Source organism: Rhinatrema bivittatum, chromosome 11, assembly GCF_901001135.1.
Source record: "Rhinatrema bivittatum chromosome 11, aRhiBiv1.1, whole genome shotgun sequence".
Lineage (NCBI taxonomy): Eukaryota > Metazoa > Chordata > Amphibia > Gymnophiona > Rhinatrematidae > Rhinatrema > Rhinatrema bivittatum.
In genome coordinates, this window is record NC_042625.1 from 81,919,549 (window position 1) to 82,063,727 (window position 144,179).

Sequence of the window (144,179 nt, forward strand, 5' to 3'; positions counted from 1 at the left end):
TTGTTTTGAAGATGTGGTTTGGGATAGGGGATGTATGATGGGGCACTTAAATACCCCCAAGGTTTCCAGGCAGAGGAAGTGGGCCTTTTTCAAATGAAAGGAGGCTCTAGAATGAGGGGTCATGGGATGGGGGCGAAAGCGGGTAGACTTGGGAATAATTTAAGGAAATATTTCTTTACGGCAAGAGTAGTGGATGCATGGAACAGCCTCTCCGTGGAGGCAAGTAACAATGCAAGAGAGCATAGGATAAACCCAGGAGATTTGAGGGAGTGGTAAAGCTGAAATAGATGATGTGGATGGGCAGATATAGAAAGGCCTTGTGGTCTTTTTCTGTCGCCATGTTTCTAGGCATGTGGGAAGTAAGGAAGGATGTCTGGGGATTTTCTCTTTTTTAGTAGATGGTTTTAGGGGATTATATTGTTGGTTGCTGTTTTGAATAATCCATGTTGGGAAGCTTTTATTTTGTGATTACATTTTTTTTTGAGGGGAGTTGAAGTTGTGTGGTTTTATTTATTTACATTTTTTGTGTATGCCACCTAAGGCCTTGATTGCATAGGCAGGAAGTAAAACTAATGAATTAGTAAACTGAATAAATGCAATCCAGAACAAAAACCCTGTGTTAGAGTCTATCAAGCTAGAGCGAGAGAACATAGTAGAAATCTCAACTTTGTGAGACTTTCCTCACTCCGAATGATGTCAAATCTTCACTGAGGTGTATTGTGCTGTTTGTACATCTCACTCTGCATGGAAAACAGGCCCCTCAACACTCTGTCTCTTGCTCTCACTGCGAAATCGAAGTATCGCGGGGTGCTTTACCGTGACAAGCCCCTTTTTCGTACCATGGGCGTTATCCATAGCATTTTCATGAATCTAGGGGATAGTTGGGCCTATTTCTTTAGCTTCCTACCACAGATCCTGGTCTGATTCTGGTTTTCTGTGCGTGTTGGATGACTGAGCAAGAATGAGTACCACTAAGCATACTTTGACCCTGTTACTACTTTTCACAGGCAGAAAGAACGTGAGCAGTTGTCATCACTCAAGAAGCACCATGAGGAAGAAATTGACCACCACAAAAAAGAGATTGAACGTCTACAGAAAGAAATTGAGCGCCACAAGTACAAGATCAAAAAGCTAAATGATGACTAAGTTATGAATGGGGGTCAGCAAATTGCTAAATGTTCCCATGTTAGGCACAGTTGTTCCAGTTTAATAATTGTATTACACTTGCTGTGCAGCTTTCTGCATGATGGAAACTATATTCTGTGTGAGTTTGACATACATGAATAAAATTATAGTAGTCATTCAACTTTTCACTGTGGGTTTTGTTTTTTTTTCTTTTTCCTGCACTTAAGTTCTAAGTTCAATTTTTTTTTTTTTTAAATAAAAGTTAATTTTGCTTAAAATGACCTTTACCAATCTGAACTGCTACAGATCCATACAGAGATTGAGTTTTATGAGCTCCAGGAGAGACTAAAAGCTTGAATTGAAATAGGTTACTCGGAGGTATGGTGAAGGAAATGCAGAATGCAGTTGTATTTCAGGAAGGGGAAATGGAATTCTTTTGCACACACCATGACAGAAATAAATAAACCTTACTCATAAACCAGGAGCTGTTGGATACAATCTCACGCTCCCAGCGTTACTGCTAGTGCTGGCCTCAGTACTTTTATTTTATGGAAAGGGTGGTCAGACCGATGGGCTATTTGTGTGTTTTTGTCCTGCTGCCATTTACCATGTTCCGTGTTTTGTGCCATAGAGAGCTTTCTTGCTTTTTTTTTTTAATATCTTTATTAACAAATTCAATTTAACAATTAATAGAATGTATTTGAGATTACAATTCCCCCCCCCCATTTTCTCCCAAACCAATCAGCCATAACAAATTAATGTACATGTACCAAAAGAAGAGCAGCAGTTATTTATTGGGCTATAGCATAGATTATGGATTTATTGTTAAAACAATCCCACTAAAAGTTTCACTTACAAAATAATTTTTCATGAAATTATACTCTCAAATCTATGGTTTTTATGATGATTCCATATCATGAAAAATGTCATGACAAGAGTTTTCAAAGTTGCAGTTCTAAATTATTTTACATTCTCGGTACTATCCATTGTAAATCTGATTCAACTGTGCTTGTAAATCACCTTCGTCCAATGTATTGTAAGTATTTAGTTAAAATTTGTTTTGTAATCTACCTTGAGGCCACGCATTGGAAGGCAGAATCAGAAATATCTACAAATAAATATAACAAATCCAACAGTTTGGCTTTCCACATGCAATATCAAATATTACTTTATCTTGGAAGCTCTTTCCAGTCGGTCCAGCAACACATTTTTCTTGGTTTCTTGATTACATTATTTGGTAGATGAGTATCTTCTCTCTCTCCATATGCTCTACAGAACAGTCGGTTGGAACAGATGCAAATAATAGCAATACCATTCTTGTGTATTGAACTCTGTATGGGTTGGAATGGGGATGACCCAGTTGGGGCAATTCTGTCAGGGTCTTGATCCCAGTGCTTCTGTGGTTCAGTGATGTTAGCACGGCTCGCTGACTGGGAATTGTGTGAACGCTATCTTAGGGCCTCATTTTCCAATATCGCATGCGATACCAAAAAGGGGCAAGTTGCGCTATTAGCCCATTTTGGGCTACGTTGCCAGTATATCGCGGTTCACGATGTCTCCTGACGGGCCTGTTTCAGTATGATGCAGGCTCAGGGGGGAGGGGGAGAGAGAGACTTACCATAGTGCCTCCTCCCTAGACAGGTATTTGTATCCCTATGGGAGGCCCACCTAGTAACTAGAGGTGAGGTTTAAGTATTAGTGTAGGGGGTTAGGGGCCACTTTTACATTCTACGTGACACCTACGAACAGAACAGTGGTCTCTTGTGAAGATTTGATGACCTACGGAGTGAGGAAACTCACTCCAAGATGAGATTTGTGCAATGTTCTCTCCACCTAGCTTGTTACCCAGGTAGAGAGTCCATCAAGCTAGGTTGAGAGAACATTGCACAAATCTCATCTTGGAGTGAGTTTCCTCACTCCGTAGGTCATCAAATCTTCACAAGAGACCACTGTTCTGTTCGTAGGTGTCACATAGAATGTAAAAGTGGCCCCTAACCCCCTACACTAATACTTAAACCTCACCTCGAGTTACTAGGTGGGCCTCCCATAGGGATACAAATACCTGTCTAGGGAGGAAGCACTATGCTAAGTCGCTCTCGTTCTCTGAGCCTGCATCATACTGAAACAGGCCTGTCCAGAGACATTGTGAACCGTGATAAACCTTTACCGGCCTGTAGCACACAACGTAACGCAAATGAAAGAGGTGTAGTTATTGGCCACGTTAGGAGCCTTGCTAACAGCGCGGCTGTTTCGTGGTACACGATAAATCCTCCCTACTTTACATTTGCTCCGCCCCGAATAAGAAATTAAAAATTTGCATTCACAAATCGCGTTAACTGCTGTTAGCGCGGTTTGCGGAATTATCACAGGCGGTAACTCCTTGGAAAATGAGGCCCTTAGTGTGTCTTTCTGATTACAGGCCACCTGCACATCATACTCCGCCTTTAGATGGCAAAACCATTTACAGTTCTGTTTTAGAGGGAGTCATGCTTCAGAGACTGCTGAGTACTCTCAAACTTGTTGCAGTGGATAGAATTAGAAACATGGTGACAGGTTTAACCAGTAAAGGCTGGGGGGGGTAGCCTTCATTTCAAATGTATTCCCCCCCATATTGCCTCATGAAAAATCCCTGCTGCTCTTCTTAATAGGTTCATTATCATGGGATTGCATAGAGGCATGCTAATTCTAGTACATATTTTAATTCCCAATTTACTGTGGGTTTTTTTTTTTGTTTTTTATTGCTAAAACCCTTATATACTGGGGTTATATTAGCATGGAAAATCAACACAAACCCAGGAGTTAAAAGCCTACACTAGGGTCAGCATGGCTTATTATATTGGCCGCAGCTGCAGGAACCCCTCATCAAGTCTAACACTGCGTGGGATAGTAAAGCAGTAGGCTTGGCTGGAGCCTCAAAGATCTTCAGGATGCCCAGAACATCAACCCCGGAGGTCTGGCACCTTCCACATCTCAATATTAAAGCACGTGCCCATTTTTTCCCACAAACTAGGAGTAGGAAATGTCCTCTGGAGGTGAGGCGGGCTCAGGCTGCTGTTCTGGCGAGTCAGATGGGTAGCCCGGTGAAGTAGGTGGTGAGAACTGCGGGGAGATATCTGGTTGTGGAGAGAACTGAGGGGGTCAGGATGCTAGGCCGAGGCTCCAGGCTATTGTCTTCTTACTGAGGCGACCCATCGCATGGGGTAGGACTAGTCTGGTTTTTGCCCTGATCATCCACGGAGGCGAAGAACTGTGACAGGATGCAAGAAATCTGTGAGGCTAGATCTGTCTGGCCTTGACAGGATGCTGATCCCTTTCTCGAGGAAACCTTTGGATGCAAAGCCACCAACAGGATATCAGTCAGGACCTCTGGGTTGGAGCTGTGACCGCTCTATCTTGGCAGACCTCTTCTGCCTCTTTTGGAGGGGTTCCTGCAGCTGTGGTGAAGATCGAGGATAGATCAGAATAGACTTGCTCCGAAGAGCCGGTGATATGCACTCAGAGGCCAGCTCCACCAATTCTTCAGAAGTAAAGACCATCTGGGGGTCTGCAGCCTGATGAGATTTCTTGGAAGACTTCTCAATCAAGGAACTCAAATCAGGTTGTTCCCGGTGACTCTGACACTTTTTGCGTCGAGGGCTTCGCTACCCGCCCCTGCATTGTCCTCTGCGGTGAGGGGCTATCCTGTGTTGAGCTGTGCGACGCAATATGATGGTGCATCGATACACCGGGCAGTGACCTTTTCTTTTGCTTTGGCTTTGCATGTTCGACGTTCATCTCGTGCGTGGTGCCTCAGCTCTTGCGTCGTGTTGGCCGGGAGCAACTTCTTTGCCTGCTACATCGAAGCCTTGACGCCCAACATTGCGGATTTTCCCGTAGGCTGCATCAGCTGATGCTCCATGCATCTGGGTGGTGTGAGAGTGCTGAGGCACTGCGGGGAACTGGCCTACCTGGCCAGGCAGCTTGTCCGGCTGTTGCAATGACGAGACCCTCTTCAATTTTTTTCAAGGCGACTCGCGTGCAGCCCAGAAGAAGAATGGGCTGATATGCCCTCCCCAATTGGAGTGCATAGGACCCCAATTCTTCCTCTCACAGCTGGGCTATCTTTGCAGCATGTTGGCGCTGGGCCCAGGGGGACATGCGGCCGCAGTTCCTACAGGCCTGGTCGTGCTCCAGGCCCAGGCAAATATAACAATAGTTGTGTCCTTCTGTGACAAACATGATCTTTCTGCACTGGCAGAACTTGAAGCCAGGCGGTCTGGGAAGTTTTTTTTAAGAAAAATAACTGAATTGCTGAGGAGAGAAAAACCTCTGCGTGCAGCCTGCAATATGGAAAGGAGAGACTGAGGAGAAAGATGAAGATGTGCAGCTGCACACAGAGCAAAGCTCTGATCTTTAAGAAGCTCCGCCTCGGCTGCCCCAGAGGGGCAACCCAGACAGCATGGCTAATTCACTGGTTACCAGTCAATTACAGAGTCCTTCACAAATCTTTAACATTAATACACAAATTCATCTATAATCTCCTTTATCTCGACCTTGAAATTCCATTAAAACTCCATACTTCTAACAGGCCAATGAGAGAAATATCCAAAGGAACGCTACAAGCCCCTCCAACCAAAGCCACACGACTCATCGCATCCAGGGACCGAGCATTTTCGACAGCAGGCCCAGCCATCTGGAACAACCTCCCTGCAGAACTTAGGCTGGAAACCTTGCCTGCTAACTTTTAAGAAAAAACTCAAAACGTGGCTGTTCCGCCAAGCCTTCCCAGAACCCTGGGATACACATTAGGCGTTATCTACCCATGATTAATGGATCCTCCCCTCCTCTGAATACCTTGACAGCATGGATACCGACTCTAACACGTGGACTATCTCTAGTCTGGACTACCTCTAGTCCGGAATTTGTTTCTCTCCCTTTAACTTAACTTTATATTTCTCTTCTAGCTTCCTAAGCTTCCAAGTTCACAGTCCTTGTTGTAATGTAACTTTGTTTTTCTTCCTTTATCTAGTTATTTTACCCCTGTTCGATGTAAACCGTCCTGATATGGTATTTTAACCATGAAGGTCGGTATAGAAAAAATGTTAAATAAATAAATAAATAATTCAGCCTGCTTATCTGCGGGGGGAAAGGTATCGCCTACAAATTTTTCATTGACTTATTTTACTAAAAAAAAAAAATGGAATTTGAGACAAATACATAACTTAAAAGAATGTTCTGTGCTGTTGAAAATAGATACAGTATTGTCATTGCAAAAAGCATTACAGCTGAGGTGCCATCCCTATTTGAACCAACATTTCGAAAGAGACCTTTCCAGTGGCAATGGAAAACTGCACCTGTAGTCATTGTTCAGTGCAAGTTATCAGAGAAAGAGACCTAGGCTCTTACTGTTCCAATTCTCAGTGACAGCACCAGCAGTCAGGGTAAGTTAATTAAAGCATTGTTGCCAATATTTAAGATTTGGTTCCAGTTTGAGCTCTTGTTTAGAAAGCATTGGATTCTTGTAAGTATTTTTCTAACTACATATATCTCACCATGTGTGTGCCATGCATATTTATCCATTTAGCAAAGTATGATAATTTTGTGTTTCAGAGCTAGCAAAACTGTTGCTTGCCTACTATTCAACCAGTACCTAACCAAGTTTGCAACCTTCGGATCCACCCTAGACTGCTCAGCTTATGCATGAACCTTTTTGTGGCACAGTTTCAAAAGCCTTACTGAAATCTATCTATACCACATCCACCCCAATCTAAATGCCCCGTCTGCCTGTGGTAAAGCAGCTATAATAGCTAGATTCTTACATGCCTATTTTAACCCCACCTCCACTGCTTTTGGTTTTAATCCTAAATCTCCTTCCTGTATGTCCTAAAAAAAATTAATCTCATGCACCATGGAATTTCAGGTGTAAAATTACTTAGCATTAGCAATGTGATGGCAGAAAAAGATGCTTACCTAGTCTGCCCATCCACCCAATTCAGTTTTACAATTCCATCACTCCCTCAGAGCTGCAGTGTAGCCTATGTGTTCTTGAATTCAAATACTGTTTATCTCTACAGGTGGTGGGGAGATAAACTATTCCATTCATCCAATACCCTCTCTTTAAATAAATATTTCCTCAGATTACACCTGAGTTATTACCATTCACCCTTATCGCGTGACCCTTCATGTTAGAGCCTCATTTCTGTTGAAAGAGACTTGCCTCCTCTATATGGAAACCTTTGAGCTATTTAAATATCTCATCTCCCATTCCTCTAGAGGTGCATGTTTGGATCTTTAAGTATGTCCCTCTATACTTCAGAATGACTACTGATCATTAAAAGGCACCCTCTCGATTAACTTCAAGTGGCGCACTCTCCAGAATTATACACAATATTCCAAATGAGTGCTCAGCAGAGACTTTACAGGGGCTACTTCACCTCCTTTTTTCTGCTGATCATTCCTCTGCCTGTGCAGCCTTTCTAGCTTTTGCTATCACTATCCACCTGTTTGGTCACCGACTCCCCCCAGATCTCGTTCTTTCCTGCTTTGAAAAAGTTCACGCCCTATATTGTACAAAGACTTTAACTAAGGACACATACATAAAAATAATCAGATTGTGAAAAATAACGTTACCTTCCTAAAAAAAAAACTGATTTTGGCAGTGCCTCCCAGCAGATCCACATTTCCTCCCGTCCCACTTGAAGAATACCCGGATGTAGGCGCCAGACGCCTGACAGCTGGAGCGCATGGTCACGTGGCAAGCTTTGTCTCGCTGCTTTTGTCGTAAAGGCCCAGTACACGCGCGTGCTTTCAAACCTTTTGATTGGACAACGGCGATCTTTTCTTTTTAAGCGACTGTCGCTCGCACATTGGTCGCTCGTAAGGACGGCCATCTTGTTGATTTTTCTTACTCTCGCCCTCCCCACTCCTTAAAAAAAAGAATAACTTGTTTCTGCCGATTGGCTGAGTTTAGCGCTTGTCATCGGTGTGCGCCACTCGGATTGGCTGAAGGGCCTAGTCCCTGTAAAGTGCTCTAGGAAGCCCCGCGCGTTGCCCGGCTCGCCGTGCATGAGGGGGAGGAGGCTCGCGCCATTTCTGTGGTGCGCTGGTAGTGCGGCGTCTGAGGCCGGCGGGTGACACCGAAGAGCACGGCCCGGTGAGTAAGCCACAGTGGGGCTTTCCGCTGCTTCCACATGGTGCTCTACGGCAGAGTACAAGGGAGAGGGAGACAGAGAGCAGGCCCGACTCAGACTGCAAGGCTCGGGCGCGGAGGCAAGGCCTGGCCTCGGGAGGTGGTCGGGCCTCGCCGACCCTTGCTATTTTGTCCTTGCTTTAAGCGGTTTCGTTTCTTCTCTTGTACTTGTTGAAGGTGGGCGAATAGAGATAGCGACCAGGTATAGGAATTTCCCAGCTCTTTTATCTTGCCTCTCCATCATCGGAGCTATCCGTGTGCCCCCTTTGCCGCCGTCTTCTCTGGGCCGGAGCCATACTTTGCTGATATCAGATGAGGGATACTTATGTTATCTGTGATAAGTGACCCCGATCTAGAAACGCGCCGTTGTTTTTGCATTAATCATAAACCTCCCTCGTTGAAATAGAAAGGAAGGAAAGCTCGTACAAGCATGAAACGCACGTGCTGTTAGAACTTTTTTACTTTTCCTCTCTTGCCACTCGAGTGTCTTTCTAGGCTGGCAGCACGTGTACATTTTTTACTGTGCAATAGTATTGCACAGTAAAATCATTTTACATGTACTGTATAGATGAATGGGCTATAGCTGCTCTTGATGCTGCTGTTTGGGTGTTGTTGTGGTGCTGGCACGGGCTTATGATTTTTTTGAGGTGTAAGTCAGGGATGGACAAGGGCCTTCATTTTCACTTTTATTTCTCAGTATTTATTATAGTGAACTAAAATAAGAGGAAATCAGTGTGGAGAGACAATTCCATTTTTCCACTGGTTGTCTTCTATTGTTTGTTATAATAAATACTGAGATTTCCGGGAAAAATTGAATATATAAACTGAAAATAAACCTCATTTAAGGATGGGCGATGGGAGTTGATGGTCAAGTATTGATGGACCTAACAGGTTGCTAGTATTGTGAAACCCTGAAGTGTCCTACCAGTACAGGTGATGAAGTGAGGATAAGCTAAACAAGGGATTACATCTTGCACTGTCCTATCTCGAGTAAGCTGTCTTTGACTTTTTGAGCATCATTTTTTACAAGACCTTGTGGCTCTTGGTAGTAGCACTGGTAATTGCTGTTAAGTCAGCAGCTTGAATCTCCTCTCTCTCTTGATGGGCTGTAGTGGTGGCTACATATTTTGCCACACTTTTTTTCCTTTTTCCCATCAAGCAATAGCACGCTTGGTGGCTGTTTCTTCCTCATGTAGTCAGGAGGAGTATATTTTGGGGACTGAAATGAGCTGGGGATAAGTAGCACTGCAGGACAGGGAAGACATGCAGTTCAGTAAAACAAAAGGATAGTTAAGACACAACTGAGAAATAAAAAAATATATGGCTATTGATTTAAAAAAAGCCAGAACTCTCCCCTTGTCACCCACAGAGCACACACCAGTCACAATCTTCATCTTCCATCTCTTGATCTACCATAATCTCTATTTTTATTCTTTGTTGCCTGGTGGTGGGTTGAGGGGTGGGAGTCTGAGATCTTTCATCTCTCCTTTTCTGAGGATCTATGACTCCCAAACCTGCCCTGGTGATCTTACAGCTAATTGACTTTTCAGGAGTTCTACAATGAATATGCATGAGAGAAATCTGGAAATACTATACTGATTTAATTTTTGCATATACATTGTGAACATTTTGAAAACTTGACTGGGTTGCGGCCCTTGTACATAGTTTATGCACCCCCTGTCCTATTGTGTTGCATGAGTAGAAGTAGCATTTAGGAGAAAACTATTTGGGCAAACAAATCTTTTCTTCTAAAGCAAAAAAAACCAAAACTTGACAGTACACACCTGTCATATCAGAGTCTAGTATTGCAAGATAGAATTTATCTCTGAGTTATTGCAATTGTGTGTCAGAATGGCAAGAACATTTGGTCTTTCTTGCTATTCCAAATGTGCTTTTTTTTATCTTAACATAATACATTTTTCAAAGCTAATTACATTTGTTGATCATGACGTGCAAACATTATCTGGACTGTTCTGCTTTTGTCATAATTAGGACTAAAATAAATGAATCTCAAAGTAGCTAGCATGGCTGTAGAGCTGAGTAGTTGGTGTGGATGGGCAGACTAGATAGGCCATATGGTCTTTTTCTGCCATTATATTTTTATGTTTATTGAATACCTTAAGAAAACCTATTTTTAATGCTTGAAATGTCACAATCAAATATTTTAAAGGCATGCATGCAAAAAAGCATCCAGATGTTGATCATAACCCTGCACCAGACTGGTTAAGTTTACTTCAAAACAACTATTATGTGACACATTGAATGCTTATTTCTGGTATCAAATTTGGTAAAAATTTGAAGAGTTTGGTTATTGAAAGTATGATCAGTTACTTACAGCGAATATGTATTTTCACTGTATAAATGCATGTAACTTACAATTATAAAGTAAAAAAGGACAGGATATTTTAGGATAGTTAGATTCTTATTGTATGTATGTTTCAATGTAAAGTATTACTCTCCCCTTCAATTACCATAATTGAGGCCACTTGTACAGACAAAATATACATAATACTTTAAAACAGGAGTAGAAACATGGTGATAAAACTTAAGCACGTATGAAATAATTTTAGGACTCGAGGACATTTTTCCCTTAATTTTTTTCTTGCTTTTTTCGCTTCTTGCCATTTTACTTGTTTAGTTCTTTTCTTTTCTCTTTGTTTTTTTTTTTGTTTTTATAACATTTATTTTTGATCTTCCTTTATTTTTGTGTATTTGCTTTCATGAGTTTAGGCACTGTTTGCCATATTTTAGGAACCCTGCTGACCTGGCTCTTGAGAAATTTCCAGCCCTGAGCTTGACTGAAAAGAAATGCATCTGCTGTCCACTTGGGATACATTTTTCTTTTTTTCAATTCAATGGGCTTCACATGATAAAAAACAAACATTTATTCTCAAATTTTTCTTCTTTGCTGAACTGCACACTTATCTATTCCAAGTACTTTTATTCAGTGTGTGGTTTTTTTTTTTTTTTTTTAAATGGGTGCCAACTTTTAGAAAGGTGCATAGCAGCCAGGGCCTGCACCATGTGGGTCATATATCTTCCATTAATTGCCTTTGACGTCATACTATGGCAAATATTTTAACATGACGTGAAATAAGTTCGATTTTGAATATATAAAGTAGTCCCATATTCTTCATAAAAGCAAAGAATTACCACATTTTACTGAAACTTAATATGATTTAAATGTGTATGTAAGTACACAGGGCTGAATTAACTGAGGGCAAGTCCACTGTTGCTAATTAAATTGTTCAGTTGGTGCTCAGCATTGAGCAGTTGTATTTCTTGCCTTGCAATTTTCTCAGGAAAACAGATTTTATAAATAGTGATTTTCTAGTTGTGGGAAAGTGTAAAATTTGAGTTAGTGCTGATTTAAAAATCATTTTGAGCAATTTTTAAACAGTGAAGTGATTTAGAAATATTAATTTATTAGTAATAAAGATGTAAAATTCTGGAAACTTTTAAATTCATCAACTTATTTTTGGGAAAGGGAATTTTGGGAAAAATTGAAATATACACGGGGCCAGATTTTTAAACCTACGCTCGCGGGGTACATTTGTACATGCATGTGTTAAACTCAGGGGTTGGCGCGCACCAAGCCCTCGGGGAGACCAGAGGCTTTCCCTGTTCTTCCCCCCCCCCCCCCCCCCCCCCGGTACCTTTTTGTTTCAGGAGTTACGCCTGCTGGCAGTTGGCACACAATCCTCCAGCAGAGTGGCCTTGCACGGGCCTCCTGCACGCCCCCGGACCGCCCATTTTTTCAAGCCCCGGGGCTTTATGCGCGCTGCTGGGCCTTTTGAAAATAGGTCTGGCACGCATAAATCCACTTGGATTTACGCGCGTAGGCTTTTAAAATCTGCCCCACAATGTTTAAATTACACAAAACCAAATTTTTATCTTCAAGATAGAAGATGAACTGTGTACAATCGGCAAATAGTTTTCCTTTTTTCATATAAAACTAAGGCATTTATACTTTTTAAAATTTTTATACGTATAGCTTCATAAGTATATCAAATAGTTGTTAGGTCTAATGCTTAAGATGGTCCTACAAGTTGATGCAATCTGAACATGCCAGTTGAAATTTAGGGAGTGGAAAAATAATACTATAGTAAATTAAAGTCACTTTTTTTTAATTACCTAAATCTGTAAGCAGTCTTTCTGCAGTCTGCATGATGTAGATTAGAAAAAGAAGAAATTAATTATTTTCTGAACTTTTTCTCTCTGAGTGTCATAGTAGCAATCCCTCTTTCAAACTGCATTCAGTTTTCTGGACAAAAAAAATGACCAGTCTAACAAATTACACTTAACTAGCAGTAAATGTGGATATTCAATTACACTACTATTCCATTTAATAGTTTATCACCTTCAGAGACTTTCATTTTTTATTTACCCCGAATGTAATAAGGCTTTTTTTTCCATTGACATTTTTCCCTTTTTTTTTTTTTTCTTGTAATAAAAACTGAAAAATTCCCAGGAGCAATAATATAAAAACTGAAAATGAAGGTCCCTAATCGTCTAATGGAAGAAAATTGGCCACATGAAACATGCCGTTATTTATACAATAAGTGAGTGTGGATCCAAAAGCAACCAGTCACAACTAGGAATACCACTCTTATCTCAATGCAATGTTCAAGCCTTTTGGGTATACAGTGCATTCAGAAAGTATTCAAACCTATTCACTTTTCCATATTTTATGTTACAGCCTTATTCTAAAATCGATAATATACATTTTTTCCCTCCTCGATCTACACACAGTACCCCCATAATGACAAAACAAAATCAGGTTTGTAGAAATGTTTGCAAATATAAAAACAAAAAAAACCTCATCACATTTACATAAGTATTCAGACCCTTTGCTATGACACTCAAAATTGAGCTCAGGTGCATCCTGTTTCTATTGATCATCCTTGAGATGTTTCTCCAACTTGATTAGCATCTACCTGTGGTAAATGCAGTTGATTGGACATATTTTGGAAAGGCACATACCTGCCTATAAACCCACAGTTGAAAGTGTATTTCAGAGAAAAATCAAAGCCATGAAGTTGAAGAAATTGTCTGTAGACCTCCAGGACAGGTTTGTGTTGGCACAGATTTGGGGAAGGGTACAAAAAATTGCTGCAGCATTGAAGGTCCTGAAGAAAACACTTGTCTCCATCATTCTCAAATGAAAGAAGTTTGAAACCACCAGGACATTTTCTAGAGCTGGCCATCTGCTCAAACTGAGCAGTTGGGGAGAAGGGCCATATTTCAGGGGCAGTATGGTTGTCAGAGTCCCAGATTGTACTCCTCGGCCAAATACGAGCAGATCTCTGCAACATTTGAAAGTGCTTTTCCAATATATCAAGTCCTAAGACTGTTGCTTGCTTAGTAATCTAGTCAAATTAGTAGCAGTGCCATCATTTTTGCTAACATTTTTTATTTTTGTATTTTGGATATAACACAGGAATAAGCAACTCTGGTCCTGGAGTGCCAAAAATGGGTCTGGTTTTCAGGATATCCACAATGAATATGCACTAGGTATATTTGCATACATTGCCTCCATTGTATGTAAATATATATCATATATATTCATTGTGGATGGCCTGAAAACCAGACCTGTCTGTGGCACTCTAGGATCAGAGCTCCTCACAGATTTGCAGAAAGGTAAATTGGTTGACAACAGAGATAAAATAACACATTTACAGAAAAGAGCAGAATATCACTTCAGTATTTGAACATTTCTCAATGGGCGGCCAGTCTTTTTTTTTTTTTTTTTACAACTCCCAAAATTAGGGTACTTAAAGGAATTTCAGAACTACACAAGAAAGCAAAATATTTGAAATTCAAATGATCAAACAGGATCCAACAGGATAAAGATCATACAAGAGAGTAAATGCTCAGTAGAATCTATATGGGTAGAAATCCCATGTGTGTTGGGTAAGAGTATAGTGATAGGAGTATACTACTGTCCACCTGGACAAAATGGTCAGACAGATGATGAAATGCTAAGAGAAATCAGGGAAGCAAACCAATTTGGCAGTGCAATAATAATGGGAGATTTCAATTACCCCAATACTGACTGGGTAAATGTAACATCAGGACTTGCTAGAGTCATAAAGTTCCTGGATGTAATAAATGATTGCTTCATGAAGCAATTGGTTCAGGAACCAACAAGAGAGGGAGCTATTTTAGATTTAATTCTTAGTGGAACGCAAGATTTGGTGAGAGAAGTAACTGGTGGGGCCAATTGGCAACAGTGATCATAACATGATCAAATTTAAACTAATAACTGGAAGGGGGACAATAAGTAAATCTGCAGCTCTAACACTAAATTTTAAAAAGGGAAACTGATAAAATGAGGAAAACAGTTAGAAAAAAACTGAAAGGTGCAGCTGCAAAGGTTAAGTGTTCAACAGGCTTGCACATTGTTTAAAAATACAATCCTAGAGGCGCAGTCCATATGTATTCATAGAGCTTTGTCCCTCGCCGCCCGAACTCTCTCCCTCCAGATATCCGCATGGAAACATCCACCCCAAAATTAAAAAAAAACAAACTAAAAACTCTGCTCTTCCAACAAGCCTACCCTCCCGCTACTCCATCCACATAATGTATAAAACTTTTTTCCACAAGACTATTTGATTTCCCTTGTAAATATCTTGTACATATAGTTCATAACTATTCTGTACTTTTTTTTTTGAAATACCTTTATCTCTAATTTTATAGCTACTGTTCTAGGAATTGCCCTGCCTACCATTTTGTTTCCTGTAAATCTTCCAGTTATACCTTTTTAATTCAAATTTTATAGTTAATGTTCCATGTAAAGGCTCTGCCTACCTGTTTTGAGTTTCATTGTACACCGATACGATGTGCAAACGGTTGTCGGTATATAAAAAATGTTAAATAAAATAAATAAATAAATGTATTCTGCACATTAAGAAAGGTGAAAGGAAGGCAAAACGATAACCGTCATGGTTAAAAGGTGAGGTGAAAGGCTATTTTAGCCAAAAAAAATCCTTCAAAAATTGGAAGAAGGATCCATCTGAAGAAAATAGGATAAAACATAAGCATTCTCAATGTAAGTGTAAAACATTGATAAGACAGGCGAAGAGAGAATTTGAAATGAAGTTGGCCATAGAGGCAAAAACTCATAATAAAAACTTTTTTAAATATATCCAAAACAAGAAACCTGTGAGGGAGTCGGTTGGACCATTAGATGACAGAGGGGTTAAAGGGGCTCTTAAAGAAAATAAGGCCATTGCAGAAAGATTAAATGAATTCTTTGCCTCCGTGTTTACTAATGAGGATGTTGGGGAGATACCAGTTCCGGAGATGGTTGTCAAGGGTGATGAGTCAGACGAATTGAACGAAATCACTGTGAACCTGGAAGATGTAGTAGGCCAGATTGACAAACTAAAGAGTAGCAAACCACCTGGACCGGTCGGTATGCTTCCTAGGGTTCTGAAAGAACTCAAATGAAATTTCTGATAGGTTACACATTTTAACTAACAGATCATTAAAATCATCCATTGTACCTGAAGACTGGAGGGTGGCCAATGTAACCCCAATATTTAAAAAAGGCTCCAGGGGCGATCCAGGTAACTATAGACCAGTGAGCCTAACTTCAGTGCTGGGAAAAATAGTGGAAACTATTCTCAAGATAAAAATCGTAGAGCATATAGAAAGACATGATTTAATGGAACACAGTCAACACGGATTTACCCAAGGGAAGTCTTGCCTAACAAATCTGCTTCATTTTTTTGAAGGGGTTAATAAACATGTGGATAAAGGTGAACCGGTAGATGTAGTGTATTTGGATTTTCAGAAGGCATTTGACAAAGTCCCTCATGAGAGGCTTCTACGAAAACTAAAAAGTCATGGGATAGGAGGCGATGTCCTTTCGTGGATTACAAACTGGTTAAAAGACAGGAAACAGAGAGTAGGATTAAATGGTCAATTCTCTCAGTGGAAAAACAGTGGAGTGCCTCAGGGATCTGTACTTGGACCGGTACTTTTCAATATATTTATAAATGATCTGGAAAGGAATACGATGAGTGAGGTTATCAAATTTGTGGATGATACAAAATTATTCAGAGTAGTTAAATCACAAGCAGACTGTGATACATTACAGGAGGACCTTGCAAGACTGGAAGATTGGGCATCCAAATGGCAGATGAAATTTAATGTGGACAAGTGCAAGGTGTTGCACATAGGGAAAAATAACCCTTGCTGTAGTTACACGATGTTAGGTTCCATATTAGGAGCTACCACCCAGGAAAAGATCTAGGCATCATAGTGGATAATACTTTAAAATCGTCGGCTCAGTGTGCTGCAGCAGTCAAAAAAGCAAATAGAATGTTAAGAATTATTAGGAAGGGAATGATTAATAGAACGGAAAATGTCATAATGCCTCTGTATCGCTCCATGGTGAGACCGCACCTTGAATACAATTCTGGTCGCCGCATCTCAAAAAAGATATAATTGCGATGGAGAAGGTACAGAGAAGGGCAACCAAAATGATAAAGGGGATGGAACAGCTCCCCTATGAGGAAAGGCTGAAGAGGTTAGGGCTGTTCAGCTCAGAGAAGAGATGGCTGAGGGGAGATATGATAGAGGTCTTTAAGATCATGAGAGGTCTTGAACGAGTAGATGTGACTGTTATTTACACTTTCGAATAATAGAAGGACTAGAGGGTATTCCATAAAGTTAGCAAGTAGCATATTTAAGACTAATTGGAGAAAATTCTTTTTCACTCATCGTACAATAAAGCTCTGGAATTTGTTGCCAGAGGATGTGGTTAGTGCAGTTAGTGTAGCTGGATTCAAAAAAAGGTTTGGATAAGTTCTTGGAGGAGAGGTCCATTAACTGCTATTAATTAAGTTTACTTAGGGAATGCCACTGCTATTAATTGCATCAATAGCATGGGATCTTCTTAGTGTTTGGGTAATTGTCAGGTTTTTGTGGCCTGGTTTTGGCCTTTGTTGGAAACAGGATGCTGGGCTTGATGGACCCTTGGTCTGACCCAGCATGGCAATTTCTTCTGTTCTTTGAAATAAGCATTAAAGGACTTTAATAAGGACATTGGCTTTATCACCCACTATTGATGGATGGAGAGTTTTACTGTCTCCTCCCTTCACTCCCTTGCCCTTTCCCCTTACTAAGTTGTAATGCTTAAGCAGATAACCTGTGGCTTAACTGACTCTACTATTTTAAACACAATGTTACCATATTGTTTCTTCACTCACCTCATGAAGGGAGCTTAGCTCTTCAAAGCTAGTCACAGAAGTAGGCAATACTTTTTACTGGACAAACTCAAAACAATAAATTTTATTTATTTAAAGACATTTATTACCCGCCCTACCTACATTCAGAGCGGGGTACAATATAAACATACACAGTCAAAAGAATAGAAGTGACAAGATAATACATAGATTATCCGAGTGGTGCTGGGGGGAATAGCATTCCTTACAACAGAACATCAATCAACCAAGATGGGGAGGAAATGATAAAATTCTTCAGGAAGGGGAGTTCAGTCTATCAAGTTAGCTGACTTCTGGCCTCTTAAGTGGCACCCTCTGAGGGTGGATATGTTAGGGGGGTTAGTCCATTATTTACATTTGGTAACGTTTTTTTGAAGAGGAAAGCTGTGGTTTTTTTTTTGGGGGGGGGGGGGGGGGGTTTATTTAAAGGGCTTTTTTAAAGAATGTTCTATTTCGGAGACATCTTAATTCTTTAGGAAGATTGTTCCAAAGGAGTGGTCCTGTGGAGAAAAGGCACGTTCTCTGGTTTCCTCTAGGTGAGTGAGCTTTGGAGATGGGACATTTGATAGCATTAGATTAGACGATCTGGGGTGTGGAATTTTTTATTGAGGAAATTCACGGGGCATGTAAGTTGTGAATCAAGGAGTGTTTGATCATGGCAAGCTTGTATTGTGACTGGAAAGAGATTGAGAGTTAGTGTAGGGATTTGAGAACAGGAGAGGTGATCACGCATGGGAGTGCTTGTAAGGAGTCTTGCTGCTGAATTTTGTGTGATCTGTAGAGGACGGTTCGCGTATAAAGGTAGACCTGTCCGGAGGGAGTTCCAATAGCTGATGCCAGAAAATAGTAGGGATTTGAAGGACAGACCTAAAATCTGTGTTCAAGAAGGGGCTTAAGGTGCCAGAGTAACCGTACTTTGTTGAAGGAGGAGTTGGTAATAGTTCTTGTATTGTTGCACGTGGAGAGAGAAGAGAATTGTGACTCCCAGATTTCCTACACTTTGGGAGATGGTGATTGGAATGAAAATCAAAAGAGAAATTGTTGGGTGTGTTGTCGACTAGGTAGTAGAGATGTGTATCGTACTGGAAATCGTTTCATTTCCCGCGGTTCTGGGTTTTTTTTTTTTTGGCTGTCCCGGTCTGAAACCCCCCCCCCCCCCCCCCCCCCCCGATCCTTCAGATTTAATTATTTACAATTTCCCACCCTCCCGACCCCCCCCCCCCCTCAAAAAAAAAAAAACCTGCCTAAAGTCCCTGGTGGTCCAGCGGGGGTCCCGGGAGCGATCTCCCGCTCTCGGGCCATCGGCTGCCACTAATCAAAATGGCGCCGGTGGCCCTTTGCCCTTACCATGTGACAGGGTCTATTGGTGACGGGCCGGCCAATGGCACCGATAGACCCTGTCACATGGTAAGGGCAAAGGGCCATCGGTACCATTTTGTTTAGTGGCAGCCGATGGCCTGAGAGGAGGACATCGCTCCTGGGACCCCCGCTGGACCACCAGGGACTTTAGGCAAGTTTTGGGGGGGGAGTCGGAAGAGTGGGGGATTGTAAATAATTAGATCTGAAGGGTTGGGGTGGGTTTGGGTTTTGTTTGTTTTTTTCTGTGTGCCCTTTCTCCCCTCCCCCAAACGATAAAACCACACGAAATTTCATGTGGTTTTCCTTTCATTTTTGGGGACCCCGATACATGACGAATTATGAAATATTGTACAATATTTTAATTCATCATAAAAACGATGCACCTCCCTACTAGGTAGCGTGGTAAGATAATGATTTCCGTCTTATAGATGTTAAAGGCTAATTGATTACTATGGAACCATCTTTGGATGGTTGTGAGACAGTGGGTGAGGAAAGATTCTGGGAGGATCCAAGTATGTTTTAGAGGAAAAAAGAAATGAATATCATCTGCATAAATTTTGTAGTGAACTCCAAGGTTATCAAGGGCGGCATAGTGGGGTTAGGTAAAGGTTAAATAAAGCAGCAGAGAGGGCAGACCCTTGGGGCATCCCAGAGCTTAGGGGTGTCAGAGGAAGAAAAGAGGTCGATTTGAACTTGTTGGGTTCTCATCTTAAGGGCAGAAGGTTAACCAGGCCATCACAGAGCCAGAAGTTTTAAAATGATGGCGACAATTCTTTCTAGAATTGTAATTACCTAATTTTCCATTCTTTTTATCTTCATTTTAGTTATTAGTAAGTATTTTGAAAGAATAATAGAAAGGTAGTTATAATGTATTAAAAACATTTTTAAAAGCATTTCACATGTGCTAACAAAATATTTTTCCTAAATTTCCAATTTTTTAAATTCTTAATCTCTGGGAGAAAAACAATTGAACATTTTTTTTTTCTTCCTGCACTCCCCTCACCCTTTTCCTGGCCTTTACATCTCTAGCTGCAAGTTTGTGGAATCAGCAATCACATTATATCCTAAAATTCAAAGGAGCTGTGTGTGTAAATGTGGTTCTGATCTCCCAGGGCTGCAGGTTTTTGGATAGCGTTGCCCTTGACATCTTTTTACTGTTTGGGATCTTGCCAGGTACTTGTGACTTGTATTAGCCACTGTTGGGAACAGGATGCTGGGCTTCATGGACTTGGTATTGCATATCTTCAGAAGCCCATTTCCATGCTTAAAATGCAAGCGTCTAATGTATTGACAATTCACTGGCATATATAGTAATTTTCAAAAGCCCACTTACACACTCAAAGTGCATTTACATGTGTAAAGCCCAGTTGCAAGCATAAATTTCTGCCAAAGTATGTGCACCAAATAAGACTGACTTTTGATGCTGCAAGGTGTCTATAGTGGGATGTTGTTTTTCTAGTTTGCACATGGTGTCTGGATGAGCCTGTACAGCCTATTTTTGTTTCTATGAAGCTTTTAAAGTGTAACTGGTTGGTTGCATAATAAAACTTTGGAATTGTGGAATTCTTTGGCATATACTTGTATTATGGTTGTAAACTTTATCCTCGATGAATGTCCTTATTTGAACATAGTATGCAGTTCAGAATTTAGTTCTTGGGCCATCCATGGTATTTTGATTAACCAGGTTTTGTTTTGTTATATAATTCTAATTTTCTTTTCTTTAAACATTAAACATATACCAAAAATTTATTTATTTTATTTATTTATTTATTTATTTTTATATGCAAATCAAATCGGTTTACAGAGAACAGTTGAAAACTTGCTTGGAGGCAATTACATATAACGAAGAACTTTTTAAATACCAGTTAAATAGAAGAAAAATATATGACAATATATGAAAATAAATTCTTTCTTCCAGCATTTTTGTTTGTAATGGCAGACTCTTGCATACTATAATTTAATTTAGTAGAGATGGTTCTTAAAGCCCTGTTGATGGCAAGTGAAAAATCAAGTTAGGGAAAATGTGCCTGATAGAGCAATAGGAAAGAATATCTAATAGGGCCTATAAACCACCACATTAATATTCTGCTGCATGATTAGAAACATTCATGTAAACTTCACAAGGGCTGGAAAAAAGATCGCAAGGACTTGTTCATTTTCTTGTTTAGAAAAATTGTTTCCTATTCACCTTTTTTTTTTTTAACTAGCTTTTCCTTATTTTGTAATCTTTAGATATTCAGTCTCTATGGTTTCCTCATTTCATTTGTAGCTTATTAATATTACATGGAAAGGTCACTATCCAGGTCTTAGAGCTATTATAGTGTCATTGCAGGGACTGAGTTATACTTTTAAACAGTAAGATATACCTAGCAAGACTTGTAGAGCTAGGGGTCATAATATGAAGCTCCAAGGAGGGTAGACCCAGAATTAATGTCAGTAAATATGTCTTCATGGAAAGGGCAGTGGATGCATGGATTGCCCTCCTGGAAAAAGTAGTGAAAACAAGAAAAGTAACAGAATTCAGAAGTGCTTTGGATCCCTAGTGGCTAAAGGATGGAAATTAAGATAACTACTGCTCCATGCACATTATTTTTATTACCCATAATACAAGGCATGATGATAACCTGTACAGTATGGCAGTTATCCATAAACAAAAAAAAATTAGCTTGCTGGGTAGACTGGATGGACCATTTAAATCATTTTCTGCCATTATTTACTATGCTACTGTATTATGTTGAAATGTTTCTTTTTAACACATTCAGCAGTTTAAAAGCTTTTTATAAGTGATTACTATGCAGTTAGTTGCTGCACAGTACCAACTTAGAAAAAGTGTGAGAGCTAGATAAGGTCTGTGGTGCTCCAAGACCTGTAAATCACAGCCATGACTGGTCCAGGCTTGAATTCTCATCTCTGCTTTCTATTTCCTTCTGGTGTTGATAGGACAGTGCTGGAAGAAAGTGGGAAGCTGATGGAGGATGTCTGTGGCTGTAATTTAGAACTAGTTGAGTCCTGCCGAATATTTAACTTGTGCATCCGAATTCCTAAAATATATTTTCAGCATGTGATTGTGCATCATGTAACTGCATGTAATTACTTATAGAATGCCTTCAAGCTGCTGAAATTTGTTGAAAAGGTACTTCACCGTGGGGTAGATTTTAAAAGGTGCACACGTCCATATACGCGTGCTACTTGGTGCGCGCACATGCGTGCTGGATTTTATAATCCGTGCAGGTGGGGCATACAGGGGAGGGAGGATTTAGGAAATTTCTGCGCGGCAATGCATCCCGACCTTCCCCATTTCCCTTCCCCTCTCCTCCCCACCTTCTAAATCCAAGGTTTTCTTTGTTTTGGTTTTTTTGTTACCTTTTGTTCAGCAACTTACTTCAGCCCCTGAGTAAGTTGGGACAGCAAACAATAGCACTGTCCCAGCCCGCCCCCTGGCTTGCCCCTTTCAAGGAGCCTGGCACTTATGCGCATACTGGGGTTTACATGCGAGACTGGGCCCCTTCTAAAATGCGCATGGTGCGCACAAGGCCCAGCCACACACATAACCCCCAGATTTTATGCATGCAGGGGATTTAAATTTGCCTGTATGTCTCATAGAATAGGCCAGAAACTGCTATACAGAGCTGTGGCTTTTCCAGACAACATTACAGGAGTGTGATGATTTCATGTGCAACTTTCTCTATCAGAAAGTACCTGAGAGATTTAATGAGGCTTCATTAAGAAGCAAAAACATAACTGCATATTCAGTCATATGCCTATTATATTAAGACTTTTTTTTTTTTTAATAATAAACATGGTTTCAGGGAGTGTAATAGTTCATTAGCTTCAAAATTTTATGCAGTTTAACTGCCCCCTCCCCCACCATTTATCCATTACATCTTTAAATCTCAGGTATTTCAAATGAAAATGAGACCTGATTGGAGCCAGCTTTCTTGGCACATTTAGCAAGCCATGGTTCTAGGTTTAACTTTTTTTTAAATTTTAAATTAGATTTTTTTTCAATTCTTTGTTTTGAAAATCATTTTTTGTTTGGTTTTATAGAAGTTATAAGTGTTTGGCATTTCATTTAATTTACACTGAACAAATGGATAAAAATCATGTTGCATATTTTTGGTTGTATTGCCTTGTGGTGATCGTAGTTCATTTTACTAGATCAGTTGTCATCTCCCTTGAATACTTTTTTTTTTTTTTTTCCCCCCCCCCCCCCCTGTGCATGTAGGTCTCACTACTGTTAAATCACGCAGCAGTGTTTGGTCATCTGTTTGGTTCTTTCATTGCAGACTTTACCAAGCAGCAGATAAAGATAGTGCAGTTTAGTTAATTCTGGCATTAATAAAGAGCCTAAGATTTATTTGATACCAGGAGAGCCAGCAGGAACATGTTTCCTATACAGGATTGTTTGGAAGACCCAGTATAGTAATCTGCACATGCTATAGCCATGTTTTCTTTGCAAACTGGTATGCTAATGCCATTCTTTGTGCAAAAATTTATCCCTTCGCACTTCGTATACTAAGATCTAATTAATTTTTATTGCCATTGTGAACTGATTTTGCCTCTCTTGGTGCACCATTTGCCCTCTCACTTTGAATGAAGATTTTGATCTATTTGGATACAACAGGATCCCATGAATGACTTAATAGAGTATTAATGTCAATTGAGGAAGTGAAGGAATTGAGGCAGTGTTGTGTGAAGGTTGCAAAACAAGTTATTCACATATGTGAAGATAACATTATAGGTCTATGAATACACATCTACATTAAAAAAAATTCAGAGATCATATAGGAAATTGAGCTGAAAATTGTATTAGTTGTATGTGGCCCTTTGTATCCCTCTACAAGTGAAAGAGATCTACATATTGAATCTGGTGATGTATATGAAGTACTTGGAAATGGAAAATCTTCCTTAGAAGTACAGTGCTGTTATTTTTTCTTTTCTTTTTGTTATATATATTTTTTTAAATTTTTTTTTTTTTTTTTTTAAATTTAGGACAGATTACCCAAAGGCATTGCAGTACATTGATTTTGATGCAGGATATATTAGCAGCATGTTTTTAAATTAGTTGTAGATAAATCGTGTGTTATCCTACAAACTAGCAATTTCTGCTATATTGTAATGGAGCTCCTGAATTTTTTCCAGCAGCATATTAAAATGGCTAATGAGGTGAATGGTAATGCGGTACAGTTAAAAGAAGAGGAAGAACCAAAGGATACTCCCAGTGTAACTCACACAGAACACTACAAGACACTGATAGAGGCAGGCCTCCCACAGAAGGTGGCAGAAAGACTTGATGAAATATTTCAGACAGGTATATTCTGCATTTCTTGTTTCTGACTGGTTGTGAAAGTGAGGAGAAAACGTTTTCAAAATTTTGCAGATTTAAGGTTTAAAAATGAACTTTTGCTTTTGATCAATGTAGATCTGAATGTCTCACTACTTAGGATTTATCTGAAGGCAAATTGGGTTTGATACTAATTTTTTAAGCAGTTTTAGTGCTTAGCATGAAGCGCCACTTGCATCAGAACAGTACATCAGTTTGTCTGATTGTTTTCACAAGTGAAAATGTATTTTTCAACATTTTTCCATATTGAGTAAAATCTCCCATTTTACTTTCCATTTCCACTTCTGACTGCTCAGTCCTTATGGAGGATTTGCTAGCTTAGTGAATAAAGTGTTGTTTTGACTTGGCATAATTTAAAAAGGGACATGGCAGGGTTAGGATAATTGGAAAGACATTTTTGAAAAGTATCCTAATTTTTTAATATTTTAGTTGGGTCTTGCATTTTTAATCCAATTCAGCCAGTCCAGTTGCTTAACTTTTGAAAGTATTTGCTGCATTACCACAGAGGATTGAAGGGATCCAGTTGGTGTAAAAACCTCAAATTACAAATTAAATATTTTGCGTTTTCTGAGGGGAGAAAATAAGCTAATCTTTTTACTCTTTTTTTTTTTTTTTAATGTTTTTCTGTGGTGTTGCAGCAAAGGTATGCAGATAGTAGCAACAGGATTGTCTGAAGCAGTTGTTGAGGAGGTGCAGCTGTGTCTTTGCTCAAGTTTGCATATCCTTGCAGTTGCAACATGGTTGTAAACAAATGTCAGCCACTTCCATTTTGCCAACCCTGAAGGTCTGTCTCTAACTTCCCAGTCCATGACTAGTTTTTGGGTTGCAATAGTGGACACCTCTGTGGTTGTCATTCTACATCTCAGCCACTACATCCAAATGCTTACTTTTTGGTATCTGAAGGTAGAGGTAGCACTGTTATTTGAAGATTACCTTAATTTCTGCAGCAAATGTCTCTTTGAATTGATGTCATAATGGAGGAAATAAAGCAGAATATCAGAATGTGACATTTTGATATTCTGAAAATTAGTGTGCTGCCCAATTAAAACAAAAAAAAACCCCATCTCCTTGGTAGTGCAGTATTCATATCTACGATGGCTACATGTACAAAATCTACTTTGTGCTTCACTTTCTAGTAACATTCATTTTTGGCCCTCATTTTTTTGATACTCCATAAATTGAAACCACCTCTTTGTCTTCAGAGATTTTTGTAGTGTGTATTCAGGGATTCAGCAATTTGGGAAGTAGTGTGCCTCACATTTTTTCATTTTGGTTATTTTAATAGCAAGATACCTGGTTCTGAAATTACTTTAGTACCCCATTTACTGAGAGGTTTCTTCTACTTTGTGCCTACAACAAAAATCCATTAGGCATAGGGTTAAACACAAAAATGTCTTTATCCTAGTTAGTCTGTCTTTAGACATATAGGTTATGCATGCTTGTAGTGTGATATCCTGATCATATTTGCTTAATTCACTGGTTCAAAACCCTTTTTGTATTGCTTATTTCAAATGGCATATTAAACCTTCTTTGTTTTCTTTTCTCTGATACATTGATTAGTGATATAAGTAACAGTTAGAAATTTGCAGTTTTTCCCCTGTATATTAGAAAATTAGATTTTTTTTCTCTTGTAAATTGGTTGCTAGCAATGTAACATAAACCTTTTATAGAGCAAGTTACATATGCTGCTTGTAGGCCTTATTTCAACTAAATATCTGGTAGTACAGGTACAATTTCTGAACAGAATGTTGGACCTTATCCATCTTAGTTTTGCTAGAACTTTGCCGTACTCATTGATAAAGTTGGAGATAGTTAAATTATAGTTTACACAGAGTTTCATACAACAGTTATGCCAAAAAGGCTTCTATGATTGAGGTCCTTTATATTCTGTTTTTAAGTACAGAAATTTTCTTTTAACCTTGAGTTTTCACTGTATATTCACTTGAATTTCAGTGCATCAGAAATATAAATCACTAGCTGTTTAGTGAAATGTTCTTGGAAGAGATTTTGTCCCACCAACCCATTTTCCCCCATCATGCCACATGGTCAGGATGCTAATGCGTGAGCCTCCTTCTAGCCCATGCACAGCTGCTACAGCCCCGTAGGCATGCACAAATATCTTTAAATGCTACAGATCAAAATAGCATTTATCCAGCAATGATTTAGCAAGACTACTTCTATTGTGCTACCAGGCAAATATGTTACTGTCCTTGCCAAATGGTAAATGTTGCTAGACCTGGGCTGACACTTGGGGCTTTTCTTTTGTACCAGGTAAAGCATACAGAACAATTCAAATATTCTCAACTGCTTCCAAAATGTTTTAAACACTCAAGATGAGCAGTGTCAGTAGAGGGTATCTTCAGTACACATAGGTAAAGGTATGTCTGCTTCATTTTAGCCTTTTTAAAGAAGTCAGAACTAAAAAAAAAATTTAAAAAAAATGGTGTGATGGTGATCTTAGTATCTACACTTCCCTCACACAAGTATTGAAACATTTTTGTTTTACAGGGTTTTAACCCGATTTTTAGATTTTAATGTATTGGTAAATTCTCAGGTGGTGTTGGATATTTAAAAACATGGTCTTACTCATGATGAGGGTTGTGTAGCAAAGCACTGGAATTTATCCTGCACTATCTAAACCAAACATGCAGGAAATAGCCTTTGGTTTTTGACAGTGGAAAGACCTTGAATAGCGAGTATTGAACTTAGCTTGGCAGTACTGCCTACTAACTTCTTCATGAGGTTTTGGCTAGATATGGTTTTCCAACATACATTCTATTGTATTCAAGGCTTTATTGTCCTTGTAAACCAGAATGCATTGAATAGGTTCTAATAAATCAAGACACAGCCGATTATCTTATTATGAATTAAGTTGGCAATGCACTGTAACAACTTCTTAAATGTGAATACTAAAAAGCATTTTGTGTTTAATTCTAAATAACTTTATAGAATGGTTTGTTTAAAAATATATCAACATGCCCCAAATTACCCACAGGGTGGGGTAGGGGGTTTTTTTTGTCCCCTTTCTACTTCTGAATTGGTCAGTCAGCTTTTGTTGAAGTATCGTCCTTGAGCATAAGACTGTAGCATCAGTTCTGAAACATGGCTGTCTTGTCTCTTATTGTTCAGCCCATATATTTTCTTTGCGTTCCCCCCCCCCATTTCTGATCTCTCACTTTTTCCCCATAACTTTCTAATTAATCTTATAGCATAATTAAGCTTTTGGAATTTTTTTTTTTTCAGAATTTCCTCTATACGTTGCATTTTGAGAGTAGTAGGGAAAAGATACTTATTTTTAAATGTTGGTTTTTCCTCTACAATGAGGCCTGCATCATATATGCATGCGTTTCTCTAAATTTCTCACACTTGTAACATTTTAGGATGGCTGCCCAAATCCCAGTATGACATTTTTAGTCATTCATTAGATTATCTCAGCAGTAGGCACCAGAGCTGAACATCTAGCTTTTTGTGCTCTTCTATCACTATCTATAAATAGGCTTTTATGAGCTATGAAGATAACACTTTAGTAGAAGTTTTGGTCTTCTGTAGTACAGCAATTTTAGTCAAGTGCGGATGCAAGCTGTAACCCAGGAAGCAGAAATATATTAAACTCTACAGCAAACAGGAAGGCATCCTTGGCTGTATTCTTGCAAGGTGTGTAGAGCATTAACCAGTGAGGTACTAGACCCAGGATGAGGATTATTTATTTAACTTTCCCCATTCTTCTGCTAGCTTTGATCCTCTTCCTCCCCCCCCCCCCCCTGTCCCAGGCAACATGTGTGAGAAGTCACCTATGCCGCATCCTGAGCCATGACCTTTTGTGGCACTACTTATGTGATTTCTCATTCATAGCGGGGAGTGAACAGTATATATACAAACAACACCTTCTGCTGCCCTGCCTCAGCCACCTTCCAGACCAGGCTATCTCATATTCCACAGCCTCATTGAAGGGGTCCCATATGGAAACATTTATTTTGACTGGAAGGAGTCGACAGCCATTCCTTTTGTTGGAATGTTGAGCAGTTCCCATACAGATGTGCTTGCCTTTAGGAGGCTGGAAGTGGGTGGCAGTCTTAACAGCGTAGAGCACTTAAAGGGGGTCATGATCATGGGTAGTGTGTGAAAGAAAAATAAATGGCATATGTAATCTAGATGTTTTTACCAGTGTCTTAATATTTAGAATTTATGGTCTTTTTTTGGTTTTTTTTCCCCCTTTCTCATTGTTGGTGTTGGTCCTGCTGTGCTACATCATCATGGCTGACATTTGTCTACAGGTATAAATTTAGTGGAGCGCAGCAGGATTGGCCACACCTCTTAATATAATCCGTATGCCCTTTTTTTTGCTAGAAGAAATTGAAAGTAAAAGCTTGCAAAATGACCCACTCCATAGAAATCTTTGACATATGAAATTCTAGGGCAAGATTTGATAAGACTTTCTTTGATGTCTTTATCTCTCTGCTTTCATTTTTCTTTGCAGCACAGTAGCAGCAATGATGTGCAGATTGCAGCAATAGTATTAATTTAAATTGTTGAGCCATTTCATTCAAAACTACAGATTAGATTTTGCTACTGAAGCATCGTTCCAAAAAATGTTAAACATTCATATTTTTCCAAATGTGGACATACACTTCCAAATGTTTACCATACACTTCTCCATAATCTCCATGGAGAAAGTTGACAACTGAAAACTGGTTATGGAAAAGATGTTTAATGGATAAACAAACAAGCTGCAGGTCTTGGCTGGCTGTGGGTCACAGCCACAAGTAGCCCGGTTTCCTTTTTCCCTCTAGCACTGTCCTATCAACACCAGAGGGAAATAGGAAGGTAACACTAGACTGTTAAAAATGGGGCTAATTGTGACTATAATAAACAGGCAGCTGAGCCCTGCATTCATCTTTTTTCACCTGTATGTGCAAACATCATCCTCTGTCTTCAGCTGCCAATTTTATTTTAGATCTGATGAAGGGAGGTCATTCCTGAATGCTGCTCAAGAAATGTATTAAGCTAGTCCAATAAAAACGTGTTTCATATATATATATTTGTTTCACATTTTTATACCAGCTGTTTCTATAAATTTTGCAGAACTTGGCTGCATGCTAATTATTTTTAAAAAAATCCTTAATTCTTGCATGCTGCACCTAACTGAGCAGTATTTCTATGAAATACTACTAAAGCTTTTCTAAACCCTCAACTGCTATATCATTACACCCTAAAAAATGGTAAAGAACACTGTCATACATAAAATCAAACTTCAGCTTCAGAGCTTATTTATGTTTATGTATTTTTTGAGGGGGTGGGGGGGGGGGGGTTAAAAATCTGTTCCAAATCTCCAGGGACAAAGTTTTTGTTGACCAGGGTTAATGGACGTTATCCAGAAATATAGTTTGGCGGCTTAAACGTTAAAAAAAAAAAAAAGCTAATTTTACTTTGTTTCTAAAAGTGCCTTTTTTTGAATAGCATATCTTTAATCCTTTTTTTTTTTTTTTTTTTTTTACACACTCTGGGTATAGAAAAGACAGACTGCTGCCAGAGCATTTTGGAGAGGCTGTATTTGCAGACCCTTTTGCAAATGTGAAACTGGGCTAGAGCTTTTAGAATAATGCAAAGTTTAGGAAAGCAGGCTTGCACATTCAGATTACATTTTTGTTGTTCCCTTTTTTCATTTGTTTATAGTTCTTTTCATATCTGTATGGGTGTGTATGCAGATGCTGCTAAACAAGTATATTCATAAATTAATATTTGGCTATAATTTTAAAATGTAATAAATATCTTAAGAATTTCTGCCTCCTGCAAGACAAGTACAAATGAATAACTATTTATTTTGTTTCTTTAAGGTTTGGTAGCATATGTTGACCTTGATGAGAGAGCAGTAGATGCTCTTAGAGAGTTTAATGAAGAAGGAGCTCTGTCTGTCCTGCAGCAGTTTAAAGAGAGTGATTTATCACATGTTCAGGTAAGACAATAGGCAGAGGAAGGCTGAAAAACCTGTTTTTGTGAATGAAGTTTTGTATTTGATTTACACCCACTACTGCGAAAGATCCGCAGCTTGTTGATTTTAAAAACTGACTGATTTTAGCCAGCAGGCTTCATTAGTTCAATGAGTGGCCACATAATCCCTTAACTCTGGAGATGCTATATTAAAAATGTCAATGATCATAAAAACTAATTTGACCACCTGCTTTCTTTAGTAGGTATCAAAAGATCAAGCTTGAAATGTTTTTCTGCCATTTCCAGATTTTATTACTTTACAAATGAAGCACTGGTCTAATTATTGGGATATAATGGTGAGAGTGTTACCAACTGTCACACATAAGATTGGTGTTTTAGCTCTTCTGTTAGTGTCTGATCTGTATGATTTAAGATTTTACAAGTAGAAATTCACAAAAGTTTTGGACAGTTTTTTACATGTTAAAAATATTCACATATTTAAAGATAAACCAGGAAGTCAATGATTTTGTGTTTAAGTCTCTGGAGAGAGAATAATTTAAAATTAATATTGTAGTTTTCAGTGGTTGTGAAACATTTTGGAGAAATGGCCTCATGGTAGTCATTTTCACATTGGGCTCTCGTGACAGCAGGCAGAAGACACCAACAGCAGCAAAAGCTGGCTGCAGCAGTTCTCTTTTTGTCCCTGTTCCTGCAGGAGACGGCTGCTGTGGTGTGTCCTCCCTTCCTGCTGTATGCTGCAGGAGACGGCCACCATGATTCTTTCCTCCCTCCTGCTGAATGCTGCAAGAGCCCTCCACCTCAGTTACTCTTCCCTTCCCATGGCTTTTGGAAATTTCACAAATCAACTCATTGCTCAGAGTTGTGAGGAGTGATTGATTAGAGACTGTTATTGATGAGTGGTTTCGGAGAGTTATGAAGAGCAGGTCACTGATTTTTCTTTTCAGAGAGTTGTGGAGAGTGATTAGTGTGGTCTTGAGGAGCTGTTAATTGTTGTCTGGAGAATACCTGCGCGGGAGCCATTTTCACATCCAGGTCTCTGACGGCCAGCATTGCAAACAGCTGTGGTACAGCCAATTCTTTTTGATTAGTTTGTGGAGTATTATTTTTTTTTTTTTTTTTTTTTGCAAAACTGTATTCTGTACTTTAAAAAGATACCTCAAACATATCTCATGCAGTGACAAGTGAACTAACTTGGTCATATAAACCTTGAACGCTTCCTATTACTGTATAGGTGTAAGTACAAAATGCAGAATAGTAGCCTAATAAACGGATCTGAGTTATCTCAAAAACTCATGCAGTAACAGGGTAGAATAATTCTGGTCAGTTGATCACTCAGGCGACTGAACTTCTATTCCTGGTGCCTACAGTGAGGCTGTGGAGAGTGGGAGTTGCAGCTGTGGCCTGGTGGTGTCTTAGCTATGGACCAACAGAAGGGACAGCTGTGGCCTAGCGAAGTCTTGGCTGCAAGGTTGCTGAGAGCTGGAGGTGCAGTGGAGGTTGGAAGATGAACCTGGGGAGAAAGGGAAGTGAGGATTTGGGAGGAGGGAGGATGTGGGCAGGAAACCAAAGGGAAAAGAAAGGAAGAGAGACAGGAGGTACAGAAAGGAAACAAATTAGCCAAAAAAGCCCCAATAGTATAAAAGGGAAATAAACCCTAAAAATAAAGTTCCACATCCCCACCCCTTTGAAAAAGAGCAGAAATAGCAAAATGAACCCCCCCCCCCCCCCCAAAAAAATAGAGCAAATGTAAACAAGAAACAAGCAGAAAAGGCAAAAATGTAAAATGCAAATAAAGAAACAGAACAGTAAATTATAAGGGGGAAAAGTCATATTTGCTGTTGGCTTCTAAATATTTTTTCACCCCTGTATAGCACCCATGAATAATTCTGATCTTGGTACAATAGGAGTCTTATAGAACCTGTTAAGAATCCATATATTTATAAAGATATCGACACTTATACCTTCTGATTTGATGTTTGACAGTTTTTCTTTTTGTGTGTACAGGTTGTAAAAACACTTCTTTTTTTTTTAAATATATTTTAGTTTAATTTTTGCAAACTGTGATTACAGAACAAAAGTGCATTTTTATGTGGAGTTATGAAAACCTATAGGCAAAGAGAGAAGCAGGGCAGCAAAGTTCAGGAGTCAACAAAAGGACCTGATGAAGCAAAAATAAAGGTTGGTGTCTTTTTTTTTTTTTTGTAAAGTTTGCATGTTAGATTTTTGCATATTTATAGATGAAAATTTCAGATGCTTTCATTGAATTTGTCAAAAGATGCTACCATGTAAAATGGAAGTTTTAAAACTGCAGACAGGTAAAAAGTGGATTTTGTACCATTTCTCAGAGAAGAGGACTCATGTACTTTTTGAAAATAGTCTAAGGTGGAAGTACCTGCTGAGACGTCTTCTGCAGATTTATTTTTCTATTTCAACCAAAACAGCGTGCATGGTTTTGAAAATCCAAATTGTATTGTAAATTGTTTATTTTGATTATATCTTGTACTCAGTTTAGGGTATTTTGGTATAAATAAATGGGCTATAAATGTAATAAAATTATGTGCATGGTGCTTTTTCACCTCATCCTGCCCTGGTAACTCCTCCACCCCAATGTGGGTAAGACCACGGTGGGCAGCTTTTGAAAAACCCTTTTGTCTAGATAAATGGCCCTTCATAGGGCTAGGGAAGGCTTGAGTCAGAAAACTGTGAACTTGAAAAATAACTTATATTGGTTTAGAGTAGTCTCATTTTTATCTGTTGGTTAGGTGGGTTTGAGGATTACCTCCTTTTAAAGTACATGTTGTGAAAGCCTGAAGAGGAGGAGGACCATTTTGAGAGAGGCTAATTTACTGGCTTTAAAATGTCTCTCAATTGATGTGCATTACCGGCTGCCTTCTGAATGCCCACTTCTAATCCCTCCATGGTGTATGATGTGACTGGCTGTAGTAGAAGCCTCTCCCCCTGTGTCAGACATTGGAGAAAATGAGACTTTAATTTAAAATAAATAAATCTTTAACAAAACACACACTGTCTTAAGACTGAGCAGCCAGGTGAGACTATATCAACTCTAGATTAAAGATTCTTGGAAACTTGGTAGAATTTAGGAATATCCTGTTTTAAAATGATATAAATGCAGAAGGACTGGATAATAGAAGAAAGGGGATCCCCTGGAGTGTCCTTGTGCATCCTCCTTAGTTCCTCCCTATGGCCTCTTCTTGGGGCACTTTCTCCTTTCTGGCCACAGCCCCCCACAGTAGAGACTGAAGAGAGAGCTCATTGAAAGACCTGCAAGTCTGTGTGCGCTCGTATGCTTTGTGGCGGCCTCACCCTCTTCTTCCACACAGATTTCCTGTTAATGAAGAAACCTGTGCGAGGGGTGGGCTGTGTCAGGGCTGGTGACTCTGCACAGGTTAATGGGCTCTGTGTAGACTCATTGGTAGCTGCTGCGGAAGCTAGCATTTTGTTTCTCGCAGTGGTAGGCCTGCATGGTAGCATGGCAGTCCTGTGCCTAAATGTGATCCTTGTATATTTCTTAGCCCCCAGAGCGGTGGGGAGTAGAGAGGGAGTTGTAGTTGTTGCTCAGGGCTCACAGCTAGTGATTGCGGGGTTCCAGAAGGAGCTTCTGTGTATGGTTCCTACCCAAGGTCTGTTACAGCAATAAACAGAGTATGTATATTGGGGTGGGAGGAGGAATGTAAAATGGGACGGGGGGGGGGGGGGGAAATCCCTATGTGGTTGTGAATGAAAGCTCATGGTACCAAATCCCAGTCCTGGTTCCAGTTGAGCTGGAAGTATAAATGAGCAGAAGGAAACTGCTGGGTGAGAAAAATTTTGAAATGACTTACTCAGGCTGATGTGCAATTCAGGGCTAGATATGGGGAGGGAGAGTGAATGGCTGCTACAGTTACAGCCCCTATTGGCCAACCAGTAGTACTGATGGTGCTCTAGGAAGAGCAACCTCTCCAATCCTGGGTCCAGCAAGAGGCTCCTGAAGCACCCAAGTAAGCCCAACTAGGGAAGGGCAGGAATGGTGGAGATTGCTGAGGAGGGGTGGGGTAGGGGAGATCAGAGTTCTAAGCTCATTACCAAACGAATGTGTATAAGTAATTCTGCTTTTCTAGAATGTAACTAGATGGACAGGACCAATGGGATATATGCTCCCTTGCTAGCAAATGGAGACTGTCAGGTTTAAAGATACACAGCTGCAGTGACCTCAGCCTTCCAGTATCTCTGTTTCCTAGCAGATGTGGACGTGCTTTCCCTATCAGGATCGCTGTAACCTTTGGAAGAAGAAATTTCTACTTCTAAATTGGAGAAAGATTGAACCCCGCGCTCTCTTGTGATACCTGAAGGTCCCATCCCTAGTTGAGAATTCCTGAGGTGATTTCCGAGATCCTCAGAGGTGTGCCTTGGTCTGGTAGCCGGTTCCCGGCATGGACTTTGCTGCTGAAGCAATTGAAAGGCAGCGGGTGCAGGAAGCTGAGCACGGCGGTGACAGCCAAAGCCCCCTCCCCTGCAGCTGGAAACATCTCTATACTCGGCCGGTAAGCGCTGAACCCAGGTAAATTAAAAAAAAAAAAAAAATTTACCGATCTAGAGACGATTGAAGGGACTTCTGGTAGGTTTCCTCCGGTCTCCGTGCTCTGTGCGCTGTACCGAAGTCATTCCCGCTCCCGTGGGGGGGGGGGGGGAGGAGGGAATTGGACCTCCGAGCGGGTTGAGCAGCCCTCGGTGGGCTAGGCCTCGCATTGGGCACACTGCATGGTCGGCGTCATCGGCGTCATCTTGGGCACGTTGCTGTATGTGTTGTATGGTCCTACGTAGGACGTTGGTATACTTAGTGCATCGGCTGTGCGCATAATCTCTGCGCTAGCTTCTCGCGCATACAGGAAAAGCTGAGCGCACAGACTGAGCGTGTGCCTCGCCCCGTCTAGGTGCTCTAAATTTGTGCTCATGTAATTTTTTAAGCACCAGTCGATTGGAATGCACAGTTACTGCCGTTAATAGAGCCAGCAACCAAGAAACTTAAGCGCCTTGCTCTCTGTGCTGCTTGTCTTAAGGCTCCAGAGTCTGATATGAATTCCAGCCTGTGTTGGCACTGTGAAGAAGTCCAAGAAGAATTGGCTTCCTCTGACGTTAAGCCTGGCTTCTCCCATTCAGATGATGGGTTAGCCACAGCCTTATCTGGAAGTACCCCGGATCTTAGTGCCCCAGGACTGGGCCATCGTGGGAGAGGGAAATTAGCGCACCTACTCCAGTACTTCCTGGGCTAGGCATGGGCCCTGCCATCTTCTCTTGGATGGAATTATTTTTCCAGGGCCTTCAAGCCTTCGTACAGGTGCTGTCTGCTACCTGTCTGGACGGAATCTCAACCAGTAAGAACTACCGACAGACCTCAAGGCATGCCTCGCTTCACCAAGGGTAACCCTGGCAGGAACCAAAACAACATGGAGGAGGATCCAGATTCCTTGGTCCAGTCTGTCTTCCCTATGGAAAGCCTCTTGCTACGCTCCAGTATTGGAAGCTATCCAGGAGTTGATTGACCTGGATTGGGGGCGCTCTAAAAGCAAGTTTTAAAAGGGGGGGGGAGGGCAAGCGTTAGAGCTCTAGACTCACTGGATCTGGCAGTGAGAGCGTGTTTTGGTGGATGGTCTGTACCGTCTCAAAGCGAACAATGGAGAGAGGAGAGGCCTTGGAAGGATGCGTATAATAGTCAGATGGGGTCCATCCTTAAACAAGACTTTGCGACAGCAGTGACCTTACAGATTGCTGCTTGTTGTACTCTTTTATCTGTCCTAGTCTGTACCTTGGCCAGAGGAGTGGCCTAGGTGGTAGCGGCCAGAAGACAGCTAAGACCGTGAAATTGGTTAGCTGGCTTGACCTCTAAGGCAAACCCCACAAAGTTGCCCTTTAAGGGATCACTCCTCATTAGAAGCAAATTGGAAAAACTGGACAGTAAATGGGTGAATTGCTAGGGCCACGGCTATCATAAGATAAGAGAAAGCAGTTACAGTGCCCCTTGTACATGAGAGGTTGGCCCAGGAGCTCCCATAGCTTTCAGCCCTACAGAAACTCGACATTTTAGAGGTCACTCTCTTTTCAGAGTTGGCAGTCCAAGAGAGGGGCAAATTTGGGTTCAAGTTCGTCCCAAACCCCTCCAATGAAGTTCTGCTGACCCACCCTCAGAACGAGGATACAGGAGGTTGGCTGTCCCTTTTTACCAGCGGTGGGTCAAGATCGCTTCAGTCAAATGGGTACTGGATGTCATATGAGAAGGATACGCGCTGGAGTTTTGCTAATCTCCTTGGGACATGTCCATGATGTCTCCTTGCTACTCCCAGCACGAGAAGCAGACCGTGGGGTCTACCTTGGTAAGGCTCATCAGGTTGAGGGCTATAATTCCGGTACCTGGGCCCCAGGAAGATACGGGGCGTTATTCCATCTATCTCATCGTACCCAAGAAGGAGGGCTTCTTTTGCCCCATCCTGGACCTCGCGTATCAACTGATATACGAGTTATTCAGTTCTGCATGGATACAACCGGGAGAGTTCTTAACCTGCAGGGAAAGTCTGGATCCAGGAGAATGGGCGTTGTAGGCCAAAGTCTTTCAGCTTATGGTAGATCGCTGGGGCCTTCCATCCATTGACCTGTGAGCCGCATCTCACATTGCGAAGGTTCCCTGATCCTTCAGTCGCAGAAGAGATCAGTGGTCCCTGGGGATTGACGCTGTCGTTCAGGTCTGACCAGAAGAGGAAGTACCTATATGCCTTCCCTCCATGGCCCCTGCTAGACAGGATAATTTGTAGAATAGAGCGCCACAGGGGATTAGTCCTGCTAGTAGCTCCAGATTGGCCCAGGGACCCATGGTATGCAGACATGCAGAGTCTCTGGGTGGAGACCCCCTGTGCCTACCACCACACAGGAACCTGCTTCAACAAGGACTGGTCCTTCTTGAGGATCCATCTAGATTCTGTCTTATGGTTTGGCCCTTGAAAGGGCATGCCTGGTGAAGCGTGGATATTCAGTGGCAGTAATTACCCCCTTGCTCCACACATGGATGTTTTCTATGTCCTTAGCATATGTGCGGGTCTGGAGAGTACTTGAGGCCGGTGCGAGGAATGTGGTGTTGCCCCTTGGATAATCAAAATCTCACTGGTTCTGGAAATTTTACAGGACGGCTTGAATAAAGGGCTGGCCCTTAACTCCTTGAAGGTCCAGGTAACAGCTCTCTCCTATTTTAGGGGCGAGGTGAACGGAACCCGCCTGTTGGCTGCTCATGACATGGCCCGTTTTTCTGAAAGGGGTGAAGTACCTCTGGCCACACCTATGGTGGACACTTCCCTTGTGGAATCTTAATCTAGTGTTGGAGCTTTTAACAGGGCCCCTTTTTGGCCGCTGCACACTTTCCTTGCACTTATTAACCCTGTAAACTGTGTTCCTAATATAAATAGCTCGGCTCATCGCATCTCTGAACCTCAGGCATTGTCGTGTCAGGAACTGTTCCTCCGGATCTCTCCAGGAGCGTTACAACTTCAAACGGTTCCATCCTTCTTGTGCAAGGTAGTTTCCGAGTTTAACTTGAATCAGTCCATTTCGTTGCCATCCCTGGGTAGGTTCAAGGACACGGAAGAATACCGCCTCCCCTGCCATTTAAATGTCTGTAGGCTTTTGGTGCGGTATCTGGAAGTTTCAGAACCAGGGCGCAAGATGGACTATTTGCTTGTCCTTCACAGTGGAAGGAGACAGGGTGAACCAGCTTCCCGGGCTACCATAGCTCGCTGGATCAAGAAGGTAGTCGCAGGAACCAATGTAGAGGCAGGAAAGCCATTATCTTCAGGTTAAAGCTCATTCCACTGGGCCTCAGGCCACAGCCTGGGCAGAAGCTACTCTGTTTCCCATCGACATCTGCTGAGCAGCGACGTGGTCTTCCTTGCACACCTTCTCCAGGTTCTATCAGACGTTCAGGCCCGAGAGAACACAATCTTTGCAAGAGCAGTGCTAACCAGACCGCAGGCAGCCTCCTGCCCCATTCAGGAGTAGCTTTTGTACATCCCATGGGTCCTGCATCCATCTGGCTACATGCTAAGAAATGCAGAAATTTCTTACCTGATAATTTCGTTTTCCTTAGTGTAGACAGATGGGACTCTGCATCCCGCCCATGGCTGCCCAAGAACGGGGCCAAGGAATCGTCCGTGAAATGAATATCGATTCCAAGAGGTTATGGGTAAGCCTTCACCCAATCTCTAGATCAGGGCATCTATTATGTTGCTGGGATTCAGCATTTGGTTGAGTACAGTTATCTGTTCAAGTTTGGTCAATAGTATGTTCACAATGGCTTTTGAAGAGGTCACTGCAGGGGTGAATCTAAGGTGACGTCAGCTTTGAAACCTGTCTCTATCTCCATCAGCTAGCAGGGGAGCTTATAACCCATTGGTCCTGAGTCCATCTGCCTAAGGAAAAAATTATCAGGTAAGTAATATCTCCATTTGTAATTTATCTACCAGTCTCTAGTCATGTGCATTAAATAAATATGTATTGAAATCTGTAACTTGCTGGTTCTCGTTGGTTTGTATGGAATAGTTATGATAACATACTTGATATGAGTAAGGAGTAGTAATTACTTTAATTCTCTCAAGGCATTGCTGGAGAGAACAGGATATACTCTGGATGTAACAACAGGGCAGAGAAAGTATGGCGGTCCCCCTCCTGACAATATTTATTCTGGATCGCAGCCTGGAGTTGGAACAGAGGTTAGTTTCATTCATCTTGACTTATCAGAGCTTCAAGAAAGCCTGGCGGGCTAACACCATGGTGAATTTTGCCATGCTTGGGGCAAATATGAAAGAAGGGTTGAGAGATTGGGTTAAAGATCCAAGGAGTGTTGCGTTGCATATGGAAATTTTATACTCACATTTACTAAAAAAGAATGAAATTAATTGGGCAGACTAGATGGATCTTTTTTTTTTCTGCCATCATTTACTGTTATCTTGCTTCCCCCACCCCACCTCTGCCATTTCTGAATTCAGTGAGGAGTTTAGTTTAAACTGATAGTTCCTGATCTGGGATTTTACAAATGACTGTCACCTGGAACTGAATATTCAGTTGCTTATGCATTATCTGGATAAGAGTGGTTCAGATGTGCTGAGAAGAGAGGGTATAACAGGATTCAAATTGTCAAGGTAATAGAATATCTTAATGGCAATATTTTGGCACAAAAGATGGAGGAAGCTACTAGAGAAAGCTCTTGTCTCAGTTATCGCTAACCAGAAACAGTTTGTCTGGAATATAAAGATAAAAGGCAGCCTGGGTGAATATGATCATGAAATTATAAATAAGAAAAATGGAGTGAGGAGGACAGCATTATAAAAAGAACTTCTAGAAAGCTGACTTTAATGGACTTAGGAGTAGTTAAGGTCCCATGAAAAACAAATCTTAAGGCAGAAAAAAATAGTTCACTAGAGCTGTCTATTCCTAAAAGAGAAAATGTAAATGACATAGTAAACTAGACCTGCGCACAGGAAGGATTGGTAGCATAATGAAAGATCAAGTTGGCTTAATAGGATGCCTTTCCATGGCTTAAAACTCTATAGAAATCTGATATTAAAGAGTGGGGAAAGGAAGATTACAAAGGATCAGGATAAAGGAATAGAACTAGCTTCTAAGGACAGACAGGAAAGCCAGGGTACAGCAAATAGAAGTCTTGAGTCCTTCAGACTGCATTTCTTGAGCATGTTGTCTAGGGAGATGGATTTATACAAGGATGTGGTGGTGCAAAATGCTTAAAATAAAAACCAATAGCTGGGTTGGTGTTAGAGAAATTAAACTATTTAGGAAAGTTTGATGTTGACAGCACCTGGTGACTTGCTTCCTGAAGTACTTAAAGAACCAGTGGGCTATATTGCAGAGCCGTTAGCATTTATCTATAGGAACTTGTCAAAGATGGGTTAGGTCCCAGAAGACAGGCAAAGGACACACACGGTTCTGTCTTTGAACCGGAGAGTTGTAGAGCAGTGAACTTAACTTCAGAACCTGGAAAAATTCTGGAACATCATTGACTTGAAAGCAAGCATGCAGGTATTAATAAAGTGCTAAGAAATAACCAGCACAAATCTGTGAATAACAAATCATGTTAAGTCAATCTAATTTATTTTTCTTCTGTCGCAAAGTTTGCAGGTCTTGTAGTTAAAGGGGGAAGTAGAGGTGATGTATAGCCTGGTTAGGCAGTATTTATTTATTTATTTACACAATTTCTATTCTGCTGATTCACCAGTCTCAGAAGTGTAGCAGAAAGCGATGTAGTACTCTTGGAAAGAAATTTACTGATCAGGGTTTGAAATATTTGTTCACCTGGGGTGAGTGGAATTTTTTTCCGGTGGGCAACGCATTGACTTAACAGCATAAGAAATGGCATGCCAGTTCAGACCAAGGTCCATCAGCTCCGTGATCTGTATGGTCTGCCTGTCTGGTAAAAAGCAGCCTTTATTAGATTAAGAGCTCAATCTAATAAAGGCTGCTTTTTACCGATCAGCTTGTTTCCCTTCGCTTATCAGCATTTTGGATCAGCTTCCGATTTGTTTTCTTGGTCTGCCTGTCTGACAGACCATACAGATCACAAATAACCAGTAGATCCCAAAAAGTAAATTCTGTTTCTTATTACTACCAGGGATAGCGATGGCTAGCCCTAATCTGTCTGAGCATTAATGTTTTATGGAAGTTTTCTCTAGGTTCTTCTCCAAACTTTTTAAACCCTGCTATGCAAGTCACCTGGACCACATCCTCTGGCAACTGATTCTACAGCTTGATTGTGTATTGAGTGAAAAAGTACTTTCTATAATTTAGCTATGTAATCTGCCCAGGATGTAAGTGTTAAAATAAATAGTTTAATAATTTTAAATATACTGCCTTTCCATTGGTAAATTTAAGCAGTTTACATTAAAAAAAAATGTATATAGTTTTCTCCTTGTCTGGACTGCTGTAGGAGAAGTGGGTTGTTCTCCCTACCAGCAGATGGAAGTAGAGAGTGCAGCTTCTCTGTAACATCATCACATTTACTTACACGTGGTGCAGTCCAGAAAATTGCTCAGTATTCTGTACTTCAAGCAGATGGTAGGACACACTGGTGCAGCAGGGGTTTTTCTGACAAAGTCTGCCTAGCCCTTGAAGTAGGAGTTTCTCCAGTGTTCTAAGGCCAGGCTCCTGATTTTTTAGTATCAGGGTAGCCCACTTACAGTTCCCAACCCCAGAGGTGGTTTGGCCGAACCTGAGGGTTTAAGTTGAAAGACAAAGCTTGCCTTCCCTCTCTTCTGTCCTTCATCTGGCTTCTATATGTTTAAAGATTCTTTAAATTTAAAGAAACAAGGGCATCTCCGGAACAGCTTGAGTCTTTGTGTGTCCACTGTTGCCGGTACTGGGGGTTAGTTCCTCTAGGGGTGAGCTCCTTTAGTGCCACTAATTTGATCACACATGTATCTGATGGACAAGGTGCTTGTCTTGTGGCTGGATGTACACTTCTTCCACTTTGGGGATTTTATGTGCAAGGTCGGCTGCCATGGGAGTTGAGTCCTACTCTTCCTGCTGGGGGAGCAAGGCACCAGGTCCTATGGAGTCGGTGTTTTCAGCAGGAATGGGTGCCATTTTAGCTGCAGGTCCCTCCAGAACATATGCCATTTTTTTTAGAATCTTCATGTTTATCCTCAGGCATGGCATCTCTGAAGCTCCTGTTCTTCAGGCCCTACTCACTCAGGGGAGTTCTCCCTGGATTTGTTTAAATTTTTCCATCAGGCCTTTGGTGCTATTCAGAGGCCCGCTAGAGATATACAGTCTTCTTTTCTTTTCCTAGGTCTATGGCTCACTTGTTTCCTCCTAAACATGTCTAGGGGTCTTATGATTTGGGAGATGCCTCTTCCCCTCAGAATAGAGAGTTGATTTTGGCAGACCTAGGAGGAGGGAGAAGTGCCCTTATTGGGAGAAGATGATTCAGTTATTTAGCATTTCCATAAAAATGAGATTGTGTACCTTATTGATGAGCTGGTCGCTGTCCTAAAAATTTCAAAACAGAAAAAGCTCCTGAATGGTATCCTATTATTAAGGGTCTACGTAAATCCTTTGCGTATTCCCTTCACTCTGAGGTGGAGGAATTGGTGATAGTGGAATTGAAATCTCCATATTCTGGGCTCAAGGGAGTTAATTTTTTTTGGTAAGCTGTATCTGCTATTGCAGGAGCCAGTGCAGCACTTATTCCTGATGCCTCATGGATCTTAACAAAATGCTTGGCCGTGGTAGCGGTGCATGATTTCCCCTATCTGGCGATTGGCTGATCAAGAGCACATCTCAGGCAGAAGCCATGCGCTTGACCATCCAGGTGTTGGAGTCGCTAGGGTTTGTCATCAACTACCTGAAATCCCATCTTGACCCATCACCTCAATTGGACTTCATAGGAGCCCCGCTAGACATGGCTCAGGCCAAGGCCTTTCTGCCTCATCAAAGGGGCACATGTTGAGGTTGTTGGGCCATATAGCTGCAACTGTCCATGTCACTCCCTTGGCTTGATTACAAATGCACAGAGCCCAATGGACCCTGAGGTCATAGTGGTGCCAGGCCACGCAGAACCTCCAGGACTGCATCAGAGTCACTCCGTCTCTCCAGGATTTGTTGTCCTGTTGGTTGGAATGGGAGATCTCTTTTCAAAGTGAATGCATCTGTCCTAATCACAGATGCATTCACCCTGGGTTTGGAGCTCATATAGATGGACTCAGCACTCAGGGTGTCTGGTCTGCTCAGGAAATCAGTTGTTAAATCAACTATGATCTTCCTTAAGATCTTAATGGGACATTAATTTGGTTCATAAGATCTTACCTGCTTCAGGGGCTCAAAGTGGGGAACGGTATCTGTCAATGATTTCTCTCTCAAAGTGGTATTTTTAGTTGTAATCTGTTTGATTCTGCATATTTCAGAACTGCAAGCCTTATCCTGTAGAGATCCTTTCCTGATGTCAATTAGGTGACAATTCAGCTTCTGCCGCCTTTTTTTTTAAACCCAAGGTGCTTTTTGTATTTTATTTGAATAGGTCCATTTGCCTTCTGGCTCTTTTCAAAGATGAGTGTCAGGGTACAAGCAGGTCTTTGAGGCTTTTGGATGTCTGTTGGGTTCTCCAAATATTCTAGAAGTCACTAATCCTTTTGGCAGTCTAAGTTATTGATGTTTGGAGGTCCTTGCAAGGGCAAGGCAGATTCCAAAGCCACCTTGGCCAGATGGATTTAAGGACACTACCTCAATATATGCACTTGAGTGTCATCAGGTTCCTTCTCTTCTCTGAGCTTGTTCTACCTGGGTGCAGTCCTCTTGGGCCAAATCTGTGGTTATTGCACCAGAGGACATTTGTAAAGTGGCCACTTGGTCCTCTTTGAGTTCTCTCTTTTTTTTTTTTTTTTGTTTTTGTTTAGTTAAGCATTACTATTTGGATGTTAAAACTAGGGAGGATACAGCTTTTGAAGCTGGTGTCTCTAAGGTGGCCCTTACATTTTCCCTCCCAGATTAGTTTGGTTTGATACTTCCCACTTATCTGGACTGGTATAGCAGGATAAGGATAAAAGAAATTTCTTATCTGTTAATTCCTTTTCCTTTAGTCTTGCTACACCAGTCCAGGACCCTTCTGGGAAGTTGTTCCTTGGTATGGCGGAGAGCATGCTTCTTCCAACTCATATGGATGATGATAAATGCCTGTTCCTGGAATTTTTACAAGATATGTCTTGTTATGGAGAGGTGGTTCTTTAAGATGATGCACTTCAGAAATTTAAGTTTATTATCTATTAATATTTGGAATATGTTTAGTGCTTTTGTTAGAATTGTGAGGAATTTTATGGATCTCACTACCTATCTGTGGTAACATCAAGGAGAGAGCTCTCCTATTTACTTCTATCTGCTGGTAGGGAGGAACAATATGTGTCTGGACTGATTTAGCAGGACTAAAGGAAAGGAAATTACAGGTAAGAAATTTTTCCATACATATAAATAATCTGACATCATTAAGAGAAATAAACATAAGCAACAAAATATTAATAAAAGATAAGTAAAATAAAATACAAAATAACTCAAAACAATCAATGACTCACTTCTCATTAAGGACAAAGTCAGATCAGTAATATCCTGAAAAGGAAAGATAAATAAAATCATCCTCTTTTGAAGTCAGAATCAAGACTTCCACTAGGCAGTGCGACCCAAAACTACAAGGCATGAAATGCCTGTTTAAATAACCAGGTCTTAATGCTTTTTTTTTTTTTTAAACTTAGAATAAATAGATTCTTTATTCAGTTCTAAAAGTAAAGAATTTCATAGCAACATACTAGTGTCCTAGTATGTTGCTATGAATAACTAGCTATGAATAACTTGCTATGAATAACTAGCGCCCCCTGTCTTGCACATTCTAATCTCATTTCAGTGTGTTTCATGGAGTGTCTCCTTGCTTTAGTATTATTTGAAAGGGTAAATAATATTCATCAGTTACCTGTTCCACCAGACTCTTGATTTTATAAACTTCTATCATGTCCCCTCTTAGCAGTCTCTTTTCCAAGAGCCCTAACCTCTGTAGCTTCTCATCATAACATAGGCAGTACATTCCCTTTATCATTTTTGTTGCCCTTCTTGGCACCTTTTCCAGTTCCACTGTTTTTTGTTTGTGGCGCTTTTTTTTTTTTTTTATTTTTATTTTTAAGGTGGAGCTACCAAAATGGCATACAGTATTCCAAGGAGTGATTGCACCTTGCATCAATACGAAGGCAATATAATGTTTGCTGTTTTATTTGCCATTCATTTTTGGATCATTGCTCTAACATAGTTTTTCTTTTTTTTTTTTGACTGTTGCCATGTAATGAGAATTCAATGTATTGTCCACAAGAACTCCAAGGTCCTTTTCCTGGATCATTGGTTACTCCTTTGAATAATGTCAGTTGCAGATTTTATCAAAACCTCACTCTTTGCTCCCTTTTCCAGATCATTTATGAATATGCTAAAGAGCATAGGTCCCCATACAGAGATCCCTGTGATACTCCACGAATGACCTTTCTCCACTTGGGAAAACTGACCATTTAGTTCTTCTTCCTCTTTTCATGTCTGTCTGGTTACCAATCCATACTAGGACACTGCTTCCTGTCCCATGACTTTTTTTTTAATTTACTGAGGTGTCTCTCACTGGGCACTTTCAGATGCCTTCTCAAAAACCAAACACACACTATCAGCCAGCTAAACTTTATCTGCATGTTTTGTTTACACCTTCCAGAGTAAATGTAAGATTTGTAAGGCAGGACTTCCCTTTTGCTATAACTAGCCTTCTCCTCATCCAGCCAAGACCAGTCAAGATGCATGGGTTATGCACACCAAGCACCCTTTATGGGGTGACAGCACCCTTGCTGACTTCAGGTGACCATCCTGTGCTGTTGAGGCCTGTTTAGGCCTAGTGAAGAGTAAAAGTTGGAATGTTGGAGGGCAGCGCCTGAGGTAAAGTCTAGTACGCCCTCCCTCAGTTAAGCATATTCCTGGATTAGCACATTAGACTTAGTCTAGGATTGCTGCCCCACACACACTCGCATGCTGTTTTTCTTCCCTTTTTTGCCTGCTCTCCTCAAAAAAAAAAAAAAAAAAGAGAGAGAGAGAGATTAGGGTGTATTGTCCTTTGTCAGCATATAAAGTTGGGGGGGGTGGAAAAATAGAGGAGGAGGAGAGAGAGAGACCAGGCTCTGCCAACAGTGTTTTGGAGTTACAGGAAATGAGAGGCTTTGGCTTGTTTTTTCTCTGCTGATCGGGATGTTTGAACTAAGGGCAGGAAGGGAGAGTTATGCCAGCTCCCTCTTGAATGTGAGAAGGAGCCTGCATTCTGCTTGGCATGTGGAATGTGCTGGCAGGGGGGGGAAGAAGAGATGGATTTCTCTTTTGTGCTATGGGGAGATGGCAAGCAAGCCGCATAGAAAGTTAGTGGCTGGGGGGGGGGAAGAAGCATTGGCAGAATCGGTGGCTTAATCTGTTCCCTCTGATATGCTGCAGCAATGGGAACAGCAGCCATTTTGGAACAGCGGCATGGTGTTTCTGACCCATGGTGCAGAAGACTAGCAATAATCTCTACAGGGCCCCTTCTGCATGGATTCCAGTTTCTATAGAAACTTTGAAGTGTTTACATCAGGCATTTTGTATGGATCAGAATGCAGCTCCAGGTCTTTCTCTGCTGGGAATGCAGGGTGCAAGAGGAAAAGTAAAGAGGATTATGAAAATATCAGGTATGGGAAGTTCTCTGGATCAAACAGCTTCCTCAATGACTGTAGGGGTCTGAAGGTGGATTGGAGGAGAGAGAATATCCCCTGGGGCAGCAGACAGGTCCTCTGTGGTTGTTAGGTTATTTTGTAAGGAAGAGCTATTTCTCAGACCCTCCGCGTCTTGAATATTTCTGAAGAAAAGGTGGAGGAGAATTCTTCAGAGGATCCTTTCATGAGTAATTTATGCAAGCCTTTGACAAATTGGTCAAGGATTTGATTGACTTATGAGTCTCCTGAGGCTAATTTTGGAGGGGGAGAACCTTGGTGAAGCTTCATCCTCTCCTTGCCCAAGAAAAGGAGAAGTTTAGATTTCCTAAGAAGCACTGGTTTGTGTGGTCTTGAAGAGTGGAAGGAAATGTGGCTCTCAAGACAGGAAAATAGAGGCTGTGCTTGTGCAGGCATTTGAGTCTTCTAGTATGGCTCTTCAGGTGGCTGCCTGTAGCTGTATTGTTGCAAAAGCAGGTTTGCAGTTATCTGTGTTTACAAGACTCAAACCACCAACCACATGTGTTTCATGCAATCTCTTAAGCATCTGCCTAGATACAGTTGGAAGAACGTGTCCAGTTGTTACAGTAGTCATGCTTATTTAACACAGCTGCTTTTGAGAGGAAAGCATGAGTTGACATACAGGACATGTTATAGGATGATTAAATGGGAGTGCAACTGCATATCAAAAATCAAGGCTGAAAAATCCTTCCGTTGTCTTAATGGAAAAGTAGTCGTATGACATTAGTGGCCAGGGGTACAGAAGAGGCTTCACACTATAAATTCAACTTGCTAGTAATTTTTCTGTAAGTCTTTCACAGGAATTTGGCTGCACTACAGTGCAAAACTAAATGCTTGTTGCATTTTGAGCTATTTTAGATATGGTCTGATTTATTTATTTACTTACTTACTTACTTACTTACTTACTTTTAACTCCCTGCCCATTGTTTCAGAAGCTCCCAAACAAGTCAATGTACATTGATGTAATAGTTTTTGGTCTCTCTTTTTCTAAAAGGTATTTGTTGGCAAGATTCCACGAGATCTCTATGAAGATGAGTTGGTTCCCCTCTTTGAAAAAGCTGGTTCTATATGGGATCTTCGTTTGATGATGGATCCTCTCTCTGGTCAGAACAGAGGTTATGCATTCATCACGTTCTGTGGCAAGGATGCTGCACAGGAAGCAGTCAAGCTGGTGAGTATAGCTCTCTAACTGTACATCCTAGGTCCACGTAAGTATAATTTCAGTAAAATCAACAGATTATTTGAAAAACTAGCCGTCCCTAGCGCCTCCTTATTGGTGGAAGCGGCAGCTGTAGGTGGGTCTGACAACTGTGATTCCGACGCTTAATTTTACCAGCGTCGGTTGTCGAACCTGCTGACAGCCACGGATTCAGAAAACGGATGCCGGCAAAATTGAGCGTCCGTTTTCCAACCCACGGATTTTTATTTTTTTTTTTAATTTTTGGGGCCTCAGACTTAATATCGCTATGATATTAAGTCGGAGGGTGTACAGAAAAGCAGATTTTTCTGCTTTTCTATACCCTTGCCCAGTGCCGTCTGAAATTAACACTTGCTTTGGGCAGGCGTTAATTTCTAAGAATAAAATGTGCGGCTTGACTGCATATTTTACTTTCTGTATTTCGGGTGAGTAACTAATAGGCACATCAAAAACGCGCGGCCAAAGGGGGGCTAAACGGTGTGCTCGGCCGAGCGCACCATTCTGTATCAGACTGTAAGAAAGAAGAGAAGAATACAAAGAAAGCAATATTCCTGTTCACAGCCAGATCAGTCCAGACAAGTGGGTTTTATATTCCTACCAGCAGATGGAGGCAGAGAACAAAACTTTGAGGCACTGCTACATATCAGAGAGTGCCATCTGCAGTCTTTCAGTATTTCTCTCTCTTCAGCAGATGGTAGAGGTGCAAACCTGCGGTCTGACGAAAAAAAATAATTTACTTACGGGCCGATACAGTAAAAATTGTGGGAGAGCGGGCAAGCGCCCGCTCTCCTGTGCACGCGATACAGTAATTTAATTTCTTTAAATTAGGGCCGGCAGTAAAAAGAGGCGCTAGGGACACAAGCGCATCCCTAACGCATCTTTTCGGACAGGAGCAGTGGCTGTCAGCGGGTTTGACAGCAGACGCTCAATTTTGCCGGCGTCTGTTTTCGAGCCCGCTGACAGCCACGGGTTTGGAAACCGGACGCCGGCAAAATTGGGCGTCCGGTTTTCAAGCTGCGGGTCTATTTCAAACTTTTTCTTTTTTTTTTTTTTTTACTTTAACTTTCGGGACCTCCGACTTAATCTCACCATTATATTAAGTCTGAGGGTGCACTTCCCCGGTGCCGGCAGAAATTAACGCCTACCCTTGGGTAGGCGCTAATTTCTTAAAGTAAAATGTGCGGCTTGGCTGCACATTTTACTTACTGAATCGCGGGGGAATACCTAATAGGGCCATCAATATGCATTTGCATGTTGCAGGCGCTATTAGGTTCGGGGAGGTTGGACGCACGTTTTGGACGCGCTATTTCCCCTTACTGAATAAGGGGTAAAGCTAGCGTGTCAAACGCGCGTCCAATCGCGGGTTAACAGTGCGCTCCACCGGAGCGCACTGTACTGTATCGGCCTGTTAAAGAAAGAGAGAAGATTTGGATTTGGGATGTTGGATTTAGGCTCCCTGAGGTGCTAGGTACCTTTTGTGGAACATCCCTCAGGTTGAACCGGGCAACTAGGGGGTCGGAAACCTCTGACTGATGTAGTTCGCTGCTTCCAGAGGTCTTGATAGAACTGAGGGTGACCCCAGGGTTTTGGATGATATGAAGGAGGATTCTGCATCCCCGTGGGGGGTGGACACAGATATGGACCTGGATGCGGGTCCGAATACTGATCCTTATACAAGGATGACCCTGATCCGGATGAGGTTCTGGTGACAGAAGGGGTTGGCTCTCTAGTGGTTTGCCTGTTTAAGAAGGAGGTGCTGCGACCTTTCATTCCTCAGGCATTGGAGAAATTAAGAGTTAAGGTGGCTTAGGGAAGAGTCTGATAATGGAATGAATCTGGTCCTGGATGGACTGCATGGTCCTCTTAATACTTTCCCATTGCCTAAGGAGATTCAGAAGCTGATAAGCCGGGAATGGGACTTCCTGGAAGTGGGCTTGAAAGTCAGTGGGGCAATGGTGAAGCTTTATCCTTCGGAGGAGACCCTGGATCGCCTAAGGGTTCCTAAGGTAGATGTGGCGGTTTCTGTGGTGACCAAGAAAACTATGATTCCAGTTGCTGGCTCAGCTGCTCTGAAGGATGTGCAGGAGCACAAGTTAGAGATTCAGTTAAAGCGCATGATTGAGGTTTCTGTCTTAAGCCTCTGTGCCACAGTTTGTGGCAGTATGATGTTGCACACCTGCTTGTGCTGGGTTCAGAAAGCACAAGAGCAGGCTTCAACTGGGGTGCTCAGCCCTCTGTATGATTTGGTGCATACTTCTGTTAGGAGCATGGTCTCTGCAGTGGTGGCACGCAGACTTTTGTGGTTACACAATTAGGCGGTGGACTTGTGGTCCAAGTCCTAACTTTGTAATCTTCCTTTTAAAGGGAACCTCCTGTTTAGGGAGGATTTGGATCAGTTGGTGAAGTCTTTGGGGGGAATCCAAAGGAAAATGTCTGAGGATAAGAAAAACAATAAGCTTTTTGCATCCTGATCCTGTTTTCAGGATTCACAGAGGTTTCATTCAGGCCAGGGTTCCTCAGTTTTGGGGCTGAAACAGTCTTTGGGACGACAACAGTCATTTCGGGGTACCCGCAGGTCCTCCAGGGATAGCACTGGTCAGGGACCGGAGGAGGAAAGTCTGCACAATGAAGCCAAGGTTTCCCAGTCCTCGGTGGAAGTGGTAGTGGACAGATTGTCTCGCTTTTACAAGGAGAAAATCAAGATTCCCTTGGGCTGGTGGGTTCTGGAGGTAGTAAGAGACGGCTATCCCTTAGAATTTCCATGCCTGGTCAGGGAGGCCTTTCTAGAGTCCCACTGTTTGTCTTGAGGCAAACGGGAAGCAGTAAAAGGGATTCTAGAGAGGTTACTAAGTTTGGATGCGATAGTTCCAGGCCCCACTAGTCGAGCAAGGATGGGGGAGGTACTCAATTTATTTCGTGGTTCCAAAGAAGGAGGGCACCTTCCGTTCCATTCTGGATTTGCAAAAAGTAAACGTAGCCTTGCGGGTTCCGCATGGAGACGTTGTGCATAGTGATAGTCTGCAGAGGAGAGTTTCTGATGTCATTGGACCAGACAGAAGCTTACCTCCATATTCCCATTCAACAGGACCATCAGATGTTTCTGCGGTTAATGTTGCTGGGGCAGCACTTCCAGTTTCGAGCTCTACCCTTTAGGTTGGCTACGGTGCCCTGAAGCTTCATGAAAGTGATAGTGGTGGCGGCAGCCTTGAGACGAGGGAATTTTAGTCCATCCATATTTGGACTCTTTGGCTTATTTGGGCAAAGATGGAGGAAGAGTGTGGTCTGTCCATCCAGCAGGTGAAGGACATCTTGAATTCGCTGGGTTGGGTGATAAATGTAGCAAAGAGTAACCTGGTTCCGACTAAGTCGTTGGAGCATCTGGGATTGTACTTCGACACCCAGAAAGGCAGAGTGTTTCTGACAAGTGGGTAGGTAGTCGAAGTTGCAGGTTCAGGTGACGCGTCTGTTGCGCCTGTCAGTATTAAAGATCTGGGATTATTTGCAAGTTCTAAGCTTCAACATTGGATTTGGTTCCGTGGGCCTTTGCTCACAAGTGACCTTTGCAAATGGTGCTCTTGTCCAGGTGGAATCCGTTGTCGTCTGAGTATCATCTGCCTTTACCTCTTCTAAGAGAATCCAGGTCCAGCTTTTGTGGTGCTCTCTCGGCACAACCTGGAAAAGGGAGTGGATCTGGAGGCCCTGGACTGGGTGACCACAGACTCCATCCTCGAGAGTTGGGGGGCAGCTGGTCTATCAATCGTCTGGAGACAAGGGCGGTCTGCAGGGCCCTGGAAGTTTCTGCCCTGGATCAAAGGTCAGATTTTTCTAATTTTCTCTGACAGTGCAGTGACGGGGGCATACATCAATCGCCAAAGAGGGACGAAGAGTCACGTGTTGGCTCTGGAGACTCAGCATCTGTTTGTGTGGGCAGAACATCATCTTGAGAGAATGGTGGCATCTCACGTCGTGGGAGTGTACAACGTGCAGGCGGATTTCCTCAGCAGGCAACAACTAGATCCGGGGGAATGGGAGTTGTCCCCGATAGCCTTGGATTGCTTTTGTGCCAGGTGGGGTGTTCCCCAGTTGGATTTCATGGCAATGCGTGTCAATGCAAAGGCAGCAAAATTTTTCAGTCGCAGAAGAGAGATCTGCTCTGAAGGGCTGGATGCTCTAGTTTGCCCATGGCCGATGGGGGTTCTGTATGTATTTCCTCCTTGGCCACTCATCAGTTGAGTTTTGTTTTGGTTTGTTTTTTTTTTTTGCAGTGCATAGAGTTGCATCCAGGGAAGGTGTGCTGGTGGCTCCGGAGTGTCCATGTCAGCTGTGGTTCACGGATCTGGTGTATCTTGTGGTAGACTGGCCTCTCAGGTTGGCTCACCTGCCAGGGTTGCTTCAACAAGGACCCATATTTTCAGATCGGGAGGATCACTTTTGTCTCGCGGCTTGACTTTTGAGAGGCGGCGGTTGCGCCTGAAAGGATATTTGGAACCAGTAATTTCCACATTACTCCAGGCTAGGAGACCACCTACTTGTATGGCGTATGTATGGCGTATGTCGGGGTCTGGAAGGTGTTTGAGTCCTGGTGTCTTCATCATCAGCTGGATCCCCTGACTGTGGGCATTCTTCACATTTTGTCCTTTCTACAGCAGGGCTTGTCTAAAGGCCTAGCCTATAGTTCACTCCGCATCCAGGTTTCAGCCTTGGGTTGTCTTAGGGGCAAGTTGTGGGGGAGATCTTTGGCCTTTTATCCCGATGTAGTTCGATTCGTATAGGCGGTTAAGCATTTGCAGCCTCCGGTTTGGAAAGTATGCCCGGATTGGAACCTCAACTTAGTTTTGTGGGTGCTCTGTGGGGCGCCATTTGAGCCCTTAAGACGAGCATTTTTGAAGGATCTGACTTTGAAGACAGTTTTTCTGGTGGCCATGTGTTCAGCCAGGCAGATTTCGGAACTTCAGGCTCTGTCTTGTAGGAATCCCTTTTTGCGTATTGCTAATGACAGAGTGACGTTGTGTACGGTCCCCTCTTTCTTGCCAAAAGTAGATTCTTCCTTCCATATGAATCAAAGTTGAACTTCCGGCGTTTCCGAAGTAGTCTAGGGAGTGTCTGCAGGATAGAGATGTTCATCTTCTGGATGTGAGTCAGGCTCTGGCGTTATCTGAAGATCACGAACAGCTTTTGGTAGTCAGATCACCTGTTTGTGGTGTTCAGTGGAGCGAAGAAAGGAGAGAGAACTTCTAAAGCTACATTGTCTTGATGGCTGAAGGAGACCGTTTGCTTGGCTTATATTTGTAAGGGTCACGAAATTCTGACAGGCCTGAGGGTGTCTTCAAGAGCACAGGCAGCCTTTGAGCTGATTGTCAGCTGATGTCTCCTCAAGAGATATGTAGGGCTGAGGTGTGGTCCTCGCTTCATGCTTTCACCAAGCATTGCCGATTGGATGTTCAAGCGCAGGAAGATGCAACTTTTGGTGAAAGTGTTCTACAAGCGGATCTTTCGGGTTTCCGCCCAGTGTATGGGTGCTTGGGTACATCTCACTTGTTTGGACTGATCTGGGTATGAACAGGAAAGGAAAAAATTTAAGGCTGATTTAAAAACCTGGCTATTTAAACGCGCATACTTAGAAAATGAACAGTAAGCTACAAATATATATAAACCTTAAATGGCCAGTTACAGGTTTAAAGGAATGCTCCAAACTTTAAGCTAAAGGCAGAACTGATTTTATGCTGTGTGAGTGTGATATTATATTTATGTTGGTTTTATTATTTTGTTTTAACTTTTACCCTTGAATAATACACCGAGGAATAGCCTTTTACAACTTTATTTCTACTTGCACAGCTAAAATACTTTTATATGCTTTTAAATAATTTTAGCTGTTACCTTTTATTGGACTTATTTATTGTATTTTCTCTTTGTGTAAGTTGTAAACCACTGCGAAGGCTAATGCCAATGCAGCGGTATAGAAAACTAATAAACTATAAACTGTACTTGCAAATTTTTGTTCCTTTAATACCACAGATCAGTCCAGAGACCCGTACCTTTGCTGCCAAAAGACTGAATTTCCTAGTGGTGGTATTCACCTTATATTAGAGATATTTAATCTGTACATAAGTTGGTTGTTTTTTTTTTGGTTTTGTTTTTTCAGTTAAATATTATCAAGTTTTTGGAAGTATGAGAGGCTTCAGTTCAGGGGGGTTCCAACCCTGTGTTTCCTGTTCTCTCTGAAAGGGAATTATGGCTACTCTTTGGCTTGGGTACAGGTCAATACTGAGGGTCTGAAGGTGGCATTCTGTTATGCAGCAGTGCCTCAAATTTGTTCTCTGCCTCCATCTGTTGGTAGGGATGCAAAACCCACTTGTCTGGACTGATCTGTGGTATTACAGGAATGAAAATTAGCAGGTAGGAACCAATTTTCTATTCCTGGAAGTAAGCAATTTGTTGGCCTAGTTTAAGAGTCTTGCTAAAACTATTGGTTTAAAATGCAAGTGGAGACATTTAAAACAAAATTGCTATTAGGCCCATCCAGGTAACCATTCTGTTATCCTGACAAGATGGGGGTTTTTTGTATTTATTTTTATTTATTTATTTATTTTTGCTTTAGTGTGATAACTATGAAATACGTCCTGGAAAACATCTGGGAGTGTGCATCTCTGTGGCCAACAACAGACTGTTTGTTGGATCTATTCCAAAGAACAAGACAAAGGAAAATATTTTGGAAGAATTCAGTAAAGTCACAGGCGAGTTGCTTTTCCTTTTTTGCTCAGAATATTGTATGTTGGGTGATTGGGCACATCAGTTATATGTTTTAATTTGTACATTAATTACAACTGTAAAGAGCAGTTTTGTTGTGTACAGGCATCTGCTACAGATTTAGATCCACGTTCATTAACTTTCCTCCTTCCTACACCAGCATTTCTTCTACGGCAAGAAAGTGTTACTGCCGACTTATTTATGCTAATGTCGCTTGGCTATTTGCATTAATTTTGCATAACACTACTATGTAGTTGCTATAAAAACATTTGTAATATGTTTGGGGTTTTTTTCTACCATCATCTACTGTTAGCCCACCTGGTTTGCCCAGATATTTCAGTCTATGCTGCCCTACCACAGGAAATAGACAAAATATGCAGGTGGTATTAATACCAGCTCTTTTTCTGTGACAGAGGGTTTGGTTGATGTAATCTTATATCATCAACCTGATGACAAGAAGAAGAACCGTGGATTCTGTTTCCTCGAGTACGAAGACCATAAGTCTGCAGCACAGGCACGGCGCCGGCTAATGAGTGGGAAAGTGAAGGTCTGGGGCAATGTTGTGACTGTGGAATGGGCTGATCCTGTTGAAGAACCAGACCCAGATGTTATGGCAAAGGTAATCCCTTCAGATTTATGCTTTGTCATTAACACATTTGACTACTTACTTTACTTTAACAAGGGAGGACTATGTGCTTCTGCTAAATTAACTCAGCGAGCCATTCTGTAGGGTTCTTATCTTGTCGTTGGAGGGCTCTGGAAATTGGGTGTAAAACTGATTTGAGCACTGAGTTGCTGTGATAGTGTGAAATGTTTCCAACAAGAAAGGGGCTGTTGAATTAAAATACTAATTCGATGTTTTTGTCACTCCTAAATCATAGCTGCTTTGAACCTATTTCGAGTTGGCTATTGTGGGAAAGGGACTGACTATGTTTATGACTTGTATTAGAATGTTTTACATGATATTTGTGCTAGTAACAGGTGATTTGTATTTTACCTGTTTTACAAGACTTCAGAGCTGCGTGTATTTTACACAAGGTTCGTCTCTGGCAGTCCTGAGGGTGGGTTTTGTATGAAACCCTGAATCCACAGATCTTTAAAATTTCCCGCCATCTTTTCCCTATTACAACAATTCTGTAGCTTCAGATTTGTGGGGAGTGATGGTTATCCCAGGACAAGCAGGATGCTAGTCCTCACATATGGGTGACGTCACTGACTGAGCCCTATCATGGAAAACTTTCTGTCAGTTTCTAGAAACTTTTGACTGGCATACTGAGCCCACTCAGCATGCCCAGCATGCCATGATCCCTCGAGCCACAGGGGTCTCCCTTCAGTCTTCGGTTTTTCGCGCTGCAGTTAGCATCGCGGAGCCTGGTGTGAATTTCTTCACACAACTTTTGTCTAAAAACAAATTAAAAATCATTCTTTTCTCATTCCCCATATCGGGGTCTCTCTTCAACCACCGGCTGGTGAGTAAATTTTTTGTTTCCGACTCCATTCAAATTCAAAAGGTTTTGGTCACATAGCCATCGACGGCTGTCCTGGTTATCATGGCCACAGGATTTAAAAAATGCCCTAAATGTCATCGAACTATGTCGATTGCTGATCCACACCTTGCGTGTATATTATGTTTAGGGCAATCCCATTACATTTTGTCGTGTCCAAAATGTGCGGAAATGGCCACCAAAGGAAGAAAGGCATGTCAGGAAAAGATGGAACACTTCTTCCACATCCAGTTACTACCTTCCACGTCGACATCTACCCATTCGTCTCCGGCCGGAGCGTCGAAACGTTTGATTATTTAAAAAAAAAAAAAAAAAACCGTCGAGTGGAGGGTTCGGGAGACCGGTCATCACCAGCATCAACAAAATCAATGTCCGGGCTTGCAAAAGCCACTGAACATAGTCTAAAACATCAGCATCGACATTCCTCGATTCCAGAGGCCCTGTTATCACCGGAACAGCCAGGAGCCAAGAGACCTCGTCTACAGGAATCACAGAGACCTGCTACACCAAGGTGTTCCCCCACCTCTAGAGGTACCGGACATCGAGCCACCACAGGGCCCTGTGGTAGAGCCGATGATGCCTTCACTGCCACCACTTATAGCTGCTCTGCCTGCAACAGCTATAACGGAGGAACTTAGTGGATTCATCCGCCAAGCAGTGCGAGAAGCACTTCAGGACTTACATCCATTGACACCGATGATTCCTCCGATGCCAGTGCCCTCGGTGCCGGCGCTGAAGCTGGTGCCAGCGCCGATGCCGGTACTCGTACCAGGGACTCCAATACAACCAGATGTATCGTTTTTTCAACCACTAATGGAAAAACTCAGTGCCCTCATCGGTGCTATGCCATCACAACCTATCCCTACTAAGCCAGCAGGTATAGGAGATACTCCTGGTCCGTCCCCACTATATGAACCTCAACCAGGACCTTCAGGACTGTCCAGACCAGTTGTACCGTCGATACCACCGAGGTCTTCTCCTGCTTCTCCTTCCAAACATACACTATATGACTCCTGGGAGGATAGAAACACTGATTCATCATCAGAAAGTTTTGTCTGAACCATCTCCTCCTGAGGAAAGAAAGAAGTCTCCTCCAGAGGACTTATCCTTTACCACTTTTATAAAAGATATGGCAGACACAATCCCTTTTAAATTAGTGTCTGAGGAGGATACAAGACAGCAAACCTTAGAGGTTCTTCAATTTTTGGATCCCACTAAGGAAGTCCTAGCCATCCCTATTTACGAGGACCTGGTAGAATTACAACATAGATTGTGGGAACATCCATGTTCAGTCCCGCCAGTCAATAGAAGAAAGGACACCACATATCTAGTACAGCATATTCCTGGTTATCAAAGGGCAAAACTACCACACCAATCAGTAGTGGTCGAGTCTGTTCAGAAAAAATCTAAAAGAGTACGACCTAATTCGTCTACCCCACCAGGGAAGGATCACAGATTCCTAGACTCTCTAGGAAGTAAAGTCTTCCAAGGAGCAATGCTTAACTCCAGGATAGTGTCTTACCAACTTTATATGATGCAGTACCAGAGAAATCTCTGGCAACAAATGCAGCAGCTCGCTGATTCCCTACCTCAGCAGTACCAGGATGCATATAATGCAATTGTCCATAAAGGACTAGAAGCTGGAAAACATGATGTTCGTGCTGCATACGACAGCTTCGAAACGTCTTCAAGAATTGCAGCTTCTGGGATCAGTGCACGCCGTTGGGCCTGGTTAAAAGCCTCTGACCTTAGGCCTGAGGTACAAGATAAGTTGGTGGACTTGCCTTGGGTGGGCGACAACCTTTTTTGGATCAAAGGTTCAGGACGCAGTAGCCCAACTTAAAGAACATACAGAGACACTGCGTCAGTTATCTGCTGTCCCACAAGACTCTTCTTCAGTGTCATGTCGTCAACCAAGAAAAGATACCAGAAAGCCGTACTACAGGCAAAGAAGGTACTATCCACTGGCGCCTAGGGGCAGATCTTCCCGACCACAACAAAGATCTCAGCCCAGACAACCTAGAACCACTAGGCCTCAACCGCCAGCACAAACAGCCCCAGCTGCAGGTTTTTGAGACAAGGCCAGAGATTCTACTCCCGCTATTTCCTCATTCCAAAGAAAACAGGAGGCCTGCATCCCATCCTAGACCTCTGAAATCTCAACAAATTTCTATGAAAAGAGAAATTCAGGATGCTCTCTTTGGGCACCTTGCTTCCCCTTCTTCAGACAGAAGACTGGCTCTGTTCTCTGGATCTACAAGACACGTACGCTCACATTCCAATATTCTCTCCTCATCGCAAGTATTTGTGTTTCCTGGTGGGTCATCAGCATTTCCAATAAAGGGTTCTACCTTTCGGCGCAACTGCCGCATCTCAAAAGTCAAGCACCCAGAGGCTAGGCCTTTAGATAACCCCTGCTGTAGAAAGTACAAAATGTGAAGAATGCCCACAGTCAGGGGATCCAGCTGATGTTGAAGACACCAGGATTCGAACACCTTTCAGAACCTGACATACGCCATAGAAGTAGGTGGTCCCCTAGCCTGGAGTAATGAGGAAATTACTGGTTCCAAATATCCTTTCAGGCGCAACCGCCGCCTCTCAAAAGTCAAGCACCCAGAGTGTTCACAAAATGCCTAGCAGTAGTAGCGGCACACTTACACAAGGAAAGTGTACACGTTTTTCCCTACCTGGACGACTGGCTCATCAGAAGTCAATTTCAACAAGGAGCTCTTACTTCTCTCAGACTCACAATCAATCTGCTCCACTCAAGAGCCTTCCTACCCGAAGATCGGGCGGAAACACTCTCCTCATTAGCAAAACAGCTACACTTTCAGAAACAGGCTCATCAGTTTCTAACACTACTGGGTCATATGGCCTCCACAGTTCATGTCACTCCTATGGCCAGATTAGTCATGAGAATATCCCAATGGACATTGAGATCACAATGGATACAAGCAATTCAACCACTGTCATCTCCAGTTCAGATAACCCACCAATTACGTTCATCTCTCCTTTGGTGGACAAACAGGGACAACTTGCAGAAGGGCCTACCCTTCCAACAACCAGCTCCACCGATAACTTTAACTACAGATGCATCCACCTTAGGTTGGGGATCTCACATAGGCAATCTCCAAACCCAGGATACTTGGACAAAACTCAAAGCAACATTTCAAATCAATTTCCTGGAGCTACGAGCTATACGTTATGCTCTACATGCGTTCAAGGACTGCCTTTCACGCAAGACTGTTCTTATACAGACAGACAACACGGTAGCCATGTGGTACCTGAACAAACAAGGAGGTACGGGCTCGTATCTCCTTTGTCAAGAAGCTGCACAGATTTGGGACTGGGCCCTGGTACACTCCATATTTCTCTGGGCCACTTATCTAGTGGGCATTCACAACGTAGTTGCAGATCATCTCAGTCGTCAGTTCTAACCTCACGAATGGTCCCTGGATCTCTTAGTAGCGACCAGGATATTTCAATGTTTGGGGACAACCACCAATAGACCTATTTGCATCCAACCTGAATCACAAAGTAGACAGGTTCTGCTCCCTGCACAAACAAACACCAGCCAGCTAAGGACGCCTTTGCTCGCCCTTGGAACTCAGGTCTTCTATACGCGTATCCCCCGATAACGCTAGTGAAGCTACAACAGGACAAGGGGGTCTATGATACTCATAGCCCCGTATTGGCCTCGACAAATGTGGTTTCCCATACTTCTCGACCTATCGATCACAGAGCCAATTTGCCTGGGCACAGCACCCACTCTCATAACTCAGGACCAAGGCAGGTTACGCGATCCCAACCTTCAATCCCTATCTCTTGACAGCCTGGATGTTGAAAGCTTAATCTTACAACCACTCAATCTTTCAACTAATGTCTCTCAAGTGCTTATAGCTTCATGTAAACCTTCCACACGAAAAAACTATTCAAAGTGGAAAAGATTCACCTTGTGGTGTACACAAAAAGACATCGACCCTTTTTCCTGCCCCACATCGTCCTTACTAGGCTATGGCACCTTTCAGACTCTGGTATCCAGACCTTATCTGAAAGAGTACACTTAAGTGCAATCTTAGCTTACCATCATACAATAGAAGATGCACCAGTATCCGCGCAACCTCTTGTCAGTAGATTTATGAGAGGTTTAATTCACCTTAAGCCACCAATATGGCCACCAGTCACAGAATGGGACCTTAATTTAGTGCTAACAAGGCTCATGCGTTCTCCTTTTGAACCCATGAATTCCTGCGATGTTAAATTTCTCACATGGAAGACTATCTTCCTAATGGCCATTACATCTGCTAGAAGGGTTAGTGAGTTACAAGCACTTGTCATATACTCACCCTATATGAAATTCCTACATGACCGAGTGGTACTCCGTACACATCCAAAATTCCTTCCCAAGGTAGTTACAGAATTCCATTTGAACCAAGCCATAGTTTTGCCCATATTCTTCCCAAGACCTCATTCTCACCAAGGTGAGAGGGCTTTACATACCTTGGACTGTAAACGTGCGCTAGCATACTACTTAGACCGCACTGCAGTCCACAGGAAATCCACTCAACTCTTTTTTTTTTTTTTTTTTTTGTTTCTTTTGATCCAGACAGACAGGCCGATACAGTAAGGACGCGGTAGAAAAAGTGCGGCAGTGCCAGGCGCCCGCTCGTTTGCCACGCGCACAGTTCGGATCACATACCGCTCGATACAGTATTTAAATAGCATGCAAATGCAAGCCGCGTCCAAGAAGCGTCCATGAAGTGCAATCCATTTTACTGTATAGAGCGCTATACAGCGCCTATACAGTATCCTGGGTGCGCTGGTACCTGTCATTTCAAATGACATTTGAAATGACAGGTACCAGGAAGTGGATCCCAACTTAAAGCAAAAGAAAAGGATCAGAGAAGTATCAGCCAGCCTAAACTCTTGCCTGCCCAACCTAAAATCCAAAGCACCGGGAAAGCCACGCTTCAGGATCGGGCAAACTTTTCCCCCAGCCCCCGCTCACCTGCCCTGGCCGCGTCCATGGGTGCTGGTCTCCGGAGCAGCCCCAGTCCTCTCTCCCCTCCTCTCGGGGGCAGCCGGCGGCAGGAGCGGCTTCAGCAGTCCGGGGCGGATCGGGCGCGCCCCATGCGAGGCGCAGCTTCCAGCAGCCCTCGCCAGCGATGGTGAATAAGTGCATAAGCGCACACAGTGACCTCTGACGTCCAGCCGGGCGCTCAGGTCACGGCTCATTAAAGTTTAAAAAAAAAAAAATCTTAATTGAAGGCAGGTGAAGAGGTGCTCAGAGGCAAGGGTACTAGCGGCTGGGAAGGCTGCATTTTGAGCATTTGGGGCTGTTCGGAGGCGAGTTCTCGGATGGTGGGCAGTTCACCGCGCGCAGCGGTGGGACTACTTTTCACATGCAGTCAGGCCTGTGAACAGGCGGAGCGGTGTTCTATTTGCAAAGGGTGCGCGGCCGTGAATTCTACTCTTTCCTCTGTGGCCCCTGGTGGGGAAACTAAGGCAAATAGAAAGTTACCCCAGAGAAGTGATTCTGGTGGCACCAGAGTGGCCGAGACATCCTTGGTTTGCAGCTCTGGTGAACCTGGTGGTCGGACCTCTGCAGCTTGGTCATTTGCCGAACCTTCTGTGGCAGGGCCCAGTATCTTCTGATCGGGCAGATCACTTTTGTCTTGTGGCCTGGCTGTAGAGAGGTGGCGTCTGAGAGAAAAAGGATATCTGGAGAATGTCATTTCCACTTTGATGCAGGCTAGGAAGACTTCCACTTCTTTATCATATATCAGAATCTGGAAGGTTTTATAGTCCTGGTGCACTAGCCAAGGAGTGGTCTCCACTCAAGCCTCGATATCTCATGTCTTGGCTTTCTTGCAGGAGGGTTTGAAGAAAGGTTTGGCCTTTAGCTCTCTTAAAGTGCAGGTTGCGGCCTTAGGCTGTCTTCGAGGCAAGGTGCATGGAGTGTCGGCTGCTTTACCCGTTGGTTCGCTTTCTTCATGGGGCAAAGCATCTGCATCCCCTGTTGCGGACAATATGTCCCTCATGGAACCTAAATTTGGTCTTCAGAGATGTGTGGGGCTCCTTTTGAGCCTTTGAGAAAGGCAACGGCAAGGTGGTGTTCCTGGTGGTCATTTGTTCCGCCCACAGGATTTCGGAGTTGCAAGCGCTGTTGTGCAGAGAGCCTTTCCTGAATATTTCGAATTCCGGGATTTCTTTGAGGACTGTGCCCTTTTTTTTTTCTCTTGAAGGTAGTTTCGGCGTTTCCTTTGAACCAGACTGTGGGGCTTCTGGCATTTCCGGATTTGGATGCATCTGCTCTGCACACTTGAAGACCTGCGATGCTTGGATGTGAAGCGTGCTTTGTTGCTTTACCTCAAAGTTACTAATAACTTCAGAGTGTCTGACCATCTTTTTGTATTGTGGAATGGCCCTAAAAAGGGGCAGAGGACTTCAAAGTCTACAATAGCTCGATGGTTGAAGGAGACAATAAGCTGTGCTTATATCTGTAAAGGGCACCCTGTCCCGGTGGACTTGAGGGCTCATTCAGTTAGGTCTCCAGCGCCGCCTTGAGCCGAATGCCAGCTGGTATCACCACAGGAGATTTGTCAGGCAGCTGCTTGGAAGTCGCTACACACTTCCACCAGGCATCGTTTGGATGTCCAGGCTCCAGAGCCCATGGTCTTTGAGTGTGTTCTTTGAGCGGGGCTTTTGCAGTCCCACCCTAATTAGGAAAGCTTGGGTACATCCCAGGAGTCTGCACTGATCCGGGTATGAACAGGAAAGGAAAATTTGGTTCTTACCTGCTAATTTGTGTTGCTGGAATACCATGGGTCTGTCCAGAGTCCCGCCCATTGTGGGGAAAGTCCGCTCGTTCTTCTGTCATGGTTCTGTTCTACATAGGCTGCAGAGCTACTTCATGTTTCAAGTGTGTTCTCCTGGTTGGGAGTTATGAAGTAAAGAGTTTTCTTTCAAGGTGGGGTTAATCCTCCTTCCCCTTGCTCATTTGTGGGAAATTGTTTTGCATTTTTATTAGGATTGTTGTAGGAATAATCTTGGTTTAGGTCAATACAGAGCGACTGCAGGTGGCACTCTGGGTTATATGCTAGTGCCAATGAAACTTTCTCTGTCTCCATCTGCTGGAAGGGGAGTTCCCTGTACGTACCCAGATCAGTTCAGACCATGGGTTGAGCCTCCTTTCCAGCAGGTGGAGACAGACCAAAACTGAAAGGGTATCCTATAATAAGACAGAGCCAACCCTGCCACCCTCAGTATTTGTCTGTCTCGAGCAGGTGGAACAGCTCACCCTGCGGCTCCCTGTTAGCTTGCCCTTTGTTCCCTTTGGGGTTTCTTCTTCTTTCTGTCTGGGGCGAGCTCACGCAAGTATTCTTTTAGTCTGCTTTCTTGATTAAAAAAAAAATAATAATAAAGTTAAAAAGAATTTCTTTGACTGACTGTGTCAGGGAGACAGTTCTGTCTCCCTCGCTCTTGGGGTTCCTAGGGGGGCTTGGCCCCTTGATTTGTCAGCCTAGGTTCCCTTCCCAGTGACCTTCTGTGGGTGATACTGGTGGTGCCAGTCCCTCTCCCCTGGTCTGCTGCCGTGCCCCGAGAGGCCCATTCCTCTGTGTGCTTCAGGGATGTGAATTCCCCTGACTCTGTAAATAAGAGGAACACCAAACTTTATTTTGGCTGGTGAATAAAAAAAAAAGCGGGCAGCAGATTTTGTGATTGAGAGAGCGGGGTTCGATCTACCACTCCTCTCCTCTGGGACTCCCCGGTCAGCTGTTTTTCACTGGGTATCGTGGCTCCTTCTTTGATTCATGCCGCGCTCTCACTTATGCTTAGCCTGTGGAGAGCCGGCCTCTCGGCTCTCCCGCGAGGGGGTGTGCGCCCGATGCCTCCCGGGCGGGGTTGGATGCTCCTCTTCGGCGCCGCAACCCAATCGAGCCTGGGGTTGGGCTTGCCCTCGCATAGCCAGGCCGTTCCTGTCCCGAGAAATTGCGGGAACAGCAGCCATCTTAGGTATTTATGAAGCAGCAGATCCTGCTCACCCCCCCGATTTGAGCCCGGTGCACTCTCGGGGAGGGGACATGGACCCTCCCCCGTGGAAAAATCGGTCTGTACCCATTTTTCGTGGGATTTTGTCCTTTTATTACATGAATCATATTTGGCTAGTCTACAGAGGGAGTTGGAAACCCCCCCTCCCCCCTCCGAAAGTCCCTCGTTTGCTGGTGCCGGCTGCCGCCGCGGTTCCGGACCCCCCCCCCCCCACCCTGCTCGAGGGCGACGACCCCCACATCCTGCGTTTATTCCAGCGGGATGAGCTGGGACCTCTTATTCCCTTTGTGCTCCAAGAGTTGGGAATTGATCCCCCACCAGATGACTATGTGGTGGCGGCGATGACGCCAAACGCGGACCCAGGACTTAGGGCCTTACTGCGTACTTTACCGTTCCCCCCCTTTGGTGGGGAAAGTTTTGCGGAGAATGGGGCTCCATCACGGTCCAGTCATCCTCGTGGCCTCGCAGGCCGTGGTTCGTGGATCTGGTGAATCTCGCTACGGACGGACCTCTTCGCCTCGGTCACATGCCCCATCTCCTACGGCAGGTTCCTGTATTTTTCGACCAGGCGGATCGCTTCTGTCTAGCGGCATGGCTTTTGAACGGCGACGTTTGAGGCGCAAAGGCTACAAGGAAGAGGTTATTACCACACTGCTCAGGGCTCATAAGCAGTTGACGTCGCTGGCCTATGTCAGGGTCTGGAAAGTTTTTGAAAAAGTCTGCGAGGAGTTGGATGTTTCGGCTCATTTGCCTTCGGTCGCGGTAGTGCTCACTTTTCTCCAACGAGGTCTCTCCAAGGGTCTGTCTGTCAGTTCCCTGCGAGTCCAGGTTTCAGCTCTTGGTTCTCTCCTGGGCACCATTGAGGGTCAGGCGGTCTCCTCTCATCCAGATGTCATCCGCTTACTCAAGGTCGCGAAGCACCTGAACCCGCCAGTCCGGTCTATTTGTCCCTCGTGGAGTCTGAACTTGGTGCTTCGAGCTCTTTGTTCGGCCCCTTTCGAACCTCTCCGTCGGGCCACCCTTAAGGACTTGACCCTTAAGACTGTCTTCCTGGTCGCTATTGGTTCCGCCAGGAGGGTGTTCGAGCTTCAAGCTCTGTTCTGCAGGGACCCCTTCCTGTGGTTCTCTGACTCGGGCACCTCTCTCAAGACCGTGCCTTCTTTCTTGCCGAAAGTCATTTCGTCTCTTCATGTAAACCAGTCCGTGGAGCTACCCGCGTTTTCGGCCAAGGAGATCGCGACATGCGGCGGTGAACTTGTCGTCTTGATGTTAAACGAGTCTTGTTGCGTTATCTTGAGGTTACCAATGACTTTCGGATCTCCAATCACCTCTTTGTCCTGTGGAGTGGACCCAATAGGGGCAAGCAAGCTTCTAAGACTACGATCGCTCGCTGGCTGAAGGAGGCGATTTCTTCAGCCTATATCTGCAAGGGCTGGGCGGTCCCGGAGGGCCTGAGAGCTCATTCCTTGTGGTCTCAAGTGGCCTCATGGGTGGAGTCTCAATCTGTTTCTCTGCAGGAAATATGCAGGGTGGCTACATGGAAGTCCCTGCACACCTTTGCTCATCACTATCACCTCGACGTTCAGGCTCCAGTGTTTGGTTCCTTTGGTCGGCAAGTGCTTCGAGCGGGACTGTCTGGGTCCCACCCTTTGTAGGGAAGTTTTGGAACATCCCATGGTCTGGACTGATCCGGGTACATACAGGGAAAGGAAAATTAATTCTTACCTGATAATTTTCGTTCCTGTAGTACCAGGGATCAGTCCAGACGCCCACCCGTTTTTTCCGGTCCGCTCGAATTTCTTTCCTGTTTTCTCCTTATAGGAGTACTTTGTGTCACTGCATGGTTTTCATGGAATTTCATTACAGGCACCGGAAGCATTGTTATGATGATCAGGGGTAGTCATGCAAGAGCATTTACTTACACAGTTTATTCAATTGTTCTGTTGTTCTCTTGATTTACGTTAAATTACTAGTTATTCTGTTACTTGCTTGATCTTATACCTTTCTGCTTTGACAATGGTTATACTGAGGGTGGCAGGGTTGACTCTGTCTTATAGGATACCCTTTCAGTTTTGGTCTGTCTCCACCTGCTGGAAAGGAGGCTCAACCCATGGTCTGGACTGATCCGTGGTACTACAGGAACGAAATTAGCAGGTAAGAACAAATTTTCCTTTTTCTCAGGGATAGAAATCTATGGGCACAACTGTTAGCTCCATGGCCCTGTAGGACAATTATTCTCTTGACCATTCTTTATACGCTAACAGGACTGCCTCCTGGTAGCATATAAAGAAATTGCAGGGGAACAATGCAGGACTGGAAACAAAAATACAAATATATTTTTCTTGTAATATAGGTATTTCTTGGAGGCTGTGTTAAGGGGAGATATGCTTTAGAAAAATCTTTCATGGAAATGTAAATAGTTTCAGCTACATAGCTTTTGAAAGCCACGAGATGTTTGAGAAGATAGCCTGTTTCACATTTTGCTTTTTTGGAGAGGGCGGGAGGTGAGGGGAGAGCTGGAATACAGCAGTGGAATGAAGAAAATCAGCATAACCTAAAATGTTAATTGCTTTCTTGATTTCATAGCTTGCTCTGTTCTTGGTTTTATGTTCACATTACTAGGTTAAAGTTCTATTTGTGAGGAATTTGGCTACCACAGTGACAGAAGAAATATTGGAGAAGGCCTTTTCGCGCTTTGGAAAACTAGAGCGAGTAAAGAAACTAAAGGACTACGCATTTGTGCATTTTGAAGACAGAGATGCAGCAGTAAAGGTAATGCTTAGATAATCTGAAACAGTTTCTGAAGTGCAACTTTGAGAGACAAGGCTTTATATTCACTTCAGAAGACTGCATGCAACTCGTGTAAATTTTAAGGTTTATTTAATTCATTACTTGTAAGCATAAGCTGTATAGAGGAACTATACAGACATAATTTCTTGAATTTTAATATTTTGTTGGGAAACTTTAGAACAAGGGCACTATTGGATAAATTACACATCTTACAAAGAGGACTTTGGCATTTGCTTTTTCATTTGCTTGTCTGTTCAGTTATTTATCACACCTTTTTAGCTGCAAGTTTCACCAGTTACTGTGCTAAGAACAGACATCTAAAGCACAAACTGTACCTTTGCAATTCATTTATAGTCACTAGCTGATTTTTTTTTTCCCTCCTGCTGGTGCCCTATGACAAGTGTAGATTTTCATTGAAGGGTTATAAAGGGGATTAATTAAAAATAAAAGCCTATATAATAGTAACCCTTGTTTATAATATATGCAGGCATACCATGCATATATTATAAACAAGGGATCCTGTCTTGACACGATGGATTTACCAGGGAACGTGTCATAATGATAAAAATAAATCTGCAAGGGGATGCAGGCTCCTTTATTACATTAACTTTTCCAGTCTGGTCTGATGGGCTTGCCAACTTCCTGGAAATCTAAGACTTAGTCTGATGTCATCAGCCTACATCTCTGATACCTCCTGGTGTTTGCTATGTGCTCCTTCTTCATTCTTGAAGTTGGTCTCTGCAGATCAAAGTCTTTGGAGCCAGCAGTCCTCCATATTAAAGACCACATTTGCACTAGATTGTAATTTTTGGGCATGTCCTTTTTGGGAATTTAGGGTGGGGGGGGGGGGAGTTCTGGGTTATGGTATGGACTGTCGGGGGTTAACTGTTCAACTGAAACTCTCCTAATGGGCTAAAACACCCCACAAGTGCTATTTCCAGTGGTTTAGCATCGTTTGAAGTGAGATAAAAGGAACTAGCCAGGAGCTGGAAATGCCAGGGCCATCTCTGCACCCTAAACTAGGATCTAAGCCTATCAAATTGAAATTTTCCAAAGACTTTAAAAAGCATACTTAAAGTAGCAGGTCCAGGCTTTGCTCTGAGAGCCAGGACTGAGACTCTTATCCAGGTAGTTTTCTCAAAGACTGAAAAAATGTGGTGTCCAGTGGAGATTTGTCTGATTCCTTTACAAGATTATGCTCACTCAGAAAGGTGAATCAGAAAGGACAGACACCAACATTTTTCTTTGCAGCGACTCAGGAAGTGAGAACAGCTAGCTGCAACATAACATATCATGTGAAGATTTTTTTTTTTTTTTAATGAAACACCTTGCTACTCAAGAGACAAGCCTTAAGAAAGTGAGCATAGTCAGTTGCAACCTGACACAAAGCACAGAGATACTTTAGTGGAGTACCCCTCTTTACTGATGCTCCTGTGAGAGAAAAACAGGCAGAGTAAGAACAGTTAATGTGGCACAGAGGAGAGCAAAGTCATGGAGAAGGACCTTCGATCATTGTTTTCTGGTACATATGATAGCACTTGAAATTGCTGTGGAAGTGTCAATGTGCCTTTCTAGCAGGTTAGGTCTTTTCTTCCTTCTTCTTTCTTTATTGGTGGCACTAATGTGCAGGAAAGGTGAATTAGCACCTAAATGGCGAATTCTGGCACTATCAGATGTGCCATAAAAGTGAATTTCCTATTTTCTTCTCGCTGTGCTTTCTCTCGCACCTCTTTGCTATTTCATAAGAACATAAGATTTGCTATACTGTGTCAGACCAAGGTCTATCAAGCTCAGCATCCTGTCTGACATTGGCCATTTCAGGTTGCAAATACATGGTAGAGCCCATAAATTAGATCTAATTTCTGGGTGAGGCACATTCTTTAAAATTCAGACCATGCTGCTTGACATGCTTTGCTTTTTCTCTTGTATGTGTATAAGTACCCCAGAGTGTAAAAGTCAGGGTCTGGTTGTCGTTTGAATCCAATTCCCCCTTTTTTCCCCCTCTGCCGTTGAAGCGTAGAGTGATGTTGCAGTTGAGTCCAAAAGATCAAGGCTTATTGGTTAAGGGTAGTAATCCCCATGCTTTCTGTAGAGGGTGGTAACCTTGGATGATCAAAGAATAAAAGGGGCAGTTAGAGAAGACATGGCCGTATTGGAGAAATTAAATTAATCTTTGCTTCAGTCTTTACTGAGGAAGATATAAGGGGGATACCCATGCCAGAAATGATACTTAAAGGTGACTATTTAGAGAGAACTCCAAAGCAAAAGATTCACATTCCTCCACAAGGTACTTTGGCTGCATCAACTATGACAAAAATTTCTGATATTCTCTCCTCTTTTTTCCAAGAATTGGAAAAAACAAAGGAATTACCACCACAACGTTCTCCAGAAGATTCTCCTGCACCGCATACAGGAATAGAACCTCCAGAAAAAGAACATACTCCAACTCAACCTGTCAGCCCAGGTTTTCCGCAATCAATTTATTCCGTTACTTCAACGGGTATGCCATCTGGCCCTCAGGAAGGGTTACCTGAACCATATTCTCCTCCCGAGGACTTGACCTATTCGAAATTTGTTGAGAAAGTTGGCAGTCTTCTTCAGGTGCAAACAGGAAGAATACCTGACCCCAGGGCTGAAATGCTCGGTATCTTAAAGATATTCGAATCTCCTCCCGAGTCAACTGCTCTCCCACCTCATTCGGTATTAGAAAATCTACTCTTTAAAATTTGGAAGACTCCTTTCTCATCACCGGCTACTTCAAGAAAGATTGACATCAAATATAAGATGCGTAATTCAGCAATTTATGAATCAGCCCAACTACCATGCCAATCAATAGTGGTCGAATCAGCCTTGTCCAAGGCAAAACGGAATAAGTTGCATTCAAATACTCCACTGGGCAGAGAAAATAAATGCCTAGATGATTTTGGGAAAAAGATCTATCATTCCTCTATGCTTACCAATAGGATACATCATCACCGGTTTTATACTACGCAGTACCTTTTTGAAACACTCCAAAAACTGCGCCCACTGTGTATATCCGAAAACAATACACCGCACCAATCCTTCTTGGAGATAGAAGAAGGACTTAGGCATTTATTACGCTCTATTTATGAATCTTTCGAATCTTCAGCAAGAACATCTGCTTCAGCTATTGCGGCCAGGCGTATGGCTTGGCTCAGAGCCAGCGCAATTCAGACGGATGTCCATGAGAAGTTGGCAGACATTCCATGTATGGGCGACAATCTATTTGGAGATATCGTATCACATTTTAAAAGAACAAAGTGCAGCGGTACAATCTCTCACCACTCTGCAGATTTCTCAGAAGTCGCAACATCGATTCTATTCTTACCGTTGTCTGTATTACTGGAGACCATACAGCAGGCCTTATACACAGTACAGGCTCTCCTCTCTTAAAGGCCAGAACAGTCAAACCTATTCCTGATACAAAAAAAAAAACAAACAAACCAGGGAGCACTCTGTCCCATCCTAGACCTAAAGGCCTTGAACACATTTCTGAGAAATAAAAAGCTCAAGATAGGATTTATGGTGCCCTGGGAAACACTCTTGCAAAAAGGGGACTGGCTGTGTTCTCTTGATCCAAAGGATGTGTACACCCATATCGAGATCTTCCCTATTCATCGGAAGTATTTCTCTGATTTGTGGCACATATGGTACAGTGTTACCACCATTTGGGTTAGTGTCCACCACACATGTCTTCACAAAATGCCTAGACATGGTGGCGGTGCCATTATGCAGGCTGGTAGTTTTTGTCCTAACTTGGAAGATTGGCTAGTCAGGAGCACCTCTCAGGCAGGGGCCAAAGCATCCATGCACTTGACCATCTGGGTGCTGGTGTCAGTAGGGTTCATCAACTACCCCAAGTCCCATCTCAGTCCGTCACTTCAATTGGACTTCATTGGAGCCCTGCTAGACATAGATCAGGCCAAAGTCTTCCTGTCGTGACAGTGGACCATCTTTCTGATGACCATTGTGGCAGGGGTGGCAAAGAACCAGTAGGTATCAGCCTGGGACATGTCGAGGCTGCTGGGCCATATAGCTGCTACAGTGCATGTTACTCCCCCGGCATGGCTGCACATGAGAGCCCAATGGACCCTAAGGTCCCAGTGATGTCAGACCACACAGAACCTCCATGATTCTTTGTCCTGGTGATGGAACATTTCCATTCTGGAACAGGGGGTTATCTTCCAAAGTCCCTGGTTTCAAATGACATTGATAACGAATGCGTCCACTCTGGGTTGGGGAGCTCATGTCGATGGGCCAGGAAAGGCAATGTCAGATCAATTTCCTGGACCTTCAGGCGATCATGTACGTTCTTTGGGCTTTCAGAGATCAGCTAACTTTTAAAAAGGAGATAGAGCAACTTTTAAACTAGAACAAAGGGAAAGCAGACAGTTGCTCAGCAGCGCATGGTTCTGAGAGGGGTACCCTCAAAGGATACTAATGATGCCTGTAACTAAAAACTCAGCTGAGCTAAACTATTCTAACTTATCCCTATCAATTAAAAAGCAGAATGAAAATACAAACAGTCTAACTTCAGTTAGCCAGAGTGATTGACTGCTCTCTTGATTAACAAATGTTTGTACCTAATCAACCCAAATCACACTACCTCAACATCTTTCCAAGGTGAGTAACTGAACTGAACTTTTCAACCTTTTTACTTAAGTATACACTGCTCCTAGCTTATTTCTAGCTTCTGGCTACTTTTTTTTTTTTTTTTTTAAATACAAACTCAGTTCTGCTTACCAGTTGCCTTACAGACTTTTAAAAATAAACACACTGCTTACTAGCTGCCTTACTGACTGACTATTTAAAAATACAAACAGTCTAACTTGTTTATTCGCTGCCTTACTGACTATTAAAGACACAAACACACTAAATAATATTCCCAAATAGTTAACTTTGCCCCAATACTTTAAAAAAAAAAAAAAAAAGATAATGTCCCAAGCAAAACCTTACTGATTCCTTTCAGCCACCAGAAAGGTGATCCTCTCCTCTCAGTGCTCCCTCTGACTTGAAGCTTTATAGCTCCTGTGATTGTTACTTAGTGGAACAACTTAAGTAGAGAAGAGCTTTTCAGATGACATTTGGCACAAATGTGCTAAGACAAACTTTCTTAAAGGAAAACAAACTGAAAACATCCTTCTGGCTAAGAACTGTAATAGAAATATGACGGCAGAAAAATATTGTATGGACTATCTAGTCTGCCCAGCCGCCAAACTAATTATAGTTTTACAGTTCTCATCATTCCCTTGCTCTGTCAATAAACAAGAAAAAAAATCATCAAAAGCACAAGTACAGCAGGAAATAATTACTTGAGCAATCACACAGATCAAAAAGAGCTTGAGCTGGAAGCTGTATATAAATATCTAGGAAGGTGCAACAATCCAGCACACATAATTGAGAGAAAAGATTAGTAAAGAGTATATATACTGAAAAGGGATGATATAGCAAGGAATAAGATATCAATCAACTTGCAGTCCCCTCACTGTCTGACAGCTTTGGTATTATAGACTGGTCCCAAAAAGATCTTGACCAGTTGGGAGAAAACTCCTCATGTCAGAATCTGTTTATGATGAGACTCTACATCTCCAGAGCTGAAGGAAGTACGGGCCATACATAAACTATATACAAGAGCATGTATGTGGACATAATTAGCAACATCAACAGACCCAAATATCCAAACGCTGCTGAAATGCAAAAGCAGATAGCCACAGTTGATCTTCAGCCTTACACTTGAACAAGAGTTCCAATGAACAGAATGAATGAATAAGAAATAAGCAGCAGAATTAGCAAAACAAGAGGAAAAAATCTTTAAAGATTCAGACCAGCAAACAAAAAAAAAAAAAGGCAAATGGTAGGAAATAGTTACTTCAGCAATCGCATCAATCAAAAGCTGACATAGGAGAGGTGAACGTTAAACCTAAATGTGAGAGTGATGATTGCAGCACAAGACAGTGGACAAGATAGTTCAAAGTTCACAGCATAGAAAGAACTGTGGAACAGACCTGGAAATAGTTGGTGATCTTGTCACTAGGGGTGGCATGCTGTCAGGCCTGAGTACAGAGAAGCATGGCTCATCTACAAGAAGCTGTAAACACTGTAACGTTGCTATAGCAGAAGAACACTGAGATCACAACCCTGACAGAACTGCAGCAAATGAAGTTGTGATCACCTGGCATATTTGTAGTCTAACAGATAAAAGGGCTTGATGCAAGAAAAACAGACACAATGGTGAAGTTGGAAAAACAAGAATGGCATTTTTAATAGAAATGCTGATACCGAATGACTATTCTATCCTACATATGGAAAGAGAAGATGCAATTGGAGACTAAAAATGTGACAAAAATATAGAAATACTCAGTTGTATTGAGCACTACTAGTTTGATTTAAAAACAAAAACCTTCCAAGTGCACCTTACTTAATATGTGGCCTGTACGTGTTGCACCATATGAACTCCAGAAAGAAGTTTTCTTTGGCAAAATGCAAGTGTCAAGATGAGCTCTAGCAGTAAATTTGAGATCATACCCTCATACGCTTACTTAAGAGCGAGGCTACTTTCTGTCATGGTAATGTGCAAAACTAACCCATCTGGAGACACTGTGCTAGAGAAATTGGTTCTGTTGGGTAAGGTTTTCCACCAAGGGAAGGCTGGTGCTTTGGCCAGAAGACAGGTATGATCAGGACAGCAGTGACAATGATGCAATATTTTGTAGATACTGGAAAGATGAGTGACTAGAAATATAATAAAACTGTTCCCTATCTCATGCCCAGAGCTGAAGAATAGCACAGAATTTCAGTGGGTCTTGGGACAAACGTTTTGGATCACAGTGAGATTTGAAATGTTTTCTTCAGCTCATCCCTCCAAACAGAAAAGCTTTTTGCTCCTTTTCCCTTGGTCCAACACCATCCATGACTTCACAGATCAGTCTGATCTGTCTGTTCTCTTCAAATCTGAATGTGCTCTCCCTGGCTTGCTGTTGGTCTTACAGCCTAAAGGTTGAGTTCTTTCAGTTCTCTATCAAATTAATTTATTTTTTACATTACAAGATCCCTGCTGTCTAGACTCCTGGCTGAATCATTCAGTATTTGTGCTAGAGTGCATACACTGCAAAATACCAATCAACACGCAACAGCCACAATTTTTTTATTGTATCATTAGGAAATTGGTTGCATACTTCCATTTCCCCATTTATATGCTTTAGCCTTGGAATTTAAATGTGTTCAACCGGCTCTCAGACATAGGCATCTCAGGATCAGCCCTTGAATGGTTCAGTTCATTCCTTAACAATAGGACATACAAGGTCAGAATAAGCAGTAAGGATTCTCACCCGGTCAAGTCCACACTCGGCATCCCTCAAGGATCCTCCCTCTCCCCAACCCTATTTAACATCTATCTTCTCCCCCTATGTCATCTGCTCTCAAGTCTAAAGGTCACACACTTCATATACGCCGATGATGTCCAGATCCTGTTGCCAATCACAGAATCTATCTCCAACACCATTAACTTCTGGAATAATTGTCTACAGTCCATAAACTCCCTCCTCACTAGCCTCAACTTTAGTACTCAATACGTCAAAAACGGAACTTATGCTGATCACTCTGGATGACAACTTGCAGGCTGCCAACAATCTAATCTCACCTCCTAATGACCTCCCCCACACACGTAAGAGACCTCGGCGTTACTATCGACAATCGGCTGAATCTAAAAAAAATTTGTCAAAAACACAACTAAAGAATGCTTTCACAAGCTCCACATATTGAAAAAGCTGAAACCTCTTCTCCATTTTCAGGACTTTAGAACAGTCCTCCAAACAATTCTATTTTCAAAAATTGATTACTGCAACTCTCTAATTGGCCTTCCAGCTATTACCACCAAACCACTACAAATGTTACAGAACTCGGCTGCCAGGATTTTAACCAACTCTAGTAGAGGAGAACACATCACACCTATACTAAAAAACCTACACTGGCTCCCTATCAAATCTAGAATCATATTCAAAGTTCTAACCATAACCCACAAGACCATTCATTCCCAAACTTCGCTAGATCTAAACTCCCACTTCATCTTCACGCATCATCCAGACCAATCAGAACCAGCTACTTAGGCACCCTATATGCACCTCCAGCCAAGTCATTGCTCAAGAAACGTACATTCTCGACTGCCAGTCCCTTTCACTGGAATGCCCTCCCCACGGACCTTCGTCTAGAAACTTGTAGTCGAACTTTCAAAAAGAAGCTCAAAACTTGGCTTTTCACAAAAGCCTTCACTTAAAGGTCCCTCCCTCGAGCCTCGATACAGGGCTAGATTCACGCATTTCATATTCCAATACGCTAGATGTCTGAAGCCGTAACCATTTAATGTTATGTTTTATTCTCATGATTTCACCTTGCTAAATGTAAGTTTCACCTTGTTAGATGTAAGTTATGCTGCACTCATGCTTACTAAGTCTGTAAATCTAAGTTTGTTGACTGTTATTTGGAAGTCTTGTTCTTTGCTTTATAATTTCTTTCGAAGTTAGCCTTGTTATTTGTACCCACTTGTTTGATGTAATTTCCAACTTTGGTTCTATGTAAACCGACGCGATATGTACTAGTACATGAACATCGGTATATAAAAGCCTTTAAATAAATAAAATACAGTTAAAATGCTACAATGTTTGTCTTTTAACCATTTATGCTTATTGTTAATAGTAGTCTTGATGGAAAAAATTATAGTGGGCTAACCAAAGTCTTCTGAGAAGATGGATTTTACATTTTGAGCAGTTTTTTTTTTGTTTGTTTTTTGTTTTACTTTTTTAATTTGTACAGGCCATGGATGAAATGAATGGGAAGGAGGTGGAAGGGGAGGAGATTGAAATAGTCCTAGCAAAGCCACCAGATAAGAAAAGGAAAGAACGCCAGGCTGCAAGGCAAGCTTCCAGAAGCACTTCGTAAGTTGTGTGTCTCCCCACATTGGCACACTCTAAAATGCTAGGATATGTTGTGTTGATCTTGAAAGCCATATTGACACACAAGTTGAAAACACTTCAACTGGTTCTTGGAAGCAGTAGGGTACGTGGACCATTTTAAAAGTAAACTAGAATAGTTATAACTTAGTGGCATAATGGAATATAATGACACATCATAAAAAATACTCCTGATTTAGCAAGCTTTGCTAGTTCAAATTTGCATTTTGTAATGTCCTAAAGCTACCAGAAGCCATTAAAGGGAAACTGAGGTTTCATATTAGTACAAACTTAATTTGGATGACTGATAAGTTCTAAAAAGGTATATCTAGTACTAAATTGTTCAGAGCTGGTGCAGGTTTGTTTTATTTATATATATATATATATATATATATATATATATATATATATATATATATATATATATTTTATTTTTTTTTAACATTCTGTCTAGTGTATGCTCAAAAATGCTTTAAAGCATTTCACAATTCAGTTTTTATATTCACCAAAGTTCAAAAGTAACTGGATATGAGAGTGAGTCTGAAGCACTTTTGAGCGTGTTCTGATAAATATTCTGTCAAGAGCTTAAATATGTGTGCTCTAGACTGAGGTACACTTTTTTAGGTTCTCATTACTAGCTTAGATTAAAGCTTTGCTACTGATAAGCTACTTTTTCAAGTATTTAATGTCAGATGTGTGTACAAATTTATGTATAGGCTTCAGTACAAAATCTGCAGCATAATATGTTGAATTTATTACTTCATGGAATATGCTGATGCAGAGAAATTTTTCTAAAAGTTGAGTAGATTTTATATTTGACCTTTAAGGGCACACTAATACATCTCTTTTCCTTGTTAGGTATGAAGACTATTACTACTACCCTCCGCCTCGTATGCCACCTCCCATGCGAGGTCGAGGGCGCAGTGGGAGAGGGGGATATGGCTACCCACCAGATTACTATGGCTATGAAGATTATTATGACGATTACTATGGCTATGATTACCATGATTACAGGGGTGGCTATGAAGATCCCTTCTACGGTTATGATGATGGCTATCCAGTCAGAGGAAGAGGAGGAAGGGGCGGGAGAGGTGCCCCCCCACCACCTAGGGGGAGGGGAGCGCCACCACCAAGAGGTAGATCTGGCTATTCACAAAGGGGAGCACCCATGGGACCACCACGAGGAACCCGGGGTGGGAGAGGGGGTCCAGCACAGCAGCAGAGAGGACGCGCTCGTGGATCCAGAGGCAACCGTGGAGGCAACGTCGGAGGCAAGCGAAAGTCAGATGGTTACAACCAGCCGGATTCCAAGCGCCGCCAGACCAACAACCAGCAGAACTGGGGCTCCCAGCCCATCGCTCAGCAGCCGCTCCAGCAAGGTGGTGACTACTCTGGTAACTATGGTTACAATAATGACAACCAGGAATTTTATCATGATACTTATGGGCAGCAGTGGAAGTAGACAAGTGAGGGCCTGACAATATTGGTGAGATCTGATTGGCAATACCTTTTTATTCTTCAAAAAAAAAAAAAAAAAAACAAACAAAAAAGAGAAAATTGGCTTAACCATACTCCTTTCAGTAGCAGTTGGCTTCCATTGGTATTGGGCTGAAGAACCGCTACCTTGTGTACATATACCTGAGGGTTTTTTTTTTATTTTCCTCTTTTTCATAAATGCATTTGGACGTTAATGAGCTGTCAGAATCCCCTTGTCCCTAGGGGAATCCAGTGCTTTTATTGTTTTAGGCTTCATTTTTAGCAGATTCGGAGGGGTGGGGGAGGGGTGGGGGTACAATGTTCAATCATGGTTTTTTGCAGGAACAACTTGTTGTGGACAGTTTGTTTTGGAGTTGGGATACACTGCATAGGAGAATGCTGTACATAAAGTGAAAGCTAGTGCTTTGTCTTAGTAGTTTTAAGAGATTAAAACACAACAAACAAATTTTAAGTTTTCTTGTACTGAAAAAAAAAAACAAAAAAAACCAATTGTATGTTTTGCATTCCTAGAAGTAGGCTAACTGTGTTTTTTTAAATTGTTATAACGTCACACCTTTTTGAAAATCTGCCCTACAAAAATTTGTTTGGCTTCAGCCGTCAAAAACCGTGGCAATTTGTTCCTTGATGTGATTGTATTTACAACTTATTCTTGTTCATGTAAGATTTCAATAAAACTCAAAAACCTATTGAAAACATTTTACCTATTTCAAATTCAATTGTGTCCTAAAACATCATTTCACTTGCAAGAATCTTTGTTGCCAAAACAACCAAAATACTAAAAAGGAAACAAAAAAAAATCCCAAAACTGCCTATGTGAGTGATCAAATCTATAAAAAAAAAAGTGCAAATTTATAAATTGACGCATTTTTCCAATGATGGGCAATCATTGCAGGCAACCATCTGAGAATTGGACCCGTTTTCAATTATTAGGTTAAATGGCTCAAATTGCGGCTGTGCAGATACTACAGATTGGGATTCCCCTCTCCTTGTTAAATGCTCCTCATTTGTGTTGAAATGATTTAGGAGGGCTCTGATTCTATGCAGTCTTTACAAAACAGGTGGGATACTTTAGTGTGGGTTGTGGGGTTTTTTTTTTGGCTTTTTTTAATTCATGTTCCAGTTAGCATTATGGGGTTCCCAAACGTGATAACAGCTGAGCCCATTTTGGGAAAAGGAGAAATACCATGGTCTGCCCCACAGTGCATGTCTTTAGAGCAGGGGACACAGATAATTAGTATTCCTTCCAATCTTTGCTTTTATTGACAACTTTTAGATTTCTTTTAGTAGCATGTTATAACTTAAAGCAGTTTATGCTGTGCAGGGAGTGCACATTATACATTAAGACATTTTAAGAAGTTTTTTACATTGTTCCTTTTACTCTCCCTGCACTTGATCTCTTCTGGAGATTGATTTTACCACCATATAATTTTTTTTTTAATTTGACCTTATTAAGCCATGCCTCGCATTAAGAAAATCTCAGATCTATCTTTTAAAAGTCACATTTTCAGACTAGTGACGTTCACTGCACTGGGAGCCAATTATACATAGTTTGGCAGTCTAAAAAATGTGCTAGAATTCTCTAGTTGTGGTTTTTAGATTCGTTTAAAAAATATTCAGTTTAGATGGATCTGAATGAATTCATTCTAGACTTGAAGTCCAAAAGTTAAGCTGTTTTAATTTGTACAATTTTGTCTTGCCACTCTTGTGATTTGGTGTCATTCAAAATAATTTATATTTTTTTCTAATGCTTAGACACGAACCTACATGCTAACCTGTGAGTGAAGCAGACAGTTCTGTTTCTCTAATTTCAACCAAAACTGGAAGAAAACTAGCAATGTATTGAAAGTGTTTTTCCCTAAAACAAAAATTAGCCATACAATAAATGGGTTAGATATTTCAGCACAGGTCTTATGAGGTGACACATCTAGTGGTTGTAGGGCCATAAATAGAGCAATATAAATTCTGAATGATATCTTTCAGTACTGCCCTGCAGTTTTGTTTTATGGTGGTGAGAGAAGGTACTTGTTAGATTCTGTACTGCACAACAAAACTTGCTGCTTAGCCCAATCTCGTGAAGGTAGATCTCTGTTTCTGAACTCTTGCATTGGTCCAGTACTTCCTTATGCTGTCCAGTGTTAAACAAGTATAATGGAACAATTGGACCAGTTCAAGAGTACAGAAGCTGTATTTTGGCCTTCAAGTTCTGTCTTGCAGCCTGGAATCCAGCAAATACTTTCCCATACTATCACAAGACAGAAGCCATGGACAAAAGTATAATAGAGAATTTGGTGATGTGGGGAAGCGGAGGCTGTTGGGGAGAGTTTGAAGACCCTGTAGCTTTTTCCTGGATACATCTGTAACAGTACATTGCAGGGTTTATTTAGCTAAAGCAAAGATGGCAGATTTAAGCAGTGGAAGCCATTTACCCACAGCAAGTATCTTCAATTTACAGAGCCTTCTGTATGCACAGAAGATCAATGCAACAAATGTTTGGTTCTAATGTTTGGCTGTGGATTTTCAAAATCTGAAGACTGACCTACTGAAATGGAGCTGTATTATTCATCTGTTGAAATGGCCTTCTCATAAAACTCATTTCTGTTCAAATTGCAATTTTCCAGTCTTTAGAGCAGGGAATGTTAGGTAAAAAATTAATCCAGGCTGCAGTTTGTTGCATATATATATTTAGAAAAATACCTGCTATACTGTGCGGCATACAGAAATTGGACATTTTATACACCTGCATAAACATTTTTAAACTTTTGTCTCCCTACCAGCCTCTCAGCACAGTAGAACTTGTGTAATTAGGAAATTGTTAGGAACATTTGGCATGTACCCTTCATCAAGGGCAAAATAATTGATTGGTCCTGTTACTGCCCTCAGTGCATTAGGGCTGTGCATTCGTTACATCTGTTTCGGTGGTACCTGTGTATCTCGCAGGCTTTATAGTACATGGATAGTACAGCATGTGTGATTTTAATAACTAGTTATGTGCATACTATTCATTTTTACCCGTGTACCCTAAAGTCGGCGCGATACGCGGGTACCACTGAAACTGATGTGACGAGTGCACATTCCTACAGTGCATGACTTCTACTGCGACAGTCCGGGTGGGGGGAGGGGGGGAGGGAGCAAAATTAAACCCAGATGCTAAAAAAATACAACTTGGTATTTCATCAATCAAGAGATCGCTAATGACAATACATTGGTGGAATGTTTCTCCGAGAATCCTCTGGACAACAGTTTGGTTTATTTCTACTATGCCAGCTCTGGGGAAAAAAGAAAAAATTGGGTTGTGCAAGGTTTATTAACATAATGTACTTTGCTGGCTTAGCACTTGCACATCCACTCCTGTTCCTCTCAAAATTTATTGTGGAATTGGGCTCTTATACCCCAGCCTCATGTCTAAAAATTTATCATAAATCCCAAGAATAACAACTGACTCTTCAAAGCCGGCATCCTTTAGTTTGTATTCAATCATTTACAATTTGTGTATTGAAAACTGAATTGGTCTGCCATATCCTTGTAATTGGTGCTTTTTGATGTTCCTTTGCTCAGAAGAGGGAAAACACAAATGCTTGAAATTTTTTAAATTTGAAATTTCATTTGATCACTCATTTAAAGCAGTAGTTCTTAATGACTGTTATAATAAATGTGTCAGAAAAAAAATCTGTGGTTAAACAGGATTTAATCCTCCCAGACTTTACTAGCTTAAACTTTTATTACAGTGTAGTTTCTTTTTGTGATTTGTTGATGTAGAATTAGCTGAACATTGCCAAGGTCTCTCGATCTGCTTCTCTTCCGTTCTTCATCTTAGGCTTTAGCTGTTCTGTGGAAATGTGTGTTGAAGGTAAACAGGCTACCATGTTAGTAAGCTGAAATTTCCACAGAGCTAGTGTTTCTTGCAGTAAATTTTGGTTTTGCTGTAGTCATGGAGGGCATACCTTTGTCCTGAAAACGCTTGCACGTTTCATGGAATGAACAGTTAACTTCATTGCTTATAAATCTTAATTAAGTAAATTCATCCATTCTGCAATCAAAGCCTGTTCTTTAGTACCAATATTTTTATTATGCACCTTTTTTAAACTACAAAGGACGACAAACCAAGCATTGAAGTTATGCAAATAGACATTACAGTAAACAAAACAAAATCCTGTGTTTAGTTACATAGAAATTACTTTTAACACTTGGGTGCACTTTTTATGAACATACAGATTGGAAAGTGGCAAAAATTAACTTGGATCTGAGCAGGTATCCCTGTAATGTTATATAATTAGCTATTTGTATTTTACATAAAGGCTGTTGCATCTCCATTCCCTCTGTACTGCACGATCAATTAAGATCACTTGTGTGTTGAACTGCACTCTTTCTATAAGGCTGAAAAGGAAATTGGTCTATCATATGGTTTGAGCCAATATACTGAGAAATTTTATTGTCCAGGGAGGGCAGGAAACTCATTTTTTCATCTAGTGTGTGTTAGTATTCTTGCATCCAGTTAGCAGGACCAGAAAATGTTTCAAATGCCCTTCAGGCAGCTCATAAGGGTGATTTTAACAGTGTGATTATGTTTGCCACAAGGATGTGTGTAAAGCAAGCATGTGATTTCCCCCCCATTTTGCATTTCTTTGTGACTGCTTAGTCCCTGCAAAATAACTTTTTAAAAGTTTATTCTCCCTTAGTGTTGCTTGATACAAAACAACATTCACAATAAAGCCTAACAAAATGTGTATGAAATAAATGTTAAAGACATAAAAGCAATAAAATTAAATTTAAAATCAAATCAATAAAACATAAGCTTACATAATATGGGCAGACATATCTCACCAATCTGGCAACAAACCAAGGTGCAGCACAAAATAGAAAACCCCTATAGCTCCATTGTCATTCAAGCTTAAATAAATGTTTTCAGAAGCTTCTCGAATTCCTTAGTACAGGTAGTAAGTTTCATGTTGGGTGTTTGCTCGTGGGTTTCAGAGAGTCTTAAGATTTGCATAGATGGAACATCTAACAACCCTCTTTCAGAGGATCTATAGCATGGAATTAGGCTATGCTGGTGTCTCTCCCCATTTAGTTTATGCACAAGGAAGGCCACTTTAAACTGGACCTGCCAGCTAATCGGAAACCAGCGAAGGTTCATCAGTAATATGAGAGCCCAAGCCAGGGAGGAAATGTGCTGTGGAGTTTTACAATAGTTGTAAAGCTCGAAGTGCAAATGCAAGCAGACCCAGATATATATATATATATATATATATATAAGGAGTTATTCAGTGTTTGGGAGAATCCTGGCTTGGGACAGCCAAGCGAAATTCTGCATTGCCCAACAGAGGTTTAAGTGGGAGTATTAGTCTTTGCTGAAAAACGTCCCTCTAAAGTATTGGGAACTGCAGTAGTGCTATATATAGAAATGCATAATTTTAGAAGTAAAAGCCCTGCATTTTGTCCCACTTTTTATCCTGATTAATATGGAATTTACAATAATTCTGTAACTAGAGTTTGCTCAGTGTCGACCTGTGATGTCATAGTCCTCTGTCCAACATAGATAAAAACATTAGTATCACATCACAAACCACCTTAGATCCTTTAAAAATACTTATTTTAAAGGCATTAGATAATAGAAGTCATTGCTTCTGTTCTAAACGTCTTCCATTCCATTTTTTTTAAGCTTTCATAGGTTATTCTGGTTTTGGTATGACTTGACATTTTGGTTATGACTGCGAATCCTTCTTTTGAGCAGTTCCTGCCCTTGCTTTTCATGATATTGGTAAACATTTATGGCAGTACTTGTGAACATTGGAGCTTGTTTCCTGTTAAGTCCGTATGAATTTCACCGAATAACTAAAGAAAGAGCCACAGTAGCAGCTGTGATCAGACTAAATGTCATGCCACATGCTCAAAGCATTTGTGTCACCTAATTAGGTCCCTCCCCTCCACCACTTTTACTCTTTTAAAAGAAAAGCCAAAGGCAACCATGGCTTTTTGATAGGGGCCATAGGATTATTTTTAAAATGTTTTAAATCTTGTTTTCCTTAATCCCTGCTAGCATTTTTGTTACAGAAGGGTTCGGTAAGTGAGGCAAACTCATTGTCTTGTGTGAGACTAGGATCTGACTTCCAAACTTGGCTGTGCTCCTTGGATTGGAGGCAGTGTTCACAGTCCTTGGGGAAGCTGTCATTTCATAATGGTGATGCATAATGTTCAGACTCAGAGTGAGAATGCATCAGGTCCCAGAAGGTTGTGCAGACTGTGGCGACAGCCCACAAGGACTGTCACTGCGATTTGGTGGGGGAGAAATCTCTGTTCAGTTCTGAAGACTCTTGGTAGCAGTCTGGTAGAGACCGATTCTGGCAGGAGGAAATGGCCAGGCCAAAGAGGGAGAAGAAAGACAAGTGGTGAGTATCAGAAATTCACTGTAGAAGCCCTGTAACACTGCGAGTCCATTGATGTGAATCGAAAAGCTAAATTAGTAGGGTGGCAGGGCAGACTAGATAGGCCATATGGTCTTTTCTGCCCTCGTGTTTCTATGTTACACCTCTTTAAGTTAGTGCGTGAAGCACTGGGAATTTAAACAACAAAAATAGTAAACGAGAAAAAAAAATTATTTAGAGTGCGTTTATATTCTGCCTGGACCCATCTAGAGAGAGGGATACTTTGCATAACCACTTATGGTGTTAAAAAGCAAGAGTAGAAGGAAAGGCAGAGGCGGCCATAGCGTTTTAGAACCTGAAATATTTGTCAAATAAATTAGTAAGAAATTCAAACTGGAAGCTTATTTTCCTGGCCTTTTTTAAGATGGACCCATAGCCTGCCAGTTTCAATATTTACAGCAATAGGGGGCATGAAAATAGAGAGAGCTTATTAAGACAGATAAGGAAATGCAGGTAATCTGGAGGAAATAAATGCAGAACTCTTCAAATTGGTGAGGGTAAACACTGTAGCCAGTGAAGATCTTGCTCTGCCTTGCTCATCTCTCCATTCACTTGTAGTGTTCTCAGAAGGCCAAGTAATGCCTTCCTTTATTCCTAATTAACCGTGCAGGTTTGTGTTTGCGTTTTCAGACATGCTGGCTGACTGTAGTACTCACCTCCCAGATTTTTCCCAATAGATCAGTTTTTAAAGAGACAATATCTCTTTCCCCCCCCCAACCCTCTCCCTCTTTTTAAATCTTCTCTTGGGCCTGGCATATGTAGGAGCCTTCTTTTTTTTTTTTTTTTTTCTAAATTGGGAGTAGTTTAATTTTTTCACAGTCTTAACTTGTTCCCTGTGTTCAGTTTTTTTTATACGCTTTGTACACCTGTTTTTTGTTTTTAACTGAAGTTATTCAGTTTTGCTGACTTACACCAGTTTTTCACTTCATAATATTTTATTGGGTATTTATTTTTATGAAGTGCTATTCTGATAGGAGGTTTTGATTGTATTTCTTAGGTTCTTCATTGCTGTATTTTTTTTCCTGTATGTAAATTGTACTTAATGAAGTTTTAAAGAAAACAGACAGGAAAAGCTTGAAAGCCTATCGGTAGGAAGTAACCTGCCATGGAAGAAGAGCAGTCAGGAAGTAGCCTTAGCTTCTGTGTGTTGTGTATTCAGGTTTATACCAGAATTTAATTCATTTTTTATCTTGCTTTCAATACTTTGTTTGGAAAATAAAACCTGAAAAATTCCAGGACTTTTAAAATAAACCAAATGGCATGGGACACTAGTTATAATGAACTGTGGTGGCTTCTTTGTGGATGAGCTATAATGTGGCTTTTAATAAGCTTAGTCAACAAGGCTTGTGCTTCTGGCACATTGCTGCTGGCAGGAGCCATATGGGTGTGCTGACTACTTAGTGGATTAGCTCTAGGCAGAAAAGACCTATCTAGTCTGCCCTGCCACCCTACTAATTTAGCTTTACGATTCCCATCAATGGACTCGCAGTGTTACAGGGCTTCTACAGTGAATTTCTGATACTCACCACTTGTCTTTCTTCTCCCTCTTTGGCCTGGCCATTTCCTCCTGCCAGAATCGGCTTCTACCAGACTGCTACCAAGAGTCTTCAGAACTGAACAGAGATTTCTCCCCCACCAAATCGCAGTGACAGTCCTTGTGGGCTGTCGCCACAGTCTGCGCAACCTTCTGGGACCTGATGCATTCTCACTCTGAGTCTGAACATTATGCATCACCATTATGAAATGACAGCTTCCCCTTACCTCCCCCAAGGATTGTGAACACTGCCTCCAATCCAAGGAGCACAGCCAAGTTTGGAAGTCAGATCCTAGTCTCACACAAGACAATGAGTTTGCCTCACTTCCCGAACCCTTCTGTAACAAAAACGCTAGCAGGGATTAAGGAAAACAAGATTTAAAACATTTTAAAAATAATCTTATGGCCCCTATCAAAAAGCCATGGTTGCCTTTGGCTTTTCTTTTAAAGGAGTAAAGGTGGTGGAGTGGAGGGGGGGGGGGGACGGGGACCTAATTAGGGGAGACAAATGCTTTGAGCATGTGACATGACATTTAGTCTGATCACAGCTGCTACTGTGGCTCTTTCTTCAGTTATTTGGTGAAATTCTGGCAATGAATTCCAGAGCTTAACTATGCACTCAGTGAAATAATTTTCTTTGATTTGTTTTAAATGAGCTACTTGCTAACTTCATGGAGTGCCCCCTAGTCCTATTATCTGAAAGAGTAATTAATTGACTTACATTAACCTGTTCTTCCTTTCATGATTTTGTAGACCACTCATATCCTCCCCCCAATTCACACAGGATTAGCAGAGACTTTGTGCTCTGCCAGGGAAGTAGTCTCTGCTACATCGTCTGTTTTCATACAAAAAACTACTTTCCCTCCTGAAGTTATATAAGAAAACTTTACAACTTAGCTGACTGAGTTATCTAAGCTTTAATAGCACCTTTTAAAACTTGTAGATTTCAATAATCAATACATGAGCCCTAATATTTACCTTAACCTGTAATGAAATGAGCTTGGGGAGGGGGGGGGACAAAAGGGAGAGTGCAGCAACTTATTGGGTCATTAACAATTTGTCCTTGGCCACTAAGCACCACACAACATATGGTAGTCCATTTTTAGCAAGTCACAGGACCTGAACAGAAAAGACTGCTACAAGTGAATTTCTGAGAACTGGATCCAAGAAGTGCAATTACTACCCTATTCATAAAATCATATCTAAAATTCATATAAATACCTCACCAAATTTAGGGATACATTTGTGGCTTTCCTTCCAAGAGCCTTGTAGAAAGAACGCACCTTTAATATTGTTTGCTTTGTCTCATATCAGAGCTTCTGCTAACTGGTTACTTTGTACCTGAGAATTGAATATGATTATTTAATGTAACAGAACTGGAGATCTGGGGTACAAAATCCTTTATCTTAATTTTTTTTTTAATGAGCTGTGGCTAAAACTTGTTTGCATGGATCTTTACCTCCAGCAGTCAAAGCATGGTTATTGCTTTCATGTTTTCTTTTACAAATGATTTTAAACACAGTAAGCATTAGAGAACATGGAATTTGCTGTATTTCCTGTTCTTCTCTTGATAAAGCTGTTTAATTCTTCCTGTTCTGGTTACCAGAAGCTCCCGGTGTGCCAGTGTTAAGCATAGAACTGTCAGATGATGTCCAGAATGTGCAAGTGTTCTGTGCATATTTTAACTGTTGCCTTTTATTACCTGACTATCAGGGAGGCGTGGTTGAGGCTGCCCTGACCTGACATGTCATGATGCCGACTTTTGCTAGGTGGGGCTCGCTGGGGACGATAGCTGATGGATTCCTTGGTAAGAGAATTTACTTTACCCTTTTTTTTTTTTTTTTAATCTCTTTAGCCTCCCTCATTTTTTCTTCCTTCTGTAGGAAAAAATGATGTACAGTAACATTATCACAGTTATTTAGGAGGGAAAAGACAAGTGCATTAATATAAACAATTTGATCTGCCTGTGTTTGACTGTTTCAGCACAAGTTGTAGGCTCTCCTATGGTGGTGTTTGGTCTTGGAAGGCAGTCAGATGAGAATCAATGTAGCAGATGGAAGGCAGTTTTGTTATACTCGTTTTGCAATAACCTGGTGGGAATCCTAACACGAAAGCAAGAAAATCCAAATTTTCCCTGTTGCAAGCATCTCTGTAAATAGGTTATCCAATTGATTAAAAAAAAAAAAAAAAGCAAGAGGCAGCCAAGCACAGGTGAGAAGGGAGATTATTTTTAAAGTTCTCTTACGAAGACCATGGCTTGTTTACAGAATGTTGCAGGTTGTTATGCCAGCACCAAAATCTGCCCTCTATTTATGGTGTGAATCCTCCTGCAGTATTTATCTTGTGTGTATAGAATCAAAGGAAATGTTTTAGCAACTGCATATAATGCTGTGCTTTGGGTCCTCTTGCTCCAAAATAACTGCATCCATTTTTCTACCTGTCCTAGGAGAGCCCCATTATGAGGGAAAGATGGTTAAACTATAGGGCTATTGCCTGAAAATAGGCTGTGGGAATTCTGTGCTACTGCAGAGGCCATCCTGCTCGCGACAAAGATGGAGCAGGCCTCAGTGAATCTGTGTGTGTGGGGGTGAAAGAGCATGGGTGGGGGCCAGAGAGAGGGAATCTGTGTGAGGAGATTGTGAAGGAGTGTGTGTATGTGTGAGAGATTGGGAGCTGGTGAGTGTGAAAAAAGGATTGTGTATGTGAGGGTGATTGTGAGAGAAGGGGGAGCCTGTGTGAGGGTGCTTGTTTGTGAGAGAAGGGAGCCTGTGTGAAGGGGTGTGAGAGAGGGAGCTTGTTTGGGGGGGGGGTACAAGGGAGGGAGCCTGTATGAAGGGTGTGCGTGAGAGGGAGGGAGCCTGTATGAGGGTGGGGGTGTGTGTGCATGAGAGAGAGGGACAAAGGGAGTCTGTGTGAAGGGCAGTTCTGAGATAGGGGTCAAACTCTGGTAGTAGGGAGAGTGCCAGGTGGAAGAGTTGGGGCCTGAGAGGTCAAAGAGAAAGGAGACTGGCCAGGGGAGTAGTGAGAGACAGTGGAAAAGACACTTTCAGTGAACTTCTAGGGAAATTCTCAAAATATTTAAAATTCTGAATCTTTAAATAACTCTTTTTTTTTTTCTGTATAACATTTTTAATTAATTAGACTGTCATGTATGTTGTGTTATTTTGACAAATATAAAGTATTCAGAATTTTGCAGAATTACATTTTTTTTGTGCAGAATTCCCCTAGGAGTATGAAAGGCTTGGATGTGTGTGGGGGGGGGGGGGGGTTGGCAGGGTTTGTTTTTGTGTTTTTGGGTTTTTTTTTAATTGTGCAGGTCCCAATAAGAATTTTTAATAGATTTGGAAGATACTTTGCTATTCATAATTTTTCTCTCTTACATTGCGTTAGCTACTCAGAGTGAATTATATTAATTGACATGAGGTGCTTGCATGCATTTTTAAAAGTAGGGTACGAAGTAGTACAAATTAGAGATGAGCTTCGTTTTTCTGGCTCGGGTTGGGTTTCGGTTCGGGCACTTTGTGGGAAAACTCGTTTTCTGCCAAAAACGAAACTGGAACCCGAAACCGGAAAAACGAATAAAAAAACAAACCACGAATCAGGAAAAAACACCACGAATCGGGGAAAAAAACTCGCCCCAACCCTTAAATTTTACTTTCTTACATCCCCCCACCATCCTGATCCCTCCCCAAGACTTACTAAAAGTCCCTAGAGGTCCAGCGGGGGTCCGGAGCGATCTCCTGCACTCGGGCCGTTGGCTGCCAGTATTCAAAGTGGCGCCGATAGCCTTGCCCTTACGATGTCACAGGGGCTACCAGTGCCATTGGTCAGCCCTTGTCACATGATAGGAGCACAAGATGGCGCCGGCCGTCCAGTGCTCCTATCATGTGACAGGGGCTGACCAATGCCACTGGTAGCCCCTGTGACGTCATAAGGGCAAGGCTATCGGCGCCATTTTGAGTTATAGCAGGCCTGAGAGCATGGAGGGACAGATCGCTCGCAGAACCCCGCTGGACCACCAGGGACTTTTAGTAAGTCTTGGGGAGGGATCGGGATGGTGAGGGGTGCAAGAAATTAAAATTTAAGGGTTGGGGTGGTGTGTTTTGGGGTTTGTTTGTTTTTTAATAAATGTGCCCCTCCCCCCGCACTAACCCGAAAAACGAATTTTCCCCGAAGCTTGGGGAAAATCCGTTTCGTGGTTCAGGTCCTCCCGAACCACAACGAATTAGGCAATTTCGTTGAAATTGCCTAATTCTTAATAAACAAATGCACATCTCTAGTACAAACGGAGAAGTTTTGCAGAGAAGGATAAACGGGAGAACAAATGTCTGGGGAAAACCTTTAGAGTTTGGCAGATCATATTTTCTTTAAGTGTAAAGACCATGGGAAAAGGAAGCATGATATAAGAACAATTCTGTATAACTGTTCATTGTTTCAGAGGACAGGGATTCATTTTCATGGTCTCTCAAACTTGTCTGCTCTTAAAGCATTATCAAAAATCTGGGAGGTGTGTGTTGATTGGACATCCATATTGTAGCAGGAAAATATGGGTTTGTAGGTTCCACAAGTGACTTACATTGATATTAATGCCCACTGCAGCTTACTTTGAGCCCAGCAGTCCGGAATTGTGTATTATAAATCTTAATGTCCAGTCTTGGCAGTTGCTATTAACTCTTCTCTTCTGTAACTTATTGCTTATGCTATCCCTCTAGGTTTTTGCCTTCCTGTCTTTCCAAATCTGAAATCACATTTTTGCATTTTATAAAATATTTTTAATTTATTTGCAGCAATTTGCTACAAGTTGTATAGCTCTGAGCAAAACCTGGTGCTGTACAGTCTAAAACAGCATTGAACTTTGAATATTCAAAGCAGTGGAGAGGTCTGCAGTCACAGAACTATGCAGTGAGGCTGCTCCTTCTGTTAGAGGTGAAATCTCAGTTTGACTGCTGGTTACAGCAGACCATCTCATGAAAGGAATTTCCCTGATGGTACCAGATTGGTTGGTACTCATGATGGATGCGAGCCTCCGGGGCTGGGGTTCTCTCTGTCAGGAGTTGGTGGTGCAAGGGCACTGGAATGCAGTGGAGCAGCTGTGGAACATCATCAGACTGGAGACATGAGCGATTTGGTTGGTGTGCCTGCTTTTCACCGAGCAGTTAGAGGCTCGGGCAGTCCGGATAATGTTAGACAATGCAACAGCTGTGGCTTACATCAATAATCAGGGTGGAATCAAGATTTGACGGGTGTCAGAGGAGATAGATGCACTCATGGTATGGGCAGAGCAGCATTTCCTGGGCACATTGCTGGAAAGTACAGTATCAGTCGATTGTCCTCAGGAGAAGCTTGGACCCAAGAGAATGGGGGCTGGTGGACGAGTCCTTTCAGCTCCTGGTGGACCACTGGGGCCTACCAGATCTAGGCCTGTTGGCGAACTTAAACACGAAAGTTCTACATTTCTTCAGTTGCAGACGGGACCCAAAAGCGATGGGCATAGGAACGCTCGTTCAGGAGTGGCCACATGGCGCCCTGCTGTGTGCGTTCTCGCCTTGGCCTTTGATTAGGCAGGCTGGTACAGAAGATTGCAAGTCAAACCAACACCATACCTCTAGTAGCTCGGGATTGGGCTCGAAAGCTGTGGTACCCCAATCTCCAGAAGGCAGTCCCCTCTGGCTACCATCTCAGATCTGTTGCATCAGGGGTCTATTCTACACGAGGATCCAGGTCTGTTCTATCTTACGGTTTGGCCATTGTTGAAATGCAGTTATTCGCCTTCTGTAATTTCCACTCTTCGGGCCCAGAAATTTTCTACTTTTCTAGCCTATATTAAAACACCAGGCTTCAAAGACCCTCCAAACTCTGAGTGAGATACTCAACCGCTCAAGGTGGATATTCCTTTGATTTGGAATTTTTATAGGATTGCTTGCTTAAGTTTGGCCCTTAATACCTTGAAGGTTCAAGTTGCGGTACCGGCTTGTTGCAAGGGAAGTGTCAATGGAGGGCCTTTGTCTTCCCATCCAGACATGTCCAGTTTCCTGTAGGGAGTTAAACATCTTCGTCCCCGTTGCGGCTTCCGGTGCCTTTGTGGATCTTAACTTGGTCCTCGAGTTCTTGGCAGGTCAGATTTTTCGACCACTGCATATTCTTTCATTGCAGCTGCTTTCTTTGAAGACAGTTTTTCTGGTAGCAGTCTGTTCGGCTCATCAGATCTCTGAGCTGCAGACTCTTTCCCATCATGAGTCTTTCTCTGTATGACTCCGGGTCCAGTTCAGCTTCGCACTGTGCCTTCCCTTTTGCCCAAAATGGTTTTGGCCTTTCTCTTGAATCAGTCCATTTCTCTGCCTGCCTTGGATAGAGACAAAGATGAAGCTGATTATTGCCTTTTGCGTTCCTTGGATGTTAGGAGTCATTTACTGCGCTACTTGGAGGCGACTAAGACTGTTCGAAAGTCTAACCGCCTGTTTGTGCTCCATGGTGAAGATAAGCAGGGAGCTTCAGCAATGCGGGCAATGATTGCCCACTTGGTCATTATGGCCTTTGTGGCTGCTAAGGTTGCCTTACCGAAGCAAATTAGACTGCATTGCCAAGGGCTCAGGCGGTATCGTAGGTGGAGCTTTGTTGTCACCTGCTGAAATTTACTGAGTGGCTACATGGTCATCTTTGCACTTCTCCAAGCATTATTGTTTGGATGTTAGGGCTCAGGAGGACACAGGTTATGCACAGGAGGATTTGTCTGGGCCGCTGGCAGCCTCTCGAACACTAAGGAAGGAGAAATTACTACTTACCTGTTAATTTCCTTTCCTTTAGTGAAGGGTAGGTCAATCCCAGACCCGCCTTCGGCTGCCAGATTTGGATTTTGTGATTAGCCTTCATAGGGCAAGCAATGCAGAGCATGATTCCTGCTGTTCGTTGATAACTGGAAAGTAGCTTCTCTAACTCTTAGTTTAAGAATATAAAATGTTGCCATACTGGGTCAGACCAAGGATCCATCAAGCCTAGCATCCTGTTTCTAGCAGTGGCCAAACCAGGTTACAAGTACCGGGCAAGTACCCAAAACATTAAGTAGATACCATGATCTACTAATGCCAGTAATAGCAATGGCTATTCCCTAAGTCAACTTGATTAATAGCAGTTAATGGACTTCTCCTCCAAGAACTTGTCCAAATCTTTTTTAAACCCAGCTACACTAACTGCACTAACCACATCCTCTGGCAACAAATTCTAGAGCCTAACTATGCTTTGAGTGAAAGAATTTTCTCTGTTTAGTTTTAAATGTGCTTCTTGCTAACTTCATGGAGTTTGCTAGATATGTTCCTCCTTTTGGCTGAGCTCAATGTTCCTGCTGGGCCACATGGTGTAAGATGGGAAAGGGCAAATGAGAGGCTAATGGCTGGGGTAGATTTTCTCATAAGACTGAATAAACTGGAGATTCCAAATTGCAGGGTTGGAGCTGAAGAGTGTTATTCCTTTCCCTTCCCCCTTGGCCACCTTAGTGGGGGAAAATCCCATTGGTGAGATGATGTAACGACCATTGCTAAAACAGGAAGATTAAAGTACCTACAAAAATGAAGGGGGGTAGGGAATAGAGGAGTGGGAGAGACTTGAGCATGATAGGAAAAATGATCTCGGGGGGAAAAAAAACCCCAAATTGTGGCCTAGAAGTGGCATTGGAGAGGTGTTGAAGCCTACAGATATTTAAAAAAGAGACAAAACATGTTAGCATGGTGAAGAAAAAAAGTTTAGTATTAGTCTAGAGGGAAATATATAAAATAGCAAATGTTAAAGAAAAGTAAAAATGAAATGAAGTACAAAGTAGAGAATGGAAATTTAAAAGAATGAAGAAAAACAATGAGATAAGGGATCTATCAAAGAGTAATGATAAATGAAAGCATACAATGATCTCATTAACTTTTGTTTTCTTGCATTTTTATGGCATAATTCACAGAGGTAAGAGGCATGAGATCAGCAATTCATTGGGCTAAGTTGCAAGATACCTAGTGTCAATGTTTTATGAAATTGCACTTCCCTGAAGATGAGCAGAGCAGAGTTACACGAGTGGGTCTTATGAAGGTGCTCTGTGCCAAATGGACACTTCTACCAGATCTTTCTGGAAAAGCAAAAGCCTTTCACTACACACATGCAGAAAAAGAAAATGTTAAAATACAGAAAAAGGCACAAAGTAGAGGATGCACAGTGTAATGCATCCAATCCGAGAGGTGTACAATATATTGTCTGCATTCAATATTCCCCCTTAAGTGTTCATTAGAGAGAAGGGAGCAAAACGTCTTGCAGTACACAGGTCCCCAGGTTTGATCTTAGTTTTGCAAGAAAAAAGAAACTGGAAAGAACAAAAAAATCTGTTTCCATACACAGTAATACTGCAGTGAGAGCAGATAAAGACCAAAGGGTCTAGCCAGCCTGCCCAGCAAGTGGCTTATGGTAGTAACTGCTACATCGTGCAGGTTACTGCCATGCGTTCTGTTAAAGGCAGTAACTGCCACACAGTGCAGTGATGCCCTGATATTTAATCATTTAAAAGAAAAGTAAGTACACAGTGTCTCAGATTACAATCTGAGGTATACTTGTAAGGGCGCTGCCCATTAGTTTTTTGTTCTTTGTGAACCGATACGATGTGCGAACGGCTATCGGTATATAAGAGACGTTAAATAAATAAATAAATAAATGTTGCTAATACTCCTCTTGCATGACCACATACTGAGCTTCTGCTATGCCCTTGCTATTGCATGAGATGTTACGGGTTCACGTAATCTTCTTGCAGAGTCCCTGCTCAAGTCTCTTCTTTCTCTTGAACAATAGTAAGGCACACCCAGGTCTTTAAACATTTGCAGATATTTGCTGAGTAGGAGCATTCCACTCTACACAGATACGATTTCAAGTCTCATGAAGGAAAACATTTAGTTAATATATTTTAAATTCCATCTGCGTTTCTAAAAATGTTTTTCTGTAGATAGTGGAATGCTTTGGATATCGACGTTATGAGGTTTACAAGTGTTGCATTATCTGCTGCGTTTCCAGCATAGCTGAAGGAGGAGGGTGGGGGGGGTGTTACATAAAAAAAAATGTTGAACTGTTTTTCCACAAAGGCTGTGGAAGAACTGTCCTAGAAATTGAACCCAGGTGACTCAAAGGACCTGACTTTGATTTCTGGGTCAGTCTGGGAATGCTGCGGAGGCAGAATGGGAGGAAGTCCCAGTCGCCGTGACTGGGTTTAGGGCCTACGATTGCAAAGTTCTAGAAGGAGATGATGCAAAGCCCTCAACTGAGGACTGCTATTGTGATGACTCAGTGAGAGGGGAGGAGGTGGAGGGATGCAAAGCTGATGGGTTTTTTTTTCTGTTTGCTCCATCTTGGCAGTACCAGCTGGTGCACTTTGCAAGGTTTCATTGCTGTGCTGTGCAGGGGTTATAAATAAGATTGTTGTATTGACAAAATAAAAGGTACTGTAGAAAAGAGTCAGCACCTTCAGATTGCTGAACAGTATAACATGGGAAAACTCTATTCCATTAGTAGACTTGAGCACAAATTTGTAGCCTATTCTGTTTATAGGCAGTTGTTTGGAGAAGTTTTGACATGGTATTTGATGAGAGGAAGAGGTATTATGGTAGGTCTTTCTAGGTAAGAGGATGGAGACTGTGACTAGTTAGGAGTTGAATGAGTGGCAAGAGTGAGAGGAGGAGGTTAAAGAGAAGCGGGTTACAAGAGCAAATATACACAGGAGAAAGTGGATGATTGTGATGGAGCTCTACTTTTTGTTTGAAAAGGATGAGGAAACAGCAAAGTTCTGGACATACCTAAGAGACTTGGAACTTTAAGAATGACATAAAAAAGCTACAGAAATCAGGATATGAAGAAATAAATGCACAACTTTCAGTGTCGTCGTGGCGTTCAGAACAAACATAAACCTACAATATTGTATAGATCAAAGCCTGGGAGCCCCAGTATCTGCAAATATATCTTTGGGATGTCCTGAAAACCCAACTGGCTGTGAGGTCTCCAGGACAGTTTGGGAAGCTCTGGTTAGATGGCTGAAAAGTACAACAAAAGGAAGTCGTGCAAGATTACAGACAAGTGGCAAATATGCATTCAGAATCGAGAAGGAAGACGAAATGCAGACTAGTTGCTGTTGCATGCCTTGTGCTGTAGGATGACTGGCATGGCACATGTTCATATGAATTCATTTTTAAGGCTGCTTCAGAACCTCTCACTTTTATTGTAGGTATGTTTTGACACCTCAGCTTAGATGCAGTCAAGCTTTATCTGCAGGCAGATACTGGAGTACTGCAGCAGGATACTGTGTAGGTCAATGTTTCCCAAACATTTAGCCAATATGACCCCATTTTAACACTTGAAAATTCACATGACCCTAGAAGACGACCTAAACAAATTAGCAGAGGTGTCTTCAACAGTCCCTCCACTCTAACCCTCCTGCACGCCTGCTGATCTCCTCTCTCAAGCTTCACCCCATCCAGAGATCCTCCCTTCCTGCGATTCTCCTCTCCCATCGTCTATCCCTCTAGCTAATCCTCTTATATGTCCTGTATCCTATCACCTCCCCAACCCATCTCCTTGCTATCTCACCTTCTCCAGCCTGTTAACCCCACCACCAGTTCCTCTGTCACCCCAAGCCCTTCTGATAACCCCCAACCGAGCCTCTGTCGTCTACCTCTTCATTCTCATCCCCTCTCTCTCACTTCCCAGCTTCACTTTATCCCCTCCAATCCTTTCCTCACACACACACACTTTCTAGCTGATCTCACCCCTCGGCTCCTCTCTTACATCCCCATTCAGTCTTCTGTCATTCACCCTCTCTCCTTCCACATTTAATCCCTAACATACTGATCCATCCCTCCAACTCCTTGTGCATCTGATCTCTCCCTTCAATCAGCACCTCCTCTACCCCCCCCCCCCCTCCCTTTGTACAGGATCAGCAGCAAAATTTTCCTTTGGGCCCTAGGCCATCAACGGTGGATAAGAATTGGTGTGAAGCTAGGGCAGGCTAATAGGAGCAATGTTTTTCTTTGGGTCGGTTCTGGGGGGTGAGGATAGAGAAGCAATGGCACCCTCCACCAGCCCATGCACACTCAGCCCTCTCCTCTCATGACTGTTCCCAAGCCCAACAGTAATCTTCACACGGCAGCAGCATTAGTAATGAAATTCTCAGCACAGGACCTGCGAGTTAGTGCAAGCTCACAGGCCCTGCAGCAGCCCTGATTTCTCCTCATACAGGGCTTATGTTATCACAGAAACTCATGCAAGGGCAGTATCACTGCAGGGCTTGTGCGCATGTTCTGGCTCTACTGACTTCCATACTAATGCTGCTGCCAGCACCTGAAGCGTGCTGCTGTTTGAGGCACTTGTGTCCCCAGCTGAAGATCTTGTGACCCCCATTTAGGGTCCCGACCCATAGTTTGGGAAGTCCTGGTGTAGCATGTCTGAGTGTGCAGAACATCTGGACATTAAAGGAGAGTTGTCTCCTACTATGGCCTTAATCCTATAGGATGTTGGGAGTTGGAAACCACATAACTATATAATCAAATTACAGGTTTTCCTTTTTCAGTTTTTGTTACTGTTAGCCGCTCCATCTGCCAAAGAGAGAGAGGCATAAGATTCAAACTAGATGGGTGATTGTGTGCACGAGTTAATCAGCATTTTTGAAAGCCCATATACTGGAAAATAGGATAAGATTGTTAAAATCAATATTAGCAATTCCATGCATGGGTTTTGTTTGATTAAAATGAAAAATATAACCTGTATAAAGCAGTTTCCATGCTTTTGTTTTTCATCAACTGACTTACTCAGGATTACTTTCATATTCCAGTATCATGATACCCTATCGAAATACCTATTGTGTACCTGTGTTTTACTACTTCCAAAACTGGGGGGGGGTGTTAAACAAAAGAAGGTGTGTAGAATTTCATTTTTTCCCTTGAGCTATCTGTATTTGGAACAAAAAGCAGTTTTTCCCAAAATTAAATACTTCAGTAATAGAAGAAGTAAAGGACATTTGAGTGGGAAGGGGAGACGATAGGAGCAATAATCCTTTTTTTTTTTTTTTTTTTCAGTGTATATTTAAAACTTCAGGAAAACATTTATCAAAGTCAAAGAATGAGAACGTGCACAAATGAATGAGCATCTATAGTTTTATAAACAGACATGGGCATTTCTGCATGAATCATCAGAATGAACCCGGATTGGTAATGAGAATTACTGCTCCTATGGTCTCCCCTTCCCACTCAAATATCCTTTACTTCTAAAATATGGCTCCTCCTTCAGATGTTCTTGTATTTACAATGCTGATGGCCTCAATTTCTGTACAATCTTTTTTTTCAGTGTATATTTAAAACTTCAGGAAAACATTTATCAAAGTCAAAGAGTGAGAACGTGCACAAATGAATGAGCATCTATAGTTTTATAAACAGACATGGGCATTTCTGCGTGAATCATCAGAATGAACCCGAATTGGTAATAAGAATTGTACAGAAACTGAGGCCATCAGCATTGTAAACACAAGAACATCTGAAGGAGGAGTCATATTTTACTCAGTTGTGTGTTTTACAGAAATGAAATTATTTAACAGTAGGGGACATCCTAAGGTAACAATGCTAGCAAAAGATGAGAAATGGTGTAGTTTTGAGTCCTTAGGTGCTTCAAATAGGGTGATTTTAAGGATTTTGTCTATTTTAATTCATTGATTTTTATTTTGTTTCATTCTAGAGGACATGTGCATATTTAAAGTTTCTGAAACTTGCTTCAGCTTAGCCTGTCCCACTATGCGAGTTGCGATGCTGCTGGCTTGACAGTCACCAGTACCCCAGGCAGGCATTATACAGATATTTACCTGTAAAAGCTGGACAGCCAAAGAATGGATTCAGAAAAAGCGGTTTTTAAAAATTGGGATATCACCATAGTAAGAGGTACCAGAGCTTCCATTTCTGTAAAGCAGAGTTGTGCAACTCAGTCCTGCAAGGTTTCGAATCAAGATATCCCTAATTAACTATGCACGAGATCTTTTGCACGTACTGCCTCAGTTGTATACTGATACCATATTCATTAGGGATATCCCGAAAACCAACTGGTTTCTAGCCTTCAAGACCTGAAATTGGATACCCATGTGCCATACTATTTTAACAAAGCAAATGTAAAGTATTGGAAAAATATAGGTGGTATGGCTGCTTATATATAAAAGTAACAATCTATAGTAGAATCTCATTTGTGAACTGAAATATTTTTTCCCCATCCTTATGGCCCTGTCCCCCAAAACAGTATATAAGATCTGCCATGTTACTGAAGGACTAATTGCTGAGACAATATCTTCTGTTTCTCAAGTTTTTAACCTGCTGGCAAATATTTAATCAAAACCAAACTAGTAAGAGGCAAACTTACAATAGAGGTATAAACAGGAAAGGGAAGCCCTAAATAATGCAAGAAGCTGCATTGCAAACTCTGCCTCATTGCATCATAGGACTCTGCATTTGCTCACATGGATTAGACATTCAGCATAAAACTTTTACTTATGTGCCTCTTCAGAAACGGCGTGCATAGCACTGAATTTGAAACATGAAGTAGGATGCTATACTGGCTAAATGGGACAAAAGCCGAACATAAGAAGAAACCACCACAGAGAACAAGGACGTGCCTGTAGAAGGAACAATTTTTCAGACAAATCATTCTATGTGTGAAGTTGCAGTCAGGAATATCCAACCATATCCAGGAACATAAGACATTTGAATTTAAGATGTTTCGGGTACCGAAGCTGACGAGACTCCTAGATGTTGTTTTTTTCAGACTTCCAAGTATAATTTTCTTGTGCCTGTAAAATTTCTATTTATGGCTTCCTTCCTTGGCTTTTTCTCACAGTCTTTACAAAATCTTGCCCATTTTCAAAACCTCCCCCCCAGTATCTGAACGGGAATGGAAATTGAGCTTTACTGGTTTGTACCACATGGGCTTTTGTTAGTTCTCTGGTACCTTGCCTATACTGCAGGAGTCCTTGAAATTTTAAGCAAAAGGGTCTTCTTGCAAGGTCTTTTGCGTTCTTTCTGTGCATGAATGCTATCTATATCTGTTGTCTTGTTAACTTAGACACCAATTGACTTCTTTTGTATTCAGCTTCTGTGTAAAGCTTAGGTCATGGTAACATAGCATGGTGGTTGGTAGAAAAAAACACAGTTCACTCACCCAGTCTGCCCAGTTATTTCTGTCCATGCTGCACAGATATGTCCCAGCTCCCAGTTGTAGAAGCTTGATCGCTTGAAGGATATCACTACTTATTGTACTCGTTGGTTCTCTGCCATCCTGGGTAGATGGACCTACAGGTTCCCATAATTAGCACCCAAACTCCCTCCCCCTCCCGGCAGTCTTACCATCAAGTTTTATAATCTAAATAGCTGCCAGAACTAGTGAGGCACCTGCTTAAGTATTTGGTTGGTTTCTGAGAGTTATCCCCATGGCCTGCAGTATCACTAGGTGGTTCTTTGATTTTGTGCCCTCCAGTGCACCGGCTTGTGGATGGTTTACGTATGTTGGCTTGTCCTGTTGATTATTTTTTCCTTACTAAATGACTTTTTTGTACCCGTATATTCTATTTCAGCTTTCTCTCCATCTCTTCTGTTTGCACTACATCTGTTTTCTTTACCATGACCTATGCAGTATTTTATCACTGTGCTGTTAAAATAAAATTAACAAATGTATTCATATATTTTTAAATGTATTACACTTTTTATTTGTAGATTATACATAAAGCCTAAACATCTCTCGTTTCCTTTCTCCAATCACCATTTCCTCATTTACGTGAGAAGAAATAAAACTGCTCCCGTCTGCAAACATTAGGCATTGTGTAGGAGATTCACATTCTGTCCCCTTAGCATACTAGTTTTCAAAAGAGTAAAATTATCAAGGCTTGGCAGCCATTCACAGCTCCCAACCCATTTTTCACTGTTGCTATCTATATTTAGGGACTTTCATTTTTGGTTTGGTTTATTTTGCTGAGAATTTCAGTGTTTGTTACTGTGAGAACAAAAACAAGAAAAATCGGGGACGGGGGGACTCGTCATTTTTCCAGCTATTTATAAATGTTCTTGTAATAAGCACTAGTAAATTCCCAGAAAAATTAAAATAAAAACTGAAAACGAAGGTCTCTAGCTAAATTGTACCCATTACCTGTCATTTTGTGCTTAATATAATTTCCCTTTTGGCAAATAGCCTCTGGACTATTTTTTGCTTATGATCTTTTATTCTGTATCTGTTTTCCCTGGCCTACCTTCCTTCACACCATAGTATTTCCTGTCAGCTGGTCTGCATTTGGTGTGCCGGGCTTTTCCTCATGGAGTTGGCTATCTCAAATTGATAAAATCTGAATGGGAGAGAACAGGAGGGACTGTGGTTCCCAAAACTTGACGAAAATATATAAATTAGCAAATGACACATGAAGAACTCCTCCTAGAATTGGCACATTAAAAAAAACCTTTATCCAAAAGACAGGCCTCAGTATAAAATGGGTATTGATTTGAAACATTTGCTTGCAAGTAGTGAGTTTTTGTTGTGGGTTGTTTTTTTGTGTGTGTGAGATGCTTGTTCGAGATTGCAGACTGTTTCCCATTGTTCATGGCATCCAATTTCTTAACAGATGCCGTATATGAGCTGGTGGTATTGTTGGCCAGATCCATATCATAGGACGGCTCCTTGTTGCCAAACAACCGGACTAGATCATGCATCGAAAGCTTATGTGGTAAGCCACCTTCATTGAGGCTAGTTTTATTTGGATAAAAATGTAGAAAAGAATAATATTTTTGTAGAACAGTGATGAGCAAGCACTTAAAAAAAATATATATATTTTTGAGTAGCAGCAAATTGGTTAGGGAAAGACTAGATTGTTTATCAAGGGAATCAAAAACACAGGGTATAACTCTGCAGAATACGAGAGGGATACTTTTAGTCCCGGGGGGGGAGGTAGTTTTTTCAGTGTTCAGAAATATTTGAGAATTTTTTTTTTTTTAAGGTCATAGCATTTTTAGAAATACTAGGATATGCTCATGAAGTTGAACATTCCCTGAAACCTACATAAGAGGGCAGTATTGCTTTCTCGCGTGGGAACATTGCTTTACTTTTCAATAAGCGCATTGTCAGGTTTCTATGTAGGAAAAGTCTCAAGTCCCGTTTATTTGGACTAGCTATGATTTCCCCCCTCCCTCCCTCCATGTATTCAGAATTTCTAGTGGCTATAACAGCCAAATCTTAGTTAGACATGATCATCTTCTTTCCTTTTGTGACACCAAAATAATATAGGGCAGGAGACTAAACTGATATGGTTTTACAGAATTTTGGATGTGCAATAAACTGTAAAACGTCCAATCCTTCAGAATATAATGTACCTAAATGTGTTTTAATCTGTTTTTTTCTTTTTGCAGTGCTTTTTACAAAAAAAAAAAAAGATCCAGTGTTTAATCTCTTGCAGGAGGAAGTAAAATTTGAGGATCCTGCAACAGCTAGAGAGATGTCTTGTGGCATGGAAATGCTCACAACTAAGGACAGACATGGGAAAACAAGATTTAAGCATAAATGTTACAGCTGCTCTGGACAAAGAAAGAAAAGCTAATCATGGGAGAGATTATCATGAGTCCAAATAAAGGAATGGAGAGAGAGAGAGAAAAATGAATGTGAAATTTTATCTGGCTTGGCAACTGCCTCGGAGAGCAGACTAATGCAGGGGAGTCTTGCCATGTTTAAAGAAAAAAAAATAATAATAAAGTGATCCAGTGCTCAGAGGGCCATTTAGAAAGCACTGAAAATAGTGAGAGATGAACTGATTTGGCAGAACTTAAAACTAGAAGTGCAATGTCTTCAAAGTGATGTATTCATTCGTCTGTGACAAATTGGATGATTTTGTTTGATGGCTTTCAGATGGAATGGAGATTTAGGCAGTAACAAGACACCTTACTGATCAGTGACTTCAGGAGCCATGGCATATATTCCCCCTTTGGTCTGGGATAGATGGGATCATGAGGTGTTGACCAGGAGACTGAATTCTAGGAATTGTCTTTTCTAGAGCCTCCATAATCCTGTGCAATCAGACATTATCTCATTCATTCCTACCTTTTGAATGTATTCAACCAGATCTCTCTCTGGTTTTTCTGCTTTTGTCAGAGGTAGGTAAACCATATTGATAGATGGAAGTGCTGTCTCCCCTTTCCCCAGGTCCCCTCTATTTTAGTTGCTTTGATAGGGGGGGGAGGGGAGTGTGTATGTATGTCTATATGAATTATTTATTATTTATTTTAATTTTTTAAAGTACTATTTCTCCCACTTTTTCTTGCATTCCAATCCTTCCTGACCAGGGCATAGCTATATCCCAATCATTGGATTCATTGAGCTACATCTGTGATAGCCACAGAAGTGAGGGCTAAGCAATCACTTTTTGCTTCTAAAGTTTTGGCCATCCTAGTATAGTGATTGGAAGAGAAATTGAAGAAAAAAAGATATTCAGACAAGTTGGTGAGTGCCATAGTAGGATGAACGAGGATGAACATCTTGTCATCAAGGGAGGAGGAATAGCCTAGTGGTTAGAGCAGTGGACTATGAACCAGGAGACCAGGGTTCGAGTCCTGCTGTCGCTCCTTGTGACCTTGGGCAAGTCACTTTACCCTCTATTGCCTCAGGTACAAACTTAGATTGTAAGCCCTCTGGGGATAGAGAAATACCTATAGTACCTGAATGTAAACTGGTGTGATCTCTCAATTGAGATAAATAAATAAATAAATGTCGTGAGAAGAATTTTTCATGGTCCAGAATAAGACACATCCCTGATGGTGAGAAGAATAGCAAAGGAACTTGTATTACATGGAGTAATTAGTGAGCAGATTATCTGTCAGCGTAATTGTATCTTATCTATGCACAAATGTTGGAGCTCAGCTAGACCAGCATAAAACAATTTTCTAGCGCTCAGACAGATGGATTCAGGACCAGTTGGTTTTGCACCTCTACCAGCAGATGAAGACTGAGCAAACAGATGTCACTGCAGGAGTAGATAGATATATTAGCATGCAGTAGTGCTCCTGTTTGTTGTGTAGATATATATATAACTTCGGCCTGCCAGTATTCTCAGTCTCTCCTTACTGGGGATTGCTTCAAATTTTAGAGGAGAAATAGAAGACTTAATTCACCTCGCTGTCTTGCGGTGACACCAAATGGTCCCTCCCCCAGTTGAAAATTCCTGAGGTGATTTCCATGGTCCCTCAGATGAGTGCCTTGGTCCGATAGCTGGTTTCCTCAACCGGCGTGAACTTCGCTGCCTGTCAGCTGGTGCAAGAGACCAAGCACGGTGGTGATGGTATATGCCTCTCCCCCCGCAGCTGAAGACAGTCTCTTTACTGGTACTGCTGTTAAGTGCCGAAGTACGCCTAGATTGGCAACAGGTCTTCTCGATAGAAATCCAGATGACACAGATGATAGGGCCGATCCTTTTCTCTCGAACATGGGGAAGTCCTCCAGGACTAGAACCGTATAGGACTATGTTGTGGTTTTTTCATAGAGATGAGCTACCAGCTCTGATTTCCCAGTAGTTGAAGATGCTGGGAGTACCTAGAGCAAATTCCATGTCTGAGCCAAAGAAAAATCCCATTTGATCACCTTGCTCATCGTTTGCATCTGTGGGTCATTTATATATGTTAAAACGCAGACTTTATGTTATGGCTTTGTTGTCCTCACTTTTTAACCATACCAACAGTTTGGCCTTCCTTCCACCTTTTTTAATGCGTAACATATATCTGGTCTGGACTTCCAAGATAGTATTTTTAAGCAACATTCATACCTGATGTGTAAACTCTTAACCTTTGCACCTTCTTTCAGTTTTTTTTCTAACCATTTTCTTCATTTTATCAGTGTCTCCCTTTTGAAATTTAAATGCTATAATAGTTGATTTCCTTAGTGTCCTCCTTGTTATCAAATCAAATTTGATGATTATGATCGCTGTTGCCAAGTTGCCCCCCACTGTTCCTATCACAGCAAATCATATGTTCCACTAAGGGGTAGGTCTAAAATCTCCTCTTGTCAGTTCTTGTACCAGCTGCTGCATGAAGCACTCATTTATTTAGAAACTTTATTTCCTTGGCATGTCATGATGTGAGATTTACCTAATCAATACTGGGGTAATTAAAATTGCCTGCTGATAAGCAGATGTTGCTGTTACCCACCTAGCCACCAAGAGGTGTCCCAGAACAGAATCTGAGGTGATGCTATGGATGGGAAGCGTTCTGCACAAAAACAGAAGAAAACAGTGCAACAAGGAGCAGTACAGATCTATGACTATAGCTGGTAGAATTCATCTAAAGTATAGATGCTGTCTTCAGACGATGTATATTGAGGTACAGTTATGGATTTCTGCCTGTAAGGTACCTTTGCTTTAGTTATGATGGTCCAGATTGGAAAGGAAATGAGAATTTAGGTTTATCCTGCAGCTTCCATTTTTTTTAATACCCACATCAGACTGAATTTATCTAAAAAGGTGGTATAGTCCAGAGAAAATTAAAGTAAGTTGATGGTAGTCAATATAAGTGACTTAAGGTGAAAGGAATAGCGATACAGATAAGGATCAAATATAACACTGTTTTAAAAGCCCCCCCCCCCAAAAAAAACAAACAAACCATTAAAGCATTTTACAGGTCACACCTTGCAAGAATGGAAGCTTTCTGTGAGAGCCTGTGATTGGGAAGAGCAAGATAACAGGAATAACTGTTGAAAGAGAAATATCAGTTAAGTCTCCACATGATAATGGTGGTACCAAATGTGTAGGAACCAGGTAGACGTGGTAAGCCAAATTTCCCATTTTTACATATTTTGCTTTGTATAGAAGAAACTCTCGACTATGATTCTGATTTGCAATTATTTTTATCCAGTCCCTAATCTTTACTATGCTTTCTGTTAATCTTAGGCTTTCTCCTCCCATCAGGAATACCATAGAGACCACAAATCTTAGCACTGTGGTAAGTAGCTTTCTGCTTATGCAGCGTATGTACCTGCTTGAAAAATAATTTCATTCTTTTTACAGTGTTGCAGCTGTAAAAAGCAGTGGTTAGGCTTGAGTCTAGGCAGGGATAGGCAGCCAAACTTTGTGTGAATGGACCCCTTTATGGCCACCTGTACCTCCGACACTATGGACTTAAAGAAAAAAATATATATATATGTGTGTATGCGCCTGTATGTGTTATGTATATATACACACACAGTCAGTGGCTAGCCAAAAGTATTCAACCTCTTAAAAAGCAGATTTGTGTGGATTACAAATGACTCACAGATTGTTCTAGACAGTATATTTTGTTATAAACCAATATGCTCTTGAAGTAAATTTTCAGTCACAATTCTTATTTTTCTGCATTTTTTGTAAAAATAAAATTAAAAAACCTGAAAAATACTGCTTACCCCTGGAAGCTCCAAGGTTACCCAGATGAAAGATACTGCACTAACAATTGGTTTACAATTGGCCTGTACTTGTGAATCATTTAAAAAAAAGTCATCGGTCAGGCTGTGAATCTAAAGGAAAGCTGTGAAAATTAAAACCAAAGAGCATTCTAAGGAAATTAAAGATAAAGTTAGACATGCACAAGATAGAAAAAGGCTGCAAAATAATGTCAAAGTACTTTGATATCCCAGTGAGCACTGTCAGATCGATTGTGAGGAAATGGAAGCTGCATTATACCACCCAGACACTACCTAGACAAGGCCATCCCTCAAAACTCGACATCAGACAAGGAGATTTGTAAGGGAAGCCAACAGAGAGGCCAGCAATCGTTTTGAAGGAGCTGCAGAGTTCAGTGGCTGAGACGAGTGGAGGTGCACCAATCAACGATATCAAGAGCGCTGCATACTACTAGCCTGCAGAAGCCATTACTGAAGATAAACCACATCAAAGCATGTCTGGAGTTTGCCAGAAGGCATCAGAGTGACCCAGTTAAAATATGGGAAAAGGTTTTATGGTCAGATGAGACAAAAATGGAGCTTCTTGGCCAAAATGCTGTGTGTGGTGCAAACCTAACAGCAAACACCATCCTAACAGTAAAGTTTGGGGGTGTCATAAGAACATGAGAAATTGCCATGCTGGGTCAGACCAAGGGTCCTGTTTCCAACAGAGGCCAAACCAGGCCACAAGAACCTGGCAAGTACCCAAACACCAAGAAGATCCCATGCTACTGATGCAATTAATAGCAGTAGCTATTCCCTAAGTAAACTTGATTAATAGCCCTTAATGGACTTCTCCAAGAACTTATCCAAACCTTTTTTGAACCCAGCTACACTAACTGCACTAACCACATCCTCTGGCAACAAATTCCAGAGCTTTATTGTGCATTGAGTGAAAAAGAATTTTCTCCAATTAGTCTTAAATGTGCTACTTGCTAACTTAATGGAATGCCCCTTAGTCCTTCTATTATTCGAAAGTGTAAATAACAGATTCACATCTACTCTTTCAAGACCTCTCATGATCTTAAACACCTCTATCATATCCCCCCTCAGCCGTCTCTTCTCCAAGCTGAAGAACCCTAACCTCTTCAGCCTTTCCTCATAGGTCTGGAGCTGTTTCATCCCCTTTATCATTTTGATTGCCCTTCTCTGTACCTTCTCCATCACAACTATATCTTTTTTGAGATGCGGCGACCAGAATTGTACACCGTATTCAAGGTGCGGTCTCACCATGGAGCGATACAGAGGCATTATGACATTTTCTGTTTTATTAACCATTCCCTTCCTGTGGGGATGCTTTTCCTCAATGGCGACCCGGGCATCTTGTTAAAATTGAAGGACTGATGGATGGTTTAACATACAGGGAAACACTGCAAGACAACCTGCTTCAGTCTGCTAAAAAAAAAAACCCAAAAAAAACAAACCCTAAAACTTGGGAGAGAGTTCACCTTTCAGCAGGCAAAGATCCCAAGCACAAGGCCAAAGCAACACAGGAGTGGTTGAAAAACAAAAAGGTGAATGTTTGCCAATGGGAAAGTCAAAGACTCAAATCGAGAGTCTGTGGCACTATTTGAAAATTGCAGTCCATAAGTGTCATCCAACCAACCTGGAGCAAATCCCCCAGAAAGACTGGGCAATCAATGTGCAAAGCTGGTAGAAACTTACTCCAACAGACTTAAAGCTGTTTATTACAGCAAAAGGTGGGTCTAGTCTGAAGGGGTATTTTTTCAGTTTTAATTTTATTTTTCAAAAAATGCAGAGAAATAAATTGTGATTTTGAAAATGTACTTTAAGAGCATACTGGCTTGCAATAATTATACTACCTGGAACAATCTGTGCAAGAGTCACTTGTAATACCTACAAATCTGCTGACTTTAGGGGGGCACATACTTTTGCAAGCTACTGTGTGTATATGTATGTATATACAGAGATATATAGCTAGATATAGAGACAGATACAAAATGGAGGTGAAACTTAAAATACAGAGCTTGACATATGAATTAAATGTGATGAATAGCTTCTTGGCTTGCTGAGTGACAAGTTGTGACTACTGGGCTAGAAGGCAAATTGATTCCTTTCTTAATTTGAATCATTTAAACGCCCACTTTGCTTATACCTAATCCATGGCTTTCCAGAACACATTTATATTACCCATTATGAACCTTCTAAAGCTCTAGCTTTTGGAGGCTGTGCTGTTCCTTGGATCATCTTTCTCTGGGTGAGTTATCTGAAATTTACCATTGATATTTTAAGTCCTGATGTCAGGATTGCTAAACCCAATTGACCAATTGCTGTTACATGGCATATTTTACAAGGTATGTACTCAACTGTATTTGTTGCTGTTTTGTGGAGACCCAGGACTGAGACCAAAATAAGAAACCATAGTGCGAAGGAATAGTCAAATCTAGCTAGTATTGCTGCTTTTGAGTAAACATAAGCTTTTTATATGGCTGGCCCTGTGGCTCAGATGGTGAGTGCTGTGCACTGCCATAGAAGGTCAGGTCTTCCACTCCATGGAGTCATTGCTTAAGGGTAATGTCTATTAACAGGGTTCAGGGTCCACGATCGTAGGCTTCCAAAAGGAGGCCTTGGTACATGAATCCTGGCCAAGGACTTTCTGCAGTGACCAGAAGCAGTCCTTGGAGGGGAGGTTAAATAGGGGAAAAAAAATAGCCCCGGGTAGTTGTGTTTATTTTAAAAAGTATTTGTGGTGTTTTTATTGTATTTTAAACTTATTCCCTGTACGTACCAGGATCAGTCCAGAGAAGTGGGTTGTGTATCCCTACCAGCAGATGGTGTCAGAGCAAAACTCTTGGCACTGCCATATATACTATAGTGCCACCTGCAGTCCCTCAATATTTCTCTGACTCCAGCTGTTGGTAGAGGTGCACTACCTGCAGTCTTAGTTATTGTCAGTGTAGTTAGATAGAAATGTTGTTTTATTTTTTTCTTCCTTTGTTCTTTGTTGCTTCCTGAGGTGTTGGGCACCTTCGTGGGCCATCACTCAGTGGAGGCCGGGGGGTTGGGAACCCCTGACTGAGTTTTGCCTGCTTCGGCTCAGGGGATATAGACTAGGGGCTCCTAGTTCTCCTACCCCTGAAGCTGCTCAATCGATCCCTGCTTGAGCTGGCTCCATAAAGTTCAGTGTAACAAAAAATATAAAAGTAAATAAACAGTGAATCTTGCAGGCGTCTTTCATCTGAGGTAAGGAGTCGGCTGGGGCAGCCGGTCAGGGTTGGAGCTTCGTTTCTTCTGCTCCCGGGGCTCCGGGATGTTGGTGAAGTGAGGGGGTAAGTCCGGACCGCGTTTTCAGCACCAACAGGTGGAACAGCGCGGTTGCTGCGTCGGGGCCTTTTCATTTGTTGTGTTTTCCCACGCTGCAGGCAGCGTGCGCGGCGGCAGCCCGGACTAGGCCTCTTCTCCGTTCGCAGTTTTAGTGACCGCATGGCTACGTGGCCTGGCATGGCGCCACAAACCAAATCTGCATGCCGCGAGTGTGGAGCACGCAAGCAGGACTTAAACGTGGCATCCCTGTGTTCCTCTTGCTTCTCCGAGTTAGCAGGCTCCTCCGATTCGGGGGCCCCCCCTCGCAGGGGGGGGGGGGTGATTCTCACCGCAGTTCGTGGGGGTAAGGACGCCCCTCCCGTTTTGGGCCCTATGGGGGAGGATCCTGTTATGGGGGCTGGGGAACTGGGGCCCCCGGAAGGGGGGGCGGTCCCGGAGGCTTTTTCCCTGGAGTTTGTTCTCATCATGCATCAGGCTTTCATAGCAAGCAGGCAAGCAGCGGCAAAAAGACTCGGGCAGACAGAGGATTCCACTGAGCTGCCCTGGAAGCAGGGAAGGTCCGGAGACACTCCGCCTCGTCCTACAGAGCGTCCTAGTCAGGTAGATGACATTATCCGGGGTTTTCAGGAACCAGACCTGGATACAGGATTGGCTCCGATAGGGCAGACGCCCAGACCGAATCCGGATCTGGGGGACACATCTCCTGACGACGTGGATGGGGACGACCTCCCGCCAGCGGAAGGGGATGATCCCAGTGGTGTTCGTCTTTTCAAACGTGACGAGCTGCGTCCACTGATTCCCCAGGTGTTGGACATCCTGGCCTTAAGGTTACCCAGGAGGAATCAGATAGTGAAGGGATTAATCCAGTCCTCGACGGAATACGGGGACCGACAACTTCGTTTCCTCTGCCTAAGAAGGTCCGCAAACTTGTGAACCGGGATTGGGATACTCCCGATGCGGGTTTGAAGGTTGGTAGGGCAATGGCGAAGCTCTATCCCCTATCACCGGAGGTGTTGGATCTCCTGAAGATTCCGAAGGTGGACGCGGCCGTCTTGGCAGTCACAAAGAAGACCACGATACCCGTAGTGGGCTCTGCCGCATTAAAGTACATGCAAGACCGTAAACTGGAGATTCAGTTAAAGAGGGTCTTTGAGGTGGCCTCTTTGGGTCTTCGTGCAGCTGTCTGCACTAGTCTTATGCAGAGGGCATGCCTGTGCTGGGTTCAAGAGGCGGGCACGAGCACTGGCAGTGGCGGTGATGGGACGCTACAGTTGGCCCGATTGGAAGCAGGCATTGCGTATGGGGCGGATGTGCTGTACGATCTCATTCAGACTTTGGCTCGGTCCATGGTGTCCGTGGTGGCAGCTCGATAGCTCCTCTGGTTGAGGAATTGGGCAGCGGACTTGTCTTCCAAATCTCAGCTTTGTAATCACCCCTTCAAGGGCAAACTCCTCTTCGGGGAAGAACTGGATCAGCTGGTGAAGCTACTCAGGGAATCCAAGGGTAATCGATTGCCAGAGGATAAGCGATCTTCCAAGAAGGTTTTTTCCCCTAGAGCTCGTCTTTGAGATTCTCGCCGGTTTCGATCTACCAGATATTCTACTCCTTCTGGTTCTAAGCAGACTCAGGGATGCCAGCAGTCCTTTTGCGGTGGCCGCCGCTCCAGTAGGGACTCTGGACACCTCTGTGCGGGAGCCAGTAAGCCTGCCCAATGAAGCCACGAGCACCCTTTCCATCGTCGAAGCTGTCGGAGGCAGATTGTCCAGCTTTTACACAGAATGGGCAAGAATTACCTCTGATCCATGCGTCCTGGAGGTCATCAGAGACGGTTATGCCATGGAGTTCGTGCGGCCGTTTCGGGAGGTGTTCGTGGAGTCCCGCATGGTCTCCCACAGCAAACGCGAGGCGGTTCGCGAAACCCTACAATGCCTTCTCGAGCTCAGGGCCATCATCCCGGTTCCACAGGAGAACAGCAGGGACGGGGACGGTACTCGGTTTACTTTGTGGTCCCCAAAAAGGAGGGGTACCTTTCGTCCGATTCTCGATCTTCATAAGGTCAACCGTTGTCTCCGGGTCTCTCGCTTTCGCATGGAAACCCTGAGAACAGTAATGGCAGCGGTGCGAACAAGGGAGTTTCTGGCATCCCTGGACTTCACGGAGGCGTACCTTCATATTCCAATCCGTCTGCATCACCAGACGTTTTTGCGCTTCAAGGTCTTGGGTCAGCACTTCCAGTTTCGTGCCCTTCCATTTGGTCTTGCCACAGCGCCCCGAACTTTCACCAAGGTGATGATGGTAGTTGCCACTTTTCTTTGCAAGGAAGGCATCTTGGTCCATCCGTATCTAGACGACTGGTTGATTCGAGCCAAGTCCCGGGAGGATTGCGAACGATCGGTACGGACAGTGATGTTCACCTTATAGTCGCTCGGGTGGGTCATCAACTTGCAGAAGAGTCATCTTGAACCCACCCAGAAACTGGTGTACTTGGGAGCACCCTTCGATACCTTACACGGCAAGGTGTTCCTGGTGGAGGATCGTATGATGAAGTTACAAGGTCAAGTTCAAGCTCTGATGCTGATGGAGAATCCCACAGTGTAGCACCATCTGCAGGTCCTGGGATCCATGGCTTCCACCTTGGCCTTGGTCCCATGGGCATTCGCGCATTTACGTCCCTTACAACGTGCGCTGTTGTCAGGGTGGAATCCGGTGTCGGAACAGTTCCATATCCCTATGCCGCTGCTCTCTGAGTCCAGAGCCAGTCTGTCGTGGTGGCTATCGCGCGACAATCTGGGCCGGGAGGTGGACCTGGACAATCCAGACTGGATGATGATCTCCACCAATGCCAGCCTGACTGGATGGGGGGGGGGGGGGGCAGTATGTGCAGACAGATCCGTGCATGGGCTTTGGTCCCCTTCGGAAGGGTCCTGGTCCATCAATCATCTCAAGACCAGGGCGGTTCGCCTGGCCCTACAAGCATTTCTACCCTGGATGTAGGGCAGAATGGTTCGAGTGTTCTCAGACAATGCAACGACGGTAGCTTACATCAGTCGACAAGGAGGGACAAGAAGTCCAGCGGTGGCGCTCGAGGCGCGACTTCTCTTTGCCTGGGCGGAACGTCATCTCAAGGTCATCGCAGCTTCCCATGTAGCGGGAATGGAGAACATGCAGGCAGATTTCCTAAGCCACCAGCAGCTCGATCCAGGAGAGTGGGAGCTGTCTCTAGAGGCGTGGAACCTCATCTGCGCCAGGTGGGGCGTACCTCAATTGGATCTGATGGCAACCAGGGAGAATTCGAAGACTCAGCGCTTCTTCAGTCGTCAACAGGAGCCGGGCTCAGTGGGGCTCGATACTTTGGTGTGCCCATGGCCCACGGGGATTCTACTGTATGCCTTTCCTCCCTAGCCCCTCATCGGGAGGCTTCTCCGTCGCATAGAGCTCCATCCAGGCAGGGTGGTACTAGTAGCTCCAAAGTGGCCGCGTCATCCGTGGTTCGCGGATCTGGTTCGCTTGGCTCTCGAGGGACCCTTACAACTCGCGTATCTACCGCGACTACTTCGGCAGGGTCCAATATTTTTGGATCGGGAGGATTACTTCTCTCTCACGGCTTGGCTTTTGAGAGGCGACGTTTACGCTTGAAGGGCTATTCCAATCAGGTCATTTCGACACTCCTACAGGCAAGACGCCCAGCCACTTCTGTGGCCTATGTGCGAGTGTGAAAGCTGTTTGAAGCATGGTGCTAACAGCGCTCCTGCGATCCGTTAGCAGTGAAGGTTCCACAGGTCCTGGACTTTCTGCAACAGGGTCTGGCTAAGGAGTTAGCGTTTAACTCCCTTCGTGTTCAAGTGGCAGCTCTTGGTGCATTGCTTGGCAAGTTTGCGGGCTGCTCGCTGGCAGTACATCCAGACATTGCTAGGTTTCTCAAGGGGGTTAAGCACTTGCGGCCTCCCATCTGTTCTGTGTGTCCGGATTGGAGTTTGAACCTAGTGCTGCGGGTGCTCTGTGGTTCCCCTTTCGAACCTCTCCACAGAGCGTCGTTGAAGGATCTAACATTAAAGACAGTCTTTTCGGTGGCCATTTGCTCGGCACGTCGGATTTCAGAGTTACAGGTTTTGTCGTGTTGGGATCCCTTTCTTCGCATTTACGATGATAGGGTGTCCTTGCGCATGGTTCCATCCTTCGTTCCGAAAGTTGTTTCGGCTTTTCATGTTAATCAAACAGTGGAGCTTCCGGGCTTCCCTCCGTGGTCTTGTGATTCCTCTCAAGGCAGGGATTTGCATTTGCTGGACATGTGACTCATCTTGTTGCGTTACCTGGAAGTTACTAATGACTTTCGGAGGTCCGATCATTTGTTCATTCTTTTTGGTGGCCAAAAGAAGGGAGACAAGGCGTCTAAGGTGACCATTTCTCGATGGATTAGAGAGGCCATTTATTTGTCGTACATAGCCTGCGAGCGCAAAGTTCCGTTGGGTCTCAGTGTTCATTCCACTAGGGCCCAGGCTACTTCCTGGGCGGAATGTCAGTTACTGTCGCCTCAAGAAATCTGTAGGGTGGCGGTGTGGTCTTCATTGCACACTTTCACTAAGCATTATCGTCTGGATGTGCATGCTGCAGAGGGGTCTTCCTTCGGTGAGAGTGTTCTGCTTGCAGGTCTTTCGGGTTCCTGCCCAGTGTAGGGTGGCTTGGGTACATCCCACTTCTCTGGACTGATCCTGGTACGTACAGGGAAATGAAAATTGGTTCTTCCTGCTAATTTTCGTTCCTGTAGTACTCAGGATCAGTCCAGAGGCCAAACCTTTCCTTCAACTACCGAAAGACAGCCTTACTGAGTTTTTTATCTTTCTGATGTTCGTTGCAAGGGGCTCTGTTTTTTTGCAGACATGGTTAATGGAGCAGTTTTTTTAGTCGTTGGTTTGGTTACCTGTATTCTGAGGACAAAGGGCTATTCCATTTGGCTAAGTTCCCTTCGTCCATTCTTATGTTAATTTAGTACCGGTGGGCTTGGATACAAGTCAATACTGAGGGACTGCAGGTGGCACTATAGAATATATGGCAGTGCCCAAAGTTTTGCTCTCTGACTCCATCTGCTGGTAGGGATACACAACCCACTTCTCTGGACTGATCCTGAGTACTACAGGAACGAAAATTAGCAGGTAAGAACCAATTTTCATTTGTAAACCACTCTGGTCAGCTTGCTGTATGTGCGGTATAGAAAAATTGTGAAACGAATGAAGGCTCATGGCACCAAATGCCAGTCAATTTTTGTAATTGGGTTTTTGTACATGTACAAAACAAAACCAGATCACAAAAAATTGGTCATTTAAAATCCAGGTGGGGCAAATTATTTATTTATTTATTTAAATTAATTTATATACCGGAGGTTCCTGTATAATATACATATCACCCCGGTTCACAAAGAACAGTAACTATCGCTACAAATAGCGGTTTACATAGAACAGAATAAAAGAAGTTTTACATTGAACAAAAACAAAGTAATAAGTTTTACATTGAAGTCAGCATGTGTAAATTTCTGATTAACAAAGGAAGAAAAAAATAGATCTGAATAACTCGTTGTGGGCTTGAAAAGACTTTTCTTCGTGTTCTTGGCTCTAGGGGAAAGCTTGTTTGAAAAGCCAAGTCTTAAGTTTCCCTTTAAATGTAGAGTGGCATGGTTCTAAACGAAGGTCTGGAGGGAGCGAGTTCCAAAGTGAAGGGCCCGCTGTGGATAATGCACGTTTCCTCAGAACGGATTTCGCAGGTTGTGTGATTAGTCTGTTCTGATAGGCGCTTCTGGTTGGTTTCACAGATGTGTGTAATTGAATTTGGAATGTTAGGTTGAGAGGTGCGATGTTGTGTAAGGCCTTATGTATCATCATTAAAGACTTGAACTGGATCCTGTATTTAATTGGAAGCCAGTGGAGATGGTGGAGAATTGGGGTGATATGATCTCTCTTTTTGGCATTTGATAGAATTCTTGCAGAGGCGTTCAGGATCATCTGAAGTGGTTTGATGGTGCATGCTGGAAGGCCTAGGAGGAGAGAGTTACAATAATCCAGCTTTGGGAGTATGATGGCTTGTAAAACCATGCGGAAGTCTCTGTATAGGAGAGGTTTGAGTTTCTTTAATGTTTGAAGTTTAAAGAAACATTCTTTTGTTGTGTTGTTGACGAATTTGTTGAGACTGAGTCTGTTGTCTATGATGACTCCCAGATCTCTAACTTGTTGTGTGGTGGAGAGCCCTGTGGTGACCGGATGTTGATTAGTGTTAGAATGTGAGGAAGGGGTATAGTTTTCCGGAGTTATAATGAGGATTTCAGTTTTGTTTTTATTTAGAACCAAGTTGAGGCTGGTGAGTAGATTGTTGATAGCTGACAGACATTTATTCCAGAATGATATGGCTTTGTATATGGAATCTTCTATAGGGATGAGGATTTGAATATCATCCGCGTATAGGTAATGTCTTAGCTTAAGGTTAGTGAGAAGTTGACAAAGTGGGAGTAGATAAATATTGAAAAGAGTCGGGGAGAGGGATGATCCCCTTGGTTCCCTTCCCCTTTTCTGATGGATGTTTTTTGGTTTGTGGTCGTGTTTCTCTTTCTTTGGTCATATGCTGCAGAGTGCTGAGTTGTATCAAATGCTCTTATTACGATAGATAAGATGTCCTAATTTAATTTCACAGTCTCTTTTATTTTATGGCTAAGATGTAGAGTTGTGGATTGTAAATCATTGTCCTTTGGGTATGATCATTTAAGAAATGGCAGTCCATCATGTGCTTCCTTACTTTTCAGATGACTGAACTGCCAAGTCATGTGGCAAATTGCCATGTCTTCTGTCCTATAGTGCAGAAAACTGGATTTTTGACGACATCTGATAACTTGTTGAATCAATATAAGAATGAACTGATGGTGTATCAAAAGCTAAAGTACGACGTAGGACCCTTCTTCAGGGTTGACAGTTGCCTTATGCCATTTTCTGTTGCCAACAAGTTGAAATAAAGGTCAACAAATAAGTTGTAATGCCATTTTATTGTACTGACAATTCATTTGTGATTTAGTTTTTTGAGTTTATGAAAAGGTCCTATCTATTTATTTAAACTTTTTTCTATACCAACGTTCATGAAAGGACATATCGCATCGGTTTAAGTGAACCAAGGTTAGAGTTACATCGAACAATTGAACAGGGTTATATCAAAAGAAAAAAAAATGGAATAGACATGAGCAAGGTAGGAGAGGTAAAAACCAGCATATGATCAAGGAACTAATTGGATAACTGTGAGGGGGGGTGAACATTCATAACTGTGGTAGGAAAGTGTCGTACGGCGTATAGTGTCCGTGAGAAGCATCAGTTCTTTACGGAATAGCTATTTTGAAAAGCCAAGTCTTAAGCTTTTTCTTAAACGTCCGCTGGCAGGGTTCTTGGCGAAGGTCCGGGGGAAGAGCGTTCCATTGTGCGGGACCAGAGGTGGAGAGGGCTCTTTTCCTAAGCGAGGACTTGGCGGGGGGTGCATATAGGGTACCTTTGTATGCTGTTCTGATTGGTCTGGAGGACGTGTGATGCCGAAGTAGGATATTTAGCTCGAGTGGTCTGAGAGTGAATGGTCTTGTGTATTGTAGTTAGGACTTTGTGCAGGATTCTGAATTTGATGGGGAGCCAGTGTAGGTTCATAAGTATAGGGGTAACATGCTCTCCTCTGCTGGTATTGGTCAGGTGGCTATGAGTAAATTAGACGGGATCGCATCTGTGGGGTGGGAAGAGGGTTTAAGTTTTTTTAGAATTGATTCGATCTCTAAGGAGGATATAAGATCGAATTTATTCAGAGTTGAGTTCTGTTGGGGGTGAATTGAGTGGAGGGTGGTCACATGTGCGCTTTTTTTGTCTTTTAAAGGTGATATAAGGTCTGTGATTTTTTTCTTGAAGTAAGATGCTAGTTCAGTGGCTTTTTTGGCAGCTTGATCGTCTGGGATGGATGGGGGGGTGGGTTTAGTGAGCGACGAGACAAGAGAGAAAAGAGCTTTGGGATCGAAGGTGAAGTGGTGAATTTTCTGGGCGTAGAAATCCCTTTTAGTTTGTAGAATGGCTGTCCGGTAGCGGTGCATGAGCGACTTGTATGAGACTCTGTTAGATTGTGATGGGTTTTTTCGCCATAGAAGTTCTTTGTTTCTCAGTTCTTGCTTCATGGATTTCAGCTGAGGCGTGTACCAAGGTTTTCTGTTCTGGTTGGTAGTGGAGCTTTTTGTGATTAAAGGGCAAGTCAGGTCTGCAATGTTCTTTGTTATCTTGAACCATGATGATGTGGCTGAGTCTGTGTCAGTAAGGTCCAGTTTATTTAATGCTGCTGATAGGTGATTGTTGATGGTGTCAAATGTTAAATGGAGTGGGGGAGAGAGAGGATCCTTGTGGGACTCCAAGTGTGGACTTGACGGGGTGAGATTCTTTATTACTTTTTAAATAAATAAATATTCTGACCTTGAAGTTCCTATTGCAGAGGAAAGACTTGAACCAGTTGAGGGCTGTTCCTGAGATGCCGATGTCTGAGAGACGGCTGATAAGTATGGAGTGATTCATGGTGTCGAACGCAGCTGAAATATCGAGCAGCGCCAGCAGATGTCTTTTTTTTTTTTTTTTCCAGGCCCATGAGGATGCTGTCTGTAAGCGAGATTAGAAGGGATTCAGTATTTAGGAATCCAAATTGGGCTGGGGCAAGTATCTTGTGTTCATCTAGGTATTCCGAGAGTTGGTTGTTGACAATTTTCTCCAGGAGTTTGGCGATGGGGCGAAAGTTAGCAGGATCCGTTGGATTTAGGTTGGGTTTCTTTAGTAGCGGTTTGAGAGTGGCAAGTTTCAGAGAATCCGGTACTAATCCTTGTGATAGGGAGCAGTTGATGATTTTTTTTGAATAGGCTGCGCTAAAAGACAGTAAGTAGTACTTTGTTTCTACATTTTCTACTTATCTGAGTAGACTTTTTCCAACATGTTTCAGAGATGGGCAAGGCCAAGTCATCATTAATTCACTTCTTAGGTGTTTTGGCTGATTTTGTGAAATTTTGAGTTTTAACACGTTTCCTGTACAGTCTGCAGAAAGTTGCTTATTTTTAAGGTAATTACTTTGAGTATTTTGTGCTTCGGTGGCTCCTCCTGGCCTACCTCCTCCCCCAAAAAAATCCTTTCTTAATCTCGGGATGTTCATGCTTATAGAATCTCACATAAATTGAGCGATACGATATCTAATGGGCAGCCATTTTGTTTTGTTTTGACATTTTTTTCTTAAAGAATGTTAAATTTAACTCTGAAGGTGCAGGTTTCAGTAATTTTGTGAACTTTTTGTGTCCTTGTGACTTCATGGACACAAGGAAAGAAACCAGTTCTGGATCTGTAACATCATGCATGTCTGATTTTTCTAGAAATGTTGCATGACTGTATTTCATTTCCAGAGCCTTGCTTAAAGCAAGCAAAATATATTTAATGGCATTCTCTTATTTAGCTTGCTCTGTGATGCATTTGCTTCAGTTAGCAGCTGTTAAGCTGGTGACTGGGAAGCAGCAAATCCAGAAGATCCAAATATCTAGTATAGCAGTACTACTTACTGTCTTCCAGATCAACTTTCTGGTTCCTTGGCGCTTTCTCCACTCATTCGCTAAGGAGCTTTAATTTTCTCCAAAATTAGTATTTTATAATTTTTATAAAGTAAGCTATGCTCCCCCTCTCCAATATTCTTCAAATGTGTTTCCTGTGATCAATGCTATAGTCATACTTTTGAGGAGTAGCCTTATGGTTAAAGCAACGGGTTCAAATCCTGCTGTTGCTCCTTGTGACCTTGGTCAAGTCACTTTATCCTCCGTTGCCTCAGCTACAAAATTAGATTGTAAGCCCTGTGGGGATAGGGAAATACCCACAGCACCTGAATGTAAACTGCTTTGAAGTACTGAAAAAAGCAGATATATCAGGATCTTGCTAATGCAGATTTCTGATGATCAAATATAGCCTTGCTTTATAGATACAAAGGAGCTTTTATGTGTTTGACCTTTATAATTAAAATGGCTGAAAACGAGGGAGTATCCTTTTCTTTTGTTTTTTGTTAGGTTTTTTTTTTGACGCAGTAGAATTTTTTTTTCTTTAGGCTTCCAGATCAATTGGAACAAAGTCTGGGATCCAGCACCACAAGCTTTCATTCATAGATATCCATAGCTATTTCCCTATTTGATATCCCCTCCCAGCTTATTTTAGTGCCTACTGGAGTCATGCACCAAGATGGGCCCTAAATCTGGCCACTAGATGTCGGTATCATGTGATAATGGCAGTGACTGCTGCCTCCACAACACTACCAGCACAGGGAGCCCAGAGCCTATGCTGGGAATTGCATCCAGGAGCCATCATTGGGCTGGCCCTTCTCTGAGAGCCAAATAGCCTGGGTTAAAAAAAAAAATTCAGGTTAATAGTATCTGGCAGTTTGAAAACCTCTCGCCATAACAGGTGGAAGAACGCTGTGTGTGTTGTACTTTTATATAAATGAATGTGATCATACATCTCACTTGGCTGTCAGAGCAGCAGAGCTAAGAATAATTCCAAATACTTAGTGTAGTCTACTCAAAAAAAAAAAACCCACCCTTTCCAGAAAGCAATAAATTATTCACACCTTAATGAGGTTTTTAATCCCGTGTCTTAGTTGGGAAAGGGAAGCAATGGCCATTTACTTTGTCCATATAGTCCTGTAGAAATCCTGGGACTGGCCTAGCAGGATGGGAGAAATTTGGTCTTATGTTAATTTACTTTCTTTGAATCCTGCTAGACCAGTCTAGAGCCTGCCCAAGAAGTTGGTGGCTATGATTTTCTTGTCTGGATGAGAGCCTCTTGGGCTGTTATTTCATCTGTTGCCCCTTCACTTCCCCGGTGGTGTTCTGAGAGGGGAATTGCTGTTGAATGCGTCTTTCTCCTATTTCAATGTTTGGGGATTTTTTTTTTTCCATTTTTTCCGTAGTGGGGTTTCTCTATTCCGTACTAGCAAGTACCTTGTCTGCCCCACTCCTAGAGGTAATGCTGTCATTGAACATGTGATCCTCTGTCTCCATTTGCTGGCATAAACCCAGGCATCTGGACTGGTATAGCAGGAGTGGGGGAAAAAATGTAACAGATAAGACTAAATGTCTCCACATTCATGCCTTTTATGTATGTGTGGTTTTCATGGCAATCGATTTTTAAATCGGCTCAGTATAGAGCTGATCCTTGTGTAGTTATGGGGGTGACTAACATTTTAATATCCTTTCAGAAATGTAAATAAAATTCAGGAACAAAAAGATCCACTTAATGATTTTGTGTTTAGTTGCTTTCTGATGATGTACATTTTTGATTGCTTATACTTTTACTTAAAAAAAAAAAAAAAAAAAAAATTCTATTAATTCTGATAAACATGGGCATGAAAAAATTGACTGGATTATTTAGCATCAGGGAGAAGGTCCCACTGTTTCACTCACATTGACCAAAACCCAGCGGGTATAAGGCACCACCTAATACCTTTTTTTTACCAGATGACTCATATTTCAAAGATCATTTTGTCAAGAAATGTAGCATTAAAAACTTTTGTTTGTGTGTGGCTAAGATGGCAGCATGGTAGAGGTGAAGGATGGCTGCTCTACTCTGTTCCTGGTTTCTTCACTGCGCTGTTATTCAGCTCTTACCTGTCTCAGTGCCTTCTAAGAGGAAGGGTAGGGTGAGGGTTTATCCTCTGGCATCCTCTCTCTCTGAGCCAGCAGCTAATCACCTCGTTTGCCATCCAGTTGACTTTGTCTGAAGGAGCCAAAGAATCTAATGCTACCTGCGGTGAGGGAACACTGCGGGTGTCCTTAAGCCCTCTGGATCAGCGGCTTCCACTGGTGCAGCGGCTTTCTTCTCCTACTGGCACGGCAGCGCCTGATGATGACTCTTTTAGTGCGACTGCTCCGGAGATGGTCGGTGGGATGTCGGAGCCGGTCTGCATTGAGTCACGGTGAGTCTCTAGAGTCAGTGCACCCTTCCTTGAGTGCTACAGACACAGCTGTGGTGGTGCCCTCCACAGATTCGACTTGGGGAAACCCCTTCTTCAACGGGCTATCCTGTAATGGTAGTCGTCCTGCAGTCGTGACTCTGGATTCTTTTTGGGATCTCATAGTGAATTTTGGAGTTTCCTTAAATACCTGTACTTTAAAGATGGATTCTCTTTCTTCTCGATTGGATCAGATGGGGATCTCTTATGATGATCAACTGCTTGGTCTGTCCCAGAAAATCTCACAAGTTGCAATAGACTATTCAAGACATTAAAGATTTTCAGTCTTTCTTTGTTAAAGGCCATAATGCAATATCTAGAAGGAATGAACAATTAGAAAATCAATCCAGGCACCTGAACCTACGTTTCTTGAATTTCCCTAAAAGTCATTGGGGAACCTAGCACTGATGTTACTTAAAAAAAAAAATAATAATTTTCTTGAGGTCTTGAAATTTCCAACTGATAGTCTTCCATCAATAAGTTAAATGTATGTTTTCTTCCTTCTGTTTCTTCTCAAATCTTAATCAAGTAGCTTCTGGATTTCTAAACTTGACTAATTTCCTTGAGAGCTCCTCTGATATTCTTTACAGTCGCCACATTGTTAGTTACTTTTTTTGCCTCGCAGGATCTAAGTTTAGTTATGCGTAACTACTTTCGTAATTTTTCATCTTTATTTCATGGTCAGCCTGTTCGGGTGTTTCCAGACATAGCACGTGTAACGCAGGAGAGAAGAGCATTTCTGTCTTTTAGGCAAGAGGCTATTTCTCTTGGCTGTTTTTTTCCCTTAGCTATCCCTGTAAATGTTATATCAAATATAACAATGATTCCTGTATATTTTTTTTGCTCCTGAACAGCTTAAGGCTTTTTTGGATTTGAAACGGCCACTAACTTCTCTAGCATCACTATAGATATCAGCAGTAATGATAATGTTTAGTCCGACTGCAAGCCAAGCTAACTTTTCTTTTTCTTTTTTTTCCTTATATCTCTTAGATTGTGACCTTCCTTTCTTTTTCTTTTTTTTCTTTGTTTAAATGGATAATAATTTGTTTTCTTATTGTTTTGTACATTAAATTTAGTATTTTGTTTTGAATTTTTTTTCCATGGATTTCAATGCAACGGTTATTCTTTTTATGTTTATGAAAATCGCATAAATAAAAAGCTAAAAAAAACCCAAAACAAAAGACTTGTGTGGCTTTGAAATAATAAAAGGGATTCAGTTGTGAGCTTCCAATCCTGAAGCACCAGTATGCTGATAAGAGAGGGAGCAGCATCAGTGACGGTAAAAGCATATCGTACTGGTGCCAGTTCTTGGCCGTCCATGTGTAAAATCAAATCATGATCTTCAAGCATTAGCAGGTAAGCCCTGAGCCGGAGTTGACATGCATGAGACTGCATAACAGGCAAAATGATTCGTACATTAATGTGCTCGTCTCCTGCGAGTCTGCACTTGCCTGTCCACCACCCCGATACATGCTGAGCATCGCCAGTGGGACAGAGGCAGGTTTACTAGTGACAGGGAGATGTTTGCTTCCCATACAGAATTGGTCAAGACTTTTTTTTCCAGTCCACCAGGTCATAGGCAAGTTAAATCTATGACAACCATAAACTTTCCCCACTTGGATAAAATGGTTTCCCAGCTTATCACCCTGTTGATTCTGGTTTAAGACCCCTCTGTAACAGCGAGCCTTGCAAGCAGAGGTGTGAGCTGCATTGACCTTCTACTTTAGTTCACATCTCGTTGGCATAGTGATTTTGGGTTTGACAGAATGCCGCTGAATTGAGAATCTCTTCAAGTGCTGCCTACGTTCATGTGCTTAAGGCTGTGGCATGTATATATCTAAAATGCACCTTTTATGCCATCCTATGTTGAATGCACATGATGAAAATGACAGATTTTGAGTGTAAAGATAAACACCCACTATCTCAGAATCCTGTTGAAATATATATATTCTTCAGAAAGTCTACTGAGAGCCGTTATGCAGATAGCTGGATAACACAAGTTATAAAGTTCATTAGTGCATTGAAGGAGACTAGAATGTGGCTTCAGAGAGTAATTAGAGGGAACATTGCACATCATTAGGAGGGCTGATCCTGGCAGGTTTGGAAATATACTTCCTCTGATCTTGTACAAAAGTAGTTGGTTTCGTTGAGTTCCTGAATGGTATATTTTCGGTCCTTGGAGAAAGATGTTCGATCAAGAGCATTGAGGAATCCTGTACATTATCGCAGCATTTGTCAGCACTATCATCACTTGTTTTCTGCTTGGGCAGGTACGGTTGTGGGTCTCCCAAGATTTCACCTCTTTTTTTATATTGCTTATTGCACCAACAGTGTGTCTCGTTCATCTTGGTTTAATGATACTCTTATCACGTGTTCATCAATGCAGTTTGTTAAAAAGTGAGATGAGAACCCTCTTGCCCAGTTTCATAGTTTAAATTTGAAACTTTTTGTCAAACGGGCACCAAGTAACAATCAAATAGCCAAGACACCTAAACTTGAAGGTAGGTATATTTATTCAGAATAAATAACTTTCTCTCTCTTTCAATGCATCCAAAACTCGCATCCAAACCAGCGCACAGCTAACTGCGCTCATCACTTGTAAATTCCATGGAAATGAGGCTATTGGCTATAACCGTGCAATTAAAAAAAATAATATTCCTGCATGGCCAATGTGCCCATTGTAACACGGCAAATTTAACGCCAGCCTGGAGCTGCTGCTAAGACATGTTGCGGGCCAGGGCTCAACCAAAAAAACACAAATTCTGCTTTCTGTGGTTCCTCCTATTAACATCCTCGTGATACAAAGCAGGAGGAACCACCGAAAGCAGCAGCGTGCAAAAAATAGTCTTGGGGGGGGGGGGGGAAAAAAAGATTTCTGGATGCCTTATATACATGGTCCAGGCCATGGATGTGGTGCAGGTATATTGTGCCGGCAGCAGGAGAAAACAAATACTTGTATTGAGCATCTGTTTTTCCAATTCGCACTGACAGCCACGTCTCTTGGGCGCCCCCATGCCAAGGAGGCGCTAGGGATGCACAATTTCCCCTAGCGCTTTTTTTTTTTTTTTTAACACGGCAGCTCATTCCCCTATTGCGTCACGAGCAGGCGCTCAATAATGAGCACCTGTTTTTCGCCCGCCAATATTGCATTGACCTGCATGTTTGCTCAGTTTCCTGTACTGCATTCCCTGCTTGATCTCCGATTGTCTCCCTCCCTTTTCCTTGTATCGTCATCTTTTTAAAATCTTGACTCATGTGCTTGAATTCCAAGCCACATTTCTAAAACAATAAATAAATAGAATGCAAAGCTATTGAGTTCCAAATCTATTTCCCTCCCCCCCCCCCCCCCTCCTTAAAGCAGTCTTGATTAAATCTTGTTAATATCTTTTTAGGAGCTGCCTATTAAAAAAAAAAAATAATAAAAAATCCTCAAGCTCAAATAGAACCAACAAATGTTCTCCCCTCTTTTGCAGATCTCTTTCTGGTCTTAAAAATCATGTATGCCAAGTTTCATGCATCTCAGTGGAAGTGTTGCGCACCTTCACAGTGGACAAGCAACAAAACAACCCATCCTGCTGGCTGTAGAAAGATTGAACGGCCTGTGTGAGCAGAAGAGCCCATCCCATCCCAGTGGCTGTGGGAGAATGATGGGCTGCCCGGCAGCTGGTAAGAGGTACTGGTGAAAAGGGGAAGGCAGGAGATGGGGAGCACAGATAAAAGGGGGAGAAATAGGTGGGATACCTTTCTACCACTTCCCCCCTTCATTCTCCCCAGAATCCCACAGAAAACCAGGATTTCAGTGTCAGCATCTTCAAGAGATTATTGTCAAAAACTAACAGCATGCTGTTCTGTACGATATCGTGGGTGTATCTGATCGTACGCTTAGATTCTGCACAGCGTATTGCCCTCACACACACACACACACACCCCCACCCCCCCCCCCCCTTTACCCGCTGTGTAATTGTATTTCTGCTGAGATGTGAGGCGAGAATAGGAGTAATCCCAGTAGCTGGAGTTCAGTCCTTTTACAGTGTCTGCCTTGCAGCAGACCTGATACAAAGTAACATCAAACCTTTGTCTAGTAATACAAATAAAGCTCCCATGTGAGTTGCAAGTAAAGGCGGTCCAGGTGTATTTTAGCTACTTTTGTTGCACATGAGAATTGAACATTGGCCAGTGTGTATTGTGTATTGTCTTGTCTTAAATAAAGTTGCACTGAAACAAGCATTGTGTGGATCATTAAATTCTGTTTATACTAGAAGTAGGTGGGTGCATTTTGATTTTGTTTACACAATACTTAACTGCTGAATGTTTTGTTTGATCAATTCATGATGGTTCTTGATAATGGCTTGCCCTTCCACAAGCATCTGCAGTGCCAACCCTGCTATTAAGGTGGCCCGCTCCCAGTTCGTCCATTCACTCTGTCCGTGACAAAGATCTTGACAAATGTGGCCCCAGATTGTTGGCTTGAAATCCAGGAACCCTGCCCCCTCTCCTTGCCAACTCATACAGGTTTATTAAGTGCTTTTGGGGATGGGGGAAGGTTTTGCTAACTAGGCCCTGTCTCTCTTCTATCATGGCGGCTACATTTCTGGTACCCCAGTGAGCACAGCTGCACGTAGTGCACCGTGGTTGCAGTCGTGGTAAAGTGTATGCTCAATGATTCGCTGTTGGCCTTGGAGTCAAGATTCCCACAGGTTCCATATATTATATGTGAAATTTATGAAACATAACAGTTCGTATGCGCATATATCTGTCACTAACCGTGCAATGGCTCTTTCATAAAACAAGTAAAGTGAGGCAGTATAACTTTGCAATGAATCCTTTTGGTTGAACAAGCCTTGAATATAAGTTTTTAGCATAAGATTGAGGTTGCTGCCCAGCCTTGACTTGCAAAATGGAAATTTTATGCAACGCTCACCCCCCCCCCCCCTCCTCCATTCCTCCATTAATCTCCTGCTTGCAGATTAGAAATAGCTGGAACATAATTTCCAAATCTACAATTCTAAAATTGTAAAGCAACCTCTGTGGTGTTTCCAAAATAGATAAGCTGATAGCACGAAATTGTGACGTTCATGTGTGGATAACGAGTTTCAGGTCACTTAGGACTGTCTGCTTGTGAAAATGAACAGATTTCAGCAGTGCTTGTCAGCGTTACAAGCAATATGAAAGCAGGTCAACAATATTGACCGTTTCTGGTAACTTACATTTGTAACAGCCATCAAATGAACAATATAAAATGAGTAATAGTTAATATAGTTTCTTGGACAGAGCCTTCCCAAGAGTATTCTGGTGATTTTCCCCCCCTCCACAGCCAGTGTACTTTTCAGATTTCCAAAATGAATATGCACGAGGAATTTGCATAGTGAGTCTCCAAAGTATGTAAATACCTTTATGCATATTTATTGTGGATATCCTGAAAACCCAACTGAGTGTGGGGTCACTCGGGCAGGTTTGGGAAGTCCTAGAGTTATCAATAAATTCCATTTTTCACAACAGGCTGGTCCAGGCTTGGTTTTACCCCCTAGGTTGTTGCATAAAGCAGTGAGGTAGGACAAGGACTGACTCAGCTTGTCCTCGAAGGTTGGAGCAAGTTGGTAACCCAATAATGACATCAAACTTACTGTCCCCCATTTTTTATTTAGAACGGTTAACATGAAAGAGCATACTATATATATGCGCTGTTTGCATATTACCGTGAAACGCCCAGGTACAATTGCAACGAAAAATCATTTTCCCAGGTTGGTTGAAATGAAGAGTCCTCTTTTTGGCACCAGTCCTCCAACTATGTTTTATTTATATTTGATATCCTGCTATTTCATTCAGACCTCAATGAGGTTCACAATAAAACGGATTTTGAAATGTTTAATCTGGTGTATCCTGTTCTTCCCTTGCCAGAGATGGCGCCTCAAAAAGGCTACCACTCATGCCAGCTGCCTTATAACCCTTTGCCAACTCACTAAGCTTGTTCCTTGGCATTGTCCTCAGGTGGACAACATTGGACTTTCTGCCATGCTGCCAGTGATTCTAAATATACTTTTATATTCCTCTGAGTACGGCGTCTAGGTAGTTAAAATTACTCTTCCCTCCCTGATCCCCAGATCTCTTATCCTAACAATTGAATCCCACAAGTAGCAGCTTCTTCCTCTGGTGACCCTTCTGGTATTGTATTGATTTAAAAATGGAGCCTAATTTTCAGGGATATTTTTACAGTAAACAGTTGGATTTGAGAAATGGAGAAACAAGTTTTATTATTAAAGGAGGATGATTAATGCAATTTCTCCAGTTTGGGGTTTTTTTTTTAGACCAGAGTAATGAACCTTTTGTTCTGCGTTATGTCAAAAATTATTTCTGTCACATTATCTCTACTCCATATACAAGACATTTAGAAATTGTAACAGCAGGAGATTACCCAGCACAGGCCAAGAAGAAATAGTAGTGGATAACTCTTTAAAGGGAAAAGGCTGTGAATGAAGACTGTGACATGAAGGCTGTGTGTACACATGAAAAGAGGCAGTGTCACCCTTAAAAATTACCATGCACCTATGGAAGAAAAGAGAAAACTATCTCTAGTGCTGAGACATGAGTCAGGATACCTTTGTGTGGTCTTGAGCAGCTCACTTCATCTCCCTATTAGCAAAACGTGCCCAGTGTTGCTCTGGTAATCTGGTCTATAACAGCCTGTGTATCTGCTTGTGTGTGTCTATGCCTGCATGCCCCTGTCTGTGGGAATGTGAGACAGGGCTTTGCAAACACTACATAATAAGTGCCCAGCATTGCTTGGGTTGTTTGGTCAATAATAGCCTGTGTGAGAGACAGGGTTTTGTAAACAAAGCATATTGCACAGTGCCCCTTTTACTGTTCTGGGTACCCCCTGGTAGCCACAGTCAAAACAGTGTGACCGACCAACCGACATAAAACTTTTATATATGCAAAAGTATTTGCGCCCCCCCCCCCCCCCCCAAAAAAAGTCAGCAAATTGTATGGATTACAAATGACATAGATTGTTCTAGAAGGTATGTTTATTGCAAACCAGTGTGCTTTTACAGTAAATTTTTAGTGACACGATTCATTATTTCTCTGCATTCTTATTAAAATTAAAACCTGAAAGATGCTGCTTGCTTAAGTAGTCAGACCCTTCAGACTAGTACTTGGTAGAACTACCTTTTGCTGCAATAAACAACTTTACGTATGTTGGAGTAAGTTTCTACCAGCTTTGATTATTTCCCCCCCCCCCCCCCCCCCCCCCCCATTCTTCCTGGCAGATTTGCTCCAGGTTGTTCAGGTTGATTGGATGGGGCTTATGGACTGCAGTTTTCAAATTGCTCCACAGATTCTCAATTGGCTTGAGTTCTGGACTTTGCCGTTGTAGAACATTCATCTTTTTGTTGTTCAACCACTCCCTTTGGCCTTGTGCTTGGTATCATTGTCCTGCTGAAAGGTGACCTTTCTCCTAAGTTTATGGGGTTGGTTTGTGTTTTAGCAGACTGAAGCAGATTGTCTTGCAGTATCTCCTTGTATGTTGCACCATCCATCCATCCTTCAATTTTAACAAGATGCCCAGTCCCTGCTGAGGAAAAGCATCCCCACAACATGATGCTGTCACCCCCATACTTTGCTGTTGGGATGGTGTGTATTTGAGGAATTGGCAGTGTTAGGTTTGCACCACCAACAGAGTTTTTTGAATTTTGGCCAAAAAGGTCCATTTTTGTCTCATCTGACCATAAAACCTTATCCCTCATTTTAGCTGGATCACTTATGCCTTCTGGCAAACCCCAGATGTGCTTTGATGTGGGGTTTTTTTCCAGAAATGACTTCTTTCTAGCCACCCTCCCATGCAGGCCAGTTGTATGCAGAGCTCTTGATTGTGGTTGACTGGTGCACCTCCACGCCAGTCTCAGCCACTGAACGCTGTAGCTTCTTCAAAGAGATTACTGGCGCCTCTCTGTGGCTTCCCTCACAAGTCTCCTCTTTTGAAGCTGAGATTTGAAGGATGGCCTTGGTCTAGTTTATATGATGCAGCTTATTTTTCTCACATTTGATTCAACAGTGCTCACTTGGATATTATTTTGCAGCCTTTTCCTATCTTGTGCATGTCTATAACGTTATCTTTAATTGCCTTAGAATGCTCTTTTGGTCTTCATTTTCACAGCTTTCCTTCAGATTCACAGTCTGACAAATGGTAGTGGAATTAGGGGGTCTCTTATCCAGAAAAGCTTACCTTTTTAATGATTCACAGGTAGAGGTCAGTTGTAAGCCAATTGTTAGGGCAATATTTTCATCTGTATAAACTTGGAGCTTCCACAGCACCGGAGCTGAATACTTATGCAAGCAGCATTTTTCAGTGTTTAATTTTATTTTACAAAATAATGAATTGTGGCTTTGAAAAATTACTTTGAGCATTACTGGTTTGCATTACAGAGATTGTTCCAGACACTATGTTGAAGTGTCACTAGTAATCCACATAAATCTGCTGTCTTTTTAGGGGGGGTTGAATGTTTGTAAGCCACTTGCGATGCAGTTCAAAAGCAGGTATTTGTCTTATGTTGTATTCTGAAAACAAAACACAAGCAATGGCAGCAGATACTGACTATATCTTTAAAAAAAAAAAAAAAATGGAGGATGGAAGCAGTTCAGAGAAGGACATTGCACCAAAAGTTATGAAATGAGCCTGAAGGCCCCCCCCCCCCCCCAAAAAAAAATAAATAAATATATATATATATATACATACACCCTGGAGGAGAGAAAAGACAGGGCTGATATGATAGACTTCTAAATACCTGAAAGAGATTAATGATGCACAGGAACTGATGGAAAGAAAACTGTAGAAGGGAAGGGATCATGGTATGGAGCTCCAAGGGCGTAAGCTCAGGACCATTGTCAGAAAGTATTTTTTCAGAGAAAGGGTGCAGGGTGTGCCCTCCCAAAAGAGGTAGTGAGGACAAAGACCATAAGGGAATTCAAAAGGGCAAGGGATAAAGACAAAAAGATCCCAGTGGCTAAAGGAGAGGGATGAAAAAATAGGTGACCCATGTTGGCTAGGATAACCTCTGCACAGTAGCAATTACCCTAAAAATAAAATAATAATAAAAATAGTTTGGACAGACCGGATGGACCATTTGGGTTTTTTTCTGCTGGCATCTAATGTTACCAATACCTATGTTAAATCAATTACTTGAATGTTTGTTTTTACCCTCGCCCCACCTCCACTTACAGAGCAGACTGTTATTGTATGTATTCCATACTAACGGATGGGGACCATGACAGAAGTGACGGTGTCACATATGACTCTCATTCCCACCCATTCCTATTATATGAGAGGGGAAAGTGTTCCTGTGCTATTTTTTGCATCCTGTTTGTCAGCCTTTGTCTTGTGTAGCTGCTCTAACATTTGGATAGCCTTAGTGCCGTACCTCCCAGATATGTCCTAGTGACCCCACAGCCAGTTGGGTTTTCAGGTTATCCACAATGAAATGTGCATGAAGTCATTTTGCATATCCTGGGTTTCCAAGGTATGTAGATGTGTCGGCGGGAAGAGATTCTGAAAACAACTGACTGTGGCATCAATAGAATAGCTTTAAGGGCCTACTAGCTCAGAGGATGTTGCGTCAAAATGTGGCAAGAATGGAAACTGGGTGGCACAAAGAAATTGTCACAAGCATTACAAAGCCTTTCAAAGTCACTGCCTTTTTTGCAGTTCTTTGATTTCACGCCTATTTTCTAATTTGGCTTTATCTAGCATCTTTCATGCAAAGTGGATCACAATGTTACAATTTGTAGCACTTCTGAACTAAGAGTTCCGGTCCCTCTTGAGTACATGACTTGGAAACACATTGTCAGTGCCCCAACCGAACAAAACATGTGAGGTTAAATAAAACAATATTCTTAACTTTATCCAGTGAAAAAAATACTCTAGAAGGAAAGAAGGTTATCCCAATGCGGTCATTGCATTTGGAAAAAGTCGTATATCATGTGATCTTGGACAAGTAACAGAGGAAGACAAAATGTTAAATTTAGATCTCAAGACTTTGCTTGACTGTAGCTATTGGACTACACCTCTGCTTTTTCCCTGCTTTCTGGATGATTACTCTCACATCTGCAGCAATTTGCATTACAATAGTACACTATTCTGTATATGTCTATTTAGTTGGCCTTGAATTTAAGAACAGAAGATATGCTATACTGGGTCAGACCAAGGGACCATCAAGCTCAGTATCCTGTTTCCAACAGGTGCCAATCCAAGTTACAGTACCTGATAAGTACCCAAACTTTAAATCTCAAGCTACTATTGCTTATTAATAGCAGTTTATGAATTTTTCCTCTAGGAACTTATCCAAACCTTTTTTCAAACCCAATTACATTAACTGCTATAACCACATTCTCTGGCAATGAATTCCAGAGCTTAGCTATGTGCTGAGTGAAAAAAGAACTTTCTTTGATTTGTTTTAAATGAACTACTTGCTAACTTCATGGAGTGCCCCCTAGACCTTCTATTATCTGATACTATCTATAACCAATTTACATTAACTTATTCAAGTCCTCTCATGATCTTATAGACCTCTATCATATCTCCCCTCAGCCCTCTTTTCTCCAAGCTGAATGACCCTAATCTCTAGCGTTTCCTCATAGGGCAGCCGTTCCATGGTCGCCCTTCTCTGCACTTTCTCCAGTGCTACTATATCTTTTTGAGATGTGACCATTTCACACAGTATTCAAGATGTGGTCTAACCATGGATCAATACAGAGGCATTATGACATCCATCGTTTTATTTGCCATTCCTAATACCTAACATTGTTTGCTTTTTTGATTGCCACAGCACACTGAGCCAACTATTCCAATGTATTATCCACTATAACGCCTAGATCTTAAAACATTATTGGATGCTATATATATATATATATTTTGTAAATTGCCACACTATACACTGTCCTTGCTGTGGAAAATAAAAAAGTAATAGATGTCAAAACACAACATTCCACCGTTCACCTTATCAATGATTTCTCCTCTAATATTACCCATATTATTTCAATTGTGAAAGAGACCAATATTTCTATTGACCTTCATAAAATTGGCTGATACATCGCTTTAGCTCATAGAGCAACTAAGCAGTTGCCACGCCATTCACTGCATCTCTCTAGTATATGTTTATTTTGTTTGCAGGTATGGATCTAGCACCTATTTAAGCAGATCTCTCTGAATTATGGCAAAAAAATGTTTTTAAACTTTGGCTATGGGAAATCCTCTAGAATATGAACTTTGTGTGATTTACTTCTCTAACCACTAAGTGGCATCATTGCACAATTTTAGATAAAGTTGCTTATTTAAAAAAAAAAAAAAGTTTGTACCCCTTTGTGCTGATGTTTGGCAGGTGAAATTTCATGCTGCTAACGTGTATAACACAATTCTTGCATTGTAATTCATAGTTTTAATTACATAAATAATTGGTAAAAGTAAACAGACTGACTGACACTGGAGTATATATACAAGTTTAAAGGAGAACTGAGCACTCTAAGCAAGGAATAGAAATGAATGTGGAAAGCTGTTTTAAAGTCTGTGCCTTGGCCCATAGGAAAGCTGGATTTAAGCCAGCAGCTAGCCCCATTGCCTTCTTGGAAACCCAATGCAGATGACATGAAATTATTCAAAGCTGCTAAAATAGCAATGGATTGTAAGGAACTGCAGAAGGACCTTGTGAGACTTGGAGACTGGGCAGCCGAATGGCAGATGAAATTTAATGTGGAAAAGTGCAAAGCGATGCACATAGGGGAAAAATAATCCCAATTAGAGGCACAGAATCCTGTGTTCTGTAGCTGGAGTTGCCCCTTGAGTCCTTGTGGACAGTACATTGAAATCCTTGGCTCAGTATGCGGCAGCAGTCAAAAAAGTACTCGTGGGGGAATTTGCACAAAATTAAAACTTAGGTTCTTAACTCAAAGATGCAAAATGTTTTTAAGTTTTGGGTGCAGAATTCTTCCAGGAGTAGAGTAATACTGCACCATATCTAGGGTCTCTGGTTTTGGGGGATTTAACTTTAGCAATCTATGGAGCCTATGGGGAACGTGAAGATGCAGGCAGTGCTGACTTCTTACGGCTGCCAATGCTTGTTGCAGTACATATAAATATCAGCATTTAAAAGAAGTCGTGATGCCTGTGGCTTCTCCTGGGCTTCACTGATGGACAAATGAAAATCCCTGGAATCTAAAAACCCTAAAATATCGCAGTAGTCATCCCTCCAACACTGCCTCGCCCCCTCTTTGACCTCTCTAACATTCTCCCCCTTCCCCAGTTTATCTCCCAATACGTTATTCCCCAACTTGCCCCTTCTAACACTCTCTTCCTCAAACTCCTACCAACACTCCCCCAGCTCATCTTTTCCAATGCTTTCTCCCTAGCTGTTCCCTCCAGCACTCTCCTCATATCCTCAACCAGCTTGTCTCCAAATGGGTCCCTTCCCCCTATGCTCTCCCCTTCCCCACCTCATCTCCCAGTCTCTCACAGCTTCACCCAGCTACCAACAGTACAGCATTGTTCTTGCACCATGCCAGGGTGGCTCTCAGAGTGAGGGATGGTGCCTGACCTGTTCTCACTCTTGCAGGAACAGCATGAGAGTTGGGGCACCCATGGTACAGGCACTGGCTTTGCCGCCTCCTTCCATGGTTTTTCTTGCTGGCTCACAAGCAGGTTCTGCCCCAAGACAGGTGAATTGTGCATTCCACAGTTCCTCAGAATTCCCCCCCCCCCCCCCAAAGAGTAAAAATGAGAATGTTAGGAATGATCCAACAAGGCATGAAGAATAAAACAGTGAATATCATATTGCCTCTGTATGAAGCCATGGTGTGATCACACTTTGAGTATTGTGTACTGTTCTGTTTGCCTCCTCTCAAAAAAGACTGAAATATAAAAAAAAAAAAAAAAAAAGTGCAGTGAAGGGCAACCATAATGATAAAAGGGATGGAGGACCTTACAAGGCTGATTGGGCATCCAAATGGCTGATGAAATTTAATGTGGACAAGTGCAAGGTGATGCATATAAGGAAAAATAACCCTTGCTGTAATTACATGATGTTAGGTTCCATATTAGGAGCTACCACCCAGGAAAAAGATCTAGGCATCATAGTGGATAATACTTTAAAATCGGCTCAGTGTGCTGCAGCAGTCAAAAAAGCAAACAATGTTAGGAATTATTAGGAAGGGAATGGTTAATAGAACGGAAAATGTCATAATGCCTCTGTATCGCTCCATGGTAAGACCGCACCTTGAATACTGTGTACAGTTCTGGTCGCCGCATCTCAAAAAAGATATAGTTGCGATGGAGACGGTACAGAGAAGGGCAACCAAAATGATAAAAGGGGATGGAACAGCTCCCCTATGAGGAAAGACTGAAGAGGTTAGGGCTTTTCAGCTTGGCGAAGAGATGGCTGAGGGGGGATATGATAGAGGTCTTTAAGATCATGAGAGGTCTTGAACGAGTAGATGTGCATCGGTTATTTACACTTTCAAATAATAGAAGGACTAGGGGGCATTCAATTAAGTTAGCAAGTAGCACATTTAAGACTAATCGGAGAAAATTATTTTTCACTCAATGCACAATTAAGCTCTGGAATTTTGTTGCCAGAGGATGTGGTTAGTGCAGTTAGTGTAGCTGGGTTCAAAAAAGGTTTGGATAAGTTCTTGGAGGAGAAGTCCATTAACTGCTGCCACTGCTATTAATTGCATCGGTAGCATGGGATCTTCTTAGTGTTTGGGTAATTGCCAGGTTCTTGTGGCCTGGTTTGGCCTCTGTTGGAAGCAGGATGCTGGGCTTGATGGACCCTTGGTCTGACCCAGCATGGCAATTTCTTATGTTCTTATGACAGGCTTTGAAGGGTAGGGCTCCTCAGGTTGAAAAAGAAATGACTGAGAAGGAAGATGATAGAAGTCTAGAAAATCATGAAGGTAGGTGGAATGAATAAATGAAGGACTTTTATTTGCCGTTGTGAAATTAGGTAAGATTATTGCATGTCGCTTTTTTATTTACTTACTTAAAAAAAAAAAGGTAAAGTAACCAGTGTGGGGTTATCTGAAAGTCCTATGAAAACAGCTGATGAAGTGGATGCTTGCCCTGGGAAACTCGTGTCTCCGATGGTTAGTCTAAAAGGTGCTACTGGCCTCAGTCATTTTCACATGAGAATGGATACTCCACAGCTGCAATGTTTCCTTTGACCCTCTGTGGGATAATACAGAAACGAAGCAGAGCAGGGAAGCTGACCTGAGCACCCACCTCGCTGCCCTAGAATGGAGCACAGTTGTCAACCATTACTTGGTATCCTAATCTGTTTCCTCTCTGTCATTGGTGCCAAAAGTTTGAGTAGAACAACTAGGCCTCAGAATATGCTTTAAAGTGTACCAGACTGCAAGCTGGATTTCTTTTTCTTTTTCCTTTTGATCCTGTTATATTTACTTTTTATCACCTTCCTCAGAAAGAATTGGTATCCAGAGAGTCATCCAAGATTTATGAACATTCATATAAAGAGAAATTGGCAATAAATGAATTACACAATAACAGTGAAATTATCATAAAACCTGCCGACAAGGGCCATTCAGTTGTGGTTATGAACACGAGTGATCACTGTTTAGAAGCAGTATGTCAATTACCCGATGTGACACTTTATTTACCAGTGGAACATGACCCTACTTGTTTAGTTAAACAAGAAGTTGGTAATGCGATCCAGAGTGTATGGGAAGATAGTTTCCTTACTAATAAGGAATGTCTTTTTTTTTTTTTTTTTTGGCAGTCGATTGTCTTAAGATGCAGGTTATTTACCTACTATCAAAAGTGCATAAAACTGGTGAATTCTCCTGGAAAACCTGTCATTTCATCTAAGGGATCATTATTAGAACCTTATCTATTTTGATGACCCTTTTATAAAGACCATTTGTGTTGCATCTGCCTTCTTATATTTGCAAGATTTCCCCAGAAGCAGGCAGTGGGCTGCTGAAACACTGGTGTCAGGATAGGCTTCTTGTGCTGGATTAATTTATATAGTACACAAATCTTTTGCACATGGGGGAAGTTGGAATTTGACAAGGTTGGTCAGCGGTATAATAATGGGGAAGTTCTTTCTGTTTATCAGTTGTAAAGGTTAGGGAAATTGATAGACTACCTGTGTTCCAGTATTTGCAATTTAAAGGTTTCCTGCATTAAGAAATCTTGTGGTAAAGAGTTGACAAAACTAGAGCAGTTTGCATTGCCTATCAAAGCAAAGGCCTAATTTATTTGTTCTATGGCCTCCTATGGATAAGGTATTTTACAAAGTATCTGCTTTGTAAATTCCATAGTCTGGAGTTCATCTCTACAATGAGGGTTAGATTGCATGCAAAACTTGTTTTCTTTTTCTTGGTTAAACCTATACATATTTTTTTATTTATGTATTTACTGTGTTAATTTTACTGTGTGTGTTTTTTTTCATATAGCATTATAAAGTGACATCTAATAAAAAGTTATGAGGAAAAAAAATGAAAGCTGAATTTGTCAGCAACACATTCCATAGGGAGGGCAAGTACATATATGTACTTGCTTATTCGTTAAGTTTATTCAACAGTCATTATTTACATACTATATAACAGTACATTTGCAGATTATCTTCACTACTAAAGTTCCTTGTAAAAAGTTGTACACACACATTCTATTCCAAAACACTAATAATGTTAATTGCCATTTGCTAAATGTTATTTTTACCTTCAATGTTCCTTGTAATAATGTTTAATGGTTGATTGTTATTGTTCAATGTTTAATGTTCTATGTACAAAACCCTGGTCTAACCTCCCAGACCAGGGCAACCTTTTCGTTACTTGTAAACCGGAATGATTTGTATTGCATACAGGAATTCCGGTATATAAAAATTAAAAATAAATAAATAAATAAATAAATAAGTAATAGTCTGACCCTTTCTCTTGACAACAACTGTGCTCCATTTTGGGTTTTGTTTTTGGACCATTTGAGGGAGCTGATGCTGATGGAGAAGAGGGGACTAGCAGCAGGGGTGATGGAGCTGAAACATAGTGAAAGATGGAGGGAAGGAAGAGAGGACACTAAAGGGAATTTGGAAGGCTGGCAGAGTGAGAGTGAGATGTGGAGAGGTGGGAAAAGGGGAGATAAAGGGATGACTGGAAGCAGAAGATGAAATGAAAGGAGTAAACAAGGGAGGGAAGAGAGAGAAAGCTCTTACCTTCCTAGAGGTGTACAATGTAAGCCTCATAAATGGGGGGTTGTGGAAGCAATGCTGTTTAACATTGTCTCTAATTCTCTATAAGAAAATTCATGACAATGAACAGGCAGATTAGAAGCTGCAGGTGAGAGGCATTGAGAAGCTTGGGCCTGCCGAGAGAGGATGCGCTGGAGGCATTGCAAGGCTGCTGTCCTCCTATTTTGCCAATAGTAGCCTGTGAGTGAGGACAGCTGGGGGGGGGGGGGGGGGTCTGGGAGAGAGTGAAATAGGAATCATGGAGTTGGGGGAAAGAATGAAGAGACCAGGGATGGGGGGAGAGTTAGTGCGTGAACTGAGGATGGGGGGGGGGGGGGGGATATGAAACAGGGGTGCGAGGGGTTTGTAGAGTGAGGGAAGGGAGTGAATGAGTCATTGAGGGGCTGGTGTAGTGAACCAGGGTGAGTGGAGTTTTAGAGGGGGGATTAAGCTAGTATGAGTGAGGGAACCAGGGTGCCTGAGGGGATCAGATGGAGGGAGAAAGGGACAGGGATGGGAGGGGGAAGTGAATCGGGTAAAGTAAGGGGTTCATGGAGGGATGAGGGATTGAATCAGAGTAATTGAGGACTTTGTGGAGGAGGGGGTTAGTGAACCAGGGTGAGTAAAGGTTTGGTGGAGGAACAGGGTGACCAAGAGGTTTATGGGAGGGAGGAACCAGGGTGAGTGAGGAGTTGGGAGGGGGAGAGATCCAGGATTAGCAGGGATGGATTTGTCCCATTCAGGATTTGGATTCGTAGGGGCCCAAATCCGTTGCATCCGTTCTCGGGGGCCCCTGATCCATTCGTATGTCAAAAATACATTCATTCCCCACAAAAAACCCCATCCCAACCCTTTAAAGTTATTTACCTACAACCCCCCTCCCCCCCCCCGCAAGACTTGCCAAAAGTACCTGGTGGTCCAGCAGGGTTCCTGGAGCGATCTCCTGCACTCGGGCTGTCTGCTGCTGGTATTCAAAATGGCGCTGATAGCCCCTGTGACATAGTAAGGGCAAAGGCTATCGGCGCCATTTTGAATATCAGCAGCAGACAGCCCACAGCCCGAGTGCAGGAGATCGCTCCAGGAACCCTGCTGGACCACCAGGTACTTTTGGCAAGTCTTGGGGGAGTCAGGAGGGTGCGGGCCTATTCGTTGGTGATCTGCTGTATTCGGGGGGGTTCGCCATACATTTTGGAACACCCACGAATACAATGAATATGGCATATACGTTGCAGATTCACAATACGTCGAAAACGAGTGCACACCCCTAAGGATCAGTGAGGTAAGGAAGTGAGAGGGAACAAAGAAGCTTTGGGATAAGGGAAAGGGGCAGTTTCTGATTCTACTACCACACATCTCAATTAACACTTCCTACACTTCACAATATTTCCCTGTCCTTGGATGAGCTTTTACTACTACTTTAAAAATAAAATGCCCAGACCGCAAAGGCAGAAAAAATATTTTATTTTCATTGTTTAGAGAGTGGCATGTATGTTTCTTATATCTTTGTAGTTTGCTCAGTTCAGAAGGAAACTCATCTGTTTTCTCTTACTTAGCTGTAACCCCTGGAGTTAAAAACAAATGAGGGAGTAGATTAGAAATTGGCATCACAAGACAGGAGAGTACCTATTTTAACATCAGTAATAACATTCATTAAGACCTTTGCCAAAATGTTAGCATGCTGCAGCCAGTTGGAAGAACTACAAGGTCTAATAAAACAGATGCAAGAGAGACAGGCAGCATATGAAGAAAGGGAGTATATTCCAGCAGAATGGAGAAGGAAAGACATCATGGAGTACAGAGGTCAGGGACTGGGTTACAGCAGGTCCGTACTGCAGAGACGTGCCAGTGTACAATGAAAGGAGAAGTTCTTTGAGCTCAGAGAAAGAGGCTATTACATGGAAAGAGCACAACACAGAGAGAAGAATTTGCAATGATGATATTCATAAGCAGTACCCAGAAGAATATGAGGATGGGACAGAGCTGCCATGGAGTGAAGTAGTTTGAATATTTCACAAGTATGAGGAAGAAATGAAGCAGCAAAAAAGAAAAATCAGAGCTTCGTATAAGAAAACAAAATGAAAGTTCTGATGCTGTAAGAAAATTTAGAAAGCCTCTCGAAGATAAACTCTATCTCTAGTAAAGAAGAAAATAGGTTTGAAAGAAAGCAGCCAACTGAGAAAATGGAGCTCCAGTACCCTGTTAAAAGAATGCAGAGGCAGAATAAAGAACAAAGCATGAAAGAGATCTGCACAGAATGCAGACCAAGAGGAAATTCATTCAGAGAAAGTTGTACCTGAGAAAGGAGGAATTATGTAATAGAAAAACAGGAACTGGAAATGGTTTTGATGGTAAAAGAGCTTGAGAAGGAGAATCAGGAGAAGAAACTGGTAAAAGTGGAAGAGAAAGCTACAGAAATAGATTATAAACTCGTGTAATTGTTAAAGGAGGACATCAGTCCTGCTGAGAAAGATCTGGCTGAAATAGAAATGAAAGACAATATAATTTGACAGGGGAAGAAATATCAGAAGAATCAGTTCTCACTGAAATAACTGATGCCCAATATACTGCATTAGCTGATGAAGAAAATTGTCCAAGGCCTCCGGAAAAGACTCCAAAACGTACAGGAGCTAAGAAAAAGTTCCAGAAACAGTGCCAGTCAGAAACCCTGCAGAAGGCAGAACAAGCTGGGGAGTCTCAGGTGATGTGAGGAGAGAATGAGAAAGAGACAGGCATGGAGTACTGGAAAATGATGATGGATGAAAAGCAGAGAAAGATGGAAACTCAGCGTCAGCAGATCAATGTGCTTCAGGAACATGAGAGAAACCAGGAGATGCATTTGCAGCAACTCCTCTAAAAATGCAAGAGCTCACCCAAGGGTTGCTCCAGAAGGGCCAGGAATTTGAATCCCAGCAGAAGCAGCTTCAGGAGCGGAAGGAAAGGAGGCCCAAGAACTGGCCCTCCATGAGGAAGTGGCACGTGTTAAGGCTGCACTGCAGGAATGAGGGAGTGTGAGGAACAGGAGAAGGCATGGGTGAACTCACTACAGGCTGCATTAATGCTCTGCATCTCCAAATCCAGACACTGGAACTACAGGAGAATGTGAAGTGGAACAGAGAGGGGCACTGCAAAAAAAATTGTTTCTGCCCGAAAGAGACCTTGCAGGAGAGAGACACTGAAGTAGTGACTGAGGGAGAGAATAAATGAAAATGAACAGAACAGGATGACACTAATAACTGAGAGACACATTTGGAGAAGTAAGATACAGAAACGTTCTCTGTGCATCATGCTGACCATGAAAGGAAATGAAGGAGAGACCCCAATCGGCTATAAAGAGCTGATGGACAAGATACCAGCAATGGAAGACACTGACTTTGAAAAGTTAACACCTGTTCAGTTTCTGCAAGAAAAAGATACTGAAGAAGAGAGAGATGAAACTCTGAAAGATACAGAGTCTGAATCTGATAAGAAAAGGGAACAAGAATACCTCTTGCAGACTGAGGAGAACCTTCAGAAAATAGTGTGCTGCCGAAGCCAAAGAAGTAAAGGAAAACCATGAAAGAAAGAACGCTGCCAGGAAAATGATTAGTTATTGCTAAAAAAGAAAGATCCCTGAGAAAGAATGAAAGAATTCATAACATGGAAGTTGTGATTGATAAAAAGCTTAAAAATGAAAGAGAGAAAAAACAGATTTTACAGATGAAAAAAGAAAAGTGACAACTGTAGAGAGTATAGTCAGAAATATATTGGAGAATGTGAAAAGATGGAAAAAAAAAACAGACAAAACTATGACAGGAGTAAAAACGTGTCCTACAGAAAAATACAGCTAAAAGCAGAATCAGTAAAGCTGTTGAAAAGATTTTGGATAATAGTCAAGTGATACAAAAACAAAAGACACCATCTCCAGCTCTAAAAGAAGGCATAGAAATGGGATTGGGTACATCTTCTATCAGAGCCTTCTCAAGTATGATCAGCAATGCATATGGTTTTATGTCATGGAAAGAGCTATTACAGATGTAATCACTTGGAATTATCCTATCTCTAAACATCTATATCAAAAAATGAAACCGAAGACAAGAAGAGAGTTCAGCAAAGAATGGTCAGTGCCTCCCAGATATTTTGACTATGTACCAAAATATCCTAACCCCGAATCATCTATATGTAGTATATCCATTAAGATGTTTGGCTGCCGTACAAAGACAAAGGAGAAGAAAAAAGGTTTTATGGTGCAATGTAGTTCTGGCATAGACCAGTGTAAAATGTACTTCAAGAGAGTATCGGGCCGATTCAGTAAAATGCGCGGGAGAGCCGACGCTCCGAGGTGAGCACACGATTCTATATGCAAATGAGGGCCCGCGGTAAAAAGGAGGCACTAGGGACACTAGCGCGTCCCTAACGCCTCCTTATTGGCAGAAGGGGCAGCTGTCAGCGGGTTTGACAGCCGACGCTTAATTTTACTGGCGTCTGTTGTCAAACCTGCTGACAGCCACGGGTTTGGCAAACGGACGCCGGCAAAATTGAGCGTTGTCTTCCAACCCACGGGTCGTGGGCAGATTTTTTTTTTCTTTAAGATTTTTTCTTTTTCTTTTATTTTTGGGACCTCTGACTTAATATCGCTATGTTATTAAGTCGGAGGATGTACAGAAAAGCAGTTTTTTTCTGCTTTTCTGTACATTTTCCCGGTACCGGCCAAAATTAACTCCTGCCTTTGGGTAGGAGTTAATTTCTGAGAGTAAAATGTGCGGCTTGGCTGCACATTTTACTTTTTGTATCGCGCGGGACTAATAGGCTCATCAACATGTAATTTGCATGTTGAGGGCGCTATTAGTTTCCCCTTATACATTAAGGGGTAATAGCACGTGGAAAACGTGCGTCCAAACAGGGGCTAAATGTCACTCAAAGATGAGATTTGTGCAATGTTCTCTCAGCCTAGCTTGATGTTACCCAGGTAGAGAGTACATCAAGCTAGGCTGAGAGAACATTGCACAAATCTCATCTTTGGGTGAGTTTCCTCACTCCAAAGGTCATCAAATCTTCACAAGAGAGCACTGTTCTGTTCGTACGTCTCACTTTGAATGTCAAAGTGGCCCCTAACCCCTACACTAATACCTAAACCTCACCTCGAGTTCCTAGGTGGGCCTCCCATAGACATATAAATACCTATCTAGTGTTAGGGCATTATGGCTAGTCTCTCTCTCTCTTCTATTTTTTTCTTCATTTTCTTAACTTTTTCTTTCTTTCAAGTTCTTGTTTTCTTTCTCATGTTCTTGTTTATTTATTGTTAAAGTTTTTTTTTTTCTTGTCTTATCTTATTCTCCATTCCTGCATACTCATAACCTAGTTTTTTTTTTATAGGGAAACTAGCTGTACAAGATTTTCTGTCCTTTCCTTTTCTCCCCTCCCCCCAATAACTTTCAAACTGTTCATCCAATTTTATTCAAATTTATTCCACAATTAATAGAGTGCCACTGACCTCTAGTTCACCTGTTTAAATGTCTTTGATACTTAGATCCCTGTTTCTTATTATTTCCTATCGGGAAACTGGCCACTTCAGGTTCTTGAAATCTCAGGAAGGTCAGAGCACACTGATGTCATTGAGTATTTATTTTTTTTCATTTTTTATTTATGAATTTTCAAAATTACAATTCCAAAAATACACTTTGAAAGGTAATGCATATTGCTGAGCATTTTTAAAACTTTCCTGCCATTGGTTAGTGCCTGTGGTCACCAGCTGATTCCATTTCATGCCTAATTTCTTATAGGAAAAACTGGCTAATATTAATGTATTTATTACATAGAAATTCATAGGTAGCCAGAATTATATGCACATTGGGCATCATGAAATGTTTTCTTCCAATCTCTGCATCTTTTTTTTTCTTTTAGTAATTTATGTATCCTTTTGTCTTTGCTTCTTTCTCCCAGGTTTTTTCTTTCATCTCTCTCATCTTTCTCCCTTCTCTACCTCCTATCTTTTCTCACCATCCCTTTCTGGACTGGAAAATGATCATTTTGACGGCCAGGGAGAGGAGAGGGAAATGACAGCCACCATGAAACATGTATGATTCATACTTGCTTAGATCATGTATGAATTATAGATAACATCATGTCTCTTGGCTGCTGTTTTATGTAAGGGTCTGTATTTCAGGTATATGCTCCTTTGCTTTGGTGCTGGCCTGGCTCAAGCCTACCTCCTGCTCCCTGTCCTCTTACAGTTGTAACCTAATTTCAGCCAGAAAGTCCTGAAATTCACCCATCTGCAGTATTCCAGTGCAATAAAAAAAAAAGGAAAGGGACTTTGCACAAGGTACAAATTGGGTACATTTTGGCATTTTTTATCTTTTTCAGTTGAAATGTTTTTGTGTAAGGCTAGAGTGGAATAATTTGTGACTGAAGACAAACATTTACTGTACCCGTCCTCTAACGGTAAACCAGAATTTTGGCTGTTGCTTTCACTACAAAATCATAGAATTAACTGTCAAGTTTCTTCCCCTCCCTAAACTCTGATTGGCTAGTAACATCTCCCCCCCCCCCCCCAAAAAAAAATGTTAAAAAGCATAGACAAATTCTCTCTATCCATTCCTTCTCCTCCCTCTTCTTATCCTTCTCCATCCTCTCCCCCTCCCTTTGTGACTCCTGATCTCACTTCAGCCGACTAAGTTAAAAGTTGGCTGGATTTATCTGACCCTGACTTCTATGCAGTTGTATTAACAGCTGAGGCTCTGGAAAAATCATTTGTGTATTAGTGTTAGAGATGAACCAATGATCTATGGTTTATATTTAATATACATCATTACTATAACACTTCAAAGCACCTCTGATATTTTTTTTCACCTAAAATTCCAGTTTGATTCACACTGGCTTTAAATTAGTTCTGACTAGCTGAGTTTGTCAGTGGCCGAGGACGGGACCGTAGTAGTCTCAAAATCTTGCATTTCTAAATCTTTATTAACCTAACAAGGGTGTATCATCTCTCAGGACTGTAATTTAGCATGGTACCCCCTTC

General features: G+C 42.1%; 2 protein-coding genes across 11 annotated transcripts in view; both read left to right on the forward strand.

Moving 5' to 3' along the window:
* ATP5IF1 (ATP synthase inhibitory factor subunit 1) overlaps window positions 1–1,313 on the forward strand; it is a 12,108-nt gene extending 10,795 nt beyond the window's left edge. Inside the window, exon 3 of the mRNA XM_029571533.1 lies at window positions 1,008–1,313. Coding sequence (XP_029427393.1) covers window positions 1,008–1,146 — 139 coding nt within the window. The 3' untranslated portion in view covers window positions 1,147–1,313. The remainder of the gene's footprint in view (window positions 1–1,007) is intronic.
* Window positions 1,314–7,988: 6,675 nt separating this feature from the next.
* Window positions 7,989–101,853, forward strand: HNRNPR (heterogeneous nuclear ribonucleoprotein R). 10 transcript variants are annotated; one of them, XM_029571990.1, is made up of 16 exons: window positions 7,992–8,257; window positions 24,031–24,196; window positions 30,064–30,182; window positions 32,249–32,356; window positions 38,812–38,925; window positions 47,477–47,653; window positions 54,279–54,414; window positions 54,841–55,046; window positions 66,607–66,756; window positions 75,604–75,725; window positions 76,599–77,134; window positions 86,907–87,000; window positions 97,926–98,125; window positions 98,739–98,955; window positions 100,837–100,938; window positions 101,618–101,853. In XM_029571990.1, exons 2-12 carry the CDS (start codon window positions 24,040–24,042, stop codon window positions 86,918–86,920), a joined length of 1,839 nt encoding a protein of 612 aa, XP_029427850.1. In that variant the 5' UTR covers window positions 7,992–8,257; window positions 24,031–24,039; the 3' UTR covers window positions 86,921–87,000; window positions 97,926–98,125; window positions 98,739–98,955; window positions 100,837–100,938; window positions 101,618–101,853. The 10 variants fall into 10 exon arrangements, with proteins under 10 accessions (XP_029427846.1, XP_029427850.1, XP_029427847.1 ...); XM_029571987.1 differs by having other exon boundaries at window positions 98,739–100,938; XM_029571991.1 differs by lacking the exon at window positions 98,739–98,955.
* Window positions 101,854–144,179: the final 42,326 nt, after the last annotated feature.

Coding starts and splice junctions, on each gene's coding strand:
- HNRNPR (XM_029571985.1), top strand. CDS start 24,040: ATGGCTAATGAGGTGAATGGTAATGCGGTACAGTTAAAAGAAGAGGAA. Junction 38,926..47,476: donor AGCCTGGAGTTGGAACAGAG/GTTAGTTTCATT, acceptor TTTTTCTAAAAG/GTATTTGTTGGCAAGATTCC. Junction 55,047..66,606: donor ACCCAGATGTTATGGCAAAG/GTAATCCCTTCA, acceptor TCACATTACTAG/GTTAAAGTTCTATTTGTGAG.